The sequence below is a fragment of the Protopterus annectens genome, chromosome 5.part0, assembly GCF_019279795.1.
Source record: "Protopterus annectens isolate FY-2018-M chromosome 5.part0, PAN1.0, whole genome shotgun sequence".
Lineage (NCBI taxonomy): Eukaryota > Metazoa > Chordata > Ceratodontiformes > Protopteridae > Protopterus > Protopterus annectens.
The window spans coordinates 1331661117-1331805295 of record NC_056735.1 but is presented as its reverse complement, the minus strand read 5'-3'; the positions used below and the strand labels follow the sequence as shown (position 1 = coordinate 1331805295).

The following is a 144179-nucleotide window of genomic DNA, read 5'->3' as shown; positions in this document are numbered from 1 at the left end:
CGCTATCCTCCAAAAAAATGAAGCCAATCTGTTGGTCCCCTGCCATAAACAAACTGTACAACAGAAGAAAGAAACTGCTGCAAAAGAGAGTAAAATTCCATGAGTGTAGGAGCTCCCTGGTCAGCCTCAGTAAGAAACTGCGATCCCTGATAAAATCCTCCAAAGCTAGTTACAAAAACAAAATTGCCACTGATTATAAAGACAACCACAAAGCATTCTATAGCTATGTCAAGAATCTCAATGGCAACACTCAGATCTGCTCTGAGTTACAGAACAATGGCACTAAATATACAAACCCAACTGATATTGCCAACATCCTGGCAGATAGGTTCACTGCTAACTTTACCTCCCTCTCACCCATTAAAGAGCCCATCTCTATACCGGAAAAATGCAAAGTTCCTGTAATCACGGCTGCACAGGTAAAAAACATACTCTCCAAAGCCAGGAACACAGCATCCATGGGACCAGACAACATCCCAGGCTGTGTTCTACATGAACTACAGAATGAACTGGCACCCCAACTAAGTACCATGTTCAATCATAGCCTCACCTCAGGCTTTGTGCCTGCTGAATGGTGCACAGCAACGGTTATCACACTCCACAAGGGGGGAGCCACCACGGACCCCGGGAACTCCCGCCCCAGTAGCCTGATGAGCCTGGTCTGCAAGGCCATGGAACGTATCATCATGGAACTTATAAACAAAGACATTGGTAATCTCCAAACTCTGGACCCCACTCAGTTCGGGTTTGTAAAAGGCAGATCATGTTTCCTAAACCTGATAGACTTCTTTGAAGCAGTCACCAAAGCCGTAGACAAGGGTAAGGTGGTTCACACAGCCTATCTAGACCTTCCCAAAGCTTTTGACACCATCCCCCACTCTGGAATTATAGATAAACTCACTAAATTAGGTAAAAATCCCTATGTCACAAAATGGGTTCCCAACTGGCTCACTGACTGAACCTACACTGTGAAAGTAGCAGACTCTAAATCCGACTTCAGACCAGTGACAAGTGGAGTACCACATTGTTCAGTCCTGGGTCCTCTCCTGTTTGCTATCTAGTTCTCTGAAGTACAGGCTAACACAGAAGGTCTTTGGCTAATGAAATTCGCAGATGACTGCAAACTAGGAGCCATAATCAAAACTCCTAATGATGTGGACATCATACAAAAGGGCCTCACTGAGACAGATGCCTGGTGTCAATGCCATGGCCTCAAGCACAATGCCAAAAAGTGCATTGTCATCCCCTTTGGTAAAAACTCTGTACCCATGAACTACAACATAGGCGGTAGTATAATTAACACCAAAAGTGTGATATGAGACCTTGGGACACAGGTGGACAGTAGTCTCTCCTTTGATAATCACATCGCCACAGTAGTCAGGAAATTCTTCTACGTGACTCACCTTATCACAAAAGGTTTTTCATCCAGAAAAAAAGAGGTCATTGTTCCCCTCTACTCATCACTCATTAGACCCATTATAGAGTACAATGCCCCTTTTGGTATGTACCTCACAAGACATCTACAATTGGAAAGGCCGCAGAAATACTTCACAAAGAGGATTACCGGCCTCAAGCAGATGCCCTACACAGACTGTCTCAAAAAAATCCAGCTTTACTCCGTCACATATCGCCTACTCAGAGGTGATCTCTGCCTAACATACAAAGCTATGTTAAACACAGAGCTGTTGGACATGCTCCACTTAAAGAAATCCCAATCCCTCCGAGCTACACGCTCCAGGGACCTAGACCTTGTCACCACAATAAACAGAACATGCCGGAGGGATAGATTTCTGTCCCAGAGACTTCCCATACTACAGAATAAACTACCTATATATATATATCAAACAAAGCTCTTCATTAGCACTCTTCAAGAAAACTCTTGATGATTGGATGGGAAATAGGAAATTCACCCCAGGGATCACCTTTGTGACTCTGCTCGACAGTGGCACAGGAAAATAATTTTCTTGGGTGGCAAACACCAGGGTACCTTTTTAGGCTGGGCTTGTATAGTTCCCAGGGCCAATAGCCTAGTACCTACCTATGAACCTATGAACCTTTGAGCCTTGCCTAAAAAAGGTAATATGGGGACAGCAAGAGCCTTGGCCAGTATTCAGAAGCATAGGGGTGACAGGTGCAAACCATATCTAGTGAAGCAACGAGGCATGTCTATCATGTCATCCCATGCAGACAGAGACTGGATACCCTTTGAATGACACCAGAAGTTCAGCCAATTGTTGAAGTTTATCATCTTTCTATTATATTTCAGTATCATGTAGGTGAAGGTAAGATGCTACTCAAGGTCAGGGTCATACCTGCCTGGGCTACATGATCATACAGCTACTATATATCCCTTGTCATCTTGTCCTGGGAGGTATGTCTCAGATCATTCACACTGACATGTACAAAGACCACATCATATATGTACCTGTTTTGGAGTGATCTAAGTGCTTGTGTTATGTGGTGGATCATAGCACCTGACAGACAACTGACAGTAACCTTCCCCTTGTCCAGCCTAGTGAGTGGAACATCTGTGTGCCAGACTATGGAGTCACCTATTACTAGTGTGTTGGCTATGTTGTTCTGCCTTAGGGCCTGTTGTGATGCACACTGCTTTGGTGTATTATGTGTTTTTTGGCATGTGCTTGGAGGTGCATGTTGCCTGCTTGTCTGCTTAGGAGGACACTCTCTCTTTTTCAGATTAATATTTGTATTTTCCGAGTATGGTAATGTGTATTTATGTGTGTGTTTTGCTGGTGCTTATATTGTAGGCCTATGTGAGACTGTTGGTGTTGTACTTGTATGACCCTACTCCTCTTGACTGTATTGTCCAGTATTGGGTTGACAGAGCTTAGCCACCAGTTTGACCCTGTGTGTGCCAGCATGTGGTGCATCAACCCATATATGATATTGTCATGGCCTATGCATACAATAAACTCACAATACATCTAGTATGATAAGCCTGCTGAGGTTAGCAAATGTGAAAAAAACCTTTGGGCAAACTGTCAGCGAGTAATGTCTGTATTGCACCCTGTAACTCCATATTGCTTGCTGAAGTGTAAAGAAGTACTTAGTTTTGATTAAGAACCCCGCACTTGCCAACCGTGTATGTGTGTGTCTGTCTCTCCCTGGGGAGAGAGCAACCTTTTTGGAGACTACTCACACCCCTTAATAGTGATATACTCATCTTTGTCAAGTCTGATGATGTCATCATCCTACAAATACACATCTGGGAAGGTGAAATCTGTGTAATGTGTATAGTGTGTTGTGTAAATGTGTATTGCTGTAGTATCGTAATGTAATTAGGTAGGGGTTTGAATCCTGCACTTGTTTACTGTGTGTGTGTGTGGCCCCCTGGGAAGAGAGCAACCTTTTTGGAGACTACTCGCACCCCTTAAAAGTGATATACTCATCTTTGTCAAGTCTGATGATGTCACCATCCTACAAATATACCTGTGGGAATGTGAAAGCCTAGTAATGTGTATACTGTGTCGTGTAAATGCATACTGCTTTAGTATCATAATGTAGTTAGGTAGGGGTTTGAATCCTGCACTTACCAAGTATGTGTATGTGTCTTCCTGAGAAGGGAACAACCTTTTTTGAGACTATTCACACCCCTTAAAAGTGATATACTCATCTTTGTTAAGTCTGATGATGTCACCATCCTACAAATACACCTGTGGGAAGGTGAAATCCCAATAATGTGTACAGTGTGCTGTGTAAATGTGTACTGTTGTAGTATCATAATGTAGTTAGATAGGGGGTTGAATCCTGAACTTACCAACTGGGTGTGTGTCTCCCTGGGGAGAGAGCAGCCTTTTTGGAGACTACTCACACCCCTTAAAAGTGATATACTTATCTTTGTCAAGTCTGATGATGTCACCATCCTACAAATATACCTGTGGGAAAGTGAAATCTCAGTTATGTGTATAGCATGTTGTGTAAATATGTACTGCTGTAGTATCATAACCTAGTTAGGTAGGGGTTTGAATCCTGCACTTGTGAACTTTTGTATGTGTTTCCCTGGAGAGGGTGCACCCTTTTTGGAGACTACTCACACCCCTTAAAAGTGATATACTCATCTTTGTCAAGTCTGATGATGTCACCATCCTACAAATACACCTGTGGGAAGATAAAATCCCAGTAATGTGTAGAGCGCATTGTGTAAATGGGTACTGTGGTAGTATCATACTGTAGTTAGATAGGGGTTTGAATCCTGCACTTTCCAACTGTGTGTGTCTCCTTGGGGAGAGATTAACCTTTTTGGAGACTACTCACACCTCTTAAAAGTGATCTACTCATCTTTGTCAAGTCTGATGATGTCACCATCCTACAAATACACCTGTGGGAAGATAAAACCCCACTAATGTGTATAGCGCATTGTATAAATGTGTACTGCTGTAGTATCATAGGGTAGGGGTTTGAATCCTGCACTTGCCAACTGTGTGTGTGTGTGACACTGTTGGTCAACATGGAGTGGATTTTGATTTTTCTAGTGTATGACATATCACAATGACAACTGTATATGCATAACACATGTAAGGTAGCTGTGGGGCAAAGACATATACATACATGTGACCTCAATTATTTCATAGGTGGGTACTCTGCTTTCTCCATGAAAGCATCTGTTATCTTTCCCAGAGCATGCTGGTGCTTTCCAGACCTTAGGTCACTTCTGTATGCTTGTGACAAGCTTAGCCACTGCAGTGATCCCTGGGCTACGTCTTCTGTTTCACATCCACTCATCATGGTTTCTACTGAAGAGTGTGAGTGAGGGTTTATGCTTGAGGTATATTTGAATCCTGTTCCAAAGCAAGCAAAGTCTGGCAAAGATGATTAATCATTATAGGTGTGCAACAACCTCTGTGGATCTGCATGCAAACCCTTTATTGCTTATGTGCTCCACACAGGAATTTCCAAAAACCCATTGGTAATGTGATTATCAATGGAGAGATGACTAAACACATGGCTCTATGTATACATTAGTACCTGTTCCACATTTTGGAGGCTACTACCTATGTGGCACTCTGGGGATACTTTGTTTTCTAAAAGTGGATAACTATGCTTTCTTTGGCTTATAGCTTTACAGCATGATTTTGACACCAGGTATCTGTCTCTATGATACCCTTTTGGAGAATGTGTGTGTCATCTGGAGAATAAAGTATAGCCCACAGTATGCATTTTCATCATACATGGGCAGACACATCCCTACTGTGTTTGCTTATACCTAAGAAAGCTATATGCCAAACGGGAGTGGTCCCAGGACTGAGTGCAGGTGAATACCACTTGTTACTGGCATAGAATTGTACATGGAGGCTGCAGATGTTACTGTGTGTCCTACATCTATGCGCCGGTTGTCAATCCATCATCTAACAATCGTTTATGGTCAGTCTGTTGAGGTTATGTATAATACCAGAATGTGGGATGGGTATGAATTGCTGGTGAGCTATAGCTTGGCTGTGTGGACCTCTCCTCCCTCACCTATAACCTTGTTAACTGGCTTGAAGTCAACTAGGTGTAGGAGCCATGATCTGGCCTTCAGAGAACCTAGGTGGGTATGGTGCAGTGTTTGCAGGTTCATAATGTCTCTGTTAATGAGTTCCATAATGCTGTGCTCCATAGCCTTCCAGATAACATTTGTCTGGCTTATAGGGTGAGAGTTTCCAGGATCTGTTGTAGCTCTACCCTTAATCAAGTTATGTTAACATTTGCACTGGGTGTGACAAGGGTGGACATGATTAGGAATAAGTATATTAGAGGGTAGCCCAGGTTTGAAGGTTAGTAGACCAAGCCAGATAGGCAGGATTACGTTGGTTGGTACATGTGCTGAGGAGGGATGCAGAGTATATTGTGAAATAGATGCTAAGGATGAAGCTGCCAAGTAACAGGAAAAGAGGAATGCCTAAGATGAGGTTTATGGCTGTGGTGAGAGAGGACATGCAGGTGGATGGTGTGACAGCACAAGATGCAGAGGGCAGGAAGAAATGGAAACAGATGATCTACTGTGGTGACCCCTAATGGGAGCATCCGAAAGGAGAAGAAGAAAAAGTTGTAGCTCAACCCTTGTGGACTGTGAACACCATTACAGTGCACCATTACACAAGTATGTAACCTGTATAGAGGCTGCATCTGATCAGAGTGTTTAGGAGAGTGGTGACTTCATATGTCAGTTTGTGTATGACACAGCCAGGGACACTGTCCAGTACCATCGCCACAGTGGTTTAGACTTTGGTAAAGAGATTTTTTTAACTAGAGTGTCTGTGAATCATCAGGTTTTACATTCTTCAGGTCTGGAAATGTGGCCCTTGTGTAACAACAGGGTGGTGAAATCCGCATTCAAACTGTCTGACAAGATATTGGTAATGTCAGTCAGATAAGTATACTTTATGACCATTTACATTAACTGTGACCCGATCTGACGATTTCCCCTGTAGATTATAAACAACACTAAAGAAAGCTTTAGTGTTGTCTTTGGAATCCTTGCCAATTGTATTTAGAAGCTTGCCTTGTATGATTGAGGGCTTTTATTTTCCCAATTATACTGACCAGAGAGGTTATCCATTTTTGGTATGTAACTCTTTTTTGGTACAACTTCACACCTTCTATTATATATTTAGTTTATGGCAGGGGTCTATGAGACTAATGCACTTTTACTGTATAAGTGAGAATTTCTTGTGTTTGTGATAGCATGGTCCATGAAACCCTGTAGGTGAACAGTGTGCATTACTAAAGGATTATGCAGCTGGGGCAGTGTTAACCTTAGTAATGCAAACCAATGACAGATAGCAACAACAGCATCACTCACAGCACAGTGTCAACCCGTGTCATACACACACACGCGTACTCAAGTTCCAAAATGTGTGTAGTACAATGCATACTGGCCACCAACAGAAACTATGGTGTGTTAACACTGGCCAATACAGGGCATGTCACCCTGCCCATGTGTCCAATATGCATGTACGTGCAGACAGTGCACCTCCACCATGTTCACAAATGAACACCTGTAAACCTGTGTTGCACACATCACACACTTACTGTCCACTATATACCGCATGCTGACACAACTACACACATCAGCCAAGTGGCACATGGGAAAACAAAACACAATTGGAATAAACACTGGTGAAAACAATACAACATTGCTAATTACAACTTTAATGCATCATGCCTGCTCAGCTACACCTTCAAGGATATCATTACACTTTACTGCTGACAACATGCTACACATCCAACCATTGCTATACTTTATTAAAGTCACCCTGTGCATCAGCACCATGTTAGCCTGTTCCTGCATCAATGTTACAGATGACAGGAGGTGGCACAGGTTTCATCATATGCACAGGGTTTGTTGTTGGTTTGCCAGAGGCATACACTGAGCCATACAATCAACATGTGTGTGTGAGTGTGTGTGTGAGGGCCATGAGTACTGTTATGGGCCAATGTTGATGTCATGTGTGCAGGTATGTGTTTGCTCTAGGGTTCTGGTTTATGTGTGTGTATCTGCATGCACACAGTTCCACCATGTGGCTGCCATATACGGGGATTTGTGAGATAGCTACAGACTGTACCTGGCAGGCTTTACAGATCACCTTCTCTGGCCATGGATACGGAACCTGTGTCTGGCAGGGGTGCTACAGACAGTATCGTGTACTAATCCAGATTGGGCACTATCTGAAGAGGTTGACAAATGTCCACTGGATCCAGGTCCCTGCAGGGACTGGCCAGAGCCACGTGCATGTGGTCTGCTAGGACAGTCTATGGACAGCCCCCCCCCTCCAACATTGCTGGGGCTGGTACTGGCACTACGGCAGTGGCTGTGACTTGCTGGACATCCACGGTGACCTCCAGCTGCTGATGTTGCTGGCATACATCCACGTCGACATCTCAACCATCCTGCACTGTCTTGACACATGGACATGACATTGTGGAGGACATCCAATGTCTCACCCCAATGTCTATCAATGACCTCAGTGTAGTTACATATGGCAACTGCTAGGTCATGGATATTGTCATTTACTGAGGTGTAATGAGCCCTCTGTGCCCTTAGCCCCTGTCTGGTGTACTGCTCCATTCATGTCTTTGCCTCCATGACAGCCTGGAACATGCTTGTGGTAGAAAGAGGTGTGGCACATCTGCCAGGGGCATGATGACCAGCAGTGCTCTGAAGAGAACTCCTGAGCATCTGCCTATGTGGTACCATTCCAGACATCTGGCTATGTCTGCTGTGTCCTGATACATGTGCCATAGATACCAGATTGTCCTGGCCAGTGCCAACTGTACACTGTCCCTCAGCTAAGGGCAATGGTGATGATGGATGTACAGACAGTATAACTGTGTGCATGGATGGGGTGGAGACTTGTGTACTGTCAACTGGTGGCCCAGCAACAGACCCTGACAAACCTGCCTTTGCCTCAACACACCTATCCTCATGATCACTGTCTGTCTCAGTGACATCAGGTTCCCTGCTGTACTGAACCAGCCCCACCTTGCCACTTGTGAGAGGAAAACAGGAAACACACTTTAAGACCTGAACATTACTTCAGACCACATGCACACATGCACACACACAAAACTACACTCCTCCCGAATGCAGACACACACAACACCAGCAATCACAGAACATACACAATAGCAGGTGATGGTGGGGTACTTTATCACAAACATGTCAGCATGCAGGACATGTATTGCTCAATAGCATGCAGTGCAAGTGTAGTCAGTCCTTGTTACTAACAGTATACATGGCTTTGATGCATTTGTTTTGTTATTAGGTGATGGCTCTCCCCCAGAACACAATGTATACATAGACACAACATTGCTGTGCAGGTATTCATAACCTTGTGATGTACTGTGCACCATAACTCACAGGTGTACATACCATTGCTGGATGTGTATCTGTGTGTCAGATAGGTATCCAATGCTGATTACAGCCTCTGTGTCTTTAGCAAATAATTGTGGGCACATTTTTAGTGCATGCATGATGAGTATTCACACAACATCATCAGTGCTGCATGGATAATTGATGGAATACCATTCGGCTACATACTCATTGTACAGTACTTATGGTGAGTGTAGATCATATTGTGGACATGCCAGTCTCATCCATGACATGGCATGCTAAAACACAACTGCATATTTAAACACTACACATACCCAATATGTGTCATATGACCCAGCCACTCAATAGCATCACAAGACATATATGTGTCGGTTGTGCAAATGGTGATTGATATGCATACTGCTTAGAGGTGCATATGTGTGCACACACGCATCATTATGGTGTGTAACAATGACAGCTATGTGTAGTACTGTGGTTACAATAACTGGATGGGGGTATAGTACCATAGGCCATCATCATGAAGCATCAGGTGGTCACTCAAGGCTACAAATGTTTCACAAACCAGCACAAATCATGCTGTGCCGGAACTGTACTACCTTGGCTAAATTCACCATCTCGCAACCAGTTGTTACGTGAGTTTGTAAGGAGGCCAATAAGGAGCATTCCATGACATGAATGTGTAGTGTGTTGCAGAGTGTCTAAATGCCCCAGGATAGGCCTCTATCCCTCAGGTATATTATGTGTAATGTGTGGATGAGATTTTGGATGTAATAAAATCGCACAGTCTTGGAGTAAATGCATTGAAGGTGTTCACAGCCCAGGTAGCCTTAGCAGGCCTTACTGGCTTCAATATTGCAAATTGAACGAACCACCCACAGTGTTTAACCACCACATGTCATATGCCAGCATTATATGCTGTTTGTTTGTCACACACTAAAACCTGAATACAAATATGTGCATACTAACCTTCACCAACATATATATCTCTGTCCTTCGCAAACAGTTGCAATATGTCCCCTGCTCTATGCAGATATACAGATGTGAATATATATGACACATATATATTTCTATGTATGTGTGTGACATACACACTCATGGTCCACAATGTTGTAAGTCCCTGGACCTCACAGCTGAACTGTTGGGCCTTGCTGCAACACATACAGGTGTCACATATGAACACAGACTAACATTAGGGGGGTTTATGGCAACAGATGCTAAATAAGCATACTAGACTGCTACAGCAGTTGCCAATGCTAAGCTACACCTTAATATGACTATCATGCATGTGTTGTTCTGTCTCACCCATGTTTATATAATGTCAGCACTAATCCCCCCAACAGCCATTTGACACATTACTGTACAGAACACAGATAACATGGATCAGATCTTTGACATTTAATGGTGAGCTACACATTTCACAGGTATGCCCCACTGCCCACAGGTACACACAGTATTATCCATAGCAGTAGTTAAGCAGAACATCTGTGCAGAAAGAAGTACTGCTGCCACATAAGAATGTTTCACATTATGTAGACTATTCTTCAATAACATCTACTACATGCCAGTAAATACATATGTGTCACATACCTTTCTTTTGTATAATTTGGTAATATTTCTTTTTCCTTTTCTCTCTCTCTGTCAGTCTCTGCAATAGAGTGATTGGGTTTGTTGGCAGAGATTGCAGTCTGCTTTTGTAGGAATTTGCACATGAGCATGTGATGCCTCTGCACCAATTAGTGCCCACCATTTGCTAATTTCATGCTAATTGCATGCAGCCTGCTGTGGAGTAATTGCAGTAATCACTGCCATAGCAACCCAGTACTATAAATTGCTGACTCATGCAGGCGTGGCCCTTTCAACTTTCCAAGATGGGGATCATTCTTGTTTGGTGTGGACATCATTGTTTAAGACAAAAGATTGGTATAGTTTTTATATCAGAAGCCAGGGGTGTAGCCAGAGATTTACATTTTGTACTTAGACTTAATGTTGCTGCTTCCAGTACCCACTTGTCAGTGTAGAAATGTACTCACCCCTCAAAATGCTACCTCAAGATACATGGAAATATGTACTTTCTTTTCAACATTTACAATTAACTGCCATACAAAGCTAGTTATTGAGATGTATTCCTTTGTCAGAAGAATTGTTTGTGAACTGCTATACTGTGAATATTCATTTACTCAGTTCTAAACAGTTTGTGCTTTTTTAGTGTTGACATTAGCACGAGCTGCTCAAAAAAACTGGACACATTTCAGTACTGTGAGTATGCTTACCTACATCCTTGGTAGACCCTGCACACACAGGTAAATTCTACATTTGGGTAGGGTTGCAGAAGTACAGAGAGTGTAAGTAGTATTGTGTGGAGTTTATCATGCTGAACTTACAGGGTTGCTGTGTACATGTTAGTTTATCAAGGCATGTAGTCTGTCTGCGTAACTCCTAAAAGTGGACCTATCAACATGATAGCCAGAGAATAGCCTGTTACTTTTTGTCTGTGTACCACACAGGTCTTTTCAGCAATAGGGCAATGGCATTCTTACAGTTGGTTGCTACCAGTACATGGCTACATCCATCTGTATTTTAGTGCTGTATTCCTACATAAGGATATGCTTCCAAAACACCTTCCAAAGCTAGCACAGTGTGTAACAGCAGAAAGGCTAATATGCCTATGTGTTTCTGCCTCTGCCAGACCTCTCAAACAATCAGGTACATATTTGAACAGAATCAGGGAAAAGTCAAGAAAAAGTCAGGGACAATCAGGGACACATTTAAAATATTAGTGCCATTAAGTTGAAACATTGAGAGAATCAGAGCATATGAGTTAATAAACCTTTTTGGAAGTAAAAGAAGTGTCTAACTCTTAATTATTGTCATTATTCATTATGTGTAATTCACCACCTTTCTGCCCAAAGTCAGTAGTTTTAGGAGGGATTCAGTGGGACAGAGCTAAAATTTGGGTCAAAATCAGGGACATCCCTGAAAATTAGGGACAGTTGAGAGGTATGGCCTCTGCCCTAAACAGATATGCCAGTGTTTGTCCTGCTGTGATACTGTGTGGGGTTGTAAAGTGATGGTGTCACATTATTTCCTGCTAGAATGGCTGCTTCTCTTATCACAGTCATGTAATGTAATGTAATGTAATCCCACAACAACTGTTGGTCAACATCCACAGAAGAAGTTGTGTGGTATGGTATTCCTAATTTTCCTTTACATTTACTCATTCTGATGCATGATATAATTATTTAAGCATCAGCTTGATGTATATCTACTGTGGCTTAGTGGTACTTCATGTTATGTAGTGTGTTCAAGGTCCAGGGTTCGAGACTTACAGAGGTGTTTTATTTTGTTCCTGAGCAGAACAAGGGACCTCACATACAGAGTGACTAAGGCACTTTTAAGCAGTTGTAAGCGGGTTTGCACAATTGATGCGCATTGCTTAGCCAAGCGCAAACAAGCGCAAACCCGCACAAACCCGCTCACTACTGCTTAATAGTGCTCACCTCTGCGCTAATTTCTTTGAAAGAAAAGAAAAATGGGGAGATAGGAAAGTGCTGAAAAAGGGGCACAAAGAGGGAAACACAGTATGGAAAATAGCTCTGGATGTGCAGCACGGGTGTAGGGAAGATCCATAGCTGCCCATTTCTTCAACAGCAACAGCTGTGCATATGCAATAAATTTGGAGGTAGATATGAACCCTTCAACCCCTGAGAGAGGGGTGAGGACAACAAAGTATGTTGTAATGTCAATTAAATAGCATTTCATGTGTCCAGTGAACATGTGTGCAACATGGGCAGCTATGTATGGGGCATAATTATTTTTTTGGGAGCAGATTGTCCCTTTTTTTTCAGGTGAGAGTGGAATGTGGGGTAGGGGAAGTAGGTATATTTGGGGAGGTAGGTTGGGAAGGTAAACAGACAAGACAAACAAGACGCATACAGGGGCGGTATATGACACATGTGGTGGGTGAACACGTCTGACAGGGATGGATGTTTGGAAATCACAAGCCCATGTGCCCCAAGATGGAAAGAGTGGGACTGAGGTCCCCACCCATGGGCAGTCACCACTGCACCTTCACAGCCCAGAACGTGACAAGTGCCTCTCCACCCATGCTTGCACGGGGGGGGCTGAGCCCCATCCACCCAAAGGTCTCGCAGGGCCAATGGAGGAGGAGGTCCCAGGCTGGGCACCAGATCTGCTGATGCCAGGTGCCATGGCCAGCTGAGCTGGGACCGGCCTTCCCATACAAACTATGTTTTGGATAGTTTAATAAAGATATGGGTTAGTAACAGTCAACAACATTGCCAGTTAGTTATAACAGCATGCAGAAGTATTCCCATTAATCCAACACACCAGATTTTCAACAGTTGAAAAGCAAGCATGACACATGCATATATAGAACATTAGTGGACATTACAACAGCATGCAGATTGAATTGACGGCAACAGGCCACCAAAATTGTGGTATTTTAACAGGGCACATGCATAGAAATAAATGCAAATATTTATAAACCAATAGGACATATGTACCAACAAATGTTTTGAGATTAGACATACTGATTGAGGTGTGGAATTGCATTTTTTATGCACATACAGTAGGGTGGAAAAAGATAGCTCAGTTAACAACTTATATATCCTTCTTGTTTTCACTACATTCCTATAAACTGCAGTTATATGTCCCTTACATGTATTATTACACCACCCAATGTCCTTATATTGTGCAATTGGATTTTGCTAGATGATTATATACATGAGCTGTATCTTACATACAAACTGTCCAAGATGCAGATGTTACTGCAACATATTTTCAGAGTTGCTTGCACACACTACTGCTAAGATGGAACACTGACAGCTCTACTTTCATATAATTATCTAGATATGTGCAGGTGAAAGTATCAGTTATATGTTAACAGCTCCCTATATTTCTGGCAGCACACTGACATTTCTGGGGAACACAATACCAAGCTACTCATGTGCCAGATTAACCTGTACATGCTGGCCATGAACCAACAGCTGAGGGCTCTACATATGCATACAAGCTACTGGCACTCCCTTCATCCACGTTATACGGGCCTACCCAAGTGTGGGTTGACACTGCTTAATACAACACTACTATTTGTAGAATGCAACAGTACAACAACATATCAAAGAAAATGACACATACGCACTCCATAAATCATACATTTATTAAAGGATTATTACACCTTTATTTATTGGGTTAAAAGACTTTTTGAAGGCTCTTGCATTTATTTTATATAACAGTACATGCAGAATAATTACTAACCTGCCTCATGATGCAGGCTTTGCAGCCTATCTTCATGGGCTTGCATGTTCATAGCCCAGTCACCTGCAGCTGTGAAGTAAATGCAGTGATATTGAGACATACCTATCCATAGTATAGACAAGCATAGCAATTCTTAACTACTTAATACAATGGCTACTTACTCAGTACTGGGGCATTAGGCATCATACGGGATTCCTGGATCCACTGGTCCAGTTCATCCCCCCTATGTTGCTTCAGGTCAGAATAATGGTGCCAGACCTACTCACCAGTCATGGAACACCAGTGGCACTAGTGAGATCACGGGCAAAACTGTTCCAGGCCTCCATTTTATATTGGGTACCCTGATACTGGCCCAGCAGGAGTCTTTCCTCATGTTTGTGGATGAGGAGCCAAACCATAATTTTGGTCTACTGGATGAGCCAGCATTGCACAAAATCGAGTGCCTTCACCAACACCAGCCATCTGACTGTAGAAGGAAGCTACAACCAGTTATTGCAAGTATTCACACCTGTGGAGCTTAAATATGCCTCATTTCCCACACTTATTTGTGACTGGCCAGTTTTGGAAAAACTCAGCTGTAGGGACCCCTGCTTAGCTGATGGTGGCAATGTTTAAAATTATTTTGAAAGATATGTGTCTGTTGAAAGTGCATGTTTGCAAAATGCTGTCATGGCTTAGTGGTTAAGTACTGTGACTATAGTGCACAGTATCCTGAGTTCGAGCCCTGTCACTGCTTTTTATTTTCCTGCTGGGCAGACCTGACTGGTTAAGAAACAGTAAAGCAGGTGTGAGTGTGTTTACCCGACTTTGCTCAACTTTACCCGACGTTGCGCTAGTTAGCGTGGTGCGCAGCTTCGCGCAATTGTATTTAAATATGCTCAATACTCATAAAATGTGCTTAGCAGTTCTTTATATTGCTTAAAATAGGGTACTCATGCCTCAGAATGCATAACCATTTCACCTTTATACATATATATATATATATATATATATATATATATATATATATATATATATATATATATATGGTTCCCTATCAGAAGCCTGAAACACTATAAGCTTGAACATCAAAATCCTGAAACCAAAAGCCTGAAAACTCAAAATCCTGAAACTCAAAATCCTGAAAACACAAAATAGACATACTGACGTCATTGTGGCTTTGCTAATGTTAGCCCTGTGGTGTTAGGTCATGCGTTGGGTTCAGGTAAGTGTGCGGTTGGTTTTATGTTAGGGTTAGGGGCGGTTTAAGTGAGTTAGGGTTAGGGCGCAGGTTAGGCATGTATGCAATAGTGACAAAAATAAGGGTTAGGGGCAATTTAAGTGAGTTAGGGTTAGGGCGCGGGTCAGGTGAGTGTGCGATAGTGACGGACCTTAGGGTTAGGGTTAGGGTCAAGGTCAGTCGGTAGATATTAGTGTCTTTGTATTGGCATATTAGCATTATTTGTCTTTTCAGGATTTTGAGTTTCAGGATTTTGGGTTTTCAGGATTTTGAGTTTTCAAGCTTTTGGTTTCAGGATTTTGATTTTTAAGCTTATAGTGTTTCAGGCTTCTGATAGGGAACTATATATATATATATATATATATATATATATATATATATATATATATATATATATATAAAATTCATTCACTACTACATTTAACATTTCAATGCTTTTTACAAAACTTATACATAAAAAAGTGTCAGGAAATATTTTTGTATACTGATTTTCCACAGAAAATGGAACGTGCAGTAGTGGGACTCGAACTGGGAATGCCTCCTCTTTGTGCAAAGGCTCTAACCACTACGCTATCTTGCTGAATTTGCATATATTTTTCTTATTATCCTCTTCCGGTGTCTAAGCTGCTAACAGTAGCTAAGCAATGGGCAAACCCGCGCAAACCCGCGCAACTGCAGGCAGCTATATCGGAAGAAAAAAAATATTTTTATTTTTAATTTTTTAAGTTGTTTAACATATGGGGGAGTGTAGTGTTACATTGTAAACATGTGAGTGGACTTGCTCATGTAGCTGGAAGTTGCGGCATTTCTTCATTGCAGGGGCATGGATTTTTGGACTGCTCGACAGTCCAACATGCCCCCTACACTCATCCACGCTACGTGTAAGCTTTAGAGTTGAGGTAGCACACCCTCATTAATATGCATGACATGTTGCCATCATACTCTTACACTGGTGCTTTTGTGTAAGACTAATCTAGTCTTACACGGAAGATTAGTAAATCCGGGGGAGTGTCTCTCAGTTATCTTTCCCTACTCCTTCTGAGTCTTAAGTTGAGGATATTATTCATCAGACTGTCCCAATGTGGAAATCTTTTTTGCAGGTACAATCTCCAAAATGAAAGATTTTCTTTAAGTGTGAAGATAAGGAAGAATCAGAATTTCAAAAAGAGATATTATGAGCTACTTAGTATGGACTCCTCAAAGCCAGTAGTCATCTCACCTGTAGTGGGAGTCTTACATAATACCTTCAATGCACCTTCTGTCTCCTTGAATTCTCAACCCCCTGCTCCCTGCAGAAACTGATGGATTCAACATGGTGCCTGATACACACAAATTCCTGTACAAGAGACCTATTGCATACTCTGCTGTAATGTTTTTGAATGGGGACAAAAATTCAGAATTACTTTTCTCTGTCAATCCTGTACCACATGATAACAATATTCATGCCTTTGACAGGCCTGATGAGAAGGTTTATGCAGCAATTAATTGCCACATACATATGTCTAAATATTGTTGTTCAATTTTGCCATTATGGAGCAGTCTGTTACGTAACTTTTCAAGTTCACAGGTTAAATCAAATTTACTTGACATGGTTAAATCTGCTTCCCATGTCACTAAGTGTTCCATTAAGTGTGCTTATGATACAGGTGATACTGTTTCCAGGCCTGCTGCTTCTGAAACAGATATACACAGAAATGCCTGAGTGAGATTACTAAACTTCCCTGAGGATGCAAAAGCTCCGCTTTTAAATACTCTATTTGATAAATTTCTTCTGTTCAGAAATTCATCAGCTAAGGTTCTTAAGAAGCTGGAATGGAGAGGTAAACTGATACATGAGATCAAGCAACTGTTTTGTACCAATAATCCAGGGTCTTTCTTTCAAAGGCCATTTTAAGTCTTCCCAACAATGGTCTAAACAATATAAGAGCAAAATGGCAGAGTGACATAAAAAGAAGGACAGGCATCTCAAGGATCCTCATCTGAAATGAAAAAACAATGACGTTCTATGACTCTTAACCCCCCTACCACCCCACCCAGCCCACCTCCCAAAATTGCTGGCAATTTTTATACTGCCTTCATCTCTTTAAACAGTTAATCTCTAATGCTTGGGGCCAAAATAATTCAGCATGGCTGCAAACTTCAAGTCAGCACTCCTCTCCTGTTCATCTGTCTCCAAAGAACAAAGATTATCTGTTTCTTCAAATTTTACACACATACCTGTCAAACTCTCTACACAAGAAATATGCATAAAGCCTGACATAATGGGCGGACAAACTCCCAAAAATAGGGACATATTTTAAATATTGCTGTTATAAACTCAGAAAGTTACTAGAATAATAGGATTTGCAATAGCATGCATTTTCTGAAAGATATGAAATCTTATATTCAAATGTATGCCATTATTTAGTGACTTCAATCCTAAGATCATTTCAGTGATTTGCCAGAAAACTACAAATTTTATAAGGAATAGACCAAAAATATGAGGCCAAAATCTGGACAGTTGAGAGGTATGCTTTCACTTTGTCTCACTGAGTGAAAGAGCTAGTGTTCACTTCCCATCAAGGCAAAGGCTTTGAATCAAGAATGTTTTGGGGTCCAGAAAAAAATTTGAAAACCCTTTTCCTGGTTCCAAAATTCAAAATGCTCAACTTGCAAATCCCCTTTTCTGTTATCCAAGGCATTTCTAGGCACTCTAGACCTCAGAGATACCTATCTGCAGATTTCTATTCACAAATATCATTTTTTTTAAGATTCTATGATTTGGGATTAGTCTTTTAGTTTATATCTTTGCCCTTTGCTCTTTTGACTGTTCCAAGAGTCTTCCCAAAGTGCCTTGACCTAATCATAGCCTTCTGAAGACTTCAAGTTATTTAAATGTATCTCTATTTTGATGATTGTCTCACTACAGCTTCTCTTACTGAAAACACCCTGACATCTCTTCACTTTACCATTCATCCTTTAAGCAGCCTAGACATCAAGCTAAACCTTAAAAGGTCATGTTTAATCCTCATTCACAGATTAATTTTTCTAGCTTGTTTTCCAGACAGCTGTCTGATATCTTTTCTCCCCAGAAAAATAGTTTTCTTACCATCATGATATCTTCAATCTGGATCATCTAAATATGTAAATAGCAAGATAATTCCTCAGGATTACAGGTTACCCAAATCCATTTGGGCCCAACATCTGTATCCGCTAACCCTACCAATTCCTATTGTTAATTTATTCAAGAAAGAGATCAACTGGTAGGCCATCCAAGTCCTCATAAACCCAGGCCACCATCTTTCTCCCATATGCCTTCTTATTCAGTCACCATAGATACCTCAGACTTTGGATGAGGTGCAGTGACTCAAGATGTCAAGGTCCAGGACAAGTGGGATCCTCATTTCAGACAAAAGCACATAAATCTCAAGAAAATGATTTCCCTAATTAAAGCTCTAAAAGCTTTGAATCAACTGCAAACACTGGGATAAGTGTTAGTGATAACAGACAGCACCACAGGGATATGATATAGATATAAATAAACAAGGGGAGATTAAGTCTTATCCCCTTTGCAAACAGCTATGATTGCCTAGGAACTGACAATTCAGTACAGTCTAACTCTAAAGCCAGCATACATTCCATCAGAGCAAACAACAGTATCCGACTAGTTGCACAGATCCAGGATAGATCCTCAAGAGTGGATACTGCAATCATAAGTCTTCTAGCAGAGTCTATATTACACCACCGAAGACACTGAACATCGAATGGTTTAAAGGCCGAAAATGACGGACCTTGAAGTCACTATTGTGGGGGGGCTGTGCCCCCACAGCCCCGCTAATTATATATACCAACTCTGAAATCGCACTACAGTGAGGAAAGGGCAAATATTCCGATTTTCACTGTACTGCAATCTCACAAAAAGCACATCAATGAATCACATTTCCAATGTTAAAGCTGTTCGATATTCAGCCTCTTTGATTTTGTAATAGGAACCCTTCTAGGAAATTGCTCATCACTGGAGAACTTCCTAAGTAGATATGTTTGCTTCTTATCTTAACAGAGAACTAAAACAGTTCTGTTCCAGGACACCTTGCAAAAAGGTCATGAAAAAAGATGCATTCTCTTTGCCCTGGATGTGAATGTTCCTTTATGCTTCCCCCACTTCCCCTGATATCCAAAGTCCTACTAAAGGTGAAGGAGGGTTGCCAGTGATGGTTCTGGTGACTCCCTTTTAGCCCAGTCAATACTGATTTTTCTACTCATGCATTTGACTAGACAAAACTACAAAAAGTACCTCACAGACTGGACATCCTCATGCAGAATAAGGGCTTTCCTCATCCACCCCTAACATTATGAATTTTTATCTAATGTATGGATGATAGATTTTTGATCACTTTTAGGCACCTTTTATTGAAAACACGCAGCTGGTGTTAAAGAAGGGAAACAATCCTGTGACTTAAGAAATCATATTTAAGAAACAGAAAAGCTTTTCCTAATTGGTGCTAGAACAAAGAACAAGACCCATCTCAAGTGGGGCTGCTCTGTTTCTTCAGTTTCCATGTGCATTGCTCAATGTACACTTTGGACTTTAAACCTGTTCTAGATAAAGCTATTTGGGGCTAAGTGCACACTTTCACTATAAGCTTGACTTGGTTACCAGAGCAAGGGCAGGATTTGTGTACACTTCTATCAAGGTATACCTTTTGGCCAGTTCTGCCAGTCTGCCACTGAACCCCTCCCATCCCTCCATTTCTTTTTTTATTCCAAGTCAGACAATTTATGTGCCAGATAAATGAAGAATAGCAACAGTTATTCTCTTGTACAAAGGTGGCGTAATTATAGAGACATATGCTTACCCAGTCTTGGGAGTAAGGTTCATATAAGGATATAGGTTACCTAGAAGCTATTGACCCAACCCAGTTTAGATTCATCAAGGGCAGGTTCTGCCTACTTAACCTTGTCAATTTGTTTGAAAGCATTACTGAAGCAATGGATGAGAACAAAACAGTGCACACTGCATATTTAGACCTCACTAAGATGTTCAACACCATCCCACACTCAGGTATCATAGATACATTTTCACAGCTAAATGCCAATCCCTATGTAACTCATTGGATAACAAACTGGCTCACAGATAGAACACAGGAAGTTAGGGTGGGTGGCTCTACATCCTCCAAAAGACCCATCACTACTTGTACCCCAGGGATCAGTCCTTGAGCTACTTAATTTTAGCATTTACTTCTTGTAAGTCAAAGCTAATGTTAAAAGATTGTGGCTGACAAAGCATACAGATAACTGCAAACCTGGTGTCATTATTAACTCCCTAGAAGATACCAAGATCATCCAAGAGGGCTTGTCTCGAACAAACAAATGATGTCAAAACAAAGGACTAAAACTAAATGCCAAGAAGTGTGTAATCATATCCTTTGGCAAACATGACTATCACATTGACAACACACCCCTGAAAACTGATCACGTAATTAGGAATCTAGACACCTATGTTGGCAATGAACTATCCTTTGATCATCATTTATCCACTGTTGTAAGGAAGTCATTTTTCATGGGTATTTTGTCCATATCCAGGGATATAATCATTCTACTGTACTCAGCACTCATTCAGTTGATTATTAAGTATAAATGCCCCTTCTAGAATGGCCACCTTCTAACTAAAAACATCAAGGGCTTAAATCATAAAAAATATGCTCCCTCTTTGCAATATCATAGAGGCTATGAGAGTCAACCTCTGCCCAACGTATAGAACTTTAACAGACCCCGTTCTATCAGTCCTATTAAAGATTCACAAGTCTAATGGTCTCACAAACACCCACTCAAGGGATCTCTCTCTTTCTTAAAATAAATAGAACACATTGGCAAAATAGGTTAGCATCGCAGACAATACAACTTCTATGCAACCATCTTCCACTCCACATAAAGCAAATTACTTCTCTTGCTTTGTTTAAATGTAATTTGTACAAATGGATGGGTAATCACAAATTTATCCTTGGTTTAGCATCCCTGTCCCTCATCGATGGGTGAAACATCTAAATATCCCAAAATATTCTTGTTCGGCCCATCTCTAGGTTATTCACATACAAAATATTGTAGAGCACTTAGAGGATTAAGGAGCTGTTAAAAAGCTGTTTCCTGTGGTCCAGTGGTGCAAGATTTGATTCCTTAAACTTCCATTACTTAACTGTATAACGCTGATCAAGTCACTTAATCAGACATCTCTCCTGGGCTGAGTATGAAACATTTCCATGGAGATCAGTCTTCTACCCTGGAAAATAAATATAAATAAATACCTAATTAAATGAATATAAAAGGTAACTCTACCATGGGAATATAAGGCTAGGCTTCTTAAAATCCTCTTAGATCAATAGACTAATAAACATCTTTGAACCAATGAACCTGTAAATGTGTAGGATGGTTAGTGATAAGACTAGTGTGATGAATGGCCATATGTGCTTATGTAATCCAAGACCTATGCCATGCACTGTGTAGTTAAAGTGGAACAATTCTGAAGTTGTCATTATTGGGGGATTTGTTTTGCTTTTCAAGTAGAGCCCTTAAAAATCTATCACCTATAATCTGTTATAGGCACAAACTCTACAAAACATATTTATATCATTTATTGTATGCAGGGAGAAAATACAGAAATACTGTTTTTGAAGCTGATAGATAGCTATTTTCCAGTTCTTATGTATGACATAGTTATGAGTAACCTTTCTTGTCAGTGTGTAGATAATAGTAGAATGATATGGGAAAAAGAAATTAGTGACTGAGTGCAGACTACATATTATATTAACATTGTACTTGTATCCAAAAGTGACCACACACACTACCACAAAGCATGCGTACAGTCTGAGTTTGTGGGTTTCTTCTTACTGGGGTTCTGAGTCTGAAAGAGAGTGCCTGCATTGCCTGTATGCTCTTCAGTATAGACATGTGTTATTTATGACACCTAAGTACTGATAGAATTCTTTAAGTACTGAAGTCAAGACCCAAGATTCAGAATCTTTCCCTACTTTACTATGAAATGAAAAAATGGTATTGCTCTTTTCAATTAGTAGACCATTAAAACAGAAATTCTGTCCCAAAACCTGTTAGCGATTACATTGTGCATTATAGAGACTAAACAGGGTTGTGTTTTGATAATAACATAGGAATTCTTAATTAAGGAATGGCTACACACCAGCCCTTGGTGTAATAATATATAACACAGTGGGTGGTCATCCTACTGAGAGTTACAGTTTAAATGTATGTGTATTCAGGCTGCCTGTTATAGGTTTTTTTCACATATTTAGCTGATTGCAATGGTCTTACTACATAACCTGAACAGCAGAATGCTTTATAGAACAGTATCATATGCTAAAATACTACTGTTACCTAATAAGAGTGTAAGTCCCAGACCACCTGCTTTCTAATTATTCCACTGCATGGCATAAATTACCCTGATTATTATTATTATGCATATAGGCTGCAGAGGAAATAATTGTTTTGGTTTATAAAGCATTTTTACAGTTTTGGTCCCTGTAATAGAAATGTAGTACATATGTAAACTAATATTTTAAATGAAATTCATTGCCCACTGTTGGCTGTCACAGGGTACAAATACAGTATGGCATTTTTATGGCCTGATTACCGGGGTAACATGTAGATATCATTCTGGCTCAGCGACATTAGAAGAGTTAGTTGCATAAATATCATTCAGTCATGTCCTATTCCATAGCATGATTTCTGGTGCCCCTTTATTTAGTCTTTTCCCAAATCATGGCTATTTTATAATGTATAATGTTCTTCAAATTTTTGGTAGTGTGACTGCATCTGACAATTCAAACATTAAACCACATTCATCATATTATTGCAGGAAATGAAGAGTGACAACCTCACTGGTAGGAACTGCTGAAAACTTTCATTAAATACTGATCATTTAACACACTGCAAGTGTGAAAGCAAATACATGTGCATGTTATACATTCATTCCAGCACGGCAGACATGGGAATGTAATTGTCTAATGAATTAATAAGGACTCCCTCAATTGATTGATATCATCTGGTGATTCTGGCAAGCAGCAAGCACCTGTTTCTGTTTAAGGTTTTGACAAGCAGCAATGATTTATGGGTAAACTGTGTAGAAAGGCTTCCTTGTGGGATGTAAAGATATCCTCTTCATTGACCTGAGGTGCCTGGGTTTCCCCTCATTCTCTTCACAAAATGTATTGTTTATTTTCATCCCTCAGCACACTCCAGAAGGGAAGGTAATATTTATAAATAGTTCTTTATTGATTCCATCTGTTTTGATCAGATCTGAAACAGGAAGAAATAATGAAGAAAGTAATGCATATTGTCTTATATTTTTCGGTAATACATTATCATCTGCATTTGGATAGTTGCAGAGTATTTTAAAAGTCTGCCTACTGAGCATTCATAGCAACATTTTAACTGCTAAATATGGGTATGTTTCCCTTGCCAAACAGTGGAAATTATCACATATGAGTTTCTTAACAGAATCTTTGTTATAGAAAGCCTTAAAAAGGTGTGCAGAGAAACATATTCCAAAGAAAATATTTATGGTCCTTGATTCTGCCAAATGTAGAGTTAGTGACTTTCTCAAAATGCACACACACACACACACACACACACACACACACACACACACACACACACACACACACACACACACACACACACACACACACACACACACACATCCCCCCAGTGGAAGGGGAAGCATGTAAAATGAATATTATCAGTCAGTTCAAATAAATGCAGTGCATACAATTACACACATTCCACTGTGAAAATAAGTCACAGTAAATTAAAAAATATATATCTGTTAATTTTTAATGATGTAGTATGAAGAATGAGAAGAAAATGAATCATAGTGCCGAGGAAGGCAAGCCAAGTCATATGAGCTATACCTCTCAAGTGTACCTCATTACGAGGAACGTACCTCATTTGGGGTCTTAAAAAGTTCATGTTCCTCGAAGTTCCTCAAAGTTCCACATTGAAAGGGTCTGTCACACATTCAGTGTTAGGATTTTTTTAAAGTGAAATCCATGGTAAATAGAAATTAATCATATTAATTCATTAAATGATCTTCCTTATAAGTAAAACCAACACAGTTTAACCATCCTATGATTTTCCTAGTTGAAGTTGTTGGTAAGCCATTAGTATGTGCTCCACATTTTGCCCATTTGTTCCACATTATGAAGGTGAGTGTTCCTCATTTTGGAGATGGAAGGTTGAGAGCTATGGCTTATATTACATTCAGCTGATATGTATGTAGAGCAAGAGGAAGATATATAAAGAGGAGAAAAGGACCAGGAAAACAAAAGTAGCAGAACAGCTGGGGGGGCTGCAGACAAAGTAAGATTTGCCGTGTAGCCTGGAACAGGATATAACAGTCTGACATGATCTTTCCACATGTGTTTAGTCAAACAACATTAAAGAAAGCAGATGGCACAGGAAACACAATTCTGTTTTAAGACAGAGACAGTAAGGAAAAAAAAATGTGCAGAATAGGAAAGCTTTGAAAGTGAATGGATAAAGGATACAATCTTCCTCTAGGGATGAAAAATCAAATAAACACAACTGGGCCCAGCAGGCAAGAAATCTACTAGGAAAGGCAAAGGCAGTTAGAGAAGATGAGTCTACTAAGAAGTACCAAGAAATGTTTTCAAGTGCAGTACCATTACCAGCCACAATGTATGTATACATTTAGACAGACAGTGACACCTAATTAGGTTAATTTGTATTTCCACAAAATGACAATAATAATATAATTTCACCTGACTTCAAACCAGCACGTAAATGTTTTCATTTTTTTTTGGATAACAACTATATACAAGTGTTACTTATCAAAAACGAGACTTATATACTGAACATTTATTAAATATGTAAGACCAGTTAAATTCCTTCAGACTTATTTATTCTCATTTATTTCAGACATCTTAAGACAGAAAATCAGACTGAGAAGCCATCAGGGAAGACTGAGGAATTCTGGGATTGACAGAAAAAGGTATACAAAAAGAGAAGTAGGTTATACATGTCTATTAAGATGATACTGTCTGCAGTTCAGTATGCCCTATCTCTTCAAAGACATTAAAAAGAAAAAAAAAAACTATGTTTAAAGACAAGCCAGCAAAATTATACAGTGACTTCATCTTGGGTTATGTGAAGAAAGGTTATCAAAAATCGAGATATACAACCTTGAGGAAAGAACGGAAGATAATATGTTGGAGACTTTCAAACATGGCCATGTATACTGGGAGAATGATGAAAAGAAGAATCTGCAGTTAGATTAGACTGGCATTCGATGTTAATAACTACAGCATGTTTGGAATGTTTGTTTCTTATGGATAAGTAAGTATTGCCTGAGTCAAATACATATGTATTATAACAGTTTTTGTGAGATTACAGAACTGTTGCATTCACTTCTAGGTAACATCTATTGCCTCTTCCCTTTAACAAGGTTAACTAATGTATAATTTCCAATTTGCAGTTGTATCATACAGCCTAAATTTTGATTGATAATTGTAGAAATTATGAATGGTTTACCAGTTAAATTCAATACAAGTTTTCTTCTTTGCTTGATAAGCAGTGGAGGTTTCTGCTAGGAAGGGCTTGCTAATTTACAGTAAGATTAAGATTGTCAAATATGCTCTTGACCAGTAAAGCAATTATGACTGATTTAAAACAATGGCTACCTGTGATCCAGATTCATAGGTTCATAGGTTCATAGGTAGGTACTAGGCTATTACCTAGGGCCTATACAAGCCTAGCCAAAAAGGTATCCTGGCTTTCGCCACCCAAGAAAATTATTTTCCTGTGCCCCTGTCAAGCAGAACCACAGAAGTGATTCCCGGGGTGAATTTCCTATTACCCATCCAATCATCAAGATTTTTCTTGAAGAGTGCTAATGAGGAGCTCTGTTTGACATAGATAGGTAGTCTCTTCCAGAGTATGGGAAGTCTCTGGGACAGGAATCTATCCCTCCAGCATGTTCTGTTTATTATGATGACAAGGTTTAGGTCCCTAGAGCACATAGCTCAGAGGGATTGGGATTTCTTTAAGTGGAGCATGTCCAGCAGCTCTGGGTTTGACATAGCTTTGTATGTTAGGCAGAGATCACCTCTGAGTAGGTGATATGTGACGGAGTAAAGCTTGAGTTTTTTGAGTCGGTCTGCGTAAGGCATCTGTTTGAGGCCAGTAATCCTCTTTGTGAGGTATTTTTGTGGCCTTTCCAGTTGTTGTAGATGTCTTGTGAGGTACATACCAAAAGGGGCATTGCACTCTATAATGGGTCGAATGAGTGATGAGTAGAGGGGAACAATGACCTCTTTTTTTCTGGATGAGAAACCTTTTGTGATGAGGTGTGCCACGTAGAAGGATTTCCTGACCACTGTGGTGATGTGATTATCAAAGGAGAGACTACTGTCCACCTGTGTCCCAAGGTCTCATCACATTTTCTGTGTTAAATATACTACCGCTTATGTGGTAGTTCATGGGTACAGAGTTTTTACCAAAGGGGATGACAATGCACTTTTTGGCATTGAGCTTGAGACCATGGCTTTGACACCAGACATCTGTCTCAGTGAGGCCTTTTGCAGGATGTCCACATCGTTAGGAGTTTTGATGATGGCTCCTAGTTTGCAGTCATCTGCACATTTAGTTAGCCAAAGACCTTCTGTGTTAGACTGTACTTCAGAGAAGTAGATACCAAACAGGAGCAGACCCAGGACTGAACCCTGTGGTACTCCACTTGTCACTGGTCTGAAGTCTGATTTGAAGTCTGCTACTTTCACAGTGTGGGTTCTGTCTGTAAGCCAGTTGGCAACCCATCTTGTGACATAGGGATTTATACCTAGTTTAGTGAGTTTATCTGGGGGATGGTGTTGAATGCCTTGGCGAGATCTAGATAGGCTGTGTGAACCACCTTACCCTCATCTATGGCTTTGGTGACTACTTCAAAGAAGTCTATCAGGTTTGGGAGACATAATCTGCCTTTTATAAACCTGAACTGTGTGGGGTCCAGAGTTTGGAGATCTCCAATGTCTTTGTTTATGAGTTCCATGATGATACGTTCCATGGCCTTGCAGACCAGGCTCGTCAGGCTAATGGGGCGGTAGTTCTCGGGGTCTGTTGTGCCCCCCCCCTTGTGGAGTGGGATAACCTTCGCAGTGCGCCATTCAATGAGCAAAAAGCCTGAGGTGAGGCTATGATTGAACATGGTACTTAGGTGGGGTACCATTTCATTCTGTAGTTCATGTAGAAGGCAGCCTGGGATATTGTCAGGTCCCATGGATGCTGTGTTCTTGGCTTTGTAGAGTGAGGTTTTTACCTGTGCAGCCTTGATTACAAGAACTTTGAATTCTTCCAGTATAAAGATGGACCCTTTAAGGGGTGAGAGGGGTAAAATTAGCACTGAACCTATCTGCCAGGATGTTGGCAATATCAGTTGGTTCTGTATATTTAGTGTCATTGTGCTGTAACTCAGAGCAGGTCTGAGTGTTGCCATTGAGATTCTTGACATAGCTATAGAATGCTTTGTGGTTGTCTTTAAAATCAGTGGCAATTTTGTTTTCATAACTAGCTTTGGAGGATTTTATGAGAGATCTCAGCTTCTTATTGAGGCTGACCAGAGAGTTCCTCCAATCATGGGATTTTACTCTTTTTTGCAACAGTTTCTTTATTCTGTTGTAGAGTTTGTTTATGGCAGAAGACCACCAGATTGGCTTCCTTTTTTTTTGAGGATAGCATCTTGGTTCTGTGAGGGATAGCATGATCCATGCACTTGTGTAAGTGCTTATAAAGTGCATTTGTGTAGGATTCAGCAGTCGTACCGCTATTGTCCATCTACATGGGTGTCGTGAAGTTTGCCACTTCTGTCTTAAGAAGCATGAAGTTGGCTTTGGAGAAATTTTTTACAGTTGTTTTCCTAATGGGTGATGGGATGTGGATGTCTAGAGTGATTAGCTTGTGGTCGGATCTGACCAACGAGGAGTTGACCTCTGGTGTGGAACACCGGTCATCCATGTTGGTGATGACCAGGTCTAGGATATTGCTGCCCCTGGTGGGGGTGTGGATAAGTTGATCCAAGGCGTTGGAATTGATGATTTCCAGAAAACGTTGAGCAAAAGAGTTAGTACACGAGTAGTTTTCCCAGTTAATGGTAGGGTAGTTGAAATAACACATTATTAGAGTGCTGAGTTGTACCTTAATATTTTCCAGTGTATCAAGGAAAGAGGAGTGGGAATCCTGGGGCATGGTGGGGGGGGGGTCCTGTAGCAAGCTACAATCTGGATTGCGGTTTTGCCCAGAGTTAGTTGAACTTGGATAATCTGGGATGCATTATGCTAAGCAACTAGCGTATAAGACTTTATAATATATCGATTAGACATTTACTGGAATATAATTTTTCTTTTTGTACATACAGTGTGACATAAGTTAAGCTACTGGAATCCATAGAAGAAGATTCACAAATGTAATCCCATTAATGTAAGGCAGAAAGAACTGGGCTTTTACTATTGTTCTTACAAACTGCCTGCAGGCAAACTTTGACTGGCTTTTAAAGATTTCTTCTTCTTCTTTCAGTTTTTCCCAGTTAAGGGTCGCCACAGCAGAACTTCAGTCCGCTAATGATTGGCAGCATATTTTTACAGTGTCAAGTTGCCAGCCTGATGCCCAGCCTTCAACGAAGGCATGCCCATTCACGCATGTCTTTCGAACGCCACTCGACCATGGGGAGGACATGTGGACTCCACACAGAAAGCGCTCCAGCTGAGAATCAAACGGGAGTACCTCTTGCTGTGAGGCTACAATGCTACCGCTGAAAAATCCAAAAGATGTAAACTATACTGGGTTTGAACTTTACTGAACAAACAAGAATATTAAGAAACATACCTCTCAAACTCTTAGCAGAAGAATTCTGGATAAAGAAAAAAAGTAATTTGGGCGAAGACCCAAAAATAGGGACACATTTTAAATATTGCTCTTATAAACTTAGAAAGCTGCCAGAATAAAAGGTTTTGTGTTACGTGTTTTCTGAAGGATATGAAGTCTGAAACTGAAATGCTTGTCAGAGTTATGTTAAGTAATCAATTTTTTAATCTGATTTTACCCCTTAACTATAACTGTAAAAGTGAGATATTTTTAAAGCAAGCTATCCGCAAGCTGTGCAATAGATTATATTTAACTCTACTGGGGGTTAATAATGTCATACAGTTTAACTGTTCATTGGTTAGAGGCTTAGGTGAAAGAAAACACTGGCATGATATCAAGGTCGTTAGCGTTTTTTGATGACCTCAGGGTCTGAACATTGAAAATGGTGAGCATATGAACTTTTGAATTTCGGAATGCTTGTCAACATGATTTATAAATTCATATATTTTCAATGCCCTCAATCCTGCCATCTTCCTCCCCAAATATTTTTGTAATTGTGAAGTGAGCAACCGACTATGTATACTCTGCTTAATAACATTTAGATCCTGTGGCTTTATTACCTGAAATATATCACTATGCTGTAGGTTGCAAATTTTCCTCTGGTTATTATTAGAGCCGTACATGGATTTATGTTAGCCAAGTGGTCACCAGAATGTACAGGGGTGCTACTACAGAAGAACAGGCAAAAAACACTTTGAAGACACTGATCTCTCAGAAATTACTATTTGTCTTTAACTGTGGCTCTGAAGGAGCTACCCACTCCATATCATCCCAAACCACCCAAATCCACTAACCATTAGGTCTTCTTGCTTTTATTATGAGTCTGAATTAATTTCTGTTACATACATTTTCTTATTAGCCTATCCCATACTACCATTTACAGATACATTCCCCATAGACTATCTTCAGTAGTATTCTTTTATCATACAATTTAATCTTGCCACATACTAATTCTGCTTGGTCTTACTATTATTTCATTAATTATGACAACTGGCAAATTGCCCATATTTGTCTTATTCCTTGGCTATCAACTCCTTTGAAAACTATGAAAAGTCTGTACTGCAACTTAACTTATCATATTTTACCCTGGTGATATAGTACCAACCATGCACAGTGTCAATATTATTTGACAACAAAAATGGCATAAATATTTCAGCTTTAAATAACAGAAATATTAGAGGAGCAAGATTATGATTTGTTAAGTAGTTTCATCCTGGAGTAAGGACTGATTAGCTCAGCCTCCATTTGCCAACTTTGGGATGGAGTAATTCACCTTAACAGACAGTGCTCCCTAGCTGTGTCTGAAGAAGTGCATATGGATTGGTGCTCTACCCTGGTTAACTAATGAAAATAAAAAAATAAAAATAAATGTTTGACTTAAAAACAAGCAGGGAACTGTCTCCTTTTTTGTGCTGCACATGAAGAACATGGACCAGACACCAGTGCTATATCTTGGCAATTGCCCAATTCCCATGGCTTTAATAGTTTTTCAGTATGATCATTACTGAAAAGGCCATTTTATTTAAGGAAGGCTCAACTGAAAAGTAAATAGTGAAGTATTTTGTTTTTTCTTTTGTGCTCCAGATACATATCTTGGATTACTATGCCAAAAGTTAGACTCTGAAGTCAGTGCTGAAGCTTGAATTTACTGTCTGAGATACTTCAGAACTGAAGCATGCATTAAGCACCCTAAAGAAGGTGAAACTGCAGTTATACAAAACCTACAAAACTATGGACCAGATTAATTAACAGTTACATGAAGTATAGCTATTGTGCTGATAGATTGGTATTATAGCCCGAGATTTGATATTCATTAGATGGCTCTACATGATGTGTAGAGCTGCCAACAGAGGGAAATGGTAGAATATGCCAATGACAGCATAAAGAGATGACGTACATGCTAATTAACCAATCCAATATGGCAGAGCTATAAATCAATTGTTTACACTTATGGCAGGATTCATGAAGGCTTGCACAGAGTCTAAGAGTAGTGTAAGACTCCATGCAGCCCTCGCGATCCAGGAACAGCCCGAAATTCCGTGTAAGAGACGAGCTAAAACGTCTCTCGTCTCTTACACGGAGTAGGCGTGGATATGCTAATCACTGCACATGCAGCCAAAAGGCATGCAAATGAGGTAGATTAGCGATCCAGGAAGCCCAAAGCAGCCTGTGTAAGAGCTGTTTTAGCTGCAGAAATGTACTCAGTTGACAACTGAGTACGTTTCTGCAAAAAACACAATGAAGCCATGTCAGCTCCAAATAAAGGGTGCATATGTGTCAGGCAGCATGCCAATGGCCAAATATGTGGCCATTGGCAAGGTACCCCGATGCAAATATAAGAAATAAATAATTTTTTTTCCGCCGAAGTTTAAACACAGCGCAGCCCCGCACAAACGGGCTGCGCTATATAAAACATAAAAATGAAGGTTATATACTCACAAATGTGGGTTTTATGCAATACATGTATTTACATTGCAGGGACCAGCAGACCAAAAACAACATGGCCACAGTTTAGTGGTTGCTAAGGGGGGAAGCTGAGTCTAAGACATGTAACTAAGCATTAGTAGGCAATCTGATGTAAATGAGTGTTAGGATACTGAATTCTACTGTCACATAGCAAATGATCACATTCTGAGTAGTGTAAGAGATACATAAGGGGGAGGAATAGAGTAGGAGATAGGTGACATCACAGGGGGGAATGGCAGAAAGAAATGCAGTTCATTGGAGGTCAGTGTTACATGACAGATGTCAGACACATATCATGGAAAGAGGAGTGCCACAAGATAAGCATGGGAAAGTCAAGAAATGGAAGGTGTACACTGTTGCTAACACCAAAGTTTCTTGCTGGGCGTGCATGCGCACGTGTGCGCGCCATGAGGTGCAAGTAGGGCAGTGTGCGCACGTGTAAGGCAGACTGAGCATGTGGGAGCGTGTTGGCAGACTTCTAAGACTATATGCGCTGGTGTGCGCGTGCTTTAACCCAAATAAGATGATTCTAAACCGTGTAAGCATGTATGTGCGCATGTAAGCCACTGTGAGCATGTTTCTGCTGGTATGCGCATTGCTCCCCCCTGAGGAAACAGAAAGGAAAAAGGAAGCAACAGAATTAGTAAGAAGCTAGCAGGGAATACTGCTGGAGCTAGCAGGTGAAAACAGTTAGAAGCAGGCAATTACATAAGGCAGAATAGTAGCTCAGCCAAGCACTTAAAACTCTGCAAACAGCAGTGCAGGATGTTTCTCTCAAGAGACACTGCAAGACAGGAGGTAAGCTATTAGAAGTGAAAACTGAAAAAGCTGAACTCAGAGCAGAAATGCTAGGGGCTGCCATAGCTGTCATAAGGAGACATAGGCGACTTGCTGAGGGTGGTAACAATGCAAATGCTGCCAGACAACCCACAGTGAGGAGACAGAGAAGAGTGTACAGGCCCAGGGTCACCTACCATGGGTTACATGAGCTGGAGATAGTAGAGTGCTATAGAGTGGACAGAGACCTCCTGCAGCAAATTGTCGAGCTGTGCAGGCCACGCCTCACACACAGAACCAACAGAGGGGAACCCATCTCAGTGGAAACCAAGGTATGTGTTGGCCTAAGAATACTAGCAACAGGTACCTTCCAGAGACCAACTGGTGATATGATGGGGATATCACAGGCATCAGACTCCAGGGTACTGCACCAGTTCCTGGATGCCATGTCAGCACATGTCGGTGATCATGTATATTTCCCCAATGCCCGTGAGGTATTGGCCAGCAATATGCGTCTCTTCCAGCAAATAGCGGAATACCCTGAGGTAGTGGGTGCAAATAGACTGCACAAACATACGCATCAATGCACCAGCCGGTGAGCAGGGTAGGGCCTACATTAACCACAAGGGCTTCCCCTCCATCAACTGTCAGGTCGTGTGTGATGCCCAGGGCATAATAATGAATGTGTGTGCTGGCTGCCCTGGGAGCTACCATGATTCCCATATCTGGCATTTGACGCAGCTGTATCAGACATTTGCCAGTGGGGACATCCCACATGGACACCTAGTGGGGGATGCATGTTATGCACTGGAGCCGTGGCTGATGACACCCATCAGAAACACACACACACCTGAACAGGAACGCCATAATGAGACACACGCACAAACACGTATGTATATAATAGAGCGTGTGTTTGGGCTGCTCAAGTCATGGTTCCGGTGTCTGGACACATCTGGTGGAGCCTTGCAGTACTCACCAACTACATGTACCCAAATTGTCATGGTATGTGCTATGGTACATAATATGATCTTGCGAAAACAGCTGCAGCAGGACCAGCATAGGGCCGGGCCAAACAGCCCCCCACCATTGCCAAGGCCATCACAGGCAGAGCGTGACTCGGAGGAGGAACAACCTGAGCCTCCTCCAGTAGGCAGAAGGAGGCGTGCCCAGTATGCCCTGGCCTTGGCAAAGAGGCAACGCATAGCACATACACTGGCTCAGTAGGAACCCTGGGAATAATACCCCTCTCTGACTCACTCATATAATAACAGGGATGCCTAAAATGACATAACCTGCTCTCAAACATGTACAGGGAGTGTAGTATGTGCATCTGACAGAGGCAGCCCTGCAGCACCACCTGAGGCATGAATGCCATGTGTTAAGCAATGTAATACCATGTAGTATATGCACACTTGATGACTCTGACTAACATCCTACCATCACCAAGCATGATGCCACAATATGACGATGAGATGATCAGTTGCAATAATTGGCTGAAGTATTGCAGTTAGTCAAAGGGGATCCAATGTGTGCCAGCCTGGGATGACATGCTGAGCATGACATGATGCTCCACCTTTTAGGGGTGGCGTGCACCTATCAGTCCAGGCCTTATGGATACTGGCAAAGGCTGTTGTTACCCACAGCGTGCCCTGAATAGGTAAGGCTCAAAACACAAACCCACCTCCATAGGTATCACAAGGGATAAGAACCTAGATGTAATGCTACCGAATGCCAGAAGTCTAAACAGCAAGATGCATGCAGTCTAAACTCCCCCAGTATGGAGAATGTTGATATCTGTCCTGTAACAGAAAACTGGGTCAAGGCTCACAACAGCACCCTAACACTACCATGTTACACCTCATACTGTGCTGAACAGCCTCAAAACATAGAACAAGCTACAAAAGGAGGGTGACTAGCAATAATTGTCAAGGATAACCACACCCCTATGTTGGTACCACAACAAGAAGCAGCATGGACTAGCCATGGTCAAGTAACAGTGGCTAAAACTGCCTCCTAGTTCATAGCCTGCTACAGACTACCGTCCTAACACCAGGAACTGCACTTGGCCTATGTTGGAATACATGAATATATCAAGCCCTCCAAATCACATTATATTGGGTGACTGAAAATACCAAGACATAGACTGGGAGCATTATACTAGCTCCAACACTGTAGGACAAAAGTTCCTAGAATCCATAAACCAAAATGCTCAGGAACAGCGTACCACTCCCACAAGAGGGGTAAGCAAACTGGATGTGATAATCAGCAACATGGGTACTGGATGGCAAGATGAGAAGTGTATCCCTCACTGGTAAGACCAGACCATAGAGTAATCACACTGGATATACACATCCTGACCACAGTCCCTGGCCAGAAAACCACAGTGAAAAGCATGTGTAAAGCAAAAGTTGCACTCCTCCAAACTGATGTGGAATCCATTAAAGGCCCTGTGCAGGTGCAAAATATGGGCCACACCTCAGAACCTGTTATACAGGCATTCTATGAACACTGCCAGGAATGCTTGGATTATGCAATGCCAAATAAAACCAAGACACAATGCCATACACGCAGGCATCTGGCATGGTGGACTCCAGCCATTACCAAACCATGCAAGAGAATGAGGAAGCTACTACATGATAGAGCAAACATAAAAAGGGAAGTAATCACAGATCAGTAGTATGGCAATAAAATATGTCCACACATACAATCCACTAAGGCCAGCTACAACAAGTTGAATCTGTGAATCTTGAGGCAATGTTACACCTGCCCCAAGTACACAGACAACCCTGAACTCCCCCCAAGAAATACAAATATATGTGAGAGATGCAACCATTTATCCAAACTGGAGGCTGAGCTCCCTCAACTCAGTACTGTCAAAACTAGTCAGGAGGAGAAGGTAACCACACACACCACAAACCCAGTCCCACATAGACCTATCACAACTGCAAACCAAAGACATAAACACAGAAAAACATTCCCGGAGGCCCTAATTACAAACACACCACATCAACAGGGGCCTCCAAAGCAGACACCCAAGCAACCACAACCTCCAAACATAGCACATGCAACACATAGTACACAAAGCTGGTGTGCCCAACAGTCACAGGCCAGAAGGAGAAACAACATGCCTGATACAGTTGTAATAGGTGACTCCATAGTCAGACACACTGCTGTCCCGCTCACCAGACTGAACAAGGGAAAGGGTACAGTAAGCTGCCTGTAGGCTGCTACAATACACCACATAACACAAGTACACAGGTCACCCCAAAGCAAGTAGAAATATGATGCAGTCATTGTCCATGCTGGCGTGAATGACCTGAGATGTACCTCCCTGGACTACATGAAAAGAGACATAGATGAGCTCTCCGATTATGTAGTCCAGGCCGGTATGACACTGACCGTTTGCAGCATCCTACCCTCACCAAGAATGATGCCACAGTACAAACACAGAATGATCAGCTTTAACAAGTGGCACAATTACTGGTGTCATTCCAAGGGGATCCAATGTCTGTCTGCTTGGGATGTCATGCTTGACAAGCCACGCTGCTGTTCCAGGGATGGCTTGCACCTGTTACCCCTGGGCGTCTGGATATTGGATAAGGCTTTTTCCACCTCCATAGAGCCTTTTGTAGGCAAGGCTGAAAAGACTAACCCACCACCCTAGAAAACATAAGTGGAAAGAAACATAAGGGTAATGCTGACCAATGCCAGACATGTAAACCTCAATATGCATGCTCCCGAGGCCCTCCCCAGTATGGAGAACATTGATGTCCGTGCAATGACAGAAACCTGCAGCAAGCCTCCTGACAGCACACCAGCACTACCAGGTTATACCTCATATCATGCATTATGGCCCCAAAACCTGGACCAAAACATAAAAGGAGGGGGAGTATCCATATTCAGCACAGACACCCATACGTCCAGGTAACTGACAATGCACGAAGCATTGGAGACCACCCATGTGCAACTAACCGTAGGCAAAACTTCTGTACAGTCTGTAGCATGCTACAGACCACACTCTCACACACAGGAACCCCACCCAGACGTCCTGAAGACACATGACAGTATGAATGTCTCACCAAATACCAAACAAGGTACTCACAAATTACCACATAGGTGGCAAACCATTATGTATGGAAGGAGTAATCAGGGACCTAGGGACACAAGTGGACAGTAACCTGTTATGTGACACTCACATTGCCAATGTGGCTAGGAAGACTGTCTATATTGGACACCGTATCATGAAAGGATTCACATCTACGTCAACAGAGGTCATTGTGCCCCTATACTGTTCTCTTATCAGACCCATAATCTAGTACAATGCCTCATTTGGGATGTACCTTACCTGACACCTGCAGCAGTTAGAAAGACCTCAAAGGTACCTCACCAAGAGGATAAAGGGTCTCAAATATATGTCATCTGCTGCCTGGCTGTAGACACCCCAGCTGAATGCAGTCACATACTGCCTACACAGAGGCGTTGTATGCCTGTTGTACAAGGACATGTCCAACACAGGAGTAATGGACATGCTCCACCCCAGAAAACCCAAAGCTATCGGAGCTGTGAGAGTGAGAGATGTCAACCTCAGCACATAATGAAATAGGATGTGCTGGAGGGACAGATACATAACCCAGAGGCTCCCTACACCCTGGAACAGAATCCCACTCCATGTTAGGCAGAGCCCCTCACTGACACTCTTCAACAGGAATCTTGCCAAGTGAATGGATGATCGTAGATGTACACTGGGGGTCTTCACTGTGTCACGTCCAGACAGAGGCACAGTAAAGTAAATCATAAATAGCCATAATATTCACATAGCAAAGGGTGGCGAAAGCCACACACACTCTGGCTAGGCTTATAAATGCCCTAGGGTGGATAGCCTAGTATGAACCTATGAACCTATGAAGATACAAATTGTACAGGACACTAAGGATAATCACAAAGCTTTCTTAACTGATGGTAGGAACCTTGTTGGGAATTCAAAGATATTCTCTGAATCACTCAAATATTACAAACAACATACCAAACACACACACATATTGCCAACATCCAACCTGACAGGTGCAGTGCAACCCCAGAATGCAAAATATCTATCCCAGCAGACTGCTGGCCCCCTGACATTGCAGATGCTGACGTAACAGCCAGCATCTACAAAGCAAAACACACAGCAGCAATGGTATGAGATGGTGTCCTGGGCTGAGTCCAACATGGACTCCAAGAAAAATGGAATGCCAAATCACACTACTGCTCAATGTGAGCCTTACCAAAGGATATGTACCCAAAGAGCAGTGTACAACAACACTGGTCCTTCTCAACAAAGGTGTTGCCTGAATGGATTCTGCAAACTACCACCCCAGAATCCTGACAAGCTTGGTCTGCACAGCTATGGAAAGGATCAGCATGTACTGCAGACATAAAGATATTGGGGACCTACTGACAACGGACCCTACCCAGTGTGGCTTTCTTAAGTGCAGATCCTGCCCCTTAAACATGTTTGACTCATTTGAAAGCGTCATTAAGGTCATTGATGAGGGCAATGTGGTCCACACAGAGTAGCTGGACCTTGCAAAGGCTTCCATGCAATACCCCACGTGTTCATTACAGATAAGCTCACCAGCTTAAATATAAACCCCTGTGTCAGTAGAGAGGTTGCAAACCAGACCAAGGACAGAACTGACATGGTCAGACATGCTACAGCCATGTCAGACTACAAACCAGATATAACTGGCATCCCACAAGGCTTGGTCCTGGGACCTCCCTCGTTTGGTATATATGTCCCATAGGTACAGGCCAACATGGAAGGAGTGTGTCTGAACATGTTTGCAGAGGACTACAAACTGGCCACCATATCTGACCCTCCAGCTGACACAAGCATCCCACAAAAGGGCCACATAGAAACAGACAACTGGTGCCATAGCCATGTTAGCAAGCTAATTGCAGAAAAGTGTATAGTCAACCCCTGTGGATATACAGTAAGTGCCCACCAATTACCACATAGGTGTTAACCCATTAAGTACTTAACATGTAATGAGAGACCTGGGGACACAAGTTGATAGATATCCTGCATTGGACAAGCATGTGGCTGTAGTGGTTACAGAAACATACCATATACCCACCTAATCATGAAGGTTGTCAGTTCTAGATAAGGGGAGGTCATTGTATGTTTGCAGTCATCCTTCATCAGCTTTACAATTGACTACAATAACCCCTGTGGGATGTACCTCAGCAGACACTTCCATCAACTGTAAAGTCCCCAAAAGTACCTCACCAGGAGTATCAAAGAGCTTGAACAGATGCCATGTGTCACCTGATTAAACAAACTGCAGCTCCACACGCCATACTGCCCACCCAGAGGCAAGCTGTGCCTGATGTATAAAGCCATGTCCAAGCTGGAATCAATGAACATGCTGCACCTTGTACAATCTGAATGGCAGTGAGCTATGCACATGAGAGACCTGAACCCCAGCACTGACATACATAGGACAAGCTGTACTGAATGATCCATAACACAGAAGCCACCCCCACTCTTGAGTAAACTTCCAGTACAGGTTAGCCAGAGAATCACTCATCGACTCTCCTCAAGAGGAATCTTGATGAGTGGATGGGAGATGGTAGGTTTACCCTGGGTATCACTGTTATGTCATGGGTAGACGGAGGCACAGTATACTAACCATGACATATGTCATGGCAAACTCCACTTACAATGTGTGTAGAAGGACAAACACTCTCCGACTAGCATTAGAAATGGCCTAGGGCACATCGCTAGTGTTTGCCAATGTACACCTATGTTGTGGAATACACTACCAATGTTGGACAAGCCTGGCTTAAGTAGTTCATATCTGAACATAATGCAACATGGTCAGATGTGCACAACTGGCCCCTAACCAGGCTGTTGTGCTCACTATGAAAATGTAAAGCAGTGATAGGACTAAAGCCCAGGATACTGTCCACCATAGCGAAAGTACTGAACCAGTACACTCTACGGTACTACAGTGTTAGGTCAGTATGAAAGAATGTTGACAACTGTATGCAAAGTATCCCATGCAAACCCTGCAGGCACAGTATAATCCCTGTTGTGTTCAGACACAAAGCAGTTGGACAGTAACTACACAACATGACATACAACACACAACCATAAACGTGAGATATTGTTGAAGTTCACACTCATCCACAATTGTAGTGGGCTGCAGAGTTCAACATATGGAAAGCTCACACTGGGCATGCTTGCACACTTTGATAAATGAGACATATGTTAGACAACATGCCATGGAAAGCCTGAACTGGGCATGCTCACACACTTAGGCCAAATCTCAGTTTAGCAGTTGGTCACACATATCTGGTATTTGTACGTGTTATTCCAGGAACCAACCACATTACAGCAATCTGCCCAGTGCACACAGTTAAATGACTACAGAGACATAAGTGATATAGTTGATCCCTCTCATATTCAAACATCTTCCACAGATACACAAGTTGTTCATAGAAACAGGGAATGCTATGGCAATAAAGATCTGCAAACAGTCTATCAGCAACAAATATTGTGCATCTGACAATTAAACATATGGGTGTAGAGGTCAACACTAGGCTGTTTGCCCTAGGGAATGACAGCTTAGCCAGAGTGTGCTTGGCATCTGCCTCCCCAGTACAGTAGGCTACTGTGCCACTGTAAAGTAGGTCACATAAGGCACCGTGTTAGGCTAGTGTGCTGTGCCTCTGTCAAGTAGGGACACAGTGGAGATCCCAGGGTTTGAATTTGCTAAGCCACATCCATGTTGTTGGTGTGTGCTGGAAGAGGGTTGGTGAGGACCTCTAACAGTAAGTGGGCGTCAATAACAGACTGAGGGGAGCCTTATCTGCTTTGTCTGGACAATTTCACTGTCAACACTTTCTCATGATGATTATGAGGGATTGAAGTGTCATGCCAGTACTGTTCAGAGATGTCCTCCCTCTGTGGGCTACTGCTGTGCAATGTATTAGCTCACTCTGTCTGTTGGACAGCTCATATATGGCTGGTGTACACCTGACAGGTGTCCTGTTGTGGAGGAGTCATGGGTATATTTGGGATAGCATGATCAATGCAAACCTTCCACATGCTCATAGAATGCAATTGTCAAGGATTATGCAGAGTGGCCTGTATACTCTCCCAGCATGGGTCTTTTGAAGTCTTCCACTACAGTCTTCACAAGTGTAAAGTCTGATTTTGATAAATACACTTTGTTTGCAGTGACAACCTTGCCTGGGGGTGGGGTTGGGATATGGATGTCCAGGGAAAGGTGGGTATGGTCAGATATCAACAATGGTGGTCTACCTCTGGTGTGGAACAGTGAGTACCCATGTTGCAGATGGTCAGGTGCAATATGTATTCCCCCTTGTGGCTGTGGTGAGTGGTTCTGCCATAGCACATGGACTCACAAATTGTAGTGGCTGTAGGGTAATGTTGTAGAGGCCTGGGTAGTTCCCACACATGATATACCTGTACCTGATGTTAACAACTGGAATGGTGTATGTGAATACCTGCATATCTTGGCACTGTTCCCAGGGAAGCAAAGGGTGTGTCCTGGATGTGGGAGGGGTGGTCTGAACTGGTTGTGTTGTGTGTTACAGGTCCTGTGGTCATGATGCATGGTATAGAACATAACCTACCAGTGCGATGTGCATATCTGACCCTGAAGTAGATGGCTGCAAATGCATATATATGCTATCCTCCACCTGACGGGTAGTACTAGATGTACATACCTCTGTAGAAATAATGATGTCAGCACCCTATAAATACTGCAGGTGCAGAGTAGAAGCCCAGTAATTCGGATAGTGCACTCTGCTAATGCGTCTCCCTCAAGTGTCATAATATAGTTAGGTAGGGGTTTGTTTCCTGCAAATGCTCAATGTGTGTGTGAGTGGGGCTGGTGTGTGTGCAAGTCTATGTGAGGGAAATGTACCTTTCGTCAACTGGGAAAACACACTACAGGATGCATATTCCCCTTTCTAAACACTGATGATGTAAGCACCCTATAAGTACAGCCGGAGAAGAGAAACTTCCCACTCATGTGAATAGCACGCTCTGCTAATGCGTCCATCTCGAGTGTCATAACATTCCTTAGGTAGGGGTTTGAATCCTACAAATGCTCAGTGTGTGTGGAGGGGGGTTAGTGTGTGTGTGCAATACTGTATGAAAGAAATATCCCTTTTGGCAACTAGGAGAACACACTACAGGATGCACATTCCTCTTTCTAAACACTGATGATGTTAGCACCCTATAAGTAAAGCAGGAGAAAAGAAACATCCCAGTAATGCAAATAGTGCACTCTGCTAATGTGTCCGTTTCGAGTGTCATAACATACTCAGATAGGGGTTTGAATCCTGCAAATGCTCAGTGTGTGTGAAGGGGGGTTAGTGTGTGTGCAATTCTGTATGAAAAAAATGTCCCTTTTGGCAACTAGGAGAACACACTACAGGATGCACATTCCTCTTTCTAAACACTGATGATATCAGCACCCTATAAGTACAGCAGGAGAAGGGAAACCTCCCAGTAATGTGAATAGTGCCCTCTGCTAATGCATCCATCTCGAGTGTCATAACATACTTACGTAATGGTTTAAATCCTGCAAATGCTCTGTGTGTGGGGATGGGGGTTAGTGTGTGTGCAATTCTGTATGAAAGTAATGTCCCTTTTGGCAATTAGGAGAACACACTACAGGATGCACATTCCTCTTTCTAAACACTGATGATGTCAGCACCCTATAAGTACAGCAGGAGAAAAGAAGCCTCCCAGTAATGCAAATAGCGTGCTCTGCTAATGCATCCATCTCGAGTGTCATAACATATTTAGATAGGGGTTTGAATCCTACAAATGCTCAGTGTGTGTAGAGGGGGATTAGTGTGTGTGCAATTCTGTATAAAAGAAATGTCCCTTTTGGCAACTAGGAGAACACACTACAGGATGCACATTCCTCTTTCTAAACACTGATGATGTCAGCACCCTAGAAGTACAGCCGGAGAAGAAAAACATCCCAGTAATGTGAATAGCACGCTCTGCTAATGCGTCCATCTTGTGTTCTATAACATAGTTAGGTAGGGGTTTGAATCCTACAAATAGCAAGTGTGTGTGGTGTGGGGTGGAAGTAGGGTGTGTGCAATTACATGTGTGAGAGAACTGACCCTTTTGCCAACCAGTACAACACACCAGCTGCTGCATATTCCAATCTCTACACAGAGATGATGTCAGCACCCTACAAGTACAGCAGAAGAGGGCAAATCTCCCAGTAATGCAAATAACATGCTCTGCTACTGCATCTCTCACTACTGTCATAGCACAGTTAGTTATGGCTTTGAATTCCACACATTCCATGTGTGTGTTTGTCACACAGAATGCCCATGTGTGTGGGTTGTTGTTCAAAATAATGCATGACATTGATTAAACCAGTAATGGCAATGGACACAGATGATGTATGTGTGTGCCAAATACACATATGTACCTGTGACCTTCAATAGTTCCCATGTCTGACACCTGCCACATGTGAATACATGGTATTTGCACTGGATAACATTATGACTGTGGTCTTCTGTGTGGGTGCTGCATGTGGTATGTGTATATACAGTGTGAGATGTATATGGTATCATCCTAGCAGTGAGGGATACACATCTGGTCTGGGGCATATAGTCTACATGTTGTTGATGAACAGGTGCTGCATGTTTTCACCTGTTGTGGGAGTGGTAACAAGTTGTTCCATAGCAATGCAGTGACTACATGCTAGGAACCTTTCAGCTAGGGTGTTGTAGCTACAGTAATTCATCAGCATTCAGTAATACATCAGCATTCCTGGTGACGGTATGATGCCAACCAAGGTCAGGGTCATACCAGCCTGTGCCACATACTCAGAGAGCCCTTCCATGTTCCCTATCATGTAGTCCAGGGAGGTACATCACAGGCCAGCCATAGTGGCATGGACAATGACTGAGTCATATGTGCCTATGCCTCTGACTGACCTGTATGCTTGTGTTATGTGGTGGACCATAGTGCCCCACGGGCATATCACTGTGACCTTCACCTTGTCCAGCCTGGTGAGTGGGACCTCACTGTACTGGACAATAAAGGTACCTAACACAACTGTAGCAGATGTGTTGTCTAGCCGTACAGGCTGTGACTGTTTGGCACACAGGATTTGTGTGCTATGTGTTGCATGTGCTGTGTTCCAGCTTAACGTATGCCTGTGTGCCAGCTGCAGAGGTGTCTGCTGCTCAGGCAGGATGCTATCCTGAGCCTCCACGAATGGCCCAGTGTGTTCACGTGTTTGGATTGCTGTCAGTGTAGGTCTACATCAGACTGGTATTGTAGTCACTGTAGTATTTCATGCCACCTGACAGGTTATGCCAGTACTGGGTTCAGAGTGCTTTGTCCCCAGTTTGGCTATGTGGTTGCATCTCATACATGTGTTGTACGTCCATGTGTAGGAGAGAGGGTTGACTGTGTACATGTGGCAGCTGTGACATTGCCACATGACCCACATATTCCACAACTGTACCATAGAGGTGACTGACAAGTGACCTTTGCACATGCTACCATAGTATTGTGATTGCCATGGTGATTAACAGCACATAGGGCCAATGGGGAACAAGGTACAGAGGGTGAGTATGTGAGGGTGTAGTGCCTGTGATTAGTTAGCACTGGCATATATGACTGCTCACGTGGACAAATGCCAGGTAAGTCATATGCAATGTGTCACAGGCAACGTACATGTGAACAGGACAAACAGTGATGTTCTGTCAAGTGAGACATGGACATACATATAGTAAGCTATGCAGATGTCACTAGGAGTCCACAGAAGCTCTGTAACTCTGCATTGCAGGTGGGATCAGTGTTCCAGGGTAACTTCAAGCAAACATGCATGCAAACAAGGCTACAGTAAGCAGGGCTGCATGTAGTCCATTGTACAACAGACAAGCTGTACCACTTCCAGTAGGTAATAGTGCAAATATGCAGGCACTATACACATGTACATGGAAATACACAGGTCAGATGGCTAGGGTCCAGTCTCAGCGCACACAAGTGTACAGACCATGTACCGTCAGGATGTACAATAATTGGATGGAAACCCAGGTGCTCATACCTGCAGTAATGCACATGTCAAATAACAGACACTGAGCCTTCACTCAGTGGTTCCATACGTAGTAGGATGTATGCTACCTGTCCTGCCACCACAGTATCCCTGACATTTATGGGGACTATCCCTCCTGTGAAAGTTAGTTTTGTGTGTTGGGGCTGTCTAGCATGGTATGAGATGTGAGCTTGCAGTGCTAGGGTGCTCCTGTGCATCCTGTACCAGTCGTGTAGTACTACACACATATCAACATCCTCAAACATCCGCATTGCAGAGTCCAGTGTGGGCAACATGCCACTTGCAGTTTACATGTCCATCATTGCGTATCAATACTTTCATTACCTTATCCCCTGTGCTACCTATGTATGTAGCCTTCTGTTAACATCCTTACCACCAGTATGCCAACATGTGCAGATGATACACTATGGTACTTACCATGGGTGTAGACAACAGTACAAGACACTCATACCCTTACTGCATCAGGCATGCTGGGATATACCCATAATTATATCAGCACACAATACTGTTAACAACATGATACTATTACTACATGTCTATGTAGTCACCCTGTGCATCAGCAACATGTTAACCTGTACCTGCACTGATGTTACAGATTGCAGGAGGTGGCACAGTTTCATCATATGCACAGGGTGTGAACTTGGTATGCCTGAGTCTGCCACTGATACCACCAATTGACATGTATGTGTATGTGTGTTGGTGAGGGACAGCAGTACCGTGGGGCAATGTTGATGCAGTGTGTGCATGTATGCGGTAGCCCTAGGTGTTGTCAATTCACATGTGTGTATGGATGCACACAGTTCCACCTCATGGCTGCCATATACTGGTGTTTGTGGACAGCCACAGACTGTACCTGCCAGGTCATACAGATCAGTGTCTCTGGCCACGGACACGGTACCTGTGCCTTGCAGGGGTGCTACGGACCGTATCCAGTACCAATCCAGACTGGGTACTGACATCAGAAGCAGGTGTTCATTGACTGGACACCGACCCCTGTCGGGCCTGTCCAGAGCCACGTGCATGTGGTCTCCTGGGGCGGTCTGATGACAGCACAGACCCAGCATTGCTGGGGCTGCTTCTGGCACTATGGGGGCGGCCGCGGCCCTGTTGTCATCTGTGACAACTGCCAGCTGCTGCTGTTGCTGGCATACACCCACGTCGACACCTCAACCGTCCACCATCACCCTGGCTCATGGACATGTAGTTGTGGAACCGATCTAATATGTCCCCACAATGTCTGTCTATGACATCGGTGAAATTACGGATGGCAGTAGCAATGTCACGCATACTGTCAGTCATGGCTGTGCGACATGCTGTCAGCTCCCTCAGACCCTGTCTGGTGTACCGTTCCATATGTGACTGTGCCTGCATGACAGCCCGAAACATAGCTGAGGTTGTAAGACCTCTGTGGGCATGTCTGACAGGGGCAGTACGCCCATGGATGCTCCCACGAGAACCCCTGGGCATCTGTCTGTGTGGTACCATCTCAGGGCCATGCCCATGGCTGCTGTGTGGGGAAGCATGTGCCACAGATACCACATTACCTGGTCAATGCCCACTGTATCCTGTCCATCACCTAGGGACATTGGTGACAAAGGGTGTATTGGCAGGATAACTGTGTGCATTGATGGGGTTGACAGCTGTGTACTGTCAATTGGCTGACCAATGACGGACCCTGGCATACCTTCCTGTGCCATTACACAGATGTCATAATTATCAGTACCCGTGGCACCTGATTCAGGTTCCCTGCTGCATGACACCAGAGCAGCACCAGAACCTGTGGGAGGGAAACAGGAAACACAGTTTACAATGTCTACACAATGTTACCAGTGATGCACACATGCACACGTGCACACATGCACATGCACATGCACATGCACACATGCACAGGTGCACACATGCACAGGTGCACACATGCACACATGCACAGGTGCACACATGCACAAGTGCACACATGCACACATGCACACATGCACACAGTTGCACACTTGCACACTACTCAGTATGCGAGATATCAACACACAGACACAGACACACCTGCATGCATACACAGAGCACTACTCAGTGAGCCTAATATTACTATTACTATCAAGACTATTAAAGGTATTGTTAATACACACTCACCAGCATGGATAGGCTGCATTGCTGTTACACCGGAGGGACCTGCAGAAGTGAGGAAATTAATGTCAGTGGCCACAACTGTGCCATTGTTACTGAGTATGATACAGGTCAGTAGTACAACCGTCGCCTTTCACAGGTCAGCTGCTGATATTGAGAATATCACACTTGCACATTGAATACTATGATGACAGCTACAAACCAAGGACACACCTCACACATGCATTAACTAGCAGTGTACACAACAGTCAACTATACATATGGCATATTACCTGCACGCTGGTAGTCTTGCTGCTGTGTGGCTCCAGCCTCCATCATAATGCAGGTCTGCTGCTGTTGTTGTTGTTGGCGGGCTGGAGCCACAACACTTATGAGTAGTCCCTCCATTCTGGTGAGTGGGGGATGTGTAGCCACCTCACCACCTGTGGCAACCTGTTGCCTGAGGATATCCGACGCACGCTGATGGACATTTCTGATTAAATCACTGCAGTGATGTCGTACCTGCTCATATGTCCTATTATGCGTGCCTATGTTATTTACCCGACGGACCATGTCTTGCCACAGTGCAACCCTCTCCTGCTGATTCTGGCTGGTGCGGGAAAAGAGTATTGCATAATCCCGCACCAGGCTCTGGTGTATCTCCTCATCCTCAGCTGCAGAGTACGCTGGGTTGCGCTGGGGAACCATGGTCCTGAAAAAGGAAATAACATGATATCAGCAAAATATGTCAGCAGAATTTGGCACACATACTACACATGCTACTCAACTGTTGTGATACAACATATCTCACATATATAGCATCTGTCTGTCTATTGGTGGATACACATGTAAATGGCCAGGTATCAGTGCTCAGCCAACAACTGTGCAACAGTACCTGGCACACTCCATATGACATACTACCAAACCCCAGCAGTCAGAACACTGATTCAGGTCCAAAGCACCTCCTCACTCTGGGGGTTTGTATCGAGGTACTGTATGGGTTACATCATCAACTACTGTGAGCTGACCACAAACTAATTGCCCTGGATATACATATCCCACCACCAGCACAAACGACTATAGTGAATAACATTTCAAATGCAAACTTTACACTTCGTAACACTGGCATGGTATCCTTTAAGCCCACTGGGCCAGTGGAAGACAGAACCCACAATGCTGACCCCTTCACAAATGATTTCTATGGACATCTCCGAGAATGCATGGATCATGCAATCCCATATAAGACCAAGACACTCTCCACAAAGGGAAAGCATCCTGTCTGGTGGACCCCAGTCATAGACAGATTGTATAACAAAAGATAGAAGCTACTGCAAGACAGAGCATAATTCCATAAAGGGAAGGCATGTCTGATCAGCACTAGTAAGGAGCTATTTTCTCTCATACAAACATCCATGGGCAACTTTGAGAGGGAAATCAACGGGGACACTACAGATAACCACAAGACCTTCTTCAGTTATGTTAGCAACCTGGTCAGAAACCCTCCAATATGTCATAGTTAGTACACAACAACATATAATTCACTGAACCCACAGATGTTGGCAACATTGTGGCAGACAGGTTCAGTGCAAGTTTCCCCCCTCCCTCTCCCCCAAACTAAGACATACTTATCCCAGCTGACTGTAACCTGCCTGTCATCACAGATGTCCAGGTGAGAGCCGCCCTCAGAAAAGCAGTAAACACAACATGAATGGGACCTGATGGTATCCCCGGTTGCATGCTACATGAACTCCAAGAGGAGCTAAACACACATATAGAAGTGCTATGTAACACTAGCCTGACTACAGGATATGTACCTGTACACTGGCGTACAGCAGCAGTAGTTCCACTCCACGAAGGAGGCACCTCTACATACCAATACAATACAACACAATACAATACATTACAGTACAATACAATACAATATGCTATTGCCCCTGGGACTACAGCAGCATACTGTTCTGCTACCCTGACCATTGTGACACATGTGATGTGATGGTACCTGCTCCTGTCAAACAGTTACACAGGGTGACTCATATGGCATATTACCTATCTGACTAACATTCCGCAGGGGTATGTGTGACATGTACTCATGGGGAGTCCTGCTTCGTAATGCTGTGTGGTTTATTGCAGGGTATGTCTTATCTGTGGGTAGGAACCTGTACCTCTGCCATGTGCTCTCTACTGCAGTATCACGGATGACACACAGCAGTCATTTAGGTTGTGGATGGTGTGAGGTGTTACTATGGTTGTTGGACATCTGTCATGGGTGTGACTTAAGTATGTAAATCCAGGAGTGGTAACCTCTATGTGGGTAGTATGTGTGTACTCTGTGGTGTTGTCAGTCATTGTGCATTAGTAATGTGTTTGAGTGCATTGTCACAGTGTTGTACGTGTCACTGTGTCCTTCTCCATATCTGTAGCTGTCATGTGAGGTACATACCATGGCAGCCATTGTGTGGTGTGGAGGGGTACACTGACATACATGTCCATAGCTGACACACCATGTCTGCTGACACATACCATGTGCAGGTATTCCAGGAATAGTGTGCCACTGTGAATATCATTGGGGGGACTATTGTACACATTTATGACCCTTTTCACCCCTGACACATGCAGTGGTGGGCAACCAATCACATATCTGGTGGTTACTGGTGTAGGTGATTTGAAATGGGGTATGGTACTCCAGTTTTGACACTGGTGTTCACTCCATGCCTTTGTCACCAGGCACCTGTTGCAATACATCTGTACACATGTGCCTCACTCAAAATATATATACATCTCTTTCTACACACACACACACACACACACATATATATAAATATATATATATATATATATATATATATATATATATATATATATATATATATATATATATATATATATATATATATATATATATATATATATATATATATATATATATATATATATATATATATATATGTGTCTATATATATATATATATATATATATATATGTCTGTATACATATAGACATATATATATCGATGTACATATATTGCTATAGATATGGAGAGGGGGGTGTGTGACAGAGAGGGGGTGAGAGTGACAGAGGGGGTGGGACAGGAGGAGTGTGAGTTCATCATATACAGTCATATCTGTAGACAGTCAGATCTGTTTGTCTATGTATATGTATCTACATATATCTATATCTGTATGTGTGTATTACATATATATGTTTGTACATATTCTATCTATCTACATCTGTCGATGTATTCCTACATCCCTCTCTATGTATGTATACATATATACATATTATATATATATATATATATATATATATATATATATAGATATATATATATATATATATACATACATATATTGACATACATACGTATCCATATGATACATAGGTATATCAACATGTTTGTTTACAAAACTGTATACACACACTAACATACTGCTAAACATACATAACTGTGAAACCTACTTTGTACACTGCACTACAACCTGCATTCAACCTACACTGATATGTGCACATAGATGCCCTCACATACATATGTATGTACAGCCTTCACTGATAGTTGCTGTATGTCCCCTGCCCTATGCACATCTTCATATACATATGGATACAGACCAATGACACATATGGAGGGTTCACAGTATGTAGACTTTTAAAGTATTACTTTACATTACCTGTGTTTGTCACAGCTGCTTGCTTTGCTGTCTGGTTTGGTGTCCTGCTGCTCCAGTTGCCAGTTGTCAGCTTTCAAGTGGTTGTTGATGACTGGTTTTGTTTGTGTATGTTTTTTTTTCTCTCTCTCTCTCTCTCTCTGTCTCTCCCTACCTCCACAGGGTGCAATGAAAGTATTGTATGTGTGGACTGGGAGTACAGCATGCTTTTGTAGGTATCTGCATATGTCCATGTGATGGCCTCTGCACCAATTGTTAGCTAGCATTTGCTAATTGCATGCAGCCAGTTGTGTACTGATTGCAGTTCCCACTGTGATTCCAGGACAGTGCTATAAAAAGGTATGTGAGATAGGCGTAGCCCTTTCAGAGTTTAAGGGCAGGGACCATGCTGGTATGCTGTGGACACTGTTCTGTGAGTGTAAAGGTTAGTATCCCTCTCATATTTCTGGCTGTGTTGTAGATTAACATTTCTCCATTCATTTCTCCAGTTTCCTGTACTAAGTGTGCATGTACACTGACACCTAAGACTACTACTACTGTTAATGTGGGTGTGTGTGCTTTCCTGTGGGACATGTGGTGTAACTGGTATATAGCAGTGGCTCTTGCACTTTGTTGCTATGGCTTCAATATTTGCCCTTTACATTCACTACTTGTATGCCTGCTAGGTGTCTTGACTGTAGTGTGTTGCTGTGGCTTTCCTAATTTCCATGTACATTCACACCTTGGAATGCTTGCTATATCTGCTAGGGTGTTACTGCATGCAGTGTGGTCTGGCCATGGTGTGGGCCTTGACATCTATTAGGGTATTTGAGTATGCTGCTGAGCAGGCCCCAGAGACTCTCAGGTGCATCTTTATCTGCCTCATGGAATGGTACATATCAGTGGGGTACACCCATTAAATTGTCTGGTATTCTGCAGTTGTGACTGTGGGATAGCATGAGCATATGTATTACTACACTATTTCTGCCATGCAAATGGTGCATACTTTCAGTACTTCATAGTTACCATTGCATGTGTTGTAACACCTTTCTGCCTACTGTTTGTACATTTCACCGGGAGTCTGTGGGGCATCCCTGTAACTCAGTCACTGTTGCTATGTCTAGGCTCTTAACTATTCAAATATGGCAGTGTCAGACCTCTCAAGTGTACAGATATTTGCAGGTTGTCCACATTTTTGCCTCATATTTTGGTCAATATCTCATAAACAGCTTTTTCCGGCAATTCACTCTGGGCTCACGTCAGACTATAGTGACAAACATTTCAGTTTCAGACTTCATACTCTTCCAAACATCCAACAAAATGCAGAACCTGTTACTCTCTGAACTGTCTAAGTTTGTTGTAGCATTATTTGGAATGTGTCCCTGTTTTTGGCCCTTTGCTCCACATTTTTTATTACTTAGTCTGGATGTGTTGCTGTAAGAGGTTGTGGGGTATGGGCAGCGATTATCCTGCTGTGAGTATGTGTGTGGCTTGCAAGGTGCTACAGTGACATTATTAACTACTAGCATGGCTGTTTCTGTTCACACACTACTATTCTAGAAATCCACTACATTTGACAGTAAATATACATGACATGCTTTGTGTACTACACATCCTATATTCCCTTTACATTCATTCCTACTATTACATGATATATTTATTGTAGCACAATGTTCTCATATAACAGTCATGGCTTAGTGGTAAGTCATGCAGGCTACTGTTTCCAAGGTCCTGGGTTCGGGACTGACGGTGGGATTTTATTTTGCTTTTGAGCAGACTATAGGACTTGTCATTCAGAGTGACTAAGGCACTTTTAAGCAGTTTTAACCGGGTTAGCGCTGGTTTGCGCGGAGCTCACGCATGCGCACTGGTGTTCAGCTCCACGCACACCCGCTTACAACTGCTTAACAGTGCTTACTCTTGTGCACACTCACGCTATTTTCTTTGAAAGAAATGAAAATGGGGACACAGGAAAGTGGTGAAAAAGGGGTCACAAAGAGGGTAAGACAGTAGGGAAACAAGCTTGGGTTTTGCAGGAGGGATGTAGGTAAGGCCCATAGCTTCCCATTTCTTCATCAGCAACAGCTGAGCATATGTTTGTAATTTGGTGTGACATTTGAAACCTTCCACCCCTGAGAGAGGTGTAAGGACAACAATAATACTTGTACAGCCAATTGTAATTGACAGTTTCCATGCCCAGCAGACATGTATGCGAAATGGGAAGCTATGTATGGGGTGTAATTTTTTTGTGGGTACAGAGTGCTCTTTTTTATTTCTTTTTTTTTCAGGTGAGAGTGGTATGTCAGGTACAGGAAGTCGATATAGCTGGGGAGGTAGGTTGGGTAGGTTAACAGACAAGATAAACAAGACGCATACAGGGGAGGTGTATGACACATGTGGGGGGGGTTACACAATTGACGGGGATGGATGTTTGGATATCTAGAGCCCATGAGCCCACAGATGGCAACAGTGGTACTGATATCCCCACCCATGGGCAGTTGCCACTGTGCCTTCATGGCCCAGGACGGGGCTGTGCTGGGGGCTGTGTAGGCCAGGCAGCAGGCACGCCCATTAGTTGTGCCACCCGTGCCTCAAGCTGGCGTAGGGGCCCAAGCACAGTGTGCTGGAACTCTCTATGCACCACAGTCCGGACAGTATGGAGGGTGAGTGGATGTTCTCCTCTGGCCACGCTTGCAGAGGAGGGATGAGCCCCATCCTCTACAGCGCTTCCACCCGCAGGTGGCACAGGTCCACCGGAGGAGGGTCCGGCCTGGGCCCTACTTCCAGGTGCACTCACCAGCTGAGGAGGGACAGGTGGGTCTGCTGGAACACGCCTTCCCTGTCGTCCTATGTTTTGCATTATGTCATGACAGTTTGGGTTAGTAACGTACAATATCATTCACAATTAGTTGTAACAGCATGCATTAGTATTCCCATTAACCAAACACCCAGATATTCAAACCATAGAACAGCAAGCATAACACATGCATATTTTGAACAGCAATACACAGTCCAACAACATGCAGGGTTGATTGATGGCAACAGGCCATCAGGTTTGGATGTATGAACAGGGCAGATGCATCAACATACATGCAAATATGTATGAACCAACAGGACAAATGTCCAGGGTGTTAATTGTAATTGCATATACCAATTTCACATGGAATGGATTATATGTGGTTATAGGGTAGGGTGAAGAAAATTTAATTAACAACTTCAAATACCAGTACATATGCTGTACATTTCTAATAGCTGCAAATATATACACACTATAGTTCTCCCTACAGTTTCCTATGTGATAACTACTACAAGTTGGTGATAGGAATGTTACTGCTACATCAATATACATTTTCATTTTTATTCATACACATTCATATCTGGCTCTGTTCAGCTACATCATCCTGCTACATTTGCTTTATATAGCTATAGACAACTGTGGATGTTTGGTATTTCAGACAACCATACTATCTGCATATTGCAGACTGAGAGCAACATATCCAAATTTTGGGATACACATTCCAGCTGCAGTTACATTTTCAATACGTTACTGTTTGGTTCGGCTTGTCACATTCATTTCATTCTGTACTGACTGCAGTATACCTTATTCAGGAGTTATTACTACTTTATTGGTGGATTCATAACTCTTTCTCACACTCTCTCACTTGTTTTATTTTTACAATTCAGGATGGTACTTAATTCTAGGCTTTATTGACATGTTTTACCTGTAGTTCTAACAATCCTTTCCAACAGTCTCACTTCTGTCATGTTTCTGTATGTCAACAGGGATATATTTCACACATCTGTTTTACTCAGCTTCTGCAGCAGTACTTTTCAGCCTGCTGCAGGTTATGTACTATTATATTACAGGTGGGACATCTTTATTTCAGACTTGTTTCATTTTTATGTTTGGATTACAGGCTGCATCACACTTTTGTAATCAAGCACTACTTGCAAATCCTCTTACACTGTTACTTGCACATTTTATTAATTAGTGACTACACTGCACTCTTTTGCTAACTGTCATACTTATATATTTATTTACAGTTACAGGGAGAGAATTACTGACCTGCCTGGTGGCGCAACCGTGCCAGCCTATCATTATAGGCTCTACGGTTCGCAGAACGGACACCTGCAGCTGTAATATAAATAGAGTAATATTGGAATGCACATCTCCATAATATCAGCTAGGTTAATTTCTTACATAAATAATTACATGTAACTTACTCAGTAGTGGGGCGTTGGGCATTTGCCAGGCCTCCTGGATCCAACGGTTCAGTTGGTCCTGCTTGCGTCTCTTCAGGTCCGCATGGTGGTGACGGACCTGCTCACCAGTCCTTGGTATCCCTGTGGCACTGGTGAGATCATGAGCCAACCGGTACCATGCCTCAGCCCTATATGCTCCCCACAGGACCTGGCCCTGCATGAGTTGGGCCTCATGATTGTGGACAAGGAGCCAAACCATATATTTGGACTCCTCAACACGCCACCTCTGTGCTCGGAAGCAACTACCCTCACCTACACCTGACATTCTGGCTGCAAGTCGGTTCTACAATTGGTTATGCTGTGTATACCCGCCTATGGGGCTTATATATGCCGTTTTTCCCGCACTTATCTGTGATTGGCCATTTTGGAATTGTATCAGCTTCACAAAACCTGGTTTGTCATGCTCCTCTTTCTATTCATTCCTATATATTGGCTTAGTGGTTCAGTACCTTGACTATGGTGCATGATATCCTGGGTTCAAACCTGGCCACTGCTTTTTATATTTTATGACTGTCTACACAGGCTAGGAGATGTGTCTGTGTAAAGGCAGTTTTGTTACAGCTTGCTCAACGTTGCCCGTTGGTTAGCTTGTTGGCGCGGGGCGCAGCTCCGTGCAAATGGGTTACGCTGGTTTACGTGTCATTTGGCTGTCAGCACGCATATTACGCTCAGCTCAGCTATGGGCACACAGTTTCAGCATGTTAAACCACTGCTCACCTACGGGCACTCATTTTACACCTGTCAAACCAGTGCTCACCTACGGGCACTCATTTTATACCTGTTAAAACACTGCTCACCTACGGGCAGATGCACTCAATTTGTTAAACTGTAGCTCAGCTATAGGCACATCTGACATTTTTTATTATTTTGTTATCTCAAATTTCTTCAAAATATATGGCCCATTTCATTACATTTTACAAAAATATAATTTTATATGTGTACATATATGTCAGGGACTTGTTTCGTGCTTATTTCACTTAAAATAAAAATTGATGTTGGGAGGGCTCGGACCATGACTGCCTGCTCTTCAGCCGATGTCTCTACTGCTACGCTATTGCTTCTTGGCTTACTTTGCATATTTAGTTCTTATATGCTTTTCCACTGACTGCTAACTGTACCTAAGCTACGGGCATGCCCGCGCAAATGAGCGCACTCACGGGCAAACATCTTTACAATTTAAAAAAAATTATAAGATGTTCATTTGTACATTTTATGTTCGTAGTCTGTGGGGGTATATGTTGTGTTGTATTTATTCACATTTACATGGGCTCTGTCATGGGGGTTTACTTTCGGGACTTTTCCTCTTATGGGGACATGTCCGTTTGCAGGGCTCAGCCTACGGACATGCCCCTACTGTCTTCCACGGACCGTGTAAGCCTTAGGTGTGATTCAGCATGCCCTCATGCATATGCATGACATGCTGACGTCACACCGTTTAACTGCAGCCTCCGTGTAAGCCTTTCAACTCTTACACGGAGGCTTCGTGAATCCTGCCCTTAGTGTAGTCATTTGCCCTGTACATAAAAACTCTTTGGAATGCAGCAGGATTACACTTAGAAAAAAATAATTTTAGGGGTTGCAGCTGCTATTATTTTGCTGTACGTACAAAAGGCAACAGGTTAAATCAGGGTGATGCTGCCAGACCTTGGGCAAGAAGGAGAAGAAGATGAAGAAGAAAAAGAAGGGTGTTTAGGCCCTGTTTGATCTATCATGGACTGCATGACAAAAATTGCTGTGAGATACAGAATGGACAATGAAGGAACTATGCAACCTCTACTGCCCCCACCTCAGGCCCCAGGGAAATCATGGAGAACCCATCCCACTTAAAATAAAGGTATGTGTAGCATTATGCATACTAGTTACTGGTATTTTCCAGAGACCCACAGGGTTGTCGCAAGCATCAGCCTCTAGAATATTGCATTAGTATCTAAATGCAATACTAGTACATGCAAGGCATCACATCTGTTTCCTATGCACCCCACAGGAAAGAACAAGAACCATGCAGGAATTTTATGTAGTAGTGCACTTCCCTGTAGTGTTAGGGTCCATAGAATGCACACACCTAGAAATAAAAGCCAAACCTGGGGAACACAGAATGAGGTACATCAGTAAACAAAGTTTCCACTCTAGTCAGGTTTTTTCAAATTCCCAAAGGGTCATCTACAGTGTCTGTGCAGGTTACCCTGGCTCAACCTAGGAATATCATAGAGTATGTATTTGGATTGCTCAAATCAAGGTTCCTGTGTCTGGATGCTTCAGAAGGTGCACTGCAGTATGACGCAGGAACCTCTGTTGAAATAATTACAGTTTGTGCCATGTTGCACGATGTAATTCTCAGGAAATAGCATAACAAGGACAGCAAGAGGCAGGACCACAGTTTAAAGGGCCACAGGTTAGGCATACACCATATGTCCTATATCTGGCTAAGAGACAAAGGATAGTACACACAATCACTGCCTAGGTCATGAACATCCACATGAGAAAATTGATGCCTGTCAAACTTCACAAACTACTTAACCAAGTAATGGCTGTGTCCTGACATCATCAGACAAGAATAACCCCCAAGGACATAATTGTCACCTGCAATAATGGCAAGGTAAATGTGGAACCTGTAAAGAAAAAAAATGCACAAAACTGATTACTTTCAAATATAAATATGTATATACCTCTAAGCAGAGGATTTGTCTGAGGTGTACATTTATGTTAGTAATATATCATGTCAGATTTTTGCAATATACAGTTATATATTCTAACCAATATTGTACATCAAGCATTTCAATTGACCACTATCTATAAAGCATGGAACAAGCCAATCATACTCTCATTTGCACAACTATACTAGTAAGCAAGACTGAAGTACCTAATGCTTCCACTGCTTTACTTACAATACTAACTGAAATACAGGGAGGTTCAACAATTATAGCAGAAATAATGCACACGAGTAGGAACAAGAAATCAAAAACTTTTCATCTGCAATACATATTGATAATTGCATGCTTGTGAGTAAGCACGTGTTAGTTATCCATTGTTTGCATCAGGCATGTATGCAACCCTAAGTCACAAACACGTGCAAAGAGCATGGCACAGTCATCATCATTTTCACAAGGTGTGGGGGTGTAGGAGGGCAAGGCTGACACCAAAGGAGGGAATGTGTGAGAGTATGAAACTCATATATCTATCAGAGTAAACCAAAACTAGCTTCCACAACAGCATACTGTAAATCCAAAAATGCAAAATTAAAGCTGCAAGGGTAAATCCAAACTCTTTAATATCTTAAAACCAGAAATCTTAGTGCTTTTGTTCACCACCATTGAACTTTATCAGAAACTGGTTGAAAATAGACTAAGTCCCCTTATATAACCTTTTGAAAATTGCACCAACATTTTTAAAGTGACATACATCAAATAAACATACACAAACCCACCACTTTAAAACACAGACCATTCAGTGATGTAAAAAATACAGCTATAAATAGAAATACATCTTGTTTAAAATAAAACTTAAAAGGTCGTAAAAATAATCACAATACATTTATGAAATACAAGATGATCTGATCTTTAGAGCAGGTATTAAAGAAACCACATCACTGATGCCAGGCAGGATAGTGGCATTCAACAAAATTTGCCAAAATAACTCTCTTTTTTCTTGGAGAGTTTCCCAGTCACCACCCGTAGGTTGCAATTCCACCTTTTCAAGTATGTTTCTGATGGAGTTCAATGGTGGTTAATGAAAGTGCTAAGACTTCTGGTTTTAAGACATTAAAAGGTTTGGATTTACCCTTGCAGCATTCATTTTGTATCTATCAGAGTATACAGTGTTTGGGGCCAGTAACAATAGATGTATATCACTCAACAGTACTGTTTAGATGGCTTGCATGTATGTCAGGTGATATGGGCAAGTAATTTTGTTTTCCGTGTGTGTGTGTGTGTGTGTGTGTGTGTGTGTGTGTGTGTGTGTGTGTGTGTGTGTGTGTGTGTGTGTGTGTGTGTCTGTGTGTCTGCGTGAACACAATTAAGCACTGTGCTAGCACTATGTCCTGACACCTCGGACAGGTGTGAACCATGCATGGTAGAATAATCAGTTCAGTGCTGTCACCCCTGACCATAAGCGTTATCTCTGCCAGGAATTGCACTGCTACCTCCATGGATCTGGCTAGAATTTGGGGTGCTAACTGAATATGAATGGTGCTTGCTGGACAAGCTCTCATGACTACACCCAGAACCATGACACTCTGGCCTACTACATCTCGATGTGGACACTGCAATCACTGACAGACTAGTAGAAGTAGTGACACTGTGGAAGTGGGATCTTGCATGGTCATATCTGATAACATCAGAAGATGAAGCAGCTCTCCAGCCACATGGATGCCCAGCCTCCCCCATCAGATTTTCCATCACAGACACTGCTTGATCCAGTGTGTTATTTAACCTTTCTAAGGATTCATCCACATGGTTCAGGGAGTCATACATTTCAGAATACACAATGTTTAGTACTCAAACTATCTCTTTCAAGGCCCTGGAAGAATGTGCCTGTGCCTATACTGCAGGCCTACACATACATCTGGTGGTATCTAATGACACATCATCAGGAGGAGGGTGGACAGCAGACCTCCTCCAGGCACCTCTACCATCCTTCTTATGTGACACCTTGCCCTCATGATGGCTATGGGGAAGCAACCAGCTCTGCAACCAGAGTAACCACACTACCACCTGATCAACTGTGCCACTTTCAAACTGCTATATATCAGATGTCTCCCAATCATGGGTATGCGTAGGCATACTAACTGTGTCCAAAATATGGGCAGAAAAAGTGACAGCCACAACCTCAGTATCAGACTGATCATGTGCACCCCCAAATTGCCACTGCCATCATCAGAGGCAACTGGTAATCTTACATCAGGTGGTAGGAGTTCCACAGATCACCTGTAACAAGCGATAAACATGCCAAGCAGAGAAATAAAGAATACAATTGATCACATAGTTTTCTTATATGAAATTTATATTAAACACTAATAGATGCTAAAGCAAAACACATTTTATACAGACCTGCATCTACCTTATATGCAGTGATAGCAATAACCAGATGTGTGCTCATCATGTGCAGATAGGATGGCAGCCTGCAATCTAGATGTGCCTGTACATGAGGAAGGAAAAGGAAAAAAAGGCTGAAAAGTATCACAATGCAAATGAAACAGAGAAAGAGAACAATCATTCAAATTAAAAATGTTCTCAAACAAAAATGTAATGAACATTTGGAATTCCCCACAAACACCCTCTTCTATGTCTCTGTTATGTGTCATCTGACTTATACTTATTGCTGGCTATATATATATATATATATATATATATATATATATATATATATATATATATATGGGTCCCCTTTGGTGGATCGAACTTTTAAATGTTCGAAGACGATATGGCCGAGACCATAACTTTGAACATTTAAAAGTCTGAACAGAGTGAATGGAGATCCATGTACAGAACGGAACAGGAAAATTTCCCATTTCCACAATGCAGTGCGATCTCGGAGTTGGTATATTTAAGTAAGGGGGTGGGGGTGCAGGGGTGCGTAGCCCCCCTGCTACAGCAGTTTAGTTTAGTTTTGTTTTTTTTTTTTTTCTTTTTTTAGTTCAGTGTTTGAACTATTACAAGTTCGAACATATGGTCTCAGCCATGTTTGCTTCGAACTTGTAATATGTTCGATCTACTGAAGTAGATCCATATATATATATATATATATATATATATATATATATATATATATATAAATATATATATCAGACATCTAAGATATTTGCGTATAAAGATCTAACAATGACACTTGCATTTTGCATACCTGGACATTCTGCTTGAGATACTCGGGGTCTGACATCCACATTAGCACCAACATCAAGGATTCTGTGTGAACCCTTGGCTGAGCTATCTAGATCTCTGACAGTGGAGAGGAACTCCTCTTTTTCACTTAGTGGTGGTTCAGTGGCAGGACCTCCTCCCATAGCCACCTGTTCCCAGGCAACTTCACCTGTCCTATGGCAGGCAGAGTTTATCATATCACTTGCCTGGTGTCATATCTGGGAGTAACTTCTCCCATGCCACCTGACAACATTGATGTCATAGATCATGTGCTGCCATATCCTGTCTTGGGCATAATGGCCACCTCTACCTCTCCCTAAGAGAAAAGCTCCATGGTGATGTAAGGCTTAGATAATTACCTCATTTTCTGCATCAGGGTATGTGGGCTTGTGGGGTACAGATTTCTTCTTGGATACCATATTCCTGTATGAGATGAAACAGAAAAACAGATACATATTTAAATATATAATACACAGATAGGATGGCTGTGAAATCAATTATGTATGAAATGTATCCATCATGCACACATCAGTTTAAAAGGTAATGGTCCCTAAGACTACACACAAATTAGGACAGCCCCCCCCCCAAAAAAAAATCTAAATGAAATGTCAACAATCTATAACAGTTCTGTAATGCAGACAATACATATCTGTAAATGTGTAATGCATCACAGCATTAACATAATAATAATTCCCAATATAGCAGTAGAAATGTAAGACAACTATTATAAGTGCCATCCCCAGTGATGTGGAGGGCAGTCAGGTAGAAATGGCAAACCTAGAACATTTATTTGTGTTAATACATGTAAAAATGCCTGACCTTGTTACAAAGTTATAATACACTAATCTGCAATAAGTTTGCAAAAAAACAATAACATACAACCTACAAAATATAGGTAAGGTAGCATTCTGTAGCATACTTTTTGTAATGCAGACATAACTGATATGCCTGAGCTATTCTAAAAATAAAGGGCTAAAGAAAACCATTAGGAAAAATAAATGGTTTGGAGTAGGCATTGCAATTAACCCTTTAATATAAAAATAATAACATAATGGCAAGAAAACAGTGTAGAAAATAGGTAATTCTCCAAAAGTTGTGTTTATTTATTATTATGTATCAGTATAAAGCTCTCCACTATGGTAGAAGTGTATTAGCTACATGATTACCTTTATATAGTGCAATGTCAGCCCTGTGAGCACTGTGGGTATACAGATGAGGTGTTAAATCATTTCCTTCCTGAATACCGCAATCTGCGTTAAGTATAGGGAAAATAAACATAGAGTAAGGAGCTGCACAATTACATAAACACACCCTAGCACTGCAAAGATGAGCATTGAAAAGTGGTACCTGCTAATGGCTTGCAGGGGTCTATGATTAGTCCAACTGTAGAAATAATCAGGGTTTCATAGTCTCTCCTCTTTGATCTACACTTAATAAAACTGTGTCAGGGAGAAGGGACTTACTAAAAAATCTGAAAGTACGTAGTCCATGTTAGGAGAGCACCATTCCTAACATTCAAATGACCACAGTTACTGATCCTTACTAAGAAATGTTGTTCATTTTCAAGGCAGTACATTAAGCAGTTATACAGATAACATATGCAATTAAAATGAGATAGAATTGCTGTTAAGAAAGCATAGATATGGGAATAGAGGCACCATAAAGTCATACCTCACTCACCCCACACTCTCTCATCATTCCTTCCTCCCCCCATCTAGCAGTGCACAAGAGAGTTGCAGGGTTTACTGGAAACATCCCTAAAGCATCCACACTGCAGGCTCATCCAATAGGCAGTCTGGGTCACTCAGTCCACCTACCATTTATTTAGGACAAACTGTGTAGCTCATCTAATAGGCAATCTGAGTCCACTCAATAAACCCACCATTTATTTAGGACAAACTGTGCACTACCTCTGTCCTTGTGCTTAAAGTTCACTGAAAACATCCCTAAAGCATACACACAGTAGGCTCATCCAATAGGCAGTTTGAGTCCACTCAATCCACCCACCATTTATTTAGGACAAACTGTGTACCACCTCAGCCCTTGTGCTTTAAGTTCACTGGTAACAACAAAGCATACATACTGCAGGCTTATCCAATAGGTAGTCTGAGTCCATGCAATCCACCCACACTTATTTAGGACAACTGTGTGCCACCTCTGCCCTTGTGCTTTAAGTAAGTGTTAGGAGCATCCAGTCTTCTATGTGTATTTTAGCCTGCATAGTGAAAAGTCTGAAGACAAGTGCATCAGGGTTTCTAGTTTGTAACTAATAGCTTTATAACCTGTAAAACCGCCTCCGCTGATATGCTACTGGTCAACCTTTACTCTCTGTTTCCTAACAGACACTAACATTTACTCATACTGCTCTTACTGAAACTATTTATTTCGCTTATATTTTCTTCACTACTTCTAGTCTTGCTATTCTCATTATTTATATCCTCCTGTCTTTCTTTAGTGGAAATGCATAACGTCAAGGATGCCACCTTGCTATCCCACTTTCTTTCTCATTTCTCCTTGCCTGAGACAGTTATTAAATCACTTTCATTTCTGAGGTATTATATGTGCACAGTCAACACTGAGTCAGTACACACAACTGTCTCTTTAGTGTCTTTTTTATTTAGCTATAAAAATGTCCCTGCAAGCAAATATTTTGGTAGCCTAAAACAAAGACATTTGTCCACTAAAATAGCTTTATTTTCTTTGACCACAGCAGTCCCATTGGTACTTTCTCCTTTAACTCTGTTACATTTATTGTTTTCAGCAGTCCTCTGTCTCTCTTCCTTAAGGTTACTTCTCTTTTTGTGTAAGTACTTTCAGTTCTGAGCCAGTAATTTTCCAGAGCTGAACTCCCACATTTTGGCTTAAATTTTCCTCATTGTTTTGCTAATCTGTGGGGGTTGGGTAGCCTTTGGACTTTGCATTTCAAACTACATAGAAACCTCCTTACATTAAACAGTTGTTCAAACAGTCAAGTGCATTTTTTACTGTTATCACCACTAGTCAAGTCAAGGTGATATTGGACTAAATCTCCTACTACAACTGTGTCATAGAACACCATAATCAGGACCTTCATTTACTAGCACAGAGGCCTTTTAAACTGCATTGTTCCTTTTAGTTATCATTCTCTCAGTAAATATTTGGCTGTTTAAGTTTAGTCACTGATTTCTTTCTCTGTCTCTTTGGCAGATTTTCAACCCTCTTTGTTCATTCTTGCTAAAGCTCATGCTCACTCTGCTCCCCTACCCAAACGCAAATGACTACCCAACTCCTCCTACTCTACAGTTATACTTCCATATCACCACCTGCATGTTCCTCAAACCAATAGCATCAGTTCCCTCCAAAAGAAAAACAATAAATAGAATTATTCCCAATAGTAACACCCACTCTAGTTCACCACCCAAGACTCTCTCTCAAGCTGTCTTAATCCTTGCTCCCTATAACTATCAAATTACATCTCTAAAGCCACCCAGTACCCTCATAATAACCCTCATAACATTTTCTGATTATAATTTACAACAAAGATAAACCAAGTAAAATAAGATGCACCTAACTCAGATTATTTTATTATTCCTCCTCACTCTATTAGCCTTTACCACCAATTATCAAATTAATCTCCTTCAAAGACTTAAGACTGCATCCAACTCTCACCAAGAATATTAACATCTACCCAGCCTGTCTTTTTCCATAACACCCTATCTCTATAAACAAACCATATCTGATTTATTTATCTATATATTTATTCATGATCAAATACCAAACCAAGACCAAATTATAACTGGCCACATTCTTCCCTCTGTAAAATATCAGTTCAAATAATTCGTAGAGATATTCACCCCAACCCAGGTCCTTCTGTTTATAAAACCATTGCTTCCATCCCCAACAAAAACAAGTCACCTAATACATCTCAACAAAAAACAGAACTCAAACATACCTTGCTAAATATGAATAAAAAGGTATGTGCAATAAAATCCATTATATACATGCTTACCTTGCCACGTACACTCCTGACGTAGTAATAGCTATGGAAACCTGGTTAAAATAAATAAATAAAAGATAATGAGATCACCTTCCATGATATAATACACTCAGGCATGGCAGACACAACAAGTGTGCAGGTGATGCAGCAATCATCCATAAAATTACCTAATCATCATCTTACTTCCACAGGAAATACCCAAATTTAACAATGCTGAACTTTTAATAACACCCCTAAACATTATCATTAGGAAATCCATATGTTTATCAGCAATTTGTATACCATCAGGGAATAACATTGATACTGTTGAAAGCATCCTGTATTGGATATCCCAAAAAATTAACCATGAAACTATAATACTTGGAGACTTAAATATTGACTCTCAACTTATACATCTTCAGACAATTAATAACCACATCTACTAGAATCAATAAAACTTCAGGGAGACACTCAGCATTAGACTGGATTCTTACAAACAGACAAACTGACAAAAGTAGGCTGCCTCCCAGATATCATAAATGACCACATACCAACATATGCCATTAGAACTCACTATAACCTAGATAAACATATTATCTATAATCAAATATGAAATACAACCAATTTCAGCAAATATATTTTCAACAAAACACTAAAACAATATAACAGGAATGTACTTGGGACAATGCCACTAGATACTGCTGTAAAACACTTTAATAACATTTTCTTACAGAACTTAAATAATGTAGCACCAGTATGCAGTAAGAGTAAAATCCAACCCCACCATGACTGAAAAAATAAACAACAAAAAAAGTCATGATTAAAGGGGATAAATCCTGGAAAATTGGTATAAAAATAGAACTCAAAATTCCTTCCAGAAATTTAGAATCTTAGAAACCTTGCAAAAACTCTGTATCAAACAGGATAACTAAACATACTATACCAACCTACAAGACAAACATAAAAACAAACCAAAACTTTTTTGGTCATCACTAAATAAACTACTCTACCCTAGCAAGATCACCACTCCCTCTCCAAAAACAGACAATACAACATATTCTATCCCCACATAGTTTAATTCCTACCTTATACAATCAGTATTATATCTCTTAGACAGTAATACATCTGCCGTCCTCTCTCTACCCCTGTCCAATCAAAACCATCCACAGCTCTTCAGTTTTAGTCTAGCACTTACCTCACTTATAATGAATTTGCTCCTTAAATTGGACTACTTCCATAGCTGTCGACCAACTACCATCAGACTACCTAAAAACGGCTGCAGAAGTCATAGCCTTCCCTGTTCCATACTAATTAATAGGTCCATTGCAGAAAGATACGTCCCATCACTGTGGAAAGAAATCCCACATCATACCACTGCACAGAGGTGACATATCTACAGAGTTTAGTAACTACAGACCAATAGCAATTCTCCCTCCTCTCCAAAATATTAGAGAAATGCATCCATATATATAGCTGATGCAACACTTAATCTCAAATAACCTGTTCTCAGCAACACAATGTAGCTTTAGGACCCAGTACAGCACCACTATTACACTACTACATTTTTCCAGTATAATAAACCAACATAGAAAAATGGTCTGCCTGTGTCCACCACATTCTTAGACTTCTCAAAGGCATTTGATACTGTCTCACACCAGTAATTGTTGGTTTAACTATTTTTAACAGAACTTTTACAAAACTCCTTGTTGTGGTTTCTTAGATACCTATCTGGAAGGCAATAGACCATTAAATGGCAACAAACCTACTCATCATTTCAACCAGTTACTACAAGTATCCCTCACAGCTCTATCCTAGGTCCTCCCTATTTAATATATTTATTAATGACCTCCACACCTCCACTCACCATGAAAGTTTACTTCAGTATACAGATGACTTAACATTAATATGTGCGGCCTCTACAATAAATAAGCTCCAAGACATTACCCCCAAATTTTTCTCCTCTGTAGAACCCTTACTCAAGGAAACAAGCCTCCTACTCAACCCCAAGAAAACTAGGTTAATGCTTTTTACCTCAAAAAGTTGCCAAAATCGAAAGCAATCACTTACCATAAAGTCAGGAAATAATAGTCATTGAAAATGCAGCTCACTGTAAACCTCTAGGCATTATAATAGATGACGGTCTCAAATATGACCAGCATGTAATGCACACCATTAAATCTACACACCAGAAACTAGACTTCCTTTATAGGATCAATGAATTTCTTACAGATATGCAAGCAAAATGAAAGCCACCACATACGTATTGCCAACTCTCTAATACACCACTCCTATCCTAATAAACTTAAATACTCAAAGAAAGAAACTTGTCTCCTGCTACAATAAAATAGCTAAATTTGCCAACAATCTCCCTCATAGGACCCACCATTGTCATAGCTTAAAACAATTAAACTGGCTTGAATTACACAGCCACCTAACATATTCTCAACTAACTATACCACACAGACTCATTTATCGTCCAGAAAAATTCCCTGCGCTACAAAACTTATTAATACACTGCTGTCCAGCAATGGACCTCTACTCCAGTAACAAATTTTTGTTGCTTACAAATAAATCAAATAAAGTTGCAAGAGACTATCTCTACTCCCAGTATATTGCTAAACTCTGGAATAATATCCCTCACAAATCAAACTCTCTAACAAACTCAATAGTTTTTAACCTCTGCTTAAACTTGCACATGCTTATCAAAAGGTTGAGACTTTGTGTTCACCATACTATACTCTCCAAACACTCTCCTTAAACAAAATACTCTCAACCTCTCACTGAAATGACAAAACAATTTTTATACATAACTGCTGCCTGTACAATCAACTAAGCTGCATGCAGACTTTCTCTTTAGTAGCTCCCACCTCTATAAAATCTTAGAATGTATAAATGTAACTACTGTTTGTGTATAAATGTAAATAGAATTGTAACTACTCTGTGTTTAACTGGAACTTAGTATAATGCAATGTAAGCAAATGGAGCTTTATCCCTGGGCCCCTGCTGAAAATGAGTATCACCCAGTAGGATTTCCCGGTTAACAAAGGCAAATAAATAAAATAAATAAAGAAAGAGATGAATGCACCTGCAGTGTTTGCAGTTTTTGTTCAATATTGTGTGAGTACATGGATATCTTAACTGTTGGCAATATCCCAATCATCCAGATATTTGCTGTGAAATGATAAAGGACAGCTTTCATAATTTTTTCTGTTGTACTTTCAATGTAACTTGATACAATGTAAAATTTTCAGTACATTTAAACATGTTTTCTACTTCTAAGATAAGTCCTTGTCTGTGGAAATATGGGATATACTCTTCAATGATTGTATTAATACCCTGGTTTGCTGGTTCAAATCCATACAGGTTCCAGTCACAAGATAACAAAGTTGATTAAGCATCATAAATGTACATTGAAAGTATTTGTTTCCAAACTGTTTTTCCCTTTAACATTTGCATGTGATTTGGCATTGTGCTCTGTTGACTGACAATGGTTAGTAGCAGTGAATGGCAGTTCACTGCCCAGTTTAAAAACTGACAAATGTTATTTAGACTGGCATCAATAATGCAATTAAGACTAGCATTGCTGAGCTCCCACAACAGTCAGACAGTACTGAGTAAAGTAATTCAAGCTGTCATATACATATCTCAGTAGCATAATGTGTAAATGTATTGACGATAGAGACACAGTGTAGGCGATTCAGAGTTCAAAACTGATTCCCCTGATCATTTTACTGAGGGAGGTCATAATAGATCTTAACACTCATTTTGGTGTATGAATATGTTGATGTGGGAAACTCAAGTAAGGTCATTATAGACTACAAATGACAGACAGGTAAAGTCATTTGAAATTATGCCAATATTAATTGTGTGTGCTGTGTGAAAAATGGAAGCATTTCTACTGTTCCCTGTGTCCTTTTCCAATTCCATGGCATTAGCTACAGTCCTGATATTCTGAAATATACATGACAAGACTGATGTGGCAAGGAGATGCAAGAAGTCTGAATGTATCCATGTAATGATTGCTAGACATACACTGTGGCTCATTTCATGTTCTCCATATTGGTATCTCAAATGTTTTTGTGAATGCTTCTCATAAAGATTGTCTTCTGCATTTGTGCACCACTTGGCAGTGCAAAATGTACTTTCACAGTTTAAGGCAAAAGAGAAACATTTAGTTTAATCTGTATTATGAAGTGCAAACCAGCCTGGTGGCATTGCAAGGCTGTCTGCATCCTGGATAGTGCTCAGTGAAGAAAAAAACACCTGCCAGATAACTTTCTCTGTGGCACAATGTGTAAGTGCAGTAAGCTTAGAGGAAAAAGGACAAGCTGATGCATGATTCAAATCCAATTAAATGATAATTTTACAGATGGTGGTCTGAGTACATGCGTAATCTCATTTTGATGCTGTTTAAAAATCAAATATTGTCAGTATTGTTAACATGTGAGTTGTTGCATATCCACTTGCACATTATTTGTCATTAACTGCAAGTCTGATAATGTGTTCCAGAAAGTACATTCCTGCTGTTGCAATGAGATGTGAGAAAGATGAATATGTTACCTGAATGTACTTCTTGCTCTGGTCATTGCTATGTATACCATCTGATTGCATTTAATTTACTGTCAGCTTTTATCTCCATCATATATTTTTTTATAATGCCTTTTCCATTTGCTTTCTGCTTAGCAGTTTGCAAACATGATTTACTTCCTAAGGAAAAAGTGAAAAACTTAGTTTAGGCTGCCTTCTTTAGACCAAAGTCTCCTTGTGTCAGTGCATGGCTGTCAGCACAGTGGATAATAATGACTGCAGAGAATGCACCTGACAGATGTCCACATCTATGGCACATAATGGAGATTAAGTTAATTGAGTTAAATAAGGTACGTGATGTCTTCTTTAAATCCTTTTTAATGATCACATTGCAATTATTCACAATATGTATTTTTTATTTTAATTTGCATATATTATGTGCTTGGCAGTGTATAAACATGGTTCACTACCTAAGGGAAAAAATGAAAAATTTGGTTTAGGCTGCCTTATATCGTGCAAATATGCCTGGCATCAATGTGCAACCCTCAGCACCATGGATAGTAATGACTGCAGAGAATGATTCTGAGAGATGTCTGCATCTGTGGCACAAGGTGTAAATGAAGTGAACTGAGTTAAATAAGGCACATGATGCCATGTTTGAATCATGTTTAGAGATCATATTACAGTTATTCACAATATGTAATTTTTTAAAATTTTAATTTGCATATTCTCTCCACTTGGCAGTGCACAAAAATGGTTCACTACCTAAAGAAAAAAGTGAAAAAATTTGTTTGGGATGTCTTATGTAGAGCAAACATGCCTAGCAATGGTCTATCCTCCTCAGCATTCTGATTAGTACTGAGTGGAGAAATTCCACCTGTCACATACCTATCTCTGTGGCACAAGGTGTAAGTGCAGTGAGTTTAGATAAAACACCCCTGATTAAGGTTTCATATTCAACTAAAAGTTGCTTTTACAAAGGGTATAAGAATCCCATTTGTCACAAGATTTTGATTAGGACTGTAAAAGTAAAGAAAACTATAATGTAAAACATGTTTATTGCAAGCAATGTGCAAGTAATGCTTGTATAAGTAAACTGTCTATTTAGCATATGTCATTAATGCTTTCTTCATAACCTCAAGCTAATGTGTACCCAATGTGTTAAACATGAAAATTATGATATTGAATTAAAATTAATTTGCATATGTATGATGGACACAATACTTTTGTTATAATTATCATGACTCCTCACATATTCTAACTATGTGTTTAGGACAGTAGTGTCTTGTGAAGTAAGTATTATCTAAATGTTAGTAGAATTGTATGCAATTACATGGGACAATCATAGTGATGTTACATTGCTCTGTGCACACATGCATTGTCTGCACAACCTGTAATGCACTGTACCACCTGTTCCAAACAATGGATTTTCAAGAAGTACAGATGCGCTTTTTCACATCCTTAAAATTAGTGTTTTGCTGTAACACTTGCAACTAATATTGTGCTCTGTAGATTGTGTAACTTGATGTAGCACATTTGATTCTCAACATGGAAAATGTGTGTTTGTGTCCATGTGTGTAATGATTGGTATTATATCCACTTTCCCTGAAGCGAATGCATTTAAAAAATTTACACATAGCTGCCTTCTCACACATTTTACAGAAAAATCCTCTCTGAAACACACTAACAATGTCATCCTGAAAAAAGTGCATTCTCTCCCCTTAACAATCAGACTTCTCCTGTGGTGCTTGTGACTAATACTGTGCTCTCTAGATGGTATAACCAGATAGGTAGGAGGTTCAATGCTCAACACTGTTTGTGTGTGTGTGTGTGTGTGTGTGTGTGTGTGTGTGTGTGTGTGTGTGTGTGTGTGTGTGTGTGTGTGTGTGTTTAAAACACTTGGTGTTGAATCCCCTTTCCTTGAGGAAAATGTATTTAACTTTGCACACAGCTCCAGTATTCCACTTTTTATGGAAAAATCCTCACTGAAACAGATTGATCCAGTTAAATGTACACTCCCTTAAGAGTCAGACTTCTTCTGTGGTGCTTGTAACTAATAAGGTGCTTTCTAGGTTGTGTAACTAGATAAGTAGGAGCTTTAATGCTCAGCATGAGAAACTTGTGTGTGTGTGTGTGTGTGTGTGTGTGTGTGTGTGTGTGTGTGTGTGTGTGTGTGTGTGTGTGTGTGTGTGCTTGTGTGTATGTGTGTGTGTAACACATGGTGCTCGATCCACTTCCCATGAGGAGAATAAATTTACATTTGCATACATATCCCTTATCCCACTTTTTATAAAAACATCTTCTTTGAAACACACTGATGAGGTCATCCAGACAAAAGTGCAGTCTCTCCCCTTGAGACATAGACTTTTCCTGTGGTGCTTGCAACTAATACTGTGTTCTCTGGATTGTGAAAATAAATAGGTAGGAGGTTTGATGCTCAGTATGGGTAAAGTGTGTGTATTGTGGGTTGGTATTTAGAATCTGGTGAGTGTGTCTTCTAACACAGCTGTGCTCAATCAATTTGTACTGTGAAGAAACATTTTAAACTGTTAGATGACACTATTATTCTCTTATCTCACCTTTCAAAACCACATCTTCTTTGTAACACACTGATGAGGTCATTTTACTGTAAATGTCAGACTTCCCTGTGGTTCTTGTATTTCTTACACTTTTCCTAGAATCTGTAAATAGATATGTAGGAGGTTCGAATACAGCAGCAATTAACTTCAACTGTGTGTGTGACTATGAACAAATTCAGGATTGGTTGACACACATCTGCAGTGGCAGATGGCTGTAAAAGTCATTTTACCAGACACATTTCCTTGATGATACGCTGTTGATGTCATCTCTTCGTAGACGCTGTAGGCCTCACTTGTACTCAGTATTTCCCTGCTGATAATGTGCTATATAGATTGTGTAACTAGATAAGTATGTAGATCAAGTCCATCCCTATTTAAATAGCGTCACTGTAATTATTGTCCTATACTATTGGCCACCTCACAACCACCTGTATGTACACTTCTACTTATTAGAGGGATTTACCATGGCACAGTGTTACACTAGGAAATCCTAGCACCCACAAGGAAAACAACTTTTTGGCCAAGCAACAATGACAGAATGCTACCATAACTGCAGTATCTCACAGTTATAGTGCACATTTTCCTTTGTTGTGTGACTTTGATGCTGTGCTTTGCACATTGTATAACTACATATGTAGGATGTTTGAGTACAGCTGTGAGTGTGTCGTTCACCCTCATGTTGTGCAGACTACTCTTCAAATACATCTATGATGTGTGCAGTATTATTGTGCCTTTCAACCACTTTACAGATAATATACAGAGGTGATATCCATTCAACTGTGGACTGTCCCAGTTGTACGGCAACATATCATGTGGTACTTGCAATTCAGGCACTAATCTGTAGCTTGTGATTTTAGGTAGTTAGCTCAAATCCACCAATTACTACTCAGACTATATTGGGTCAGTCTTATTGTGAGTGTACATGTTGCTAACACTGTTGTCAAACACATCTGCTGTGTACACATATTGATGTTGATTCCTCTTACAAAAGACTATGATAATTTCCCACAAAGCAATTCTCTGATTCAGAGTAATGATGACATGTAATTACATTTTCCTTACATAATACGTGTATTAAGTGTTATGCTCTGACATGAAGGAATGAGATAACATTCTGCACATTGTTGACTTAGTACAGCTATTAAAAGCACACATATCCCTGGCAGCAATAACATGATGAAATGCCTTGACATACCGACATGTCTCATAATTGTAATGACACTTCTGTCATGGTGCATTCATTCACTACAATATCATGTATTTTCTGTAGTCCAAAGCTCAGGTATTTAACATCTACATTCAGTGACTGTTAACATTGTTGGCCTTATACTGTAATACATGACTGACATCCACCACAGTTATAATGTGTCCATTTACAGTGAGAGAGGCCTCCACCATCCCTTTTTTCTCAGAGAGATTGTTTACAACACATACATATGATGTAATAAGTTAACATAGATGGAGATTTGCACTTTTGTTAAGACTGTCACTGTGATGCGGTGGTTCATCCACATGTCCTTAGTGGGTAGCGTGACATACCTTGTTGTTCACTTCCAATAAGGGCAGCATTATATGAATGTAATGATGTTACACTAACACCATGGTATCTATATCTTAGTCAGTCTTATGTTGGAGAATGATATATTATCACAGGTCATGACTGCATGGCAGTGCAATGGTTTTTCAGGGAATGCTGTTATGTGAGTGCACCTGTGCCACATGCATTGATTACTGGCTTGTATATCATGCATACACAGACAGACTGTGGGTCAGTACTGGGACAGTCTGTGTACTATGCAACGAAAACAGCTTCCTTGTCAAAGAAGCACTGATACTGTACTGCTCAGTGCTGTGTGGGCAATAACATGTGTAGCTCTTTTTCAGCATTCTGACTAACTCCGATTGTTCATATTATATTTGCAACTCCTTTCTTACTGTGCACATTAATTTCAGTTATTTGTGACAGCCTCCATTGATATCTGCTGTGGCACATGCAGTTAATCTAGAGGTCTGTAGGGAGCCTAGTATCATAGGTGGGGGGTTGAATCTGGAAACATCTGTCTATCAAACAACTGTGGCAGAAGACAGTGGCTTACAAGCAGACAATAGTTATGATGCAGTGAGAAGGCCACCATTTTCAGGCCTTGTCCTACAAGGTAGAGCATCCACACCCCTATGTTAGGAAAATCCTGTAAGCCCTTCACGAATGTTCTTCATGACATATCCAATAGGCGTATGTTTGTGGTGTCCATGATTGGTATGAATTGTTCTGGTATCTGTTTGAAAATGACATGACATGAATGTTTATTCTGCCATTGACTGATTACAAGCATTATCTATTTCCAAACTAATTACATTATGTTTTGCATCTCTTCATCCAGATATTTCTTTATTACTGCAATTGTTTTTGTTACACTATATAGTTTAATGGTAAATGAGGGCTTCCATAAATGTGGTTTCCTGTATAGCATACTGCCAGACTATTAGAAACTGTGACTGGTCCTCTGATATGACACTTTCTTCTGTGTTGGTGATGTTGAACTGTTGTTATGTTACTGATGCTTGTAAGTCCCTATGAGCATGCCTAGTATAACAATGTCTGGGGTCTATATTATTTGAACGAAAGTTCAAATTGTCGATCGCTATAAACAGCAAAAATGCCGATAATTGAATCCTGTATTGTGGGGGGGCTGCCCCCCCCCCCGCTAATTATATATACCAACTCTGAGATCACACTACAGTGAGGAAAGGGCAAATTTCCCAATCTTCACTTTACCGTGATCTCACAAAACAGACATTGATTATCGGCATTTTCGCTGTTTACAGCAATTGGCATTTTTGAACTTTCATTCAAATAATATAGACCCCAATGTCTGGGATATTTACCAATGCAAAACTTGTAATCATGAAATGTCACCCAATTTGTGTTGTCATTTGTCACTTATGTGTGTTGTGCGTTGTTATATTACCATTTAGCATTTACATGACAATACAACACTTGCTTATCTCTTACGTGTTTATAGGTGATAAAACCCTTTTCTATGGGTGCCAATGAGAATTATTTGCAAAAACATACCCCTTTCTGATGTGTATGGTATGAGAGCTGTAAGTTTCATTTGTTTCTGTGTATACATACTGAGCAGTGGTGTTGGCTTGCATTCATAGATTCCCTGTATATAGATCTTACATGCAATAAATGCAGTCTGTGCATTCATCCCATAATGTATCCTTTCTCCTTGCTAATTGTTATCTCAACTCAACATTTCATTAACATGTATATTAATATTTTAATTCTACTTTATTACACTGCACCTTTATATTCCTATCACATCCTTTGTTAACATGTCCTTTTTTGTGTGCTTAACTCCCATATTGTCATTGATATTAGTTATCATTACATCTATATTGCATGATTTATGTTAGAAATGTTGCTCTGACACTTCAGCAGATTTGCCTGCAGTTATATGAGTACACTTTACCCATTTCCCTTACCTCTATTTAATTATGCAGTACAAAACATTGTTATTTTTTGTGTACAGTTCCACCATTTCACTTTCCCTCCTTCAGAATTCCTTCACTGTACTTGCCCGTAATATTTCAGGGCTACAGCGTGTGCACACATTTTAGGCTTGGCTATAGTAAACCTGTTTTGTTAGCATTCTGTGCTTCTGCTTGCTATCACATCTCCATGGCAGCAAATGCCGCTTGCAAAAGTGTATGCATGATCAACAGCATGCATATTCCATTAGTGCTAGTGTTCATTGCACTAACACAATTAAATCATGTAGGCTTAGCACCGAGTCTTCATGATTATTAATGAATTCCAAGGTATGCATTACAAATAACAACTATTAACAACACTTAAAGAGTTTCCTTGGTTGTTTTGTCCATTTGGTTCATTAGAATACGGTTTCAACTGGAAGCAAAACAGTGCTTTAACCAAAATATACTTGCACCCAGAAAAAAATGCCAGCAGCTTAAAGAAAAGGGTTAGGCAAACAAGGACAATAATTTCAAATACTGTTTGCTGCATACTATGTTTCTTCTGCTCTCACTTTCTTTATTCTTACCACTTCAGTTAACTTACAATATTATCTGGCAGTTGGTTCATGAAATTGCGGCTCGGAGCTGTTAATGAAGTACATCCTTTGGTACATGGTTTGATTCTGTCAGCCTTTATTTGCCTACTGTGTGACCTTGAGCAGGTCACTTAACCAGACAGTGCTTTGGGTCAATTAGAAATTTGGGCTAGGTTCCTCAATTCTCTCCTGGAATGCATGTCTTGTAACTGTCTACATATTACTTTAAGCTCCTTTTACCTTTTCCTCACTATAAACCTACTACAGAAAATAAGTCCTTATAATGCACAAGTAATTACCTTCTCATTACTGTAAACCGACTGTTGAAAGCTAGTTTTTAGTCAAATCTCAGACTTTGAAAATATTTAATAAATTCAAACTGTTTTATCCTATTCACAAGCCATGGTATTGACATCAAAACTATATTGTAAATATTATAGTACTGTAACTATTGTGGCATTGGTGTATATTTTTGTATGAGCAACTGTTATGCATGAGCATTTTAACCCTGGGGGCCTGGGCCATGGCTGTAAAAGGTTTGGTGGCCAGTATACCTACTCAGTTATCACTATAATTAAATAAATGAACTATTGATTTGCATTATTAGTTGTTTCCTTACCAATATCACTGACATACAGTATGCACAATCCCTGTTAATCAGTAGTAGTTTGTGGGGGTGGGTACTTACTGTTTTTAAATGGTTTGCTATCAAATTGCTGAGGGAAGTTTCGGTGACCATGGGTTGTCGAATGACATTTGGCCAATCTGTGTTGCTGATCCTTTCATTTTGTGAGTTCCATTTAAGTGAATGATCAGTGCATTCGCAAAGATGAGCTTAGTCATTGACCTAGAGATTGCGGTACAGTGTGGATCGGGAAATGCACCTTTTTTCCACTGTAGTGCAATTTCAGAGTTGGAATATATATTTTGCAGGGGGTGTTGGAGGCACAGCCATCCATGGGTGGTGCAGAGAGGCTTGCCCCCCTGCAAAATCTTCAAATTACATATGGTGCAGTGTAGGACTATATTTTAGTAATGTCGAATGAAGTCAAAATCGCATATTGATATGCGGATTTGACATTTCACACATCAGTACACTCCGTTTTCAGTTTTACAATTCAGTATTAGCATATTTCAGCCAGCTGTATTTCATAATCATGATAGTAAATTGTTCTTAAATGCACTTTTACGGCCCTGTTTATATTGTTTGCTGGTTTAAAATTAAATAATACATATATTTTCCATACCTACTTCTAAGTGTATAAAAGCTGATATGTTTAACATTGTAAAGTATTTCTGATTTTTTTTTGTTACCGAGTATCATTTGTCTGTTATGCATAAAGGCTTGTTGCTTTGGAACACTACCTGGGTTTCATGAGTTTTGGAAATTATTGTGACTGAGCGCATCAACAAAGTTTTACGACTATTAGTTTTTCTCTTTTTTATTTTTTCCCTCAACACTCTTGTTGATGAGGTTGGAACTAGACAGATTCCTGTCAATGTTCATTTGTTATTTTTATATTTGAAAAGCATCTTCACATGTTTAGTGCAAAGGTTGGAAGGTACGACCATGTTTTACTACCTCTGTCTCCTTCTACCTGATGAGTAACTCTGACCGAGTCACTTAACCAGCCAGTTCCCCCAAATTTCCCTTGAAGAAAAATGTTGTGCAAAGTAGGTTTACTTATTTACTTGTTCATTTTGATTTGATAATTGGGTAAGTGGGCTGGTCAAACTGACCATTGTTACCAATGACGTGGATCACTTAGTGACATAAGATACAATGTTTGCATGACATACATGATTGACAATATCAGACATTTACCATAACAAGGCTATATATTGAAAAAATAAGCACATAACACTTATAAAGGCAAGGTTTACATAACAATATATGATATAAATATTTTGATTATAATAAATCCATAGGGAAAGTGTGATGTGTTTTTAAAATCATCTGAGTGATAAACAATGAAAGAAAAGAGAGAAGGAAAAAGGTAGTCGATAAATAGCAGAATGAAGGAAAGGCAAACAGTACAAGGGGAGAGTGGAGTGAGAAATGTCCACTAGTTAAGTTTTAGCTTTAGTATTAAAAGTGTTTGGAAGCGTAATAAGATTATAAAGTAGTGGCGTACTGTTATGGAGATTGTTTTTGAAAGCAGGTACATGTTGTAGAGGTTTTCACATGTGAAGACATTTGATTTTGAAGGTTGGAGAGAGCAGGTTGAGCTGCAATGTTAGAAGGTATGAAATTCCAGATGACAGGTGATTGTTTACAGAAGATCCATTCTTCTGTTGACTTGGATAAAATCGGGTCTCTGTAAGTTAATGGAGCCTAGGATTTGATTACATAATGAGTAAGGTGTGATGAACTAGAAGAGTTTGCCAGGTAAAGATGGGCAGACTTCATTATATAAGATTTTGTAAATAGCAATGTCAATGCATAAGTGGCACATGTGGCAATGGTAATGCACTAATTAAGTTTAGGATATAACAATGACATGTTCTGTGGTCAGCAAGAAGATTAAATCTACAGAGTTTGGGTGAATCTTGTTATAAGGATGCTGTGCTGGAATTACCTAAGGCAATCAGAAGCAGACTGTTTTAATTTATAAGACACTTTTGTACTGTTGTTTTCCTTGATTCTATTGTTAGATGACTGGTGCATTTGTTTATTTTGGAATTGTAAGACATTTAGCAGTGGTAGTTTCAACATGGTGAGAGAAGTTTGTGTGAGGGTCTAGGTGAACACACACACACACACACACACACACACACACACACACACACACACACACACACACACACACACACACACACACACACACACACTATAGTACTGAAATGGGAGTATGGGGTTATACCATGGCTCTGGTAGTTGCAGGGAAGTGTTGGCTAGCCATTATGGAGTTTCAAAGATCACTGAGTTTGTTTTATTTTACTTGAGTATTAATTTGTTGTTGTGAACAAATTACAGAATTAGGTTCTACAGTTTCTAAAAGCAATAGATCATCTGCAAAAAGAGTAATTTTAATCTGGTTTATATAGGTCAGTTTGGAGAAATTAATAAATAGTGAGAGAAGAATATAGCCTAAAACAGACCCTTGGAATAATCTTCTGAGAATGGTCAGGGTCTGATTAGGTCCCAAGAGGCTGACTTCAGTTTGTCAATAGTTTAGATAATCGCTGAACCATTTCTTTGCTGTCAAAACCAATGTTTATAAATGTATTGATTAAAAGAGTATGCTCTGGTCAAAAGACCTGTGTAAGTCAACAAATATAGCAGCAATACGTTGGCTACTGTCCATATTATTATTGGATTCCCAGTATTGTAAGTAGTGTGGTTGTTGCATTAAAACCAGGACTGAAACCATGCTGGGAGGAAGAAAGAGCTCTGTTAAACTGAAGATATGATAGAAGTTGTGATTTTGCTCCTTTTTCAGTATTTTACTTAAAAAAAGGAAATTTAATTGTGGTTTAAAAAGGTTGGGTTCAATAAAGTCAAATATTTTTGAAAGGAGATAAATAAGGAGGTTATCCGTAGTGATAAGAACACTCCAGATTGTAGTGAAAGTTTATTAATGATGGTTACAAGTTTGGAAATATGTGGGGCAGCCTATTTTAGGAATTTAAAGAAAAAGGTATTATTACTAGCTGTAGCAGTACTAGAGAGCATTAAAAGTAAAATGAAGGTCGTGTGGTTTGGAAACTATATAGAAATTAAAGTTAATGAGGCTTAGGATGTAATAACTGTAGTTATTGTTTGGAGTAGTTACTGAGGGTCTACTTTAGAAGGACAAAAAATTAAAATATCGAGCGCTTACATGAGCAAAACATCAAGAATTCGATGTTTAGTTTTTTGGATCCCAGTAAAGTGAAGATCGGAATATTTGCCCTTTCCTAACTGTAGTGCGATCTCTAAGTAAGAATATATATGTAGTGGGGGGTGTGGGGGGTGCAGACCTCACAATAGCGATTTTGCGTTTCTGATTTTTCAATATTTTAATTTTTCATTGTTGTAATATAGACCCATTACTGAGGGTGGCCTTATCGGCTTTGTCAAACAGTCATTGATTGCATTTTCAGGGGAAGATTGTATGAGCAGTGCTCTAGTAATTATCTTACAGAGAGCTGGTAAGAGCTTTTAGAATTTTCCAGAATAATTTAGGGTTGCTTACCAGTTGTTCTTGTTTTTAACTAGGGTAGACCGATTTTACTTCTTTAACTTGGATACTATTTATGATTATTAGATGCTTAAAGAAGTTGACATAGTAGGTATGGTTTGCAGTGTCCCAGAGATACCAAGACAATCTCTTTGTTACATACTGTGCTTGCTCTCTGAGGTTAACTCTAGACAGGTGTTTCTCCTGTATCCGATCTTCTTTAGTGGGTTGATTCAATTTTGGATGGCTCGAAAGTTTTCTATAAAGACTTCCATTTAAGAGATTGTTCAAGTAATAAAGGGTTATCCAATTAATTCAGTTGATTTTGGATATTTACATATTCTTTAAGTGATAATGTGTGTCAACATGAGCTCATGTGACCATGAGCACATTTTACGAAATTTAAAAGGCCAGTTAGAGGTAATATAGAAATAATCACTTATACTGTATGGAAAGAGTGAAATGGTGGCTCAGCAATCTAGAATAGTTGGAAGGATCATTTCAAAAAAAGTAATGCTTTCCTGTTTGTAAGTTTGGATGAATATATGTTTGTATTAATTGGGCAAGTCTGGTAGAAAACACTGAGCTATTAATGAGTTGCTTCCTGTAGTTTAATGTTTGATTACCTTGACCCCCATTTGCCTGCTCTGTGACTTTCATCAAATAATAAACCAGTCATTGTTCCTGGTTCACCCATAAAAAGTGGCACATGTGTCTAGGGGTCATTCCTCATTAAGGAATAAAGAATAATAATAATAATAATAATAATAATAATAATAATAATAATAAAGTTTTCATGGGAAATGATAAAGAAATGTTTTTTCCCTTAGGATTTTTTTCTTTTTAAGTGAATGGCCCATTTAAGATTCATGCCACCTTTTTAGAACAAAATTATATTTCATTATATAAAGTTGCAAAGATCAAAACAGATGGATTCATTTTTAGTAGTAGATGGTGATCATTAACAGACACAGGCAATATCAACTGTAGAATTCCTATCTAGGGCTAACTTTATAATTAAGAAACTATGAAACGGTCACAGGACAAAACCAAGAGCGAACCTGCATTCACTAAATCAACTGTTATTTATTTGAAGCGCTTTTCGTGCACTCGATGAGTACACTTCATCAGAAAAACTAAACACATATACAAGTCAGGTTTATATAGACCAAACAGTCAAGTTTTCAATTAAACTTTCAAATAACCCACCTTTCTTTTTCTTAAAGCTACAGTTATATAAGTAGCTCAAAGTGACATATAATGAACTCTTTCCTCTAAAAATATATATATATAAGCTACCACTTAATAGTAACTAACCTAAAACTAAAATATTATAGCTAAATATGTATGCATATAATATCAAATTATACACTTTATGTATATTAAAAATGATATAACGTACATTATGTAGATAAACTAACAATGCACAATAGTGCTTAATGCAAACATATGTATCTGTATAACCTATGACTCCATAAAGTCAACAGTTGGTAGAACCCTTTAAAACCATGCACATGAAAAAAGAAAAAAATAATAATGATAATAATAATAATAAATAAAAAGTAATAACAACAAAGTTATAAAACAAATACATACTTTATAATTACCCATTTTGGGACTGTGTTACTGTAGGTTATATGAGTAGCCTGTTGGGTTATACTAAAAAGCTAGAAGACTAGAATAAATGTGCCAACACAGAAATATGTATGTGATGTCCCACTATGCATATTTGGCATGTGTGTAGTAGAGTGGGATGGACAGAATCATGCCTCTGTAATGGCCAGAATATCAGGAGGGTGTGTATGAAGATAAAATTCCATATGATTCAGCTGTTTTTTTTCATTCAGATATCTTACATTAAGAGGATAAACAGAAGAGCTTTTATTTGATGTGGGATAAAGTGTAGCTGGAGTAGATGAGTTAGAAATAGATGAATCTGGATTCATCTATATATCTGAGTGGAAGAGTTTTATAACATTACTTAAGAAAAAGTTTACTTTGGTTAGAGATTTATACAGGTTGCTCAAAACAGAAAAAAAACACTATCTCTCTATGCCTAATACACTAAAAAAAAAAAAAAAAAAAAAAACAACACAACTCTGTGGACATATTCTCCCTAACCATGGGCCTAGCATATGTATGCATAGGTATTCTCCACTCTGGTACCTATATACTCAGTCTATAGCTCTGCCGACACTAAAATTCTATCATAGCAACATCAGAAGTATCAGCAACAAATTTACTGACCTTCATGCATGCTTAAATATCTACATTTCAGAGATCTTAGTTCACCTCTGGAATTTGAATGGAGCCAAGCATCAAAGAAGAGGAAACCAAAATACTGTGGTAAAGTTGCTAGTATGAATAGCATAAACCACAGCACCCCAGCTGTTTATTTACAGCATCAAAATGCAGAAAATCAACTAGGGTGACCTGCATTAATTTTGCAGAAGGTATAATCTGAACCCATGGGAAAAATGAATGCAGGCAGCCCGAATAGGTACAGTATACAAAGGGCTGGGTCTACTTCATATGACCTAAATTTTATTTGACTGAAATTCATTTAACTGAGACCAAAACACTGAAAGTTCAAAAGACTGAAAACACATTTGACTGAAACTCATAACACTGACACATTAAAATAAAAGGTATATGCCCTTTTCCCCAATGTAGTGCGATCCTGGAGTTAGTATATATATATATATATATATATATATATATATATATATATATATATATATAGTTGGGGGCACAGCCCCCCCACATTGGGGACTGAGGGGGGTGAAGCCCCCCACATAGTTTAGGTAAATATTGTTTTCTGCAAAGAGTTATTCATTACAGTTATAAATATCCATGTGTATCGTTTAAAATGTATAAAGTATGTGGGGGGCTGTGCCCCCATACCCCCCTAACTATATATATTAACTCCAGGATCGCACTACAGTGGGGAAAAGGGCATATACCTTTTATTTAATGTGTAAGTGTTATGAGTTTCAGTCAAATTAGTTTACAGTCTTTTGAACTTTCAGTGTTTTGGTCTCAGTCAAATGAATTTCATTCAAATCAAATTTAGGTCATATGAAGTAGACCCCAAAGGGATACATTGCGAGCAATGTACAATGCAGAGCCTTACCTCAGGCAATGCAGGACCATAAGACTTACTGAATAAGAACTAGCTCTTGGGGGCCTTTTATTAGTGAGTGTGTGAGTGTGTGTGTGTGTGTGTGTGTGTGTGTGTGTGTGTGTGTGTGTGTGTGTGCGTGTGTGTATGTGTGTGTGCGCGCACATGCGTGTTTGTGTGTGTGCGCGTGCGTGTGTGTGTGTGTGTGTGTGTGTGTGTGTGTGTGTGTGTGTATGAAATCGATATATATATATATATATATATATATATATATATATATATATATATACATATATATATATATATATATATATATATATATATATATATATATGGATCTACTTTGACCCATCAAAATTATGTTTCAATGAAATGTAAAAAGGCAAGCTGTTTTTCATGAAAGTGCACTTTTGCCAAAATGCACTTTTGCGAAAAACAAATTAAATGAAAACAAACAAAAAAACAAACAACATTAAAAAAACGCAACCCTAACCATATTTATGCAGGGGAGCAAGGCCCCGCTACTTTTATATTCTCACTCCGAGATCACACTACAGTGGGGGAAAAGGGAATATTCTCTTATTTCCACTGTGCTGCGATCGAAGCAACAGCCCCATTGCTGTTCGCTTAGGTGACTTTTCGTGAAAATGCATTTCGGCGAAAATGCACTTTTGAGAAATAGAGCTCACCTAAAAATGTAATTTCTTTGGGTCGAGGTAGACCCATATATATATATATATATATATATATATATATATATATATATATATATATACATGCTGTGGTACATCCTAAGGGATCTTTGTGTTTTGTAAGCATGTGATTGCTGACACTCCAAGACCTTGTGGACACGATGAAAGTAGGTGTCTGCATTGAACATTACCCACAATGTGACTTGTTTGTATACTGCACCTATTTAGGCTGCCTGCATTCATTTTTCCAATGTCTTTGGCTTATACCTTTCATGGAATTAATGCAGGTCGCCCTCCTTGATTTTCAGCATTTTGAAGCCACAACTACCTGCTGAGATGCTGTACTCCTTGCTATTAATACTATGACCTTACCACAGCATTCCAAGGAAACTATCCCACCAGAAAGAAGCTATTTAGTCTCAACAGAAAGTCAAAATAAGCTGGTTGCATAGCTATAATGCATTTTAACACCCTAGAACTCTCTCCCTACCCAAATGCATAGCTATAATGCATTCTAACATCCTAGAACTCTCACACTACCCAAATGCATATCTATAATGTATTTTAACATTCCAGAACTCTCTCACTACCCAAATACTCCCTCCACTTTCAATAATGCTGGATTATTCAAATCCCTCCTCCAACCAAATGACATTCAAAGCCACTGTATCATAACTTTATATATCCCAGCTGATGATAACATAAACACATTAAAAAAAAATTCTTGTCCTGGACTACATCAAATATTCACCATGAAACAATAATCCTGGGTGACTTAAACATCAATTGGCTCTTCCTCACCTCTGACTTTCCCTCAGAGTCGCTAAACTTATAAGTTTACTCTCAACTCAATCATACTGCAACTAGGCTCAACTGACCAAATCAGAATAAAAATCATACACTAAACTGGTTTCTGACAAACCTTGATAACATTTTATCTTCAGGCACTTTAACAGGTACATTTGGGGATCATCTGTGAATCTTTGCCCTTAGACACACAACTCCTCAACCCAAGTAATACCATTTTAAAGAAGTATGAAATCTAGCAAATTCAATAAAGAAACTTTCTTAACAATTCTTACCTCTATAAAATGGGGTAGTCTCAAGACTGTTCCCCTATTTCATACTACCTCAATATTCTAAACAAACTGGCTCCCATCTGCAGAAAGAGGGTCAAACAAATCCCTGCCCCCCTGGCTGTCTGCAACAATTAAAAATGAATGCAGTATAGTAATAAGGTATGGAAGACATAGCAAGTTACAAAATACAACAAAATTCCAAAACTTCAAACATCTCTGCAATCAAACCAAAATAAAAGTTAAAAATGATAGAATAAATCACTATTTAACCTACAAAACAATTACCAAATAAAATCCTATTACTTTCTGGAGCACCATCCAAAAATCTTTTATCCCTGGTAGAATAGGGCAGCCCCATCCATACCCAGACATGCACCCAAACAATATCACATCATTATTTAACCTCTACTTCATTGACACCATGAAATCACTACTTTACATAGTCACTAACTATTCATCCCACCTTAATGTCGAAGTCAGTGGTAATTAACATTCTGGGCACCTGGGCAGCACAGTGGTGCAGTGGTTAACACTGTCACCTCACAGCAAGAGGTTCTCCGGTTCGATTCTCGGCTGGGGTGCCTTCTGTGTGGAGTTTGCATGTTCTCCCTGCGTTCGCGTGGGTTTCCTCCGGGTACTCCGGTTTCCTCCCACATTCTAAAAACATGCATCTGGAGCATTTCTCCCCGGGCCTCCGCTGAAAACAGGATCTGTGGAACCTAGTCGGACTTTCCCGGTCAACAAATGTAAAATAAATAAAAAATAAATAAATAAATAAATAAATAAATAAATTATAACACTTTCTCAACCAGCACTGTCCTAACCTACGTCATTAAAAAGCACCTCCAAAAATTAAAACCTACCACTCTAGCTGAAGATAATTTACCAAATGAAGACCTAAAAATTGCAGCAGATGCCATTGCCTATACCATCTCAATACTCATTAACAGATCCATCCAATAGTCTTATATCCTCTATTTACAGAAGAAATCTATAATTTCTAATTTATGGCCTAAACTCTTATGGCAGGAGATGATAGCCCTACACCCTTCTGAGCTGGAAATTGCTGATTGAAGATCTGTTGTGTCTGTTATTCTGAAGTGTCTTAGTTTTGACTTAAGCACTTGGGCTCCAAAACCAGTTGTTTTACATTAGGAAATTTTGTAGTCTATACTATTGTGGCAGGAGAGTGTGACCTACACCTATCTAAGCTGAGAATTGCTGGTAAATTGCAGCTTTATTTAAACTGTTTTTTTTTTTTTTTGCTGTTGTGACTGTGATTGTATGCACTTTGAATTTCTAGTACTTCTGCATTTCATAGCATAGACCAGATTCTGGCTTGCTGAATCTAGACTGTTTGGTATCACTTGAGCATTAAAACCAACTTTTCACTGAGATACTGAAAGATCTGAGGCATCCCTTGCTTCCAACTAACTAAAAGTGCCTGGTTTTTGCTCTTATATACTGCACTTTTAATTTGTATTTGCATTCTACTGTCTGTTTTAATTATCTGAACTGTTTTTTTGCCACTAGTTCAGCTGTAGCATAGCCCATTTCCAGATTTGCTGTTTCTGTGTCTGTTTTGTAACTTCTGAGCATCAAATTCAAGCCATGTTTGTTGATGAAGGCCCTTTTGTACCCTTGTGGGAGAAGAGTGGTATCTGGGTCCCATCTAATTGAGGGTAATTGGACTAGAGCTTAGAGAGACCGTCCTTATTGGCTAGTTTGAGTTAAAAGGGTTATTTCTTGTTTTATTTAAGCCCCGTGTTTGCCTAGCCTCAGAGGTACCAACACACCTCTCTCCCTCTAGCCATTTCTAAATATGACCTCTTTTCCTGACCATATAAATTTACTTAACACTATGGACAGACAATTTCCCACAGTTTCTCCAGCCAGCTTGGTTGACATGGGCATCCTTAGGCAGTGTTGCAACTGCCTCATGTTCATTGATAACTCTCTATTTCTAGTACCTACAAATTCAATATGTAAGAGATGCAACTATATTAATAGCCTTGAATCCATGTTCTCTCACACACCAGTCAGTTCATATGACAATGAGTGGGTTGTCAGCATGCACACCTCACCTCCTTCTCCACCCAAACACACATCACACATACCTACATATGTGAAGGTCCACACCAGAAATAGACCTCCCAAACATAAGCACAAGAATGCTGCACATAATACTTCAAGAAACAACAGGCAGGAACCAAAATGAAGCAAACTTTAATCTCTCGCTCTAGCACTTTGGCAAAGCCTTCAAGGAGTATAAAATTATATACAGCAATCCTGGTTAAATACACTTAGTAATTAACCAATTACACAATTATTCAATAAAACAAGAACAATAAAAAAATCAAATCAAAAACTTCCAATTACATTCTAAAGTAAGATATTTTCAGAGAGACCAGAGAGGACCGGATCAGGTGCAGAACGACCATAAGAGGGGACGTTTTCAACCCGAAGCTGGCAATTCAAAAGATGGTACAAGACAAGCTAAAAAAAAAGCAAATGGTACTGATTTGACTGTGGATTCTTCAGTATGTAATATTTCAGGCCTAGTTTTGTCAGGCATACAGTTACAAGTTTTAAATTATGGCCTGAAATTTGTTCCCACTGTTATATCTCATTTATGCTAGTTAAAACGTGATGTTTTCAGACTATGCCGTAAATTGCATTTGTTATATTTTTTTGCATGTGGGAATGAAAACGATGGGTCTAATGATAGTTGTTTAAATGATGTTGATGTGAATGATAGTGATGAGGCTAGTTTTTATTCTTGTTATTTTTCTCATGTTGATTTGGAAAGGAGATTTAATTTTAGTGAATATGATGTTATGTGGAATAAAAATATGATTAGATATAATTTATCGGTCAGGGAGTGGAAGGAGTTACAACTTTTGGCTAAAAATGATTGTATTGTTATCATTGTCAGCTGTGCATGTTACATTTATAGGACCAAAAGACCTACAAGGAAAGTCACATAAATGAATATAAGAAAGCTGTGGCACATTTTGAGTTACTTTTGAAAATGAGTTTTAGATTGGGTTATTTTTCTCATGTTGATTTGGAAAGGAGATTTAATTTTAGTGAAAGTTAGTTGGCCATCTTTTAGTCTCTGCCGAAAATCCATAAAAATAAGTTTAATCTACCTGGTAGACCAATAGTTTCTGCTTGTAAGTATTTTTTTTCAAATATTGTTTTATTTTTGCATGAGTTTTTTATTACCTTATGTGATTAAATTACCCTCTTACATTAGAGACAGTGTAGAACTTTTGGATAAATTATCTGACTTTGAATGGTCTGGTGATATGTTTTTCATTAGTGTAGATGTATATAGTCTTTATACGAATATTCAACATAATTTTGGTTTAGAGGCTGTTAAATATTTTGTGGGGGATTCCCTGAATCTAATTATGTTTTGGAATTGTTATATTTTTGTTTGACTAATAATTTTTTTATGTTTAATAATCAGGTTTATAAGCAGATTCAAGGCATAGCCATGGGGGCGTTGTTTGCCCCCATGTATGCTAATTTGGTAATGGGCCTATATGAACTGGACTATTTGTATCATGGTGATTTTTTTTTAGAAAATCTATAGTAAAATATTATTGCTTTATTGATTATCTTATTTTTGTGTGTAAGGGAGGATTACATGAGGTAGATTGATTATTTGATTGGTTACAGAACAGTAGATTTGGATTTTCTTTTGCTGTTCCACAGGTGGGCAAACAAATTTCATTTTTGGATGTTAATCTGATTTTAAGTGATAATGGTGCATTATGGACATTTGTCCATAGAAAGTTTGATGATGGTGGGCAGTTTTTAGATGGCAGGAGTTGTCATCCTCCTCACACTTTAGCCTCTCTCCCATATGGTGAGCATGTCAGATTGAGAAGATTATGTAATAATGACCATGACTTCAATATGGATGTTGAGAGAATGTGTTTAATGTTTGAATCTAGGGGTTATAGCAAGGATTTGGTACAACTGGCAGTGGATAAGGTGATTTCTATGTTCTATGTTGACCACCGAGATTATAAGGAGGTGCCTGATATGTCCAATTTTTCTAAGAATATGACACAGGAAGGTATGAGAAAAATATATTTTGTGACCACTTATGGTGTTTTTAGTTTAGTTTTGATTAATATAGTTAGATATTATTGGAGTTATTTATTTAGGTTTAGGGATTTTGCTAGATTACTTTCACCATGTTTGGGTATATCATATAAAAGGGGTAGGAGTTTGAGGGATATTTTAGTACATAGCCATTTTAGGCTACCTATTTTAACTTCTACACTTCCTGCATACCCCTCTCATATGAGGAGTACCTTTCCTTGTGGTTGTTGTTGTGTATGTGTTCTATAGTTAGGCCTTTTTCATTGATTAATGGTCAGCATTTCTGTCCCTTAGAAGTATTTTCTTGTGATACTGAGGGTATAATCTATGCTCTACAATGTCCATGTTGTTTAGTCTATATAGGGAAAAGTAAGAGGAAGTTTAAAACCAGACTACAGGAACATGTAAAGAACATTAAGAAACAGAAGACGGATAATCCTGTGGTACAGCACTTTGTTCAGTTTCATAATTCTAATCCTGATGGTTTAAAAGCTACTGTCTTAGAAAATGTTTCAGTTGTTTTTTATTCTGAGAATGTATATAAAAAAAGATCGTTATACAAGAGACTATTTTTATTCTGAAATTTGGTACCTTATTTCCCTCGGGTCTTAATTTGGAGGTAATTGGAAGTTTTTGATTTGATTGTTTTATTGTTCTTGTTTTATTGGATAATTGTGTAATTGGTTAATTACTAAGTGTATTTAACCAGGATTGCTGTATATGATTTTATACTCCTTGAAGGCTTTGCTGAAGTGCTAGACAGAGAGATTTTTGGTTCCTGCCTGTTGAGGGAGAGATTAAAGTTTGCTTCTTTTTGGTTCCTGCCTGTTGTTTCTTGGATTTTTTGTTTATGTCTTTGTACAGCAGTTACAAATAATACTTCCTCTGCAGAACACAATACTCATAATAGCTCATGCACCACTGTCACATCTTAAAAGCCCTTTAGACAAAACACAAAACCAAACATTTTAGTCATAGGTGATTCCATCGCGAGACACACAGATGCCCCTCTCACCAGGATGGATAAGGAAAGGGTCACGGTCAGCTGTCTGTCAGGTGCTAGGATCTGCCATATCACGCATGCACTCAAGCCTCTCAACAACAGGTACTATTATGACTCCGTCATAGTCCATGTTGGTGTGAATGACTTGAGATGTACCTCTCTGGACTATATGAAGAGAAACATGACTGAGCTCTCGGATTATGTGTCTCAGGCAGGTATGTCCCTAACCTTAAGCAGCATTTTACCTTCACCTAGGATGATGCCTCACTACAAACAGACAATGATTGACTTCAATAATTGTCTTAGCTTCTGGTGTCATTCTAAGGTGATCCAGTATCTGACAGCCAGAGAGGACATGATGGACAGATCTCAATGCTTTGCCAGAGATGGTCTTCATCTGTCATTCCTGGGGTTTTGGCTACTGGCTAAGGCTTTTGCCACCCCCATATTGCCTTTTTTAGGAAGTGTCTCAAGGACAAAATTCCTGATGTAAAAACTTCATCTAAAAACAACCTTAAGGTTGTGCTGCTAAATGCTAGGAGTCTTAACAAGAAACTGCACTCACTGGAACCATTCCTCAATTTGGAAGACTCAGACATTTGTGCAGTCACAGAGACCTGGTTCAAGGCTGTGGAGAGCACCCCAGCCACACCGGGTTATATCTCCTTCCACACGTTCATACCACAAACTGAAGGCATGAAAAGTAAAGGAGACGGTGTATCAATATTCATTAAAGATAAATACACCTCCAGATTGGTTAAACAGTATGATTCCCTGGACATACTTCAGGTGCAATTAACTGTTGGTAGGACAACTATTCAAGTTATTGCCAGACACCCACTCTGCCTATTTGGATCCACTTGAGTCTATCAAGATACATCCAAACACCATGGTTTTGGGTGACTTTAACTATCCATCCATTGACTGGGTAGATTACTTGTGCTCAAACACACTTGCCCAAAGGTTCCTCGACTTCATTAACTCCAATCCCTGGACCAGGAGGTTGGCACCCCCACAAGGGATGCCAACATCCTGGATCTGGTGCTTACCAATATGGGGGGCTACTGTAGCACTCCCACTATTAGGTCTTCCCTGGTGAGATCTGCCACAAATCAGTCTCATTCAAAATAACTATCACACCTGACCCCCCCCCCAGCAGCAACTAAACTAACAAAATTCTCCAAAGCAGATTGTAACTTCTTACAGGATGGTATAAATAGCTTCACTGCACCTCTCCCCTCAGATGGAACTGGCAACTATGCCGAGTTCTACACCAATGCTGTATACAAACACCTGTATAACTGCATTGATTTGGCCATACCTGATAGGACAAAAACAAGCTCCTCAAGGAAGATCAAACTTGCCTGGTGGACAACCTATGAACTGTCAATAACAGGCTTTACAATAAGAGGAAGAAATTGTTGACTAAGAGTAAGAGGGAGTGAGCCGTAAACTGGAACCATTCCCTCCTCAGCTTAAATAAGCAAGTAAGACTTATTGTGAAATCCTCCATAGCAAACTATGAATCCAGATTAGCTTCCTCAACTAAGGGCAGCCATAATGCATTCTTTAGTTACATCCGTAACCTAAAAGGAAAGGCTCAGATATGTGCCAAATTGGTAGTTAATGATACCACATATACTGAGCCTGTAGACATAGCTAACCTGTTGGCCGACAGGTTTTGTGAAAACTTCACTCCCCTATCCCCACCACATGTACTCCATGATATCCCTACCATCTGTCCCCTACCTTATATCTCTAAAGAGCAGGCCATAGACACCCTCTCTCTAAGCCAAAAACACAGCATCTATGGGACCTGATAACATCCCAAGCTGAATCCTACATGAGTTCCAGCAAGAATTATCAACACCATTGGGTACTTGTTTCAAACACAATCTAAGCACTGGCTTCATTCCAGCTGAATGGAAAATGGCCACCATTATTCCCGTGCACAAAAGTGGTGTTTCCACTGACCCTGGGAACTATAGCTCTATTAGCCTGACTAGCGTTATCTGCAAGGCCATGGAGTGAATCATCATAGAGCAAGAGGGAGTTTATAAATATTTGGGAATTGATGAAAGATCAGCAGTAAAACATGAACAAATGCGAATAAAACACAGTAAAGGGATTATTTTAGAAGGCTTAAATTAATACTAAAAACAACATTGGCATCTAGGAACAAAGTCCAAGCTATAAACCAATTTAGTCTTCCTGTCCTAACTTACAGTTTTGGAGTGATTGATTGGGCCAATAGGTATTGGATAGTTTAGATAGGAAAACAAGAAGGATGCTTCATGCTCATCAAATGATTTATAAAAATCAGTGCATACCAAGATTATATATTCCCTGTTCTGAAGGAGGTATGGACCTCCATGAAATTGATTACATGTATAGATCTGCAATAGTGGGACTGAATACATATCGGCTGACCTCACAATACCCAAATGTAGTGAAAGCTTTGAAACATGAGGAGAACAAAGTTAAGATGACTTCCTGTTTATTCTAGCAGAAGTATATCAGGGTTAAACGGAAATGGAAATCAAGCCATAAAAATCAGGAAGCAACTGAATGTGCCAAAAAACAAAAGAAAGAATATAAGGTGAAGGATCAGATGAGAAGGCAAGAAATGTGGAAAGTGCATAAATATATATAAATGTAGTTGCAAGTATAGGAAACTCTTGGAACAACCTCATTTTGATCAGGATTGAAGACAGGAATAGTTAAAGTGGGGTGAATTTAAACCAAAAGATGAAAGGTTAATATTGGCAGCTCAAGACAGTGGACTACGTACACTTTGGTTTACAAAGTCCATTGAACATATGGGAGAAACTGATAAATGTAGATTATGTAAAATAGAACTGGAAACAGTTGCACACCTTATTGTTGGTTGTGATATACTAATGGCAGAAGGACTGTATACTGAAAGGCATAATAATGTGGCAAAACTATTGGGTATTGTGCAAACATTATAATACTGAAGTAGCTGAAAAGTAGCTGAAAAGCACTGGAAACATAAGTCACAAAGCATCATAGAAAATGATGAAGTTTATATCACATGGAATCATCCATTACCAATCTATTACTAATGTCCACCAACCTCCTGCCTACCCTGACAATTAAACTAGAGCAATGCTATAATAAAATACCCAAATTTGCTTCCAACAAGCCACACTCCACACATCATTGTACTGCACTCAGGCACCTGAACTGGATTGAGCCTAACTTCCTCACTTCCTCTCAGCTTCAGCTTGCTCACAGATTAGTCTTTCACCATGAGAAATACCCTGCCCTAAGCAGTTCACCACATCTCCACTCCATCAGTAGACTTCCACTCTACTGACCAACATCTCTCTATTCACAAAGCTCACAGCAAAGCAGAAAATGTTCTTTACTCCAATTGTATCTTAAAATCCTGGAACTCAACCCATGCTCCAAACACACTTCTGAACAACACAAACACATAAATCAAAGATACTGCTTGACTCCCGGCATGCCCCTGCTATTCCCTAGGCTAAATATTTCCTAAACTATCTCTCCAATGTACACATACATGGCAGTTACTATCTCTTCTCTTTTCTCTCTATTTTTTCTGTCTTTTGCTCTTCTTACGAAAAAATGCATATGCTTATATCTAACTTAATGTACTTTACCTAATGCTGACCATGTTTCTTCAAACAATACTTGTTCATTTCATAACTGTCTGCTTTATTTATCCTCAATTTGTATGTAATGCTGCTAATATTACCTGAGCATTCTGTATATTGTATAGTACTACTGTAAGTAGTTCACATAGAACTTTATATGTAATGCTACTAAATGTTACCTCAGCAAATTTAATAAACAAACAAATAAATAAATAAACACAGTTTCAGTAAATGGGATATTTTTTATCCAGGCATATGTTTGTTTTAAGTTAATGCTTAGCTAAACAACCATGGACTATCAACATGAAAATAAAAAAAGAACTTTAAAAAAATCCCATAGACCACTGGACAGAATCCACAAGTCCTTTATTACAGATTAAATGCTTTGGTTTTGTGTTTCATGAGACGTCATCTTTCTGCTTTCTGCCAGTAATGTAGCCTTAATCTTGACTGTAATGTTTATTATTTACAAAAAACAAAACTGTTCAACTGCAGAGTAGAATGTTATGCAAATAAATAGTTACATACTTTGTTTCTCTTTTACTTGTTGAGTAATCACTGTGTTTCACTTATTTTAATCCGTAGAGAAAACAACAAAGATCACAGTTAAATTTTAATGCAGAAAGCTGTGCAACCATGTCCTAAATCCTTTGTTTTTAGGAGTTGTTTCCCACCACTGGACTATGCAGCTTTAATCTGTTACCTTTGAATACAAGCAGAAATAACCCCCCCCCCATAAGCAAATTAATATTGGCTATACACCTACCTGCTGTTTACTATTTAAATAGCCATTCAGTTTTGTTCTTACTTGTAAAAACAAGCAGAACTAGACATGCTTTAGCAAAGTGATATTTGCTTTAGGTGTCCACTACCTACTATTTGTTCAGCATTGTAATTTTGGCATGTCAAGTAAGTAGCACCTTTGCTGCCTTCAAGGTCAACCTAGATAACTGTATGGGCAGCTTCAAATTCTCCCCGTGGTCTATCCTGTCTTTTCCTTGAAGCTAGAGGTAACTTTTAAATAGATTTTTTTGGCTAGGCATGTTAGGGGCTACAGATTGATTGCACAATACATACTTATCAACCTACTGATATGTGTGTTTGTAATGTAGTATGTCCAACACAAACTGGAGGGATAACTTTTCACATAATCCTCTGAAAATGTACACAGGTATCTTCCTGTAATCCTCTAAATACTTACAAAGGCATCTTCCTCTAATCCTCTGAATAGATACACAGGTATCTTCCTAAATAGATACACAAGTATCTTCCAGTAATTCTCTGGATAGGCACATGGGTAATTTCCTGTAATCCTCTGAGTAGGTACCACAGGTATCTTCCTGAATAGATACACAAGTATCTTGATGTAATTCTCTGAACAGGTACATGGGCAATTTCCTGTAATCTCCTGAGTAGGGACACATGTATCTTCCTGTAATCCTATAAAAAGGTACATAGGTATGTTCCTGTAATCCTCTGAATAGATACATAGGTATATTCCTGTAATACTCTGAACAGATACAAAAGTATCTTCTTGTAATCCTCTGAATAGGTAGACAGGTATCCTTCAAGGAAGAAGGACATCATGTTTTTAGAGATTTTCCCAACTTGGGACTCAATCATCACAAGATCAACTCAGAAAAAAGCACTTAATATTTAGATCAGCTAACAAAGCAGTAATTGAGATACTCACCGAAAAGTCTTCCAAACACTTTTGGGTCAGCTCTGTTTGAAGGCTTTTAATTCTCATTTCTTTGAAAATCTACATGATTTCATAGTAGAGCACATTAATGTTTCTAAAAAGACAAGTTAGCTGATGCACTTTCTTAACTGCATGTTCAACAATTCAAAAAGTTGGCTCCACAATCAGATCTGAATGATTTGAGAAGGATAATGACATCTTAGTTTTGGATTTCGTGGGCCAAAAGTGTGAAGAGAACATACATCACAACAAATAAACATTTCACTCAATTTTTCAGCAGCTTAGAAATCTGGGATCACCAATGGTCTTTCTATAGTATTCTATGCTACATCCATTACTGTAATCACAGTGGCCTTGCCTCAGGTACAGTCAGAATCTGCTAATCAGCCTTAAGATTATTTATTAGAAAATTTGAATTTCCTAATGTCACTCAACATTGGACAGTGACAAGAGTGTTCAAAGGTGGACCACCGAGAAGAGCTTAAAACACAACAAAAGGTGACCCATAGGTTATGCATTACTGAAATCCATTTTGCTTAGACTTCATGCTTTAGCTAACTCATACTACAGTTATTGCCTCTGGGCCGCTCTGTTTTCCTGGTTATACTTTGGTGCTTACAGAGTCAGTGAATTGAATGGCAGTCTTAAGTGGGTAGATGTAGTTTTTATGCAGGAGGCAGGTTTAATGGTTCTATATTAGAAGAGTGAAGCAACTTAAGAGCAAACGCTCTTTCGTCGACACGTAAAGCCCAAAGTCTGAAAAGAGTGAAGTTATGGAACAGTGATTTTTTACCCAGGGAAACTTTGCTGTTTTCTCCACTGTGGTGTGATCTCACAGTTGGTATATTTAACTAGGGGTGGTGTGGGGTGGCACAGCACCCCACTTTATTTTGTCTTTATAATTTTTTTTTTGGAACAGAGATTTTTTTCCCCTGGGAAAAAATCACTGTTCCGTAACAAAATCTCTGTTCCATAACCACTCTTTTCAGACTTAAGGTTTTGCATGTTGACAAAAGAGCATTCACTCTTAAGTTGCTTCACTCTTCTACTATAGACCTGGTTTAAATTGGATTACCGAATCCTATACAGATAGCACAAGTGATAGAGAAAGACAGAAGGCTGGTTAATCAGAGAGAATTAAGAGGTCCATTGCTAGGCATGTCATTAGTGGAACCCCAAGAGCTGTATGCTAAATATATGATTTGTTACAAAAAAAGATGGAATTCAATTATCAGATATTTGGTCTGGATTTATTCAACTTGAACTTATCCTTGTTCTTAAATGAATTATTGCCAAGCTAGCAGTAAACAAACCCAATATGAAATCATAATCAATTTGAAACTGGTCATACAGCTGAGATTGTCATTTAATTATTTCTTAATTAATTACAGTACATATTAGGTTCATTTCAATTAATATATCTAAAATGGGAGGAGGGGCAGGCTGATGGCAGCCTAGTGGATGTCCCTTTATAGCTTCAGCCCCTCTTTTTAAACTATCTCCCCTTTTTTATTTTTAATGGTATTGGATAACTAAAGGATTCAGTTCATAATACTGCTGCATGTGCAGTGTAAGGTTTCTTGATTTATGGGTTTTGTAATCAAATCAATTTAAAGGCCATTGGGAGAGCTTTATGTTGTGCCATCCAACAACAGAACAGTGGTTGTATTGCTATCAGTTAAGTTTATAAGTTGCAATTATTGCTTATAGTGTTGATATTTACAGACAGAGGTGAAATTTAACATGATTTAGTTTATTAATAAATGTATTGGTCATTCATGCAATGACCTTGTCTTGTGTGTATTATTTGGGAACAGGGCTCAGAAGGAATGAGGATCTTGTGAGCTCCATTTCTGGGCATTGGAAAGTTTGCGCTGTCATCATAAAGAATTATCCTCACAACAACGATCACTTTGGCAGGCAGTGTTACAACCCTTCCCTCCACCCCAGCTTCTCCTTTGGGCAGTTCTTTATGGCCTCGGCCCCTCTTTTGTTTATGCTTCCCCCTTTTTTCCTTACTTGGTATATGATAACTAAATAATTCAGTTCATAATGGCTCTGCACATGCAGTGGCAAAATTTCTTGGTTTATGAGTTTTGTAGCCAAATCAATTTAAAGACCATTGCGAGGGCTTTATTTCATGCCATCTAAAAGCAGGCCCATGGTTGTACTGGTGTCTATTAAGTTTATAAGTTGCAATGTTGCTCATAATGTTGATATTTACAGTCTGTACAGATGCAATTTAACATGATTTGGTTTGTTAATGAATTTATTGGTCACTCCTGTGGCAGCCTTGTTGTGTGTGTATCCTTTATCATTTGAGAACAGGGTTCAGAGGAAATGTGGCAATTATTGTGTGAAATCACCTTTATTGGAGAAAATGGACATCAAAAGTAGTGTGGCCTGAGCAAGTGTGTGTGCATGCATGCATGTGCACCCACGAGTATTTGTCAATTAGGGCTAGAGTTAGGGCTAGGTTAGTGTGTGTGTGTGTGTGTGTGTGTGTGTGTGTGTGTGTGTGTGTGTGTGTGTGTGTGTGTGTGTGTGTGTGCATGTGTCCAACTGCCTTGTGTGGTGGTAGTTAAAATGCATGGTTAGGGCAGGCACATGGTTAGGGTAAGCATGAATGAGCACATTCCAGAAATATAAAGGACTTATCAGGTATTTTAAAATTCAAGTCTAAGACCAAACCAAAACCAGCAAGTCACTTTCAGGAGGAAACATAATAAATAATAAACTTTTTGCTGTGGAATCACTTTTTGGGTATTTTAAAATATACTTGAGAACCACTGAAAATGAAGTTTCTAGGACAGAAGAGCAAGTTCATATACTGCCTGGAAAATTGTGAGAACAGCAAGAGTGTTTGTGACATGGCAGATGTTGATGTACTCCGAGAAAAAAGAACAGTTACCAAGCATCCTCATCTCATATTGACACATATTGATGCCGGAAGAGGCTCAATCACTTTTATAAGGTGCCAGATGAGTGTAAATTTCTCTACAGATGTCCTTCAGCAGATCCTGTGGTGCTTTCCATTACTGCAGACAAAACGTCCAGATTACCATTCTGATAAGGAGTCAAATTATGGAAAGAACAGGGGAAAAGGTCTATACCTCTGCTGCCACATTAGCTTTGCGTGCTATAAATTACCAAACCCATATGACCAGATATGCTTCAGCTGTTTTTTCTCAAGCCACTCAAGCAGTTTCTCACCTGCCAGACTCTGATGTTAAAACTCAGGTGATGTCTCTTTAGGAGCTTCTTCTCAGGTAGCTTGTTACTCCATTAAATGCAGCTATGAAGCAGCAGAAGCATCTTCTGTGGTCTGCTCCATCTGGATCTGGTCTTAGCAGGTATTCCTGGTTGAGGCTTCAACCACTTCCAGATGATATCAAAGCAAAATTAACAGATGCTCCTTTAGACAATAGCAGCTAAAGATTTGTTTAAATCATTGCAGGAGAAAGGTAAGGAACTACAGGACTTAAACCACATTTGTTTTGCCTGTTCCCAAATTTCAGAGGAATTATCCCTCAAATACTTCTTTTGTTAGAAAACAAGCTTGCCTTCCCACTTCTAGACACAAAAAGGGTGGTAGCAGAGCTCCTCAGTCTAAGCCCTCTCAACCAATTCTTACCCAGAAACAGCCATTCCAAACAAGCCAGGTAGTCTGTGACTACCACACTCATCTCAGTATTTTTCCTCTTTCTCTACGCCTCTACCTGTCTATGCCAGTTTGGGAAACTATTACTCAAAACTCATGGATTCTGTCTGTTATCAAACAAGGGTACTTCATAGTGACATGCATGGTTACCGCTACCATATCTCTCTTTATACTTCTCAGGGTTTTGTGTACCAAGTAGTTTACCCCAAACTGGGATACCAGCATACCATACTCATATTTTTCTGTATTAAGGGTCCTTGTGGTATCAGCAGTTTTTTTTTTTTTCTAATGAGCGATAACTCACTATCACCTTGTTTTTGTCCATCCATGTGAGTGTAGAATCTCCTTGGCTATGTAGCCATCAATCACTAGTACATTTCTATTTGTACTAAAAAATTGCTTAGGTGTAATTGGTTTGGTATGTGCTGATACCTGGTGACTCTCAGCTGTGTTGTTACTAATTGGTGTTGTCTTGTTTAGTTTATACTGGGCCTTGTACCTACTAGTACATTGCAGGTCAGTTAAGGAGATTTTTTAGTGTTTCTGTGTATGATAATTTGGTGTGTGTGTGTGTGTGTGTGTGTGTGTGTGTGTGTGTGTGTGTGTGTGTGTGTGTGTGTGTGTGTGTGTGTGTGTGTGTGTGTCTGTGTGTGTGTCTGTGTTTGTCTGTGTGTGGGTGACTGTGGTTTCAAATTAGTTTATGCACCTGAATCACTCAGAAATAAACACTGCCAAGTTAAGTGAAATATTGTCACAATGCAATGCACACTGTATATACCAAGTGTTACAAGGCTGGCAAAAGAGAGGAGACATTTTGTTTACTAACATTCCATTTTGACCAAGGGTGTGAGATGTGTCTGGAAACAATTAGAGAATGTACTAATGTTTTGGTTTCCAGGTTAAAGTATTTGTTCAAGAAAAATAGTAAAGGTAAATTAATTTAAGTTTTGAATACTAAATTAAAATTATGTTGTTAATATTCTAGTCTAGCATAGGTATAAGATCTGTTTGGTGGGCCATTCGGTACAAGTCCATTTCTTCCTCCTTAGTGTTCAACCATTCATACAACTTGCCATGCACCTTATCCTTAGCATTCGCCACCTTTCTCTTCACCATACGCCTCATCGCCTTGTACTCCTGTCAACTTTCATCATCTCTCTGACAATCCCACTTCTCCTTCTTCTTCTTCACCAACCGTTTTCTCCGTATACTCTCCTGTACTTCCTTGCCCTGTTAATATTTTAGTCTAGCATAGTTATAAGGTCTGTTTGGTGGGAAAATAGGAGAATATAATGACATTTCAGTTCATAGTTAAGGTATTGATTTGGGGTATACTAGTAAATGTGGATATATAAAAAAATTGGTTTTATAGCCAACACCAGGAAGACAGTAAATAATTGGTATAGACTGGTTTGAGATCAGCTTTAGACATGCAACGCAGCTTCACTCTGCAGTTATTACAGCTATAACTGGGATTTTGGATTAACTAAGTTTCCTAAGAATTAATTCAGAAATCAAAATGTGAGTGAAAGCTCTGGGACTGTAAACTTTTTTCTGACAGAAAATATTATCTTCTTCTTTTGGCTGCTCCCATTAGGGGTCACCACAGTGGAGCATCTGTTTCCATTTCTTCCTGTCCTCTGCATCTTGCTCTGTCACATCAACCATCTGCATGTCTTCTCTCACCACATCCATAAACCTTATCTTAGGCCTTCCTCTTTTCCTCTTACCTGGCAGCTCCATCCTTAGCATCCTTCTCCCATTATACCCAGCATCACTCCTCAGCACATGCCCAAACCAATACAATCTCACCTCTCTGGCTTTCTCTCCAAACCATCCAACCTGAACTGACCCTCTAATATATTCATTGCTAACCCTGTCCATCCTCATCATAAACACAATGCAAATCTTAGCATCTTTAACTCTGCCACCTCCAGCTCTGACTCCTGTCTTTTTGTCAGTGCCACCATCTCTAACCCATATAAGATAGCTGGTCTCACTACCACCTTGTAGAACTTCCCTTTCACTCTTTCTGGTACCCGTCTGTCACAAATCACTCCTGACTCCCTTGTCCACCCATTCCACCCTGCCTGCACTGTCTTCGTCACCTCTCTTCCACACTCACCATTTCTCTGAATTGTTGATCCCAAGTATTTCAATTCATCAGTCTTCACCAAATCTACTCCTTGCATCCTCACTATTCTGCTGTCCTCCCTCTCATTCACATAGATATATATCTGCCTTAGTCCTTCTGACCTTCTCTCCTCTCTAGGTTCATAGGTAGGTACTAGGCTATTGGCCCTAGGGCCTATATAAGCCTAGCCAAATGGTACCCTGGCTTTTGCCACCTAAGAAAATTAATTTCCTATGTCCCTATCAAGCAGAGACACAGAAGTGATCCTCGGGGTGAATTTTGTATCTCCCATCCAATCATCAAGATTTTTCTTGAAGAGTTCTAATGAGGAGCTTTGTTTGATATAGATAGGTAGTTTGTTCCAGAGTATGGGAAGTCTATGGGACAGGAATCTATCCCTCCAGCATGTTCTGTTTATTGTGGTGACAAGGTTTAGGTCCCTAGAGCGTGTAGCTGGGAGGGATTGGGATTTCTTTACGTGGAGCATGTCCAACAGCTCTGGGTTTGACATAGCTTTGTATGTTAGGCAGAGATCGCCTCTGAGTAAGTGATATGCAACAGAGTAAATCTGGAGATTTTTGAGACGGTCTGCGTAGGGCATCTATTTAGGCCGGTAATCCTCTTTGTAAAGTATTTCTGTGGCCTTTCCAGTTGTTGTAGATGTCGTGTGAGGTACATTCCAAAAGGGACGTTGTACTCTATAATGGGTCTAATAAGTGATGAGTAGAGGGGGAACAATGATTTCTTTTTTCCTGGATGAGAAACCTTTTGTGATGAGGTGTGCCAAATAGAAGGATTTTCTGACTACTGTGGTGATGTGATTATCAAAGGTGAGACTACTGTCCACCTGTGTCCCAAAGTATCTTATCACACTTTCGGTGTTAAGTAGACTACCACCTATGTGGTAGTTCATGGGTACAGAGTTTTTACCAAAAGGGATGACAATGCACTTTTTGGCATTGAGCTTGAGGCCATGGCTTTGACACCAGGCATCTGTGTCAGTGTGGCTGTTTTGTAGGATGTCCACATCGTTAGGAGTTTTGATTATGGCTCCTAGTTTGCAGTCATCTGCAAACTTTATTAGTCAAAGACCTTCTGTGTTAGCCTGTACTTCATAGAAGTAGATAACAAACAGGAGACGACCTAGGACTGAACTCTGTGGTACACCACTTGTCACTGGTCTGAAGTTGGATTTAGTGTCTGCTACTTTCACAGTGTGGGTTCTGTCAGTGAGCCAGTTGGCAACCCATCTTGTGACATAGGGATTTATACCTAGTTTAGTGAGTTTATCTATAATTCCAGAGAGGGGGTGGTGTTGAAAGCCTTGGCAAAATCTAGATAGGCTGTGTAAACCACCTTACCCTCATGTACAGCTTTGGTGACCGCTTCAAAAAAGTCTGTCAGGTTTAGAAGACATGATCTGCCTTTTACAAACCCGAACTGGGTAGGGTCCAGAGTTTGGAGATTACCAATGTCATTGTTTATAAGTTCCATGATGATACATTCCAAAGCCTTGCAGACCAGGCTCATCAGGCTATTGGGGCGGTAGTTCCCGGGGTCCGTGGTGGCTCCCCCTTTGTGGAGTGGGATAACCGTTGCTGTGTGCCATTCAGTGGGCACAAAGCTTGAGGTGAGGCTATGATTAAACATGGCACTTAGGTGGGGTGCCAGTTCGTTCTCTGGTTCATGTAGAACGCAGCCTGGAATCTTGTCAGGTCCCATGGATGCTGTGTTCTTGGCTTTGGAGAGTGTGTTTTTTACCTGTGCATCCGTGATTACAGGAACTTTGCATTCTTCAGGTATAGAGATGAGCCCTTTAGAGGATGAGAGAGGGATAGAGTTAGCACTGAACCTATCTGCCAGGATGTTGTCAGTATCAGTTGGTTCTGTATATTTAGTACCATTGTGCTGTAACTCAGAGCAGATCTGAGTGTTGCCATTGAGATTCTTGACATAGCTATAGAATGCTTTGTGGATGTCTTTAGAATCAGTGGCGATTTTGTTTTCGTAACTAGCTTTGGAGGATTTTATGAGGGATCTCAGCTTCTTACTGAGGCTGACCACGGAGTTCCTCCAATCATGGGATTTTACTCTTTTTTGCATATCTCCACCTCTCCAAGGTCTCCTCAACCTGCTCCCTACTCTCACTACAGATTACAATATCATCTGCAAACATCAAAGTCCACGGAGACACCTGTCTGATCTCATCTGCCAACCTGTCTAACACCATTAAAAATAGAAAAAGGCTCAGAGCTGATCCATGATGAAATTCCACCTCCACCTTGAATGCATCTGTCACTCCTACTGCAGACCTCACCACTGTCACACTACCCTCGTGCATATCCTGCACCACTCTTACATACTTGTCTGCCACTTCTCACTTCCTCATGCAATACCACAATTCCTTTCTAGGCACCCTTTCATATGCTTTCTCTAAGTCCACAAAGACACAATGCAACTCCTTCTGACCTTCTCTGTACTGCTCCATCAACACCCTCAGAGAAAACATCATATTTGTAGTGCTCTTTCCCAGCATGAAACCATACTGCTACTCACTAATCATTACCTCCCTTCTTAACCTTGCTTCCACTACTCTTTCCCATAACTTCATGTTGTGGATGATCAGTTCTATCCCTCTGCAGTTACTACAGCTCTGCACATCACCCTTATTCTTAAAAATTGATACCAGTGCTCTTCTTTGCCACTCCTCAGGCATCCTCACACTTTTCAAGATTTTGCTAAACAATCTGGTTAAAAACTCCACTTTCATCTCTCTTAAACAGCTCCATGCTTCCACAGGTATGTCATTTGGACTAACAGCCTTCCCATTCTTCATCCTCTTCATAGCTGTCCTTACTTCCTCCTTGCTAATTCGTTGCAATTCCTGATTCACTATCCCCACATCATCCAACCTTCTCTCTCTCTCTCTCTCTATCTCATTCTCTTCATTCATCAGCCCTTCAAAGTACTCTTTCCATCTGCTCAACATACTTTCCTCACCTGTTAGTACATTTCCTTTGTTATTCTTTAGCACCCTAACCTGCTGCACATCTTTCCCAGCTCAGTCCCTTGGTCTAGCCAATTGGTACAAGTCCTTTTCTCACTCCTTAGTGTCCAACCTTTTATACAACTCTCCATACACATTATCCTTAGCATTCACCACCTCTCTCTTTGCCATACGCCTCATCTCCTTGTACTCTTGTCTAGTTTTTTCATCTCTCTGACAATCCCATTTCTTCTTCGCCAGCCTCTTTCTCTGTATACTCTCCTGTACTTCCTCATTCCACCACCAGGTATCTTTGTCCTCCTTCCTCTGTACAGATATCACACCAAGCATCTTTCTAGCCGTCTCCCTTACCACCTCTGCTGCAGTTGCCCAGCTATTTCGTAACTCTTCACTGCCACCCAGTACCTGTCTTAATTCTTCCCTTAACTCCATCTCACAATCATCCCTTTTAATTTTTCACCATTTGATCATTGGCACTGCCCTCTCTCTCCTCTTCTTCAATCTTGATCTCTATCGTCATCCTACAGACCACCATCCTATGCTGCCTTACTATGCTTTTCCCTGGCACCACTTTATAATCTCCAGTCTCCTTCAGACTGGCCCTCCTGCATAGGATATAATTCACCTGTGTGCATCTTCCTCCACTCTTGTATGTCACCCTAAGCTCCTCCCTCTTCTTAAAATACGTATTCACCACAATCATGTCCATCCTTCTCAAATCCACTACCATTTGGCCATCTAAATATCTCTCCTCAACACCATACCTACCTATCACCTCTTCATCCCCTCCATTCCTTCACCAACATGCCCATTGAAATCCACTCCAATCACCACTCTCTCACCCTTGGGCACACTCTCCACCACTTCATCCAACTCATTCCAAAATTTTTCTTTCTCTTCCATCACACACCCAACTCATGGAGCATATGCAATAACAACATTCATCATCACAACATCAATTTCTAGCTTCATAAATATCACTCTGTCTGATACTCTTTTCACCTCTAAAACACTTGTGACATACTTTTTCTTCAGGATAGCCCCCACCCCATTTCTCCTCCCAGCCACACCATGGTAGAACAATTTGAACCCACCTCTGATACATCTGGCCTTACTTCCTTTCCATCTGGTCTCCTGCATGCACAATATATCAGCCTTCCTTATCTCCATCATATCCTCTGGCTTTTGCCCTTTACTAGTCATACTACCAACATTCAAAGTTCCTACCCTCACTTCCACTCTCCTAACTTTCCTCTTCTCCTCCTTCTCTGGGCATTTACCTCCTCCTCTTTTTTTCTTTCTCCTTCGGCCAACAGTAGCCCAATTTCCACCAGCACCCTATTGGCTAACAGTACTGGTGGCAGTCATTGTTAACCCAGGCCTCATCCGATCCAGTATGGAAATCAGTATTGTTGTCTGCATATGTTATCTGGCAAAAACTTTACACCAGATGCCCTTCCTAACATAGCCCTTCCCATTTATCTGGGCTTAGGACTGGCACGAAGAAATACATTGGCTTGTGCATCCCCAGTGGCTGTGTTTCTGACAGAAAATATAATAAAAACATTAACATTTGTAGATACTTGTTAGCTAATTTCATTCACTAATTTTCAGGGAAAAGATTTATGGCTTCATGTTCTACAAAAGCTATAATTTTCCTATCAGAATTTCAACTGTTCAAGAGAGAGATGAGACTTCAACATGAGCCACTAAGGAAACACTACTTGGGATTCTTATGTTAAAAAAGACATCCAGTCAATAATATCTAGTATACAGGATGTATTACTTAAAATGGACCAACTGGATGCCAAAATAAAAAGTTTCAAAGAAGAGACCAGAATGAAGATGTAACATTTAGAAATTCTTATGAAACAATAAAGTGCATAAATCAACAGTATGGAAGAAGCTTTAAATAATCATGAAGGAAGAATAAATGAAGGTGACTCTCAGACTGAATGTCTTTTAAAACAAAATAACTGTCTCACAGATAAAGTTGATGATTTAGAAAATAGACTGAGATAAAATAACATTAGAATTTATGGTATACCTGAAACGTATGAGGAAGACAATATAATAATCTCCTTTACAACCTGGCTACATAAAACATTAAATCTACCTAAAACTTTATCTTTTGGAAATGAATGGGCACATAGATTCCTCAGACCACCTTTGAAGAAAGAAAACTCACCACTATGTTCAATTGCAGTTTAGTTTATGCCTAGCTTAGAAAAAGTTCAAATATTAAAAATCATAGTGCCTGCATCTGCCAAGTACAGAGTTACATGGCACTGTTTGAAGTGCCATCACCCAGTGTTAAGCCAAGTAGAAAAGTCAAAGAACAAATAAGAAAACAGAGCTCCAGCCAGTAATGTCTACCAGTCAAGAACAGCAGTACATAATAATCACTACTGCTCTCACGTTTGTACCCTGATTAGAAAACCAATCAAAAACTGTACTTTAATTTAATATTAAGTTGTAAAAGCAGGAAAAGGTAAGTAAGTTACAGGAAAAGCACTTCTATTATCTAGATGGAGAAGTTCTCTTATGAATAATAAAGGAGAACTCTCAGTGTAACAAAATGGTGGCTCTGTTAATTTCAAAAGACAACTAGACTATTGAGCAATGCACAAAATCAGGTATTTTAACTGAACTGCATTTTATTGTAAAGACAAGTGGTAAAAAGTGAAAAATCACATGGAAAAACACTTAGAATAACTAGAACGGGGTGCAGTCAGATACTTAATCAGCCAGGCAAATTTTCAAAACACAGAGTCAACAAGTATACCTTAAACTGTAAAGAATATTGTGAGCAAAAACACTAAAATCACAAAGAGACTATAAGTGTAATAATATTTTGTGGAGCTTAAGCTTGAAAAATTCCAGAAAAAAACTTCTCTTGTGTGCGTGTTTCACCTCACCTTTCTGCATGTCTTGAGATGGTAAAAGACTTTTCAAGTAAAACTCTGCTAAGGAGATGACTACCACATGAGGAATGGTAACTCCTGGAAAGCTAGCTCCACAGTCTCAACAACTCAAAACTCACATTTTTCAGGAATGGTTTTACATACACTGGCTCTGTCATAACAGCACAGTTCTGAAAGCTGCTTTGAATCTTTACATGATGTTTCTGTGGGTTGTGAGACATGAATTATCTACATGAACAGATTAAACCCTCCTTGCAAATAACACTTTTATAGATATGTTGTGCACAGTTTTGTTGGGTGCATGTTTTGACAGATTTGATTTTCCTGGTTTGCTGCTGGGCATTGGGCTTATTGTTTGAAGATTCATAGTAGATCCTTTGCCAAGTCATGCATTGTATATATATATATATATATATATATATATATATATATATATATATATATATATATATATATATAATATGACCAGGTGATGATGTTGATGTGCTTGTTTGTTAAATGTAATACTTAGGACAATGAGATGCACATAGTGTTCTTATGTTTCCATATTGGATAAAGATGCTTGTTTTCAACTGTTTTCTGCACTTCTGTTTACTGTATATCTGTGAAATCTGTACAATTGTTTTTTTTGTAATCTGTGCAACTGTTTTTAGTCTCCTTTTTGTTGTCTGTTAGAGCTGAATATCTGCTACTGTTTGTACCCTTTGGAGCTTGTAGTGAAATCTTTTATCTAGAGAGGCCTAGCTGTTTTCTTTGTGGCAGAAATAATTTAGTCTGGTTTGATTTAGCTAGAAGCTTTCCTGCAACTCTGATATCTGATTGGGTAATTGGGCTGGTTTCTTTTCTCTGCCTTTAATAGCCAGTGTTTTAAGCCAGTTGTACTTGTTTGCTCAAGCTGTTCAAAGCTGCAGTTTTTGGCCTTCAGCCATTTGTTCTGCTGTGATATTGGAAAAAGTTAAGTGCTTATTTTCAACTTTCTGCACTTCTGTTTTACTGTATATCTGTGTAATCTGCTCAACTGTTTTTGTTCCACCCACCCGTCCAGCTGCTGTGGTGGTCTTCAATCTTGGTAGCTATGAGTTGCCCGTCTCTATTATAAAGTTGATACTGGACACTCCCCCCAGTCACATTGCATCAGCTCATTCTACTGTTTATAGTGAGAACTTAGTAAAGGCCCACCCTTTAGATGCTGAACCTTGAATTATCTTATTATTTTCTGTCTCTTCACTTTCTACTAAAAAAAATGTACCTCTTTCTACATCATTTATGTTTGCAGTATTTATTACTGCTTGTTGGTAGCCTCACTAAATTGATGACAGTATTCTACTGAATCGCTGCTTTGTTTGTGCTGTCTGTTACTGTTGTGATTGTGAGCTACTGTTTCAAAAGCAACTACTGATTAACTATATTTCATTGCTATCTACTGAAATTCATTACTGTTTAACTGCATTTTACATGCATTTCGTTGTTTAACTGTATTTTTTCGTGCTGCGAGTTGTGTTCTTTTGACTATAAGTGATTAATCTGTTCTTCATTGTGAGTTTTTACTTACTAAGTTCTTAACCTTAAAATTGAATGGCATAGTCTAGATACAGGTCTGCTGCATACAGAGCTTCAGATGCATGTTTTTAACCCTTTTTGAGGTATTCCAGCTAAAAGTTTTCCCTTGTGTTATCATCTAATAGTACTACTCCTAGCCCTTCTTCCCTTTACCCTCTTATCTCTTTCAGTTTCTGACAAATATGGATGGACAATTTCCTACATCTTCTCCTGCCAGTCTTGTTGATATGGGGATCCTGAGACACTGTAGCAACTTCCTCATGCACATGGACAACCCTCTACTACTACCACCTAGGAACACAATTTGTGAGAGATGCAATTACATCAAGCACCTAGTGTCATTGCTCTCTCCCCCACAAACCAGTATCTGGCACTGAGAAGGTTGGCAACATGAACACCACACCTCAAACACCACCCACGCCTACACAACACACCCCCACATATGTGGAGGTCCTCAACAAAGGCATACCCAAACAAAAGACAACTCCGAGGCATAAATACATGCAAACTCCACTGCCCAGCAGACCACAAGCCCCACATAGTCCACATACCTGTGACTCCTAGCCACTAAGGCCTAAACATAAATCCAACATATTAGTCATAGGTGTCTCAATTTGTGAGACACACAGATGTGCCCCTCACCAGGCTGGATAAGGAGAAAGTCATGGTTAGTTGTTTGTTGGGTGCCAGAATCTGCCATATCACCAATGCACTCAAGTCTCTCAACAGGTACTGTTATGACTCTGTCATAGTCCATGTTGGAGTGAATGACTTGAAACATACCTCCCTGGACAATACGAAGAGAGGCATGATCGAGCTCACTTAGTATGTGTCCCAGACAGCTAGCCTTAAGCATCATTCTACCGTCAATCAGAATGATGCCTCACTACAAAAGGAAAATGACTGACTTTAACAATTGGCATAGTTTCTGGTATTATTCCAAGGGATCCAGTACCTGACAGCCTGGGATGACATGACTGACAAGCCTCGATGCTTTGCCAGAGATGGCCTTCATCTGTCTCCCTTGGGCTTCAGGCTCCTAGCAAAGGCTCTTGCCTCCCCCATAGTGCCTATTTTAGGCGATGCCATGAGGTCAAAACTACCAACATGAAAATTTCATCAAAACGTAAATTAAAGGTCATGCTGCTAAATGCTAGGAGTCTAAACATGAAACTGCATTCATTGCAAGCATTCTTAACGCTGGAAGAAGCTGACATTTGTGCAGTCACAGAAACCTGGTTCAAAGCTGTGGAGAGCACCCCAGCCATACCAGGTTACTCATCCTATCATTCATTTAGACCCCAAACCGTGGGCAGAAAAACAAAAGGAGGTGGAGTTGCAGTATATATAAAAGACATACACACCTCTAGGCTGGTCAAACAGTATGATGCACAGGAAATACTCCAGGTGCAGTTAACAATTGACAAGACCCCTATTCAAATCATAGCTAACTACAGGCCTCCAACTCTGACTCAAGATGCCCACTCCACCTATCTAGACCTCTTCGACTATATCAGGATTCAACCCTTTACCCTGATCCTGGGCGACTTTAACTATCCAACCATAGATTGGAAGAGATACTCATACCAAAACACAAATTCCCACAGATTGCTTGATTTTGTCAATGCAAATGCCTTGGACCAGTTAGTTGACACCCCCCGCAAGAGGTGAAAATATCTTGGACTTGGTATTCACCAACATGAGTAACCACTGCAGCATCCCTACAGTGTCATCATCCCTGGTAAGATCCAATCACAAAGCAGCTAGGGTCAAACAAAAAAACTTTTCCAAAGCTGATTACAACCTCCTAAGGGAAGGCATAAACAGCTTCACAGCCCCTCCCCCACCACAGGAACTGGCACATATGTCCAAACCTACAACAAAGTACTGTATGAGCGTTTATATAGCTGCATGGACTCAGGAATACCAGACAGGATGAAATCATCCTCCTCAAGGAAGAGTAAACCTGTCTGGTGAACATCTGCAATAAATAAACTCTATAACAAAAGGAAAAAAAAATGCTGTCCAAGACCAAGAAGGAGCAGATGCCTGATTGGAAGCAATGTCTCCTTAGCCTGAAAAAGCAAATAAGAGCACTAGTGAAATCCTCCAAAGCAAACTTTGAGTCCAAATTGGCCACATCTACTATTGACAATCATAAGGCCTTCTTCACATATGTCCACAGTCTCAAAGGAAGCACCCAGATCTGTTCAGAACTGGTGGTCAGGGACACCACATATACACATGATAGATATAGCAAACTTGATGGCCGACAGATTTAGTGAAAACTTTAACCCTCTGTTGCCCCTATCAGTAAATTAGGACATTCTCAGTACTTGCCCTCTTCCCCTTATATCTAGGGTACAGGTCATCACTGCTCTCTCAAAGGCAAAAAATACAGCCTCCATGGGACCCAATTACATCCCAGGCTGCATCCTATGTGAACTCAGACAGGAACTTGCAGCACCAGTAGGCACCCTATTCAACCAAAGCTTGAGTACTGGCTTCATCCCAGCTGAGTGGAGGACAGCCACTGTCATCCCTTTACAGAAAGGTGGAGTGTCCATCGATCTGGTAAATTATAGACCCATCAGCCTAACTAGCCTGATCTGCAAGACCATGGAACAAATTGTCATAGACCTTATTAACAAAGACATTGGCAACCTTCAAACACTTGATCCCACACAGTTTGGCTTCGTCAAGGGGAGGTCATATCTGCTAAATTTGGTCGACTTCTTTGAGACAATCACCAAAGCCATAGACGAGGGGAAGACGGTGCATACTGCCTACCTTGACCTGGCCAAAGCCTTTGACACTATTCCTCACTCAGATATAATAGATAAACTCTCTCAGCTAGGCATCAATCCATATGTTACCGGATGGGTAGCAAACTGGCTCACTGATAGAACCCACGTAGTCAAAATAAGGGAATCCACCTCAAGCAGTAGACCTGTAAAAAGTGGCGTACCCCAGGGTTCAATTTTGGGGCCTCTGTTATTTGGGGTATACTTTTCTGAGGTGCAGGCCAAAACCAGTAGGCTATGGCTGACCAAGTCTGCAGATGACTGCAAGCTGGGTGCTGTCATCAATTCCCCTAGTGATGTGGACATCCTCCAACAGGGACTCACTCAGACAAATGACTGGTGCCAGAAACATGGCCTCAAGCTGAATACCAAAAAATGGATCATCATCCCCTTTGTGGAGAGTGACATCCCACAAATTATCATATTAATAATAATGTCCTAAACACTCAATCAGTCTTGAGGGATATGGGCACCCAGGTTGATAGCAACCTGACTTTTGACCACCATGTTCTGTTATATGGAAAGCCTTCTACATGGCCCACCTCATAAGTAAGGGTGTGTTATCCAGGGACAAGGAGATCATAACATCCCAGTATTCTTCCCTTATAAGGCCCATTATTGAGTACAATGCCTCTTTCAGCATGCACCTCACTAAGCACATGCAGCAGCTGAAGAGACCACAGATATTCCTCAGCAGGAGAATCCAGGGCCTCAAACATCTGCCATACACAGATAGGCTAAAAGTCCTATCCCTCTACTTGGTTTCATACAGACTCCTCAGAGGTGACCTCTGTCTGGCATTCAAGGGGATCACGGACCCCACATTGATGAGACTACTGCATATCCAAGTCAAGCTCCACTCAAGTAACTCGCACTTGTAGTCTCAACCTGGTCTGTGACATCAACATGACTTGTTGGCGGGACAGATTTGTGCCCCAGAGACTCCCCCATCTATGGAATAGACTCCCTCTCCACATCAAGCAGAGTACCTCTTTACCTGTTTTTAAGCACAACCAGGATAACTGGATGGGAAACAGAAAATATACCCCAGGGATTCCACCCATGTCCCTGCTGGTCAGGGGTATTGGGTGCTGATTTGTCTAAACATCAGCTAAACTCTTGGCTAGGCTTATAAGGGCCTCAGGGCCAATAGCCTAGTAACCTCCTATGATAACTTTCTTTGATTATCAAACTTTCCTTACACACATAAATTCATTTGTAAACATACCTAGTGTTTCCAGCTTTGCTGTACTTAGGGGATGCATGTCACATAGACTCAAGGAGATCTACCTAATCAACAAGATAAATTAATAAATGGACTAGCAGCTGCCTGATATTCACTGCCATAGTCGCATGTCATGCTGAAGGGAGATATAAAAAGAAGCTGCAGATACAGCATAAAATGAGCCTACCTTTAGCTGGACACTTTCTTTGTTGATGAATGTTTAACATGATGACTAACTACACCACATTTATGCTTCCTCTATATGATGGTCATGCAGCTGTAAAATAATGATACTACCTCACCTGAAAAAAAAAACGTCTTTGTGAGTGTGTGTGTGTGTGTGTGTGTGTGTGTGTGTGTGTGTGTGTGTGTGTGTGTCTGTGTGTGTGTGTCTGTGTGTGTGTGTGTGTGTGTGTGTGTGTGTGTGTGTGTGTGTGTGTGTGTGTGTGTGTGTGTGCGTGCATGCGTGTGTGTGTGTGTGTGTGTGTGTGTGTGTGTGTGTGTGTATGAGAGAGACATACTAACTCAGTCACATCAGATGGATTCTTTTGTTGTTTTTCAATAAGTACTGATTTCTATACTTTTTCAGTTTGTTTGTTTACTGGGGCAACCATTTCTTAATTGAAATATGACACTCCAAAACACAGGCTCCTCATGTCTTAATACTCTCTGGTATGTGCTATCATCAGACTGTAAATAAAACTTGAAATCTTATTCCTTACAAATATCCTGTTTCAATTTAATGGGACTTTATTTATCACAAACTAGCACTGTTTATATTTATGTGCATTTTTCTCAGATGTTGTACTTCTTTTCAGATGTGGAGGTTCTTCTACTTCCCAGACCTCTCAATCCATACTGCAATGGGTGCCACCTTCCTACTTTCCTCCTCCCCATTTTTATCTATTTTTTGCCATAAAAGCTCCGATTTATTTTGTAAACCCTGATTGTTATCCAAAAAAAAAAAGAAACAAATCAACTAAGAGTGGTATTACTCTCTTATATAACTACACCATATTTAAATAGTTTTGGATACATTGGCCAAATGAGAAGTTAGTATACTGCTATTTAAACTGTTATTTCCATGTGATATCTGTGGTTAACTATGCTTACATATCTAATATTAATTTATTTAATTTCATATTGTTACCTCAACAGTTTTTTCCTCTCCAGAAAGAGCTATTTTAAGGATTATTTGTACTACAGGAGCTGTTCTTTTTCAAAAACACACATAATTCATTTGAAGTACTCTATTTCAAGAATCATAATATTTTCCACAGAGTTTTGGGTTGTATTCCTTCTGCAATTGAACTTACTGTTTTTTACATTTTTTTATTTTAACAGTACCAGGAATACTACTCACAGCTGAAGGTGCTCTCACCAAACAAAAGAAAGAAAAAGCTGTAAAAATGTGAAAGCAGCCACCACGAATATCAGCAGGACATAGGTTACAGCAACTCCCAAGTAATGACCATAGGCAATCTTTCAAAAACAGCAAGAACTTTTATTCAAATAACATGAAATGAGCGCTTTCGCATAGCCAAGCTATGCTTCTTCAGATATCAATTCAAAATGAAATCTGTAATGCTTATATACAGCTTTTGGGCGGGCTCATTAAACATACAAATGCAATTAATCAATTATAAATTAGTAGTCATGGAGACAAAAAACAATCTAAACAGTTTAAAAAACAGTTTAAAAAACAGTTTAAAATGCATTACCTAAAACTGTTCATATAAATTATGCACATAGCAATGTAATAATGAATCATAACCATCATTCAAATCAAACAACAAAATTCACCTAAAAACAGCTCCAAAGAATTCTGCAACATCAGATATACATTTTAGTTCAGTATTATGCTGACCTTCATTTTCGTCAAGCATAACAGCCATTGCTGTGTTCAGCATAATAAAACTAAATAAAACAACTCACTGCTCACTAGCGTGAATATATCAAAATAGACATGAGGAACGCTGAAAATCTACGACCAAGCGTACAACATAAAAATAGAGCTTACTTTGCCTCAGTAGAACATTTCACGATCCAAAACCAAGTATATGTTTACAAACCATTTCTACTTTGTGTATAGTACACATCCAAAAGCGTTCGTAGCTATACAGAGAATCACATGCTTCTGAAGGATGACTTGAAGAAGACAAGGCTTCTTCTGGGTCCTAATGCCTAGAGTATACATAACTTTACAAGCATTAAACTGTGTTTATAACAACTGCCGAAGTTGCTTGAAACTTAATCATATCAATGAAAGGGGCATTGGTTCAAATACCATAACTAAATGCCTCCCTTCTATGAACATATAAACTAAATACATGTCTAATAAAATGAGAAAAATGAGAAAATACATACGGTATGTATAAAATATATACACAACCATAAAAGATATGTGCAAACAAGCATGAGAGCCTGTATATATGGTGAATCCAAGCTCATCATATTAGCAGCTAGACTATAAGACCTCTCTGAATGTCAAATAAAGCAATAGCTTGAATAAATATAAAGGGTGACCTGTCTATGCTGATTAAAAGTGTATCAGGCCAACATAGGCTAGAAACCACCCTGCGATGTGCCTACTAAGAGACATTAAGATGCATGCATAAAACCTCATATCTTCATGCTGTTCTATATTAGACTTATAAAGAGGAATCATTAAGTATGGAAAATGTGGATATAAAATCAAAAGTTACAGAAAAATGATACCAGTGAGTAATTCCTCTATATTAGAGATAATGTTCATGCCATAAGACAAGCTAATATTAATAAACATAGGATATGTACTGGGTAAACCTCAAAAAAGGGGATATTAATGGAATGGGAGCACCCTCAGACCATGGCTAAAAAATAGACAAAGTCATACAAGAATATAAATGTTAAAGCCATCATGTCCAAACAGTATAATGGTAAGAGAACCCTACATATTTAGGAACGAGATAAAATATAGTAAACTTATGCAATCCTATCTGCGTTCAAGTAGTATAGGTTTTAAAGGTATGTAGCTATTCAGGCCCGGGGGAAGGTGTGCTGCTAACTTGAGTATCCAGTGTAACTCAGCCTTGGCTAGCATGTGTTCATTGCTACCTCTCCTAGCTGTGGGTCTAATAATCTGTAAGACTCTAAAGGCAAAACAATGGGAGGAATATTCTTGTATGTGTTTAGCCAAGGCATTGGTCTCATCTTGTCTTCTAATTTCATAGAGGTGGTTATAAATGCGATCACGCAATCTCCTCTTAGTTAAGCCTACGTAAAAGGCTGAGCAGAAAAGACAAGTAGCCAAATAAACAACATTTTTTGTATTGCAATCTGCATAAAATTTAGGTTTAAAAGTTATATCCATGCACGGGTGCTTGAATTCCTGCGTTTTACTAAGGCTATTACATCTGGGACAATGTAGACAAGGGTAAGTCCCTTTAGTTGTTATATCACCCAAGAGTAGACATGTGGGTTTGCTTACATTAGTAATATGTTGATCATTACATAGTTGTTTCCTTAAATTATCACTGTTTTTGTAACAGAATCTGGGTGAAGAACCCACTATATCCTTGATCTGCTTGTTCCCAGTGAGAACATTCCAGTTTCTTCTGATGATACATCTAATACTTTCAACTTCACTGGTATATCTAATGACATATTGTAAGGTATTACCATCACGAGTCAAATCCACAGGGACTTTATTTCTAAACCCATGGGTTGTATGTGACTCACAAATGTTGGCAGAATCTATGTCACCAATAATTTTTCTCCTGATATCTCTAACCATCTGCATATCATAGCCCCTTTCATTAAACAGATATTCTAACTTGGTGGATTCTTCATGTAAATCTTTCACATTCTGACAGAGTCTGAATACCCTGGTGAACTGACTGGTTACTATCCCACGAAAGGTAAATGCTGGATGCATGCTATCAGCAGCCAGCAAAGCATTTCTCCAAGCAGTTTTCCTATACAATGTAGTGGTAATGAGTCCTTCATCAGTTAAGCGTATCGTAACATCTAAAAAATTTACCTGGTAATGGGAGCTCTCTACCGTAAACTTCAAAAAATTGGTGGTAGTATGCAGATGTTCCAATAATACTAAGAAATCTGTCCTGGGTCCTTCCCAAATTAGAAGTATATCATCCACAAACCTTTTATAATATTTAACCTGGTTAAAGGATGTATGACCAAATAGAAACTGTTTCTCCCACCAATAAACTACGAGGTTAGCATATGTGTTGGCACAGGGGGTCCCCATAGCTACCCCCCATGCCTGCAGGAAGAACTCATCTCCAAACATGAAAACATTATTGCTAAGAACTATGTCCAACAATTGCGTAACCAAAGTGATTCTATCAGTGGAGAATTGAGTTTCCTTGTGTAGTAGTTCTCTAATATATTGAATGCCTACCTCATTGGGGATAGATGTAAAAAGTTTCTCAACGTCCATGGTTACAAGTAGGTAACTTCCCCTAGATTTCTCTAAACGTACACTTTTCAGGGTCTCAAGTAGTTGGTAGGTATCCCTAAGTATATTACTACAGCTATCTACGACTGGACGTAAAATACTCTCAAGAAAGGTAGAAATATGGGCCGTAACCCAACTCCCACCTGCTACAATGGGTCTCATGGGAATGGGCCATGTCTCCTTATGGACCTTCGGGAGGCCCTTAAGAATGGGTATAATCGGGTCAGTTTGCAACAGATACTCATATAACTCTAAACTGATCTGCCTGCATAGCAGTAGATCATAGATGTTATCCTTAACATTGTTCACAATGGTAGACACATGGTGTATGGAAATACGAGTATACGTGTTATGATCAGATAACAGTTCAAACATGCACTTCTTATAATCCTCTGAGTCCATTAATACTACCCCCCCCCCTTTATCTGCAGGTTTCACAACTAATTTATCATTGCCCTTAAGCCAAGTTAGGGCACAATTTTCTTCTCTATTGAGATTATAAAACCTCCCTTTCCTGTTATGTTTTGAGGAAAACAACATATATAAATCATTTTCACAAAGATCCAAAAAACATTGTAACATTGGTTGTAATGGGGGTGAAAAGGTACTCTTTTTCTTGAAAATATGTAGTGGTTCATTTGAATTAATACTGCTATCATTATTCGCAAAAAAGAGTTTAAGACTAACACGTCTACAGAAGAGTCTCAAGTCCAGTAGTGTATCTTCTAGTAAGGCTCTGGCAGCAGGAATAAAAGAAAGGCCTCTGTTAAGAAGGCTGAATACAGCTGGATCAATAGCAACATTAGAAAAATTAAACACCAGAGTCAGTACCTTGTCCTTCTGTTGGACATGTTCCGTTCGACAGAATATTTGCGTTTTCTCGCTCCCCTGCTGCTGGAACGCCCCCTCCCTTGTGGGGTAAACTTCCGTTGATAGGGTAAAAAAGGGGGATTCTTCATATCTTTCACATTCTTATTCTTGGATATGGCTCCTGTACAATGATGGTTCAGCAGGGCTTCCTGATTTGGTGGTGGTGTGTCCATACTCTGGATCTCAATAGGGTCCAAATCACGAATCCGGTTAGAAACCGTCACTGTCTGCACCGTAGGGTGGAGATCTAGAGATGATGATATAGGATCATTGGTAGCTTCTAAGCCAGCAGAGACATGTGCCTGATGAGTGGTATTACGAATGGCATTAGCTTGTTCACCCTGATGTCTAGGCCACACAAACACTTGGCCATTTTGAAAGTCTGTGTGGTTCCTCCTCCCCATTTTTATCTATTTTTTTGCCATAAAAGCTCCGATTTATTTTGTAAACCCTGATTGTTATCCAAAAAAAAAAAGAAACAAATCAACTAAGAGTGGTATTACTCTCTTATATAACTACACCATATTTAAATAGTTTTGGATACATTGGCCAAATGAGAAGTTAGTATACTGCTATTTAAACTGTTATTTGCATGTGATATCTGTGGTTAACTATGCTTACATATCTAATATTAATTTATTTAATTTCATATTGTTACCTCAACAGTTTTTTCCTCTCCAGAAAGAGCTATTTTAAGGATTATTTGTACTACAGGAGCTGTTCTTTTTCAAAAACACACATAATTCATTTGAAGTACTCTATTTCAAGAATCATAATATTTTCCACAGAGTTTTGGGTTGTATTCCTTCTGCAATTGAACTTACTGTTTTTTACATTTTTTTATTTTATTAAATTAATTTCTACCAACAATGTTTTTTGTTATCATTGTGATTGGGACCTGTTCAGGCTATTTGACCCCAAAAAAAAACTCCCCAAAGATATTTTAAAATAATTTAAATATTGGCATATGGAAGAATCACATAACTAGTTTCCATTTTTGTTATTCTAAGAAGACTATTTCATCTGTCCCATGGCCAGTCCCAGTGCTCATTTATGCCCGCTATGGAAAAGAGCCTCACAAATGCAGAACTATTGTTGTATTAAGTTTGAGACAACTGGGAATTGTGCTGCAGTAGCCCTAGCTAGGGTCCTTTATTCTAACTATGTCTGTATGCAGAAAGCCAGGCATTATATCTCACCTGTTGTGAGAGTCTCAATATTTATAATGGAATGCCCTTAATACCTCTAAGTTTTTCCATTGTACAGTATATAGAGCACAGCAGGCTAGGGGAGGGCTGCAATTTTTTATTGCTAATTTATTTGAATTTATGAAGACAAATACTTGGCATCAATTCCTTGAAATCTGACACAGAAGCAGAACACTTTGAGTACATTTTTTATCTGCTGGGTTCTTAGATCACATTCCTTCAACAGTTCTCAGATGTCCTTGTTTTACTCTATTGATGTCACCTAGGTGATTAATTCTTTGTGAGTTCAGTGTTAGAGCCAGTAAGGTGTCAGTGCTTTTGCAAAAGAATTCTTCTGCATTTTGAAGGTATTTCTCATGTTGCTGCTACTTATTTTGTTTGTTCATACAATGAACTTGATCTTCATGCTTGGGGCATGATCACTGATTGTCAGTAGAACCTGTGAATTGTTCTCTCTATGTCATTCTTTAGTTCAACAATGACACATCCAGGGTGAAATTCCATAAAGGGGAATTAGTACAGAGCATGAATTTTAATCTGCCCACCCAGATTCCCAGTACTGGAAATGTAGAGAAGCTGGCAGGATCTATTATTGGGGATTTAATTGTCACTCTTGACACCTTACCCACCAAGGTGTGTGTGTGTGCCTAATTCACTTCAGATCACAGGAGTCTTAGTTTAACCTTCAGCTCCATGACTGAGGAGGAGGAACGGGTATAGCTTGGAGTGTAGTGGCATCACTTAGGCTGACTCAGTGACATGCCTGTCGTGGACAATGGCTAGCATACCAGGCAGATCTTTCCTGAAGGAAGTTCGTATACTTATCTCAAGAGTTCTTTGAAATGGCAAACTGACTGTCCATTATGTCCAGCAGTAAGGAAGCAGTGCAGGCCAGACTGACAAGCTTTTTTCTCTATGTAATATGATATTATTGCTTGTTATTTATTTATTTGCTTTTTTTTTACCAAACTCTTCTTGATCTAGTTAGCGTTGCATACAATCTGCTGGCCAGTCATGCAGCTAGCCTAAGGAAGTCCAAGTAATTGGTGTGTCTTCCTTCAATCCAGTTATGATGATTTCATCTCTTAAGTTTTATCCATGTTTAGACCTATCTGTGTTGTGGATCTCTGAGCTATTGTGATGGTTTTGTTTTGTCAGGATGAGCTATTTCCACTCATGAACTTGATTGCTGTTGCATCTCTATGGGATGAAGTCCTTGCATCTGTATTAAAGGATGCCTTAGTTATTACTATCCTAAAAAAGAGCTGGCTTAGACTGATGATCTGAGCAATAAAACAGTTAACAGCAACTTCCTCTTTTTGTGTAAAGTTTTGGAGAAGGTGGTTTATGGGCAGTTGGATTCTTATTTATGAAACAATAGCATACCTAACCTATTCCCATCTGGCTTTATTTGTAGACACAGCACCCACTGTCCTTACTAACATCTTTGATGATTTCCATTTGGCAAGGGACCCATGTTGTTATTCTCTCCTTGTCCTATTGCATTTCTCATATGCCCTTGATGTATTAGATCATGGTAATCTGCCACACGATCTGCAGTCTTACTGTAGTTTTACAAATGCAGTCCTGGGCTGGCTTGCCTCATACCTAACCTAACATTCACAAAGTACAGTGCCAAGAGTAACCTCTTCTGCTTTCTACACTCTTACCGATAACACGCCACATATTGGGCCCATTATTCTTCAGTGTTTACATGCTTCCCATTGAAAAGATTATATGAAGGAGACGTTTATACTACCACAGTTATGCTGCTAACACAGCTTTATGACTCCTTAGCCCAGCAATCTGTGTCTGACATTAAAAAATCAATTTGGTATCTTGTAGTGTCTCCATGATTAAATGGCATCCAGTCATTTGAACATCAATACCTCAAAGATCATAGCCACAACTTCACATGTTGCTTTGAGGAATTCATCTGCTTTAGACTTGGCCACCGCCATCATATATTGCAGTGAATAGATGGGAATTCATGCCAAAGGTGTATAATCTGTGTGTTGTTTTTGACAAATAATTGTCAAAATGGTTTCTGCTCTTGGCAAAATTTTCTGCATCTACTTCAGGAGTATTGCCATCATAAAGCGGCTTATTCCTTCTGCTGCTCTTTCTGTAGTCATTCACTCCCTGGTTTCCTCCTAATTGGACTAGTGTGGTGTCCTGTACCTACGGATTCCTGACTGTGAACTTAACCACCACCAGATGGCTCAGTCTGTGTGCACCAGCCACCAGCTGACATGTTCCTTTAATCTAAGTGTGTCAATCTTGTATTTAAAAACTCATGTATGTTAAAAATGTCTTGTAACTACTGCTATCCTCTGCTTGTAATTTTAGAATCTGTATCAACATGGGGCTTTTCCCCCAGCCTGAAAATGGGCTCTTGCTCAGTCAGACATACTTGGTTAACAAATGTCAAAATAAGAATAAATAAATAAATATATAAACTGTTAGGGATAAGGTTTATGCTCTTGGCAACATTTTCTGCATCTGCTTCATGAGCATTGCCCTCATAAAGCGGCTTATTCCTCCTGCTGCTCTTTCCATAGTGGTTCACTCCCTGGTTTCCTCCTAATTTGACTAGTGTAGTGCTCTGTACCTAGGGCTTCCTACTGTGAACTTAATCACCTCCATATGGCTCAGTCTCTGTGACCCAGCTACTCATCGGGATGCCATGACACCTGTTTGTTATGTTAGCCCTACAAAAGCCACACTGTCTGCTTTTTCATCAGCAGATTATAGTTAAACTTCTAGTCATAGTATAATTGTTCATGCATAACTTGTACTCCCCCTACTTGTGAGGTCTCCTGCATTAATATTGGCTGGTTCATTTCTTGTCCTCTGCTTTACATTGACTTCTGGCACTTCAAGAGGCATTGCTAAAATTATTTGATAATTGTGCCTGTGCTTGCCAAGGTTCACTCCTCTAAAACATGCTGCCTAGATGGCTGAGAGATTACCCAACAGCCAATGGCTTTTCTGACATTCTTAGAGGATATCCCTATAAACACAAGCTCTTTAATCCATGGTGACTTTAACTATCCTTCCATTAAAGAGAGAGCCTATACTTCCAGTGATGGGTATGCTCAGTGATTCTTGGATTCAGAAAAGAAAAACCCTCTGGATCAGATTTCCCTGAAAACAACAAGGGGTATATAAACATTCTTGATAAATGAACTTGGTCCATGTCTACACTCCTGCCATAGCCAAATCTTATTAATAAAACCTAACAATGATCTGTTTACCTTTAAACTCAGACGTTTCAATCCCTCAGTAATGGTTTTCACCCTTGTTAGAAATTTTTAAAAGGCAAACCTCATACAGCTTTATGATGAAATCTCTGAATTTACCCATGTCAACTACACTGTTGATCCCGTTTATTCAGCTAGTTACACTAATGCTTTTATGCCCATTTAGATAAATGTACTGGCCTGGTAGTCTCTTTCAAAATCAAATATGGTGGTAAATTCAAAAATAAAATATCCTAGCTAACTGCCAATATAAACAAATTGTATAACAGAAGGAAGACATTCATTAAACTGCCTTGTAGAGCAAAAAAAAAAAAAAAAAAGAAATCATCAGAATTGTATTAACAACCTCTCTAAAAACAGAAGACAACTATAAAGACTAGCAAAGCATCACAGGAACTAAGACTCACAACAGAAACAAAGGATAATATAAGACCTTCTTCAGCTGTGTCAGAAAACTAAGAAATAACTCTCAGTACTGCTTTGAACTTTTCCATAATGAAGGCTCCCATTCAAACTCAAATGAAATTGCAAGAAGTTTGCAGGAAATGTCTGCCCTGAAACTATAATCCCCTCTCAAAACATCTCCAGTGACCCAACCCCATTATCACTAAGGAACTTGTTCTTAAAGTACCGAAAGACTAAGAACACTTCCTCTAGGGGCCCTGATAACATATCAGGTTGTCTAATGAACAGAGTTATACATGCACTTGCTGACCCCCCCCCCACCCAAATCAACAGTGTCAGTGATGGAACAGGTAGCATTCACCTTAAGTGCAGGAGGTTGTGGGCTCTATTCCCACACTAGGTAGATCAATTGTTGACATTGCAGTGCAGCATAAGGGGATACTGTACTCCTGAGTGTGCTGTCCTTCGGATGTTAAACCAAGTTGGTGGTAGTTCAGGTGGATGTAAAAGATCCAATGGCACTTATCGAAAAGATTTCCCATAGTAATATAAATACCACCTTGGGTGTCCCCTGAAAAGAAGCTACTAGCCATGTGGGACTAACCCATTCAACAAAGGATAAAATATTAAAAAAATTGCTTAAACTAAGCCTTGCTACAGGTTATGCTCCTGAATCTTGGTGTACTTCTGTAGGAATTTCTGTCCATAAGGATAACACCATCATAGACTCCAATAGTCTTAAGAGTTTTTTCTGTAAAGCCATGGAGCACATCATCGTTGAACTCATAAATCATGGCATCAACAATCTGACTAAGCTTGCCTCACTGCAATTCAGCTTGCAAAAGGCAGGACCTGCCTGCATAATCTTGTCAGCTTCTTTGAGAAGGTTTTTCAGGCTGTACACAGTGGTTACAGCATTCATGCTGCCCACCTTAATCTGACCATAAATCACTACATAATGAGATGCATAGCCAACAGTCTTAAACCTAGAATGCACATTGTCCAAGCAGGTGGCTTCTTTAGAAATAGAAAGAAGGTGAGCAGTAGTGTCTTCAGGGATGAGTACTGGAGCTCCCTTCTGTTTGGCACATCTTTTTTGGACTTCCAATCTGATAGCACTGATCTGAGCTTAAAGTTTGCTGATGACTGCAACATGGGTATGGTTGTCAACCCCCTTTTGGATACACGTACCCCCAAAAATTAAGTAACTAAAGTCAATTCCTGGTGCTTATAAAAACAGCTGAAACTGAATTCAAGAAATGTAGCATCATTCCCTTCAAAAGGCAGAAACCCTCTGTATCCTATTGCATTGAAAATATCCGTTTACTATACAAATTAGTAATCAGAGATCTGGGCACTTTGGTTGATATACCCCTCTCCTTTGACCATCTTGTGGCAACTGTTGTTAAGACATTCTTCTACATTTTGCAACTAACTGTCAAATTAGACACCTCTTCTAAAACTAAGGAAGTAATTATTTCACTATACTTTTGTTTTAGTCAGACTAATTATAGAATATAATGCACTCTTCGGCATGTATCTAGCCAGGCACATAAAAAACTCAAAAACACAGAGATTCCTAAATAAAGATCTGTGGTATGAAAAACCTTCACTACAAGAGAAGACTTGAGTCCTTGAAATTATATTCAGTATTGTACAGACTCCTAAGGACAGACTTGTGCCTAGTTTACCATGCTCCCTTGGATCTGATTCTTCTTCTTTTCATCTTTGCCCATAAAATGCCTGATTCAGCAATCAGAAACTTCATCAAAGAAATCAAAGAATAAATAAAACTAGATGAGAAATAGGTTCATCACATAATGCCTCCTCTTGATCTGGAACAGATTTCCCACTCCCACATGTCAAACAAAATGATTCCTTGTCATCCTTTAAAAGTAGCTTGGGCAGTTGGATGGGTGCCCTTAAGTTTGTCCCTGGACTGACACAATCTACCCATATGGTAGGTTATGGGCACTACCAACAGCTGTATTACTTCACCTTCTAGCCCTCCCTCAGGGGTCCACTCTCTATACAGTAACCCTTTGTTCCAGTATTCATAATCCCCTTTTCCTGGAGAATTAGGTGCATCCCTAGCTACCTCCCTTAAACCGTGTAATGCATGGTCTATCTTTATGACTTTTCTTAGCTCCCCTTCCACAGGAAGTCTGGTATCTTCTGACAGCTGTGCCTCACTGTCAGCCTGGGTGCTCAACTCTGCCCTTGCAGGCACCCTGTCCAAGGGAACATTAGTACCTACCATCAGCTGTGGCTCATCTTCAGGCTCACTGCTACAGGGTAGCTCCCTGAATTAGCCACATCAGCAGTCCTGGCTTCAGAGGTGCAGTCTGTCTGGGTCTCCCTCAGGTTACCAGACCCACATGCCTGTCTCCAAGCCTGACTCCATGTCACTGCATGCACGCAAAGTACTGCATTATCAAATTCATTTCCTATCAAGACATCTACAAAGATATCCTCAAATACACATACTTGCTTGCTCCCTTTTCCACCCTTCCATTCAAGGTGAGCCCTGGCCAGAGGAATGGGATCCTTCCTAAACTCTGAGTGGAGTGGCTTGCCCAAGCAAGTATTGCTCCTCTTTAACCACTGCAGGCTTCACAATGTTTATATCAGAGGGTGTCTCTCTCTCTTGGCAGTGGCCTGTTTTCCATCCACCAAGATAGGATACAAACTCTGGTAGTAGCTTGGTACTCCTGTTGTCTCCAGACAACTCATCATTGGCATTCTGTTATCCCACTTGCTGGATCCCCCACCTTTTTTTCCCCATCTTACCTCCGTTAACATGCATATGCTACATGGCTCCACTGTTTACATTTAAAACATTTAACCCTTGATCTTGGCCACATACCTGAACTAGTGCCTTCTCCTTTTACTGGAAGACTCTGTTGGGAAGGTTTAGGCTGCACACCATGGGTCCCCTTACAATCTGTGTGCAGCACTGGGTATCCCTTTCTTTACAGTGATGTCCTGCTTGCTAAGTAGAGATCCCCTTTTTCTGCCAGTTCATCTACAGAGTTGCATTCCCTGTCTGTCAACTAGATTCTCATGTCCTTAGGCAAAGTGCTAAGGGCTTGTTCCCTCACCAAAAGGTCTGCCAGTTCTTGAAATGTCATGGCCTGACACACACCACACACCCACCGATGAAAATAAGTGCTTAGTTCAACAATATAAACACATACACTTTCACCTGCCTTGCATCTATGCCCACAAAACTTTTTTTCTGAAAGCTTCAGGTGTTAACTTAAAATATTCCAATAAACATTTTTAACAGTATCATAGATTAAGCAATCAGTATCAGACAATTTAGAAACAACAGTTACAACTTTACCATGGAAAAAGGGGGTCAGGAACCGTATCCAGAGCCCTTGGTCAACATTATACATAATACCCTTTCAAATATATGAACAAACCTATCAAAATGATCACCCTCTGTAAATTGTGGCAGAAATTCACTGACCTTTTTTGCTTCTGGGGTTTGGTTATTCCCTTCCCCATTACCTCCATGACCCTGGTGAAGGGTCAGCATCTCCCTCTCATGTTGATGCTTCTCCTTTTCTTTGACCTCCAAATGCTGCAATATCACTGTTGAGTCTAGTTCCAAGTGTTTGGCCTCCAGTTCAAGTCTCTAACTCCAGACAGATTTTTAAGTCCTCTGAAAAAAAGTTGAGCTCTCCTGTTTCTGAGAGCTGTACATCTCCAATGCCAGACTGATTGTCTTCCTGGTTGCTGGTCTGTGCTGCAGCTGTGATTAAGGCTGCAATCATTTCCCCTTTGGTCATGAGGGCATACACCAGTCCTTTGGCTTGGCATATCTCAGCAAACTGGTTCCTTGTCAGCCTTCCATAATCCTCTGCTGACATCTTTGCTTGCTCTGCCTGCCTTAGATAATAAAAAGTAAATAAATACAACTATTGTGATACGAAACTCTGAATGTCTAGTTTGTGGCTCCTTGAGTGTACACCTTTTTAGTGACAACTGGTTACAGACCACAGGAGTTCAATTAATATCCACACCACTGCTCACCAATATGTGATATGTGATGGTCCCACCACTGCCAAGCAATATGTGATGAGTGATGGTCCCACCACCACCAACCAATATGTGATGAGTGATGGTACCAATTTGGAAATCCCCACACTGGGCCAGTAATCAAGGAACTTGACTTCTCACCACTGACACTGGAGGGGGAAGTGCACTTGGAATACAAATGGATAGACTCAGTATTTCCAGATGCAGACCTCTCTGCCTCAAGCACAGTTTCCCTTAAGAGCACACAGGGAACACACTCAGCCTGGGGTCTGGATTTCTCTATATCTGTCTCCCTCCAGGTCCCCAGTAAGACTCCCCACTGGTACAGCTGTAGGGTTAAGTCCTCAGCTGAGTGTCCAAGCCATGTCCTTCAGTACCCTGTCTGTAAACCCAGTTCTTCGTGCCCTTGCCCCAAGTAGCTGACACCCATACACTGACAGATTTGATTTTTCACACACACATCTGGGAAAGGCTGGCTCAGATTTATCTACTGTGTCCCCTTCTGCCCAGAGTATAGGGTAGTTACCATTGCCATCAGACACTCCATAATCAGCTATTCTAAGGCCCTTAACAAAGGGTGTCTAATTATACTGTGTAATATTAATACTAATGCAAATGGTAATAGTTGACCAAGACAGCTAGGCCTTCAGAAGTGGCCCACACAGTGTCACCAAATATATATAAGCACTCTCAACTACTTTCTACAAGGACCAGCCACAATACAAGTTTTAAATATATTTAATCTTCTTGTTTTGGCTTTTCCTGGTTAGGGGTCGCCACAGTGGATCAACTGTCTGCTCATGATTGGCAGTGGAGTTTTACAGTGTTGAGTTGCCAGCCTGGCACCCAACCTAACACGGAAGACACACACACACACACACACACACACACACACACACACACACACACACACACACACACACACACATACTCATGCCTAGGGCCAATTTAGAGTATCCAATCCACCTACAGCATCTCTTTGGGATGTGGGAGGAAACTGGAGCACCCGGAGGAGACCCAAGTGACCACAGGGAGGATATGCAGACTCTGCACAGAAGGCAACCCAACCGAGGATTGAACTGGAGATCCTCTTGCTGTGAGGTGGCAATGCTAACCATTGCACCACCGCAACTGCCCTTTTAAATATATTTAATAGTAAATAATAAAAGAGCATGAAAATACTGAATATATATTCACAGTAAACCACAGATTTCAAATCACAGGAAATATTGAAAATAACATTGATGTTAAGACTCAGACAAATAAATAAAACAATATCTAAACTAAGCTTCACTATATCCCTGACTGAATCTAGGAGAATTACTATTCTCTAATAACTTACTTGATAGAGCAAGGCACAATAAAATAAAATACATCAGCAGTCTTTCTAGTCAGGTTCCCCAAAACAGAATACTCCATCATCAGGGATTACTCCCTGTAAAATATAATATCCAAGTTGTCTTGCAGCATGATTTCATCTGGTCACCTGACTCTAGGTTCTCACAGTAACCCCCTTTGAAGCTGAGACAGTAATTTAGCATAGATGGCTACAATACACACCTTAAATATTTATGATGGTGCTTGAGCCTTCCCTTCTTTTTACTGAGCTAATGAATAAAGGCTTTTTCCAGACCCACCATCTCCAGTACTATTCAGCACTGTGGGGTTACATTTTAATGGCTTAACAGCTCATTTACATTTCCCTTATTTTTCTTAAAGTAAGCTAGCTGGTTAACATTTACTGTACCAGCATCCTCTATTGAAACATATACATTTAATTCAGTTACAGTAATACACATACATTTCCTTGCATTCAGCAGGATGCACTGTTGATACATTTTTTTTTATTTATTTTATTTTTACACTCGTTAACTGGGTTAGTCCAACTGGGCCCAGAGAGCCCTTTTTCAGTAGAGACTCAAGGGAAAAAAGCTCCAGGAAAGTAATTAAAAAATAAGAAAAAACTAATAATTTAAGTTGTAAGATATTTAACTCTACAAAACAGAGATAAATATACAATACAAATATATACAAGGCAAAAGTACAGTATTTTGAGAATGCAGTAACAATATGTTTGAGAAATTTGGTTAGCATTATTTACAAGGAATGTAGCAAAGCCTAAAATAAAAAAAAAATCAAAGTAACATATTGGCATAGTACAACAAAGACACATTTAATAGCATAGGTGCTAACTGCAGAGACAGTAATATATGTAGATGGTTTAGGTAGATACCAGGCAAATATGCTAATTGAGAGAAGAAGAAAAAATCATTAGGTAATTTCCTGACAAGTAATTATCCATGTATGTTGGAAATTAATTTTTAGTTTCTTTTTGAATTTGACACTTTGGTAGTGGAGTGAAGGGACATTTTGTTCCATGAGTGTGCAACTGAATGACAGTAAAGTACTTTTCCATTATTTTTGTTTGGCTTAGTCACCTGCAGAAGATTTTGTTGTGTGCTTCTGAGATCATGATTGGGTATGCAGGGTATAATTATGGATGTAAAGGCAGGGCAGGAGTTAAGGATATTTATGATGTTGTGTGCAATTTGTAGTTGTGATATCTGAAGCATGTGGGGGAGCTCAGGCCATCTTAAGCTTTTCAGGGTTATACAGTGCTGGGATTTGTAGCTATTACTGGCTGTGAGTCTTGCTATCTTGTTATAAGCGGTTTCTAGTTTTGTTAATAGATTATTTTGGAGGTTAGTAAGTATTGGAGCAGCATACAGCACGGATGGTAGAATAAATGTTTGAGCCAGTATAGGTCTAGATTTGTTAGGTATATGGTTGTTGTTGTGGTATAGAAGACCTAGTTTTTGATTGGACTTTTTGATACAGTTTAAGCTATGTAGGTCGAATTTTAAGTGGTCATCTATAGTTACACCAAGCAGTTTGGTGTTTGAGTCAGTGGTGATAACTGTATTACCTAAGGATAAGATGGTGAAGTTGTCTTTAGCTGGATTTAGGATTTTTGGCAGGAAAAGGAGAAGCTTGGTTTTTTGGGGGTTGAGAAGCAGGTTCGTTTCAATTAGACATTGTTCTACTAGGTGTAGATATTGTTCAGTGACAGTGTGGAGATTTTGTATATTGTCAGAGGTGTTATTAATTATGGAATTGTCTGCATACTGTATTAAGGTAGAGAGAGGGCAGCAGACATGGAGGTTATTTGTAAATATATTAAAAGGGAGGGGGCCCAGGATAGAACCCTGAGGAACCCTGGTCTTAACAAGACTCTCTAACTAAAGTAAGCACTACATCCACCTACCACCTCTGCGAGTACCCACTTCCCTTAAAGGCACAGCACTCCTTTTTAATATTCTAGCATGTCGAGTGGTAGATTACTAGCATCCTCTCCGGTTCAGCTGGTTAATCTGGGAATCTTGAGACAATGCTACAATTGTCTCATGTACACAGACAACCCTCTCCTCCTCCCAACAAACACAAATACATGTGAAAGATGCAACTATATAGCCAAACTGGAGGCTGAACTCTCTCAACTCAGGACTGGCAAGACCAGACAGGAGGAGAAGGTAACCACACACACAGCAAACCCAGTCCCACATAGACCTACCACAACTGCAAACCAAACACATAATAACACAAAGACATACTCGGAGGCTCTAACAAAAAACTTACCAAAACAACAGAGGCTCCCAAAGCAGACACCCAAAAATCCACCACCTCAAAACATAACACATGCAACACATACTTCAATAAATCAGTATGTCAAACAATCACAGCCCTTAAGGCCAAACACCGTGCCTGATACACTAGTAATAGGTGACTGTATAGTCAGACACACTGACGTTCCGCTTACCAGGCTGAACAAGGAGAGGGTAACGGTGAGCTGCCTATCGGGAGCTAGGATCCGCCACATAACACACGCACTCAGATCACTCCAAAGCAAGTACAAATATGACTCCGTCATTGTCCATGCCAGCGTGAATGACCTGAGACATACCTACCAGGACTACATGAAAAGAGACATAGAGGAGCTCTCTGATTATGTAGCCCAGGCTGGTATGACCCTGACCCTGAGCAGCATCTTGCCCTCACCAAGAATGATGCCACAATACAAAGACAAGATGATCAGCTTTAATAATTGGCTCAAATACTGGTGTCATTCTAGGGGGATCCAATGTCTGTCTGCTTGGGATGACATGCTGGAAAAGCCACTCTGCTTCGCAAGGGACGGCTTGCATCTGTCACCACTGGGCTTCCGGATATTGGTTAAGGCTCTTGCCACCCCCATAGTGCCTTTTTTAGGCAAGGCTCAAAAGACAAATCCACCTCCTCAGAAAACAAAAATGGAAAAAAATTAAGGGTAATGCTGCTCAACGCCAGAAGTCTAAATCTCAAGATGCAGGTTCTCGAAGCACTCCTCAGTATGGAGAACATTGATGTCTGTGCAGTAACTGAAACCTGGTTCAAGGCTCCTGAGAGCACCCCAGCACTACCAAGCTATACCTCGTATCATGCTTTTTGGCCCCAAAACTCGGGCCAAACCAAAAAGGGAGGGGGAGTGTCCATATTCATCAAGGACACCCACACCTCCAGGTTAGTGGCAACACATGAAGCATCAGAGACCATCCAGGTGCAACTAACCATAGGCAAAACTGCTATACAACTGGTAGCATGTTACAGACCACCCTCCCAATCTCAGGAACCCCATTCAGCCTTCCTGAAGACATTGGAGGATATGAATGTCTCACCAAACACCATCATATTGGGAGACTTCAACTACCCTAACATAGACTGGGTGCACTATTCTAGCCCAAACACCCTAGCCCAAAGGTTCCTGGAATTCATAAATTCAAATGCAATGGAACAGCTAGTCACCTCTCCCACAAGGGGAGATAATATACTAGACCTGATCATCACAAACATGGGGACAAAGTGCTCCACACCAGAAGTATACCCCTCACTAGTGAGATCTGACCACAAACTAATCACCCTGGATATACATATCCCACCTCCACCCCCAACACAAAAGACTACAGTGAAAAACTTCTCAAAAGCCGACTTTACACTTCTTAAAACTGAGATGGTATCCTTTAAGCCCATTTAAGCCCACTGGGCCAGTGGAAACCACATCCCACAATGCAGAATCCTTCACAAATGCTTTCTACGGACATCTCCAAGAATGCATGGATCATGCAATCCCAAATAAAACCAAGACCCTCTCCACCAAGGGCAGGTGTCCTGTCTGGTGGACCCCAGCCATAAACAAATTGTATAACAAAAGGAGGAAGCTACTGCACAACAGAGCAAAATCCCATAAAGAGAAGGCATCTCTGATCAGCACTAGTAGAAAGCTATGTTCTCTCATAAAAACATCCAAGGCCAACTTTGACAGAAAAACCGCTATGGACACTAAAGATAACCACAAGGCCTTCTTCTGCTATGTTAGAAACCGGGCGGAAACCCTCAGATATGTTCAGAGTTAGTTCACAATGACATAAAATACACTGAACCCACAGATATTGCCAACATTCTGGCAGACAGGTTCAGTGCAAATTTCTCCCCTCCCTCACCCCCAAAAGAAGAAATACTTATCCTAGCTGAATGTAACCTCCCTGTCATCTCAGATGTCCAGGTGAGAACCGCCCTCAGCAAAGCTAAAAACACAGCATCAATGGGATCTGACGATATCCCAGGTTGTGTGCTACGTGAACTCCAAGAGGAGTTAAACCCACACATAAAAATGCTATTTAACCTTAGCCTTACTACAGGATATGTACCTGAACACTAAAAATGCTATTTAACCTTAGCCTTACTACAGGATATGTACCTGAACACTGGCGTACAGCAACAGTAGTCCCACTCCACAAAGGAGGCACCTCTACAGACCCTGGTAACTACCGCCCCATAAGCTTAACCAGCCTGGTCTGCAAAGCTATGGAAAGAATCATTATGGAACTCATAAACAGAGACATTGGGGACTTACAGACACTTGATCCCACCCAGTTCGGCTTTGTAAAGGGCAGATCCTGCCTTTTGAACCTGGTTGACTTTTTTGAAACAGTCACTAGAGCCATTGACGAGGGCAAAGCAGTCCATACAGCCTACCTGGACTTGGCTAAAGCTTTCGACACAATACCCCACTCAGGCATCATAGACAAGCTCAACAGCTTAAATGTAAATCCATATGTCACAAGATGGGTTGCAAACTGGCTAAAGGATAGAACCCATAAAGTCAAAATCGCTGGAGTCATGTCAGACTCAAACCCAGTCACAAGTGGTGTCCCACAGGGCTCTGTCCTGGGAACCCTCTTGTTCGGCATTTATTTCTCAGATGTGAAAGCAAACATGGGAGGGTTGTGGCTGACAAAGTTCACAGATGACTGCAAACTAGGCGCCATAGTCAATACACCAGCTGACACATACATCCTGCAGAAAGGCCTCACTGAAACGGACAACTGGTGCCAGAGTCATGGCCTTAAACTAAATGCCAAAAAATGTATAGTCATCCCCTTTGGGAAAAACAAAGTACCCACAAATTATCACATAGACAGTAACCCACTGAGTACGGAAAAAGTAATCAGAGACCTGGGGGCCCAAGTCGATAGTGACCTCTCATTTGACACCCACATTGCCAATGTGGTTATAAAGACTTTCTACCTTGCCCACCTTATCATGAAGGGATTCACATCCAGATCAAAGGAGGTCATTGTACCCCTATACTCCTCCCTTATCAGGCCCATGATTGAGTACAATGCCCCATTTGGTATGTACCTCACCCGGCACTTGCAACAGCTAGAGAGACCCCAAAAGTACCTCACCAAGAGGATCAAGGGTCTCCAACATATGTCATATGCTGCCAGACTAAAGAAACTCCAGCTCTATTCAGTAGCATACCACCTACTCAGAGGTGATCTGTGCCTGATGTACAAGGCCATGTCCAATCAGGAATTGATGGACATGCTCCACCTCAAAAAATCCAAATCCATCAGAACCACAAGAGCTAAAGATTTAAACCTCAGCACAAATATGAACAGGACATGCTGGAGGGACAGATTCATAACTCAGAGGCTTCCCATACTCTGGAACAGAATCCCAGTTCATGTTAGGCAGAGCCCCTCACTGACTCTCTTCAAGAGAAATCTTGACGAGTGGATGGGAGATCATAGGTTTACCCCAGGGGTCATCTCTGTGTCACTACTAGACAGAGGCACAGTAAACTAATTCTATTATGTAAGGGGGTCTTCACTGTGTCACTACTAGACAGAGGCACAGTATTCTAAATCTATTCTGTACACTTTTGTACCATTATATGGGGTGGCGAAAGCCACATCACTATGGCTAGGCTTATAAATGCCCCAGGGCAGATAGCCTAGTACTAAACTATGAAACTATGAAACTATGAAACAGAAAGGAGAGAAGGATGTTTGCCAGCTGACGGACTGATATCTGTTTGAGAGGTAGCTGTTAAACCCAGAGGTAGAGAGTTGTATGTTGGAAAGTTTGTTTAGGAGGATGGGATGGGAAATGGCATCAAATGCTTTGGATAGGTCAAGGAATAGAGCTGATATGAGTTTATTACTATCTTTGCTTGGGCAATGTTGCATGTGAAAGATAGGAGGGCAGTGGGAGTACTGTGCGAGGGTTGGAAACCATGCATTGTGGGTATAATTAAGTTTGCCTGTAAGAGGTGGTTTAGTATTTGTCTATGTATACATTTTTTCCAGTATCTTGGATAAGGGGGATAATATGGCAATAGGCCTGAAGATAGAGGGTTCTGTTTAATTTCCTCCCTTGTGGATGGGTATTATGAAGATTTTTTCCAGATATCTGGTAGGAATGATAAGTTTACAGTGGACAGTAATTCATTTAGGGTGACAGGGTTGTAATTTTTAAGGTTACGAGGCAATTCATCTTGTTGGCTCTTCTTAAGATTGGGAGAGTGTCTTGCTACTGAGGTAGAGAGGTACTCACTAAGAGAGCTAGGTAGGGTGGAAGGATTATGATAGCAATGGGGGTTGGATACTAATATCCAGTCGATAACAGAGCCATACTGTGAATTTTTTTGTTAGTACATGGGTGAGGTAATCAGCTGATAAAGCCTTAAAGGTTTATAGAGTAGCTAGGGAATGCAGTATTAACAATGTTCCAGTCAATATTTGTATCCTCAAGGATAATGGTTTTATAGGGAATGGATATAGAAATCCAAATAAGAAACTGCTTGAGTATGGGAATGTTTTTGCCTGGGGGTATGTAGATTGCTGCAATGACAATTTTTTGTGTTGATTTAGGTTACAGGTTGCTATAAGTATTTTAGCAGTGCAGAAATCAGGGATAGCTATTGAGAGTGGGGAGAGAGCTTGTCAGAGTAGAGTATAGCTACTCCTCCACCCTTTTTTTTTAACTTCTATCCAGTTGAACAATAGTATAACCAGGGGAAGAATTTCACAGTTTGTAATATGAGGTTTTAGCCATGTCTCAGATAGAGTAAGTATATCTGGGATATATTGAGAAATCCAGGCATGAAGGAGGGTACTTTTACTGACAATGCTTTGTATATTCATTGAAAAAAAAAAGATAGATTTTTGCAGGCTTATGATCGTAATGAGTTATTTGTGAGACAGTTGGAATGGGGGCTGCTGTATAAGTATGGTTAGAATGCTGTTGACAAGGGCCTGGGATGGGGTGAATATCACCAGATAAGAGTAGTATTGTGTTTTGAAGTATTTGTATGATGAAATATTTGCAAAGGAACTGATGTTTTGTTGAGAGGTTGGGCATTTGGTATGTACAATACTTTGAACTTGTGAAATTATATAGTGTTAAGGTTAAAGAGAGTGGGGGCAATAGGGGTGGAGTAGTTATTTGTATGGTGGGTAGTGGGATAAGAGTTTGTGGGAGATAGGGTGGTAAGCAGGTGAGGAGTATGGTAAGTTGTTAGAACTGAGAAAAGAATTAGAAAGGAGGGAGAAAAATATAGTTTTGAAAGGTATAGTCATGACTTAGTTACAGCTCAGAAATAATTAAAGAGTAACAATGTATATAAGGTTAGTAGAAAAAATCAAGAATTAATTGAAGGAGTTTTCTAAAGTGAGTGACTGAAAGAGTTAAAAACAGGTAAGGCTCAGGAGGGGTGGGGAGTGGCTGTTATAGTTAATGGTGATGTGGGGTATGAGTAGAGGAGAGGGATGTCTATTGGGTAATGTGGAGGCAGGGCAAAGCAGGTTTAGCTATAAAGGAAACTATGTCAGGGATGGGTGGAAATGGGGTAGGGTAGGGGAGCGGAGTGACCCTGAGTGTAGCAAGGGTGAATGGAGCAGGATGAGCCAGAAAAAAAATGGACCAGGCCAGCGTCCGAGAAAACAATCACGAAAACCAAGTTCAGTCAATTTCAGCTTAGTGTATCATGGTATCTTCCTAATAACTAGAAATCTTGTGCTACTAATCTAGTACAGTGTGGTGAAAAGGACCACCACTTCTATAGGGAAAACAATTCAAGTATTATTATAAAGGTTATGAAGAGAAAACAGTAACTACTAAGATGCTACTTAGAATTTAGTATTCTCCACTAAAAGTCAGGAATAACAACAGTGGTATTCTACAGAAACACAGTAATTAGTAAGATGCTACACACAATTTAGCATTCCCCCCTAAAAGTCAGGAACAACAGTGGTATGCTACAGAAATGCAAGTAACTACTAAGATGCTGCACACAATTTAGTATTCTCCACTAAAAGTCAGGAATAACAGTGATATTATACAGAAACACAGAGTCACTTGTATCCCTCGGATGTGATGTTACAGTAAGTTCTACTCTCATTTCTGAACATGTTACTGATCTAAAAGTACAAATACCAGGCGACAATATTCACATTAGTGAATAAAGCATTATTGTACCTGTTATTTAAAGCCACAATGTGCTATAAGTATAATTCTATACTGGCATACAAAAACGCTCAAATGCAGAGGAAGTAGAGTATATAAAGAAAAATGCTTTTGAAATATAGGTCCAGAAAATAAGTGACCAGACAGAGCTACTACCAACTAAAAATATGCATGAGGCTTAATATCAGAACTTTGGCCGGCTGACACATACCTGAAATCAGCTGGACGTATAAGTGAATTTAAGTACACTTTTATCTGCTCTTTTGCATATAGTACTGTATTTAATTTATTTATTTGTGTTTTTCACTGAATATTAACTCAACTGAAGTTGTGGCTGTCTCTCTACAGTGTACTTTTTAGAATTTCTGTGTAGCCATTGATAGCAGTGGGGGGTAGTTCCAGCTAATCACTGACATTCTTGCCTTATATAAGTAGTACATTTTGAGGAATCTCTGCTTAATATCAGAGCTTTGGTCGGCTAATATCTACCTGAAATCATCTGGACGTATAAGTGAATTTAAGTACGCTGTTATCTGCTCTTTTGCATATAACAGTGTATTTAATTTATGTATTTGTGTTTTTCACTAAATATTAACTCAACTGAAGTTGTGGCTGTCTCTCTACAGAGTACTTTTTAAATTTTCTGTGTAGCCATTGATAGCATTGGGGGGTATTTTCAGCTCATCACTGACATTCTTGCCTTATATAAGTGATTCATTTTGAGTTGTCTCTGCTTAATATCAGAACTTGGGGCAGCTAACATATACCTGAAATCAGCTGGGTGTATAAGTGAAGTTAAGTACACTTTTATCTACTCTTTTGCATATAGTACTGTATTTAATTTATTTATTTGTGTTTTTCACTGAATATTAACTCAACTATAGCTGTGGCTGTCTCTCTACAGAGTACTTTTTAGAATTTCTGTGTAGCCATTGATAGCAGTGGGGGGTAGTTCCAGCTCATCACTGACATTCTTGCCTTATATAAGTGGTACATTTTGAGTTATCTCTGCTTAATATCAGAGCTTTGGCCAGCTAACATCTACCTGAAATCAGCTGGATGCATAAGTGAATTTAAGTACACTTTTATCTGCTCTTTTGCATATAACAGTGTATTTAATTTATGTATTTGTGTTTTTCACTAAATATTAACTCAACTGAAGTTGTGGCTGTCTCTCTACAGAGTACTTTTTAAATTTTCTGTGTAGCCATTGATAGCATTGGGGGGTATTTTCAGCTCATCACTGACATTCTTGCCTTATATAAGTGGTACATTTTGAGTTATCTCTGCTTAATATCAGAGCTTTGGCCGGCTAACATCTACCTAAAATCAGCTGGACGTATAAGTGAATTTAAGTACACATTTATTTGATCTTTTGCATATAGTACTGTATTTAATTTATTTATTTGTGTTTTTCACTGAATATTAACTCAACTGAAGTTGTGGCTGTCTCCTTACAGTTAGTTCCCCACCCACCCTCCTTGTTCTTGTTTTGGTGTTAATGTTGGTGGCTTTGAAACTGCCTGTCCCTCTTGTAGATTTGCATTTGGATACTCCTTCTCGGCCCATCTCATTTGCTCACTCAACTGAGTGCAGTCAGATCATATTCTGATTTCAGGCCCTCCTACTGTGTACAAGGAGAGCATTTGGGAAGGACAACCCCTGTAGCATCTTAATCCTGCTCTGTTCCCTCCCTCAAAAAAAAAAAAAAAAAAAAAAATATATATATATATATATATATATATATATATATATTCAGCTGCTCTTACTGTAACTGTCTTAGTTACTCTTCTGCGTGCTGTTATCTGTTCAGTCGTTCTTACTCTGCACTTATTACTGCTTGTTAGTAGCCTTCTAATTTACTACCTTCTGTACTTGTTTTTTAGTCATTTGTTAATTCAATTGCATTTATTTGAACTGTATTTGCTGTAGTGTTGCTACCCACTCCGTTTTGCTGGCCTGCACTACAATTTGAATTATATTTACTGCTGTTTTAGCTGCTTTTCTGTAACAAAAAAAAATCTAAGCTTGTTTCCTGCCTTTCCTGTAACTAGTCAAGTCCAGATACAGACTTGCTGTATCCAGGACTGTTGGTAAGCTTCTGAGCCCCCCAAGCCTTTCTGTGTTGGAGGGAAGCCTTCTAGTTTATCAGTGGGAGTTGTAAGCACTAGGTAGCCTATCTACCATGGGAAGAGTGAGTTTTGGCCCTGAAATTGTAGTTCATTAGCTGTTTGGGCAGTTTTTCCATCTCTTTCTACTTTCTGGTTAAAAGCCTGTTTTACGTTTGGTCCCTGCCATTCCTATAACTAGTGTAGTCCAGGAACAGATTTGCTGTATCCATGACTGTTGGTAAGCTTCCGAGCCCCCCCCCAAGCCCTTCTATGTTGGAGAGAAGCCTTCTAGTTTATCAGTGGGAGTGGTAAGCACTAGGCAACCTATCTACCACAGGAGGAGTGGTTTCTGGCCCAGAAATTATAGTTTATTGGTCATTTGGGAAGCTTTTCCATCTCCTTCAACTTTCTGATTTAAAAGTCTATATTTGCACTTGTTTCCTGCCTTTCTTGTTACTAGTCTAGTCCAGGTACAGATTTGCTGTATCCAGTACTCTTTGTAATCTTTTGAGCCCCTCAAGCCTTTCCGTGTTGCAGGGAAGCCTTCTAGCTTATCAGTGGGAGTGGTAAGCATCAGGTAGCCTATCTACCACAAGAAGAGTGGTCCCTGGCCCAGAAATTGTAGCCATTGGCTGTTTGAGCAGTTTTTTTTCCATCTCTTTCAACTTTCTGGTTTGAAAGCCACACCTGTGCCTGTTTCCCACCTTTCCTGTAACTAGCCTAGTCCAGTTACAGAGTTGCTGTATCCAGGATTGTTAGTAAGCTTCTGAGCCCCCCAAGCCTTTCTGTGTTGGAGGGAAGCCTTCTAGCTTATCAGTGGGAGTGGTAAGCACTAGGTAGCCTATCCTCCACAGGAAGAGTGAGCTTTGGCCCAGAAATTGTAGTTTATTTGGCTGTTTGGGCAGTTTTTAATCTCTTTCAACTTGCTGGCTTAAAAGCCTACGTTTGTACTTGTTCCCCACCTTTCCTGTAACTAGTCTAGTCCAGGTGCAGATTTGCTGTATGCTGGACTCTTTGTAAGCTTCTGAGCCCCCCAAGCCTTTCTGTGTTGGAGGGAAGCCTTCTAGCTTATCAGTGGGAGTGGTAAGCATTAGGTAGTCTATCTACCACAAGAGGAGTGGTTCCTGGCCCAGAAATTGTAGCTATTGGCCATTTAGGAATTTTTTCCATCTCTTTCAACATTCTGGTTTAAAATCTGCACTTGTGCTTATTTCCCACCTTTTCTATAACTAGCCTAGTCCAGATAGAGAGTTGCTGTATCCAGGACTGTTGGTAAGCTTCTGAGCCCAGCAAGCCTTTTTGTGTTGGAAGAAAGCCTTCTAGCTTATCAGTGGGAGTGGTAAGCACTAGGTAGCCTGTATACCATGAGAGGAGAGGTTCCTGGCCCAGAAACTGTAGTTTATTGACCATTTGGACAGTTTGTCCATCTCTTTCAACTTTCTAGTTTAAAAGACCACATCTGCGCTTGTTTCCCATCTTTCCTATAACTAACCTACTGGGTAGCACTATAAAGCCTTAAACTGATACAAGCCTTCTAGCTTAGAAGAGAGACTTTGAAGTGATTAAGTATCAGTTTTCTGTACTTTCTTGCTGTACTTAACTGTTTTCTGCCTAAACGCAGATTTTCCAGCGTTTATTGTGATTTAAACGCTTGTTATTTTCACATATTGTACTTATTTGACTGCCTGCACTGTTAAAAAGTTGTTTATCGTTTAAATATTTTTTTAACTGTTGTAGGCTACACACTAAAGTGTGATAGCCTTTTCTGATCATTTGTAGTCGTTTAAAGCTGTTTTAAGTGTATTTTTTACTGTTTTTGCCTTATCTTTTCAAAAAACAAAACAAAAAAATCAAAAACAATTCCTTGTTTCCTGCCGTTCTAAGCTAGTATAGTCCAGTTTTCAGGCTAATGCTGAATTCAGGGCTGTGATACTAGTTTCTGAGTTGCCCATACCTTACTTGGATAGAAGGAAGTTTCTCTGTTCACCTGTGAGAGAGAGGAGAGCTTTGAGCAACCTATCCATCCCTGGAGGAGTGGTTCCAGAAGTTAGTAGTTTATTGGCCATTTTGGGCTAATTTCTATCTCTTTCATTTCCCTAGTATAAAAAATGTGTTTGCATGGTTTTGCGCACCAGGCAGTGCTGGTTAGCTATGGTTAAATTATTCCCAGCTCCACTAAGTCTCCTCTTCAGTTTTTCCCCTGAAACTAGTCTAACTCTCAACCTAAGCACTCAAAAAGCATCTTACAGCCCAGCACTTGCTCAGACCTAATAGCAAGCACTAATGTACCCTGACACTGATTGCCCAGCAGGGCAACGCTCTTTATTCTCCAGTTCGATTCTCGGCTGGGGTGCCTTCTGTGTGGAGTTTGCATGTTCTCCCTTTGTTCGTGTGGGTTTCCTCCGGGTACTCCGGTTTCCTCCCACATTCCAAAGACATGCATCTGGAGCATTTCTCCCCGGGCCTCCACTGAAAACAGGCTCTGTGGAACCTAGTTGGACATTCCCGGTCAACAAATGATAAATAAATAAATAAATAAATAAATAAATAAATATTCACCCCTCACCAACCAAGCGACTAAGCAGCTCACCCTACTATTCAGGCATGACCAAAGGGCAACTTCAGGTGCACTTTCCAGTCCAGCTGGTGAATCTGGGTATCCTGAGGCAATGTTACAACTGCCTCATGTACACAGACAACACTCTCCTCCTACCACAAAACACTAACATATGTGAGAGATGCAATTATACAGCCAAACTGGAAGTTTAGCTGTCTCCACCCAAGACTGGAACAAACAGTCAAGAGGAGAAGGTTAACACTTGCACCACACCTCCAGCCGCACACAGACCTTCTAAAACAGCACTGGCAAAAAATACACATAAATACACAAAATCATACTCGGAGGCTCTAAATAAAAACCTGCAAAAGCATCAGAGACCTCCACAGCAGATACCCAAACAACCTGCACTTCCCATCACAAGCCAGATAACACATAAAACACAAAATCAGTGTGCCGCACAATCACAGCCCTTAAGGCGAAATAACATACCTAACACACTGGTAATAGGTGACTCTATAGTCAAGCACACTTATGTCCCACTCACTAGGCTGGACAAGCAGATGGTTACTGTTAGCTGCCTGTCAGGAGCCAGAATCCACCACATAACACAAGCACTCAGGGTCACTCCAGAACAAGTACAAATATGACTCTGTCATTGTTCATGTTGGTGTGAATGACCTGAGATGTACCTCCCTGGACTACATGAAAAGAGGCATGGAAGAGCTCTCTGATCATGCAGCCCAGGCTGGTATGACCCTGTCCCTGAGTAGCATCCTGCCATCACCAAAAATGATACCTCAGTATAAAGAAAAAAATGATCAATTTCAAAAATTGGCTAAGCTTTTGGTGTCATTCAAAGGGGATCCAGTGTCTCTCAGCCTGGGACGACATGCTCGATAAGCCGCATTGCTTCGCAAGAGATGGCTTGCACTTGTCACCCCTAGGCTTTCGAATACTGGCCAAGACTCTTGCTGCCCCCATAGTGCCTTTTTTAGGCAAGGCTCAAAAGTCAAACCCACCTCCATAAACAGCACAATTAACAAAAAACTGAGGGTTATGCTACTCAACGCCAGGAGTTTACATCTCAAAATGCATGCGCTCAAAGAACTCCTCAGTATGGAGAACGTTGACATCTGTGCAGTAACTGAAACCTGGTTCAAGGCTCCAGAGAGCACCCCAGCACTACCTGGCTACAACTCGTACCACACATTTTAGCCACAGAACACAGACCGAAACACAAAGGGAGGGGGTGTATCCATATTCATCAAGGTACCTACACCTCCAGGTTAGTGGCGCAGCATGATACCGCTGAGATCATCCATGTGCAACTAACATCGTGCAAATATGCAATGCAAATTGTGGCCTGCTACAGATCACCCTCCATGACCCAGGACCACCACTCCACCTTTCTGAAGACACTGGAAAACATGAAGATCCTACCAAATACCCTGATATTGAGCGATTTCAATTACCCTACCATTCACTGGGAAACTACTCGAGTACAAATTCCCAAGACCAGTGCTTCCTGGAATTCATCAACTCAAATGCCCTGGATCAGCTGGTAAATGCCCCTACCAGAGGTGAAAACATATTGGACCTTGTCATCACCAACATGGGTGACAGGTTTTCCACACTGAAGGTCAACCCATCACTGGTTAGATCAGACCATAAACTAATCACTCTAGATGTCCACACCCCACCACCACCTCCAACTAAGGAAACCACAGCAAAAACTTTTCTAAAGAAAACTTCACCTTACTTAAAACAGAGGTGGTACGTTTCACAGCCCCCACACTAAAGGATAAAGCTGCCCAAGATGCAGAAAACTTTACAAATGCACTCTATGAACACCTACAAGGATGCATGGATCATGCCATCCCTAGCAAAACCAAGACTCACTCCTCTAAGAGAAGGAAACCAGTTTGGTGGACCCCTGCAATAAACAGGCTATACGATAGAAGGAGGAAACTAGTTCAGAAAAAAAGCAAATCCCAAGAAGGAAAGACATCCCTGATCAGTATGAGTAAGAAACTAAGGTCCCTCATGAAATCATCCAAGGCTAACATAAAAAAAAAAATAGCCAAGGATTCAAAAGATAACCACAAAGCCTTCTTTAGCTATGTTAATAATCTAAGTGGCAACTCGCAGATATGCACTGAACTAGTGCAAAATAGCACAAAATATACAGAACCTACTGATATTGCCAACATCCTGGCAGATAGATTCAGTGCAAACTTCACCCCCCTCTCACCTTCAAAAGGGCCCACAACAATACCGGAAAAGTGTAGTGTCACAAAAATCACAGATGCACAGGTGAAAACAGCCCTTTCAAAAGCCAAAAACACAATGTCAATGGGACCAGATGGTGTCCCAGGCTGTGTCTTGCATGAACTACAGAACGAACTAAGCCCCCACCTAAACACGCTGTTCAGCCTCAGCCTCTCCACTGGCTACATGACCATAGAATGGTGCACAGCAACAGTTATTCCTCTCTACAAAGGATGGGCCACAACTGACCCTGTTAACTATCACCCCATAAGCCTGACTAGCCTGGTCTGCAAGGCTATGGAGAACATCATCATGGAACTAATTAACAAAGACATTCGGAACCTCCAAACACTTGACCTGACCCAGTTCGGCATTGTTAAGGGCAGATCATGCCTACTAAACCTGGTTGACTTCTTTGAGACAGTCATCAAGGCCATAGATGAGGGAAAGGTGGTTCACACAGCCTACCTTGACCTCGCCAAGGCTTTCAACACCATTCCCCACTCGGGTATTACAGAAAAACTCACCAGCCTGAACATAAACCCCTACTTCACGAGATGGGCTGTCAACTGGCTTATAGACAGAACTCACACGGTAAGAGTAGCGGGCTCCAGGTCCAACTCTAAACCAGTCACAAGTGGTGTCCTGCAAGGCTCGGTCCTGGGACCCCTACTGTTTGGCATATACTTCTCAGAAGTACAGG

The 144179-nt window shown here is 40.3% G+C and overlaps 1 long non-coding RNA gene across 1 annotated transcript; it reads right to left on the bottom strand.

The window, feature by feature from the left end:
- Positions 1 to 59654: 59654 nt before the first annotated feature.
- On the bottom strand, positions 59655 to 114533 carry LOC122802077. The gene is made up of 3 exons (XR_006364877.1): positions 114460 to 114533; positions 60821 to 60884; positions 59655 to 59739 (listed from the first exon to the last, which is right to left on the bottom strand). It is a non-coding gene; the product is annotated as an uncharacterized LOC122802077 (long non-coding RNA).
- Positions 114534 to 144179: the final 29646 nt, after the last annotated feature.